General features: G+C 39.2%; 3 protein-coding genes across 14 annotated transcripts; 1 reads left to right on the top strand and 2 right to left on the bottom strand.

Moving 5' to 3' along the window:
• Nucleotides 1-6,042: 6,042 nt before the first annotated feature.
• Nucleotides 6,043-31,003, bottom strand: ADAT1 (adenosine deaminase tRNA specific 1). Of its 7 annotated transcripts, none has more exons than XM_081032912.1 (11): nucleotides 30,966-31,003; nucleotides 30,188-30,359; nucleotides 27,514-27,704; nucleotides 27,145-27,213; nucleotides 26,153-26,207; nucleotides 25,585-25,715; nucleotides 22,166-22,784; nucleotides 19,785-19,930; nucleotides 19,237-19,336; nucleotides 13,757-13,843; nucleotides 6,043-11,101 (listed from the first exon to the last, which is right to left on the bottom strand). In XM_081032912.1, exons 3-11 carry the CDS (start codon nucleotides 27,680-27,682, stop codon nucleotides 10,969-10,971), a joined length of 1,509 nt encoding a protein of 502 aa, XP_080889038.1. In that variant the 5' UTR covers nucleotides 27,683-27,704; nucleotides 30,188-30,359; nucleotides 30,966-31,003; the 3' UTR covers nucleotides 6,043-10,968. The 7 variants fall into 7 exon arrangements, with proteins under 7 accessions (XP_080889038.1, XP_080889037.1, XP_080889039.1 ...); XM_081032911.1 differs by having other exon boundaries at nucleotides 30,446-30,979; XM_081032913.1 differs by lacking the exon at nucleotides 30,966-31,003 and having other exon boundaries at nucleotides 30,184-30,929.
• A 3,289-nt stretch (nucleotides 31,004-34,292) lies between these two features.
• Nucleotides 34,293-48,607, bottom strand: KARS1 (lysyl-tRNA synthetase 1). Of its 6 annotated transcripts, XM_081031052.1 has the most exons (17): nucleotides 48,461-48,592; nucleotides 47,617-47,696; nucleotides 47,051-47,233; nucleotides 45,249-45,425; nucleotides 43,483-43,639; nucleotides 42,536-42,701; nucleotides 40,813-40,906; nucleotides 40,261-40,447; nucleotides 40,052-40,177; nucleotides 38,764-38,883; nucleotides 37,570-37,732; nucleotides 37,291-37,464; nucleotides 37,064-37,149; nucleotides 36,702-36,787; nucleotides 36,013-36,139; nucleotides 35,143-35,286; nucleotides 34,293-34,575 (listed from the first exon to the last, which is right to left on the bottom strand). In XM_081031052.1, the coding sequence occupies exons 4-17, from the start codon at nucleotides 45,389-45,391 to the stop codon at nucleotides 34,480-34,482; spliced, it is 1,869 nt and encodes a 622-aa protein (XP_080887178.1). In that variant the 5' UTR covers nucleotides 45,392-45,425; nucleotides 47,051-47,233; nucleotides 47,617-47,696; nucleotides 48,461-48,592; the 3' UTR covers nucleotides 34,293-34,479. The 6 variants fall into 6 exon arrangements, with proteins under 6 accessions (XP_080887178.1, XP_080887177.1, XP_080887176.1 ...); XM_081031051.1 differs by lacking the exon at nucleotides 47,051-47,233 and having other exon boundaries at nucleotides 48,461-48,607; XM_081031050.1 differs by lacking the exon at nucleotides 48,461-48,592 and having other exon boundaries at nucleotides 47,617-47,748.
• On the top strand, nucleotides 47,763-57,094 carry TERF2IP (TERF2 interacting protein). The gene is made up of 3 exons (XM_081031055.1): nucleotides 47,763-48,545; nucleotides 53,330-53,454; nucleotides 54,814-57,094. The coding sequence occupies exons 1-3, from the start codon at nucleotides 47,870-47,872 to the stop codon at nucleotides 55,201-55,203; spliced, it is 1,191 nt and encodes a 396-aa protein (XP_080887181.1). The 5' UTR covers nucleotides 47,763-47,869; the 3' UTR covers nucleotides 55,204-57,094.
• The last annotated feature ends 87,085 nt before the right edge of the window (nucleotides 57,095-144,179 follow it).

A 144,179-nucleotide genomic window follows, 5' to 3' on the forward strand; every position in this document is an offset into this window, starting at 1 on the left:
CTCCCAGCTCGGGTACTGGACCTCTATCCTAGCCATCTTCACACTGGACTATTCCACTGCGAAGGCAGTTAGTTGCCCTTCTTCCCTACTGGTCAAGGAGCAACAAGAGGACTATCCCCTCTCCTTGTACCTCAGGGGCATCGCACAATGCCTGGCATATTGATGGTGTTTAGAAGGTACATGACTGGTCCACCTGGAGCCGAGAGCCTACTTAACAAGTGCGAACGCAGCTTAATTTTGCAACCGTGGCTGAAACACGCTGTGGCTACAGGGAGGGCTGGGGCAGGTGTGTGCACTAGGGCACCTGTCCCAAAGGTGGTCTGAGGATCTTGTTCTAGAAGAATTTGGAAGGTGGCGATATAAGTGTTCTTATTCTCAGAACACTCACTTATAAGTAGACTGAATGGTAGCATGCTTTAAAAAGCGCAACTAGTTCCCCTTTACATCTTTATTTCCTTAGGGAGAAAAAAAAAGATCCTGGTGTTGACATGTGGGAGGCAAAGCATAGAATTAGATAGGAGGATCTACATACACCTCTGTGATCAACAGCTTTGCTTCCTCGCCTCCATCGCTGCTGAAGACAGGCTGCTGCTTCCAGATGTGGCAGGGAGAGGTGCCCGCAGGTAAACCTGCGAATGCCTGGTGTGCAGCAAGAGGCCCACAAACATTGGCACCATAAGCTTCTCCTGAGGACAATCTCTTATGCTTATCAGCAAAAGCTCTGGAAATCGAGACTGGCAAATTGAAAAGAGTCACTTATGAGCTGAAGTGGCAGATCAAGGCTGGTGTTCCCTATCTGCCAGGTACTGTACACATGGCAGGCAGCCCCCTCACACCTATGTTGTACATTATCTCATCCCCACAGCCCTGTCACCAGGGGGTGGTGGTGCCCTCATGTCAGGTAAGGACACTAACACTGAGAATCTTACCTCCCTAAGATGCACAACCAGCATATCCTGGAGCCACACAGTTCCAACTCAGGTCTAAAGCCTAGAGCCACCCTTGTTCTGCTAGACCAGAGGTTACAAACTGAATGCCTGTGTCTCTAAGGGGCCCCTAGACATGTACATAAAAATCCAATTTTCTTGCTTCTGAAAAATTTTGGAAGATCTGATAACAATCAGCAGGAACAAAATACTGATTTCTCATTGGATAAGGAATACACTTTTCAGTTCACCTCCTTTCTTTAAGTTTCCTACTCCTGAAAATATCTCGGTTTGTAACCTTTGCACCATAGTGTATACGCCATCCTTCATTCTAGAGTAGAATTTCTCCAAATTATACGCAAACAAAATACTAGCCCATCTTTCCTGAAAGAGGCATATGGCGGGCTGCACGATCTGCCTGCTTCAGCACAGGTGAGTGAACAGTGCTGTCTGGAGCTGGTTGAGACTGTGCTGCCACTCACTCCATCACCCCCAAGGTCTTGTTTCTCTAGTTGCCAGCTGGTTTCTCAGCCCAGCAGGTAGGGCTGTGCTAGGACAGAAGGCACTGGATAAATGAAGGGAAAAGTACAGCATGAAAATAACCAGCGGAAAAGGCACTCACTGGAGGTCCGGACAGTTCACAAGTGGCAGCAATAAAAAAGGAAGTTGATGAAATCCTGGGGTGGGTAGTGGAATATATACATCGAGAAGAGCTCTTTCCTTTCTCTCAATTATCTAATTCAGTAAAACAGGCAACTAGATTGTGTGCATCTATTGTGGGGCAAAGCTTGGGTTGCCCTCAGTATAATTTCTCGGAGATCTCCTGAGAGGTTGCCCATAAAGGTCTTATTGTTGAACTGAAGAGAAATGCTGGGAATGGGCTCTGTCATCCTGCTCTGTTGTCAGGCTGGTTTCAGCACCAAGAGGCCCACCATGCCTCCCCTAGAGACACTGTGGGTTTCAATGCGCTTTTTATTCTCGGCTGCTTGAGCAAACAGCCATCACTGTTTCCATTGTGAGTTCTTTTTCTTCTGGAGCCAAGCTCAAGTTCAAGGAACATGTGCTTGAGACCAACATTTTTGGCAGCCTGGGTCCCCACTTGGAGTGACTTTCTGCCTTTGCCTTTTTCCCATCAAGACACTTTCCCGCATTTGGAGATTGAAAAGCAATGCTGAACACACTTTGTTCTAAAAGCTGGTTTCTACTCTGCTGGCTCATCAAGATGAGGGACAAAACATCCACACCCAAATACAGAACCCAGGTTACTGGATTAAGATAAGAATTATTTCCATCCTTTCCTTGTTACCAACATGAGGCCATTGCATCTCAAAGTGTCAATGGGCTCAGTTTCCTGGAGAAAAATTTTCTTTGCATTATCTACCCCATGAAGAATTTTATGAGAAATCCTACCTCACAAGTGAAAAAATTAAGCATCCTAATTACTGGGACCTCATTTTGTAGAACAGGTAACAGGTTAGAAGTCAGAGATTAACTACTTTCCCCACATTCGCATAGGTAGTAGCAGAGTTGGTACTTGAACATAACTACTTGAATATTCAGACCTAAGGACTACGTTTATTTTACATTTTCAAATTGGGGTATAATTATATACAATAAAAACTCACAGATCTTAAGTGTAGAGCTTAATAAATTTTGACAAATGTTTATGCCCATGTAATCAACATTCTAATCAAAACAGAATGTTCCATCATCCTAGAACGTTCCCTTGGACCTTTTCCACTCAACCCCATCTCCCACCTTTCCCCACCAGGCAACAACCACTGCTCTGATTTCTATTCCCTTCAACTGATTAGTTCTGGGGCCCCAGTTGTAAGAAATGAAAATTGAATTAATGCAACTTTGCCTGCAGTCCTGAAGTGCTTTTTTGCAGAATTTTCCTCCCCGTTTTGGACCACAAGTACTAAAGATTTGTTTTAGATCCATCTGGATAGCCTTCCAGGAAGTCAGTTTTAGCCCCAGGACAGACACATTTAAGTTTAAAGGACTTCACATTTATAGGCTATGAAGGCCAACTATGATTCCTCAATATGCGGTATAAAAAGAACGTTCTGGAAAATAAAGTGGTCTCTCCAGAACTTCTGCCTTCTTGCCTCTTTCTGTATCTAACTGCTCCTTCAGGATAGCTGCCCTTGTTTCTATGCAAAGAATTGCTGGAGCTCTTGAAAGTGAGTATATGTGTACGGTCTACTTCGAAGCCACTTCCTAGTTTTAATAACCTTCCTGCTGCAGTGGGACTCCTCTTAACTCATCTGACGTCCCCAGACATCACCACAGGAGGACACTGGCCGTTGAAAATGTGACTAGCCAGCAAGGGAACTTAGAAACTGGAAAACTGGCTAAGGTTTGCTCAGAACATTGTCCTAAAGCCAAAAAAAAAATGTTGCCAAGGTCCAGGTGGAGGGAGCTTTCCACCAGCCACAGACACAACCGAATCAGATGGGGCCTGCTTCTCTTCCAGCCAGAGCACTGGCGGGGAGGCTGGGTCATTTTCTCCACAGCAAATTTGTCTCCCAGACGGTGACCTAATGCTTGGCACTGGTGAACTCCATGAAACAAGGCATTTCACCCTATGCTCCGAGGCAAAAATGACTACATGGAATATATACATATATAATTATTTAAATTAAGTCAAGTTTAAAAAATCTTAAAGAAAAAGAATAAAAATGATTCACACATAGTTATAACATTAGAACCCATTTGTGAACACAGAGCAAAGAAGCAATGCTAAAATGTAAACTCGCCTGACAGAGCCAAATTCTAGAAGACATTTTGTTAGTAAAGAGAGAATTCTGTGGAATTATAAGTATTGCTGCCAAAAGCAATGTGGGGAGTCCCTCTTTCCTATATAATATCACTTCCTCCGAGTGTTTTCTGGTGTTTCTACAGTAGAAACACCTTTTTTCTACTAAATAGAGAAAACTTTATTCCATTTCTAAAATGTATTTTTAAAATAGGTACTATAGGTGTGGCCAGTTAGCTCAGCTGGTTAGAGTGTGGTGCTGGTAGCACCAAAGTTGCCAGTTCGATCCCCGCATGGGGCACTGTGAGCTGCACCCTCCTTAAAAAAATAAAAACAGGTACTATATTAACATGGTTCAAAAATTTAAAAAAGTATATAAAGGGTCTTCAGTGAAAAGTCTCCCTCTCACTCGTGGGCCCCAGCCATTCCCTTTTTCTCCTCATGGGCCCCGTGTTAGTGGTTTCCTGTGTATCTATCTATTCAGAGATAGTTTAGTATATACAAGCAAAACATAGATATACACCTTTCATTGTTCTTTTTTATATAAATAAAATGTTATAATGTTGTCTGTCCTGCGTTTTGCTTTTTTTCCCCACTTGTATTTAGAAACAGAACTTTGAAGATACATTTAAATAAAGCAAAATTATATGTTCATTTACCCTTTGACTCAGCAAATCCCACTTCTAAATCTATCCAAAAAATACACTGGCAAAAATACAAAATATTTTATGTAGGTTATTCACAGGGCATTTCCAAAGGAAAGAATGAAATGTCCCCCAACAACTAAGAATGGTTACTTCTCGGGGAAGGAAAAAACGGGAGGGGACGGGGACGGAAGACCTTTCTGAATGTAACTTCCCCCCTTTTTTTTCACTAGTTTTAACTTTGGAATCATATAAATATTTTGTGTAGTTTTTTTAAAAGCGCCCCTAAAAACTGAAAGCAAACTGAAACAAAATTAACTATGTGTAGATTTGGAGCAATAACTAAAGAGAGGAACTATTTTAAGTGATTTTAAAATATTCACAAGCCCTAGACCAGGGTTTCTTAACCTCAGCACTGTTGATATTTTTTGGGGCCAGAAAACTCTTTGTTGTTGGGGGGGGGTCATCCTGTGCATCGTAGGGTGTTAGCACCCAAAGCTCTTGTCAGCTTCTGATTGGTAACAGTTTGCACGTATTGTCACACACTGTGGCTAGGAGAATTAAGTGTTGTGCGTGTGACCACGGGGAGAGTGTTTTAAAATGTAGGAGGAAGGGGCACGCCGTGGTACGCCGTGGCACAAGGAGCCACATGCGGTAGCACTAGGGTCGGTCAGGAGGTTGAGGGAGCCAGGAGGAAATGTGGGCAAGGGCTGTTATCTGAAAGAGAAGGAAGGGGCGAGACAGGGTAAGCAGGCTTGGGATTGGCTAGTTCGACTAATTTCAGTAGGCTCTGAGGCACAGGGGCTGTCCCTGTTTTTCTGGTACCTGGCCCTGGGGTGATAAGGGCAGAGTATGAGAGTCCAGAAAGGAGGTGGTTGGCATATGGGCTCTGGATCGGTTGGTTTGCATATAAAGGGTGCACTCACAGATGAGTCTCTTACTATCTCTACAAACTGGCCAGCCGTGGGAGGGGCTGACCCTGACCTTCTCCAGGGTCAGGAAGACACAGATGTCAAAGCACCAGAAACACATTAACACAGAGAGGACAACCAGCAGCTTGTTATCTGCTTTCTCCTGGCCTTCATTCACCCAGGCACCTTTTCTCTTCGCTGACTTTAATTCTTTCACTGTAATAACTGGTGAGTATAACAGCTTTTCTGAGTTCTGTGTCTGTCTAGTGAATCATTGAACCTGAGTGTGGTCTTGGGACCCTGATGCAACTGCTAAAACCATTAGGTGAAAGGGTGATAGGGAACTTCATAATGGGATAGATCAGGCTGATGGGGAACTTCATAATTAGATCAGGCTGAACCCATTGCTCAGTCACGGCAAGTGGGACGATCAGAGGTTATGTGTTCCTCTTGCTCTGATGCAGCAGATGTATGCAGAATCACCTAAGACGTGTTCCTATCAAATGAACTGTGCCTAAATCTAATCAAGACTCTCCATGTAACTGCAAGTTTATAGGAATTATGGGGGACAGGGGAACCCGTTATCAACTTTGGAGGAAATAAGCAGCCAAATCCAGGATAGAGGAGATTCTACAGGACAAATAACCTATTTGTTCAACACATAAAAAGGAGACTGAACTGTTACAGATTTAGTGAGACAAAAAACAAATCAATCAAATGTATGGTGTGGACTTTGTTCGGATCCTAATTTGAATAAATCAATAGTCAAAATACCTTAATTTTTTAATTTTTTTGATGGATGGAATGGGATAAAGGGATAAGGTTTCCATTTTAGACATGCTTTCTAGTTCCTCTGAAGTCTATTCTTTTTCCATGGCTCAAAGCATCCTTCTACAGGAAAACCTTCTCCTGATCATGTCATGGTGAAAGCCAAGCACCGTCTTCTTGGAAACTTGTCATAAACTGCTCTCTCCCCACTCCTCCTCACTGGAGAGAATGAGAGTCTAGCGAAACATCCTGCCTAAATGTTGACTCTTCTAACACTACCAGGAAAAGAATGTGTACAATCTGTTTTAGGGTCATTAAAATTAATACCCTACATTAGCTCCTTGATTTCAAAGACTGTGTTGATCTGAAAGTCAGGCAGTAAGCAAATATTTGTTGAGTACCTTCTAGGTGTGTATGCTGTGCTAGAACCATGCATAAATGTAATAAGTAGAATAGCATAGAGAACCCAGAAATAAATCCTCACTTACAAGTCAATTAATCTACGACAAAGGAGGCAAGAATATACAATGGGGTAAAGACAGTCTCTTCAATAAGTGGTGTTGGCAGAACTGGAGAGATACATGTAAAAAAATGAAACTGGACTACCATATACAAAAATAAACTCAAAATGGATTAAAGATTTAAATCTTAGACCTAAAACTATAAAACTCCTAGAATAAAACATAGGCAGTAAACTTTTTGACATTGCTCTTAGCTGTCGTGTCCCATGCAACACAGGCAGTGAGGAGGCAAGAGGGGGCGGTTTGGGTTAAGTTTTTAAGAAAGAAACTACCAGAGACTTAATGCAGTTAAATCTCTCCGAAGGCCAGGGGTCTCTCAGTCTCAGAGGGCTGGAGCCCCGAATGAAGCCGACTGGAGGCTTTTATTGATGAGTATGCAAGGGGGTAACAGTGTTTTATGGCATGGACTATGACACTCACTTATCATAGAAACATCTCAAGCCAATTATTTTAATCTTTAAACAGCCGAAGTACAAGGTCCCATGATATCTTACCTAAGGTATATATCTTCTCAATGTCAAGTCTCTCATATATTAGAGATAACTGGTCTTTGTTCTCCTCATCATTTTTCTAACTGACAGCTGTGAGGGAAAAGCCAGAGCCGGCAACAGACTTTCCCAAGCAGGGGGAAGGGGAGGCCAGGCCCTTTCCCACATTTGTCTAAGGCAGCTCATTTGGGGTGCCCACTCGGTTCCGCCTGGCTTAGGTTGTATCTCCCGTGAGATATCTTACCCGTCTTTGGCTGCAAACCATCTTTTGGGGACCAGACAGAAAGACATAAGGTGTAAACACAAGGATGGAACAGAGTCCCAGAAAGGCACAATCTCACAGACTCTTCTTTCCTTAAGGAAAGACATGGAGGGACAGTTGGCTAGGCTGTTGTGCGACTACACTTAGCAATATCTTTTTTGGATATGTCTCCTCAAGCAAGGGAAACAAAAGAAAAAATAAACAAGTGAGACTACATGAAACTAAAAAGTTTTTGCACAGTGAAGGAACCTAGCAACAAAATGAAAAGACAACCTACTGAATGGGAGAAGATATTCGCAAATGATACATCCGATAAGGTGTTAATATCCAAAAATATATAAAGAATTCATACAACTTAACATCAAAAAAATCCAATTAAAAATGGGCAAAGGACTTGAATAGATATTTCTTCCAAGAGGACATACAGATGGCCAACAGACATATGAAAAAATGCTCAACATCACTGATCATCAAGGAAATGCAAATTAAACCACCATGAGATATCAGCTCACACCTGTCAGAATGACTAAATCAACAATAAACCAAGAAATAAGTGCTGGCTAGGATGTGGAGAAAAGGGAACACTTGTGCACTTTTGGTGAGATTTTAAATTAGTAAAGCCACTATGGAAAACAGTATGGATATTGCTCAAAAAATTAAAAATAGAGCTGCCATAAGATCCAGGAATTCCACTTCTGGGTATTTATCAGAAGAAAACAAAAACACTAATTTAAAAAGGTATATACACCCCTATGTTCATGCAGCATTACTAGCAATAGCCAAGATATGGAAGAAACCTAGATGTCCATCAATAGATGAATGAATAAAGATGATGTGAAATATATCTATACAATGGAGTATTATTCAGCCATAAAAAAGAATGGAATCTTTCCATTTGTGACAACATGGACAGACCTAGAGGGTGTTATGCTAAGTGGAAAAAGTCAGACAGAGAAAGACAAATACCATATGATCTCACTTATGTGTGGCATCTAAAAATTAATGAATAAACAGAAAGAGACCCATAGATATAGAGAACAAACTGATGTTTGCCAAAGGGGAGGGGATGGGGAACAGGAATAAAAAAAATAAAGGCCCTCCTATGTGGCTGTGGTGGGCATCAAATTAATAATATGTTAATCAACAAATATTTGTTGATCACCTACTACATAGCAGGGGCTGTTTTTGGTATTGCAGATAAGCTATGAATAAGACAAAGTTCCCATCGTCAAGTAGCTTCGTCAAAAGAAATTTTTGAGACAACAAAGGGAAACCCAATACGCACTGCATATTAGATACTAAGGAATTGTTAATTTTCTTGGGTGAAGTATGATAGTTAGGGTTCATTTTAAAATGCTCCCAGCGAAAGAAACTGGAGGGGAGGTGGGGAATAGATCAGGAAACAACAGCATAAAGCTGATGGTTGTTAAGTCTGGGTAGTGGTACATGGAGGTCTACTGTGCTACTCTATTTTTGTGTCTATTTAAAAATTTCTATAACAAGTTTTTTAAAAAAGTATTTAAAAATCAGAAGCAGTTATCAGTAAAAACACATGCTCTAATTAAATGTATGAAATTTGAGAACATGCCAATATTGCAGAGATGTGATTTTAAGGTACAGCAAAGATTCTAAACTGGGTTTTAAGAGATTAAAGTAAAATGTAGGAATCTGATGTCTAAGAACCACCTTTTGTTCTTGAGAAAACAGGCAAAACCCAAGGTGAAGCTGCCTTTCACCTCTAGCTTTCAGGATTTTCCCAGTCTCTGTTCTGATGTCTAAAATTAGGGGTGCTTTTTACATTTAGACTTGTTGGTACACATTTGACAAACTTGCCATACAATTTAGGAATAAAAAGACATTACCCCTTACATTCTCATATAAATCTTTATCCTCTGAAATAGAATCTCATAAGAGACAGATACATAACCTTTCGTGGGCAAAAATTCCTGCCGTCGAGGTATCCTAACCACTATTGTAACGCAGGATTTGGGATTTCTGATTAAAGCAGCAAACATGGGAGAGCACAACCTTCAGGGAGTGGTGTCTTTACCTTTCTTTCCCGCTATCTAAAAGGATTTCTCATGGAAAGAAATTCAAGGATAACTTGCTATTACAAACATGTATTACTTCTGTAATTAAAAAAAATTTAAGAACATATGCTCACACACAAACTTTTATGTGAATATTCACAGTGGCACTACCCACAGTAGCCAAAAAATGAAACAAATGTCCATCAACTAATGATTGGATAAACAAAATGTGGTATAGCCATACAACTGAATGTTATTTGTATTCCACAAAAAGGAGTAAAGTACTGATTCATGGTACTGATTCCTATTATATCACACATCTTAAAACATTACGTTAAGTGAAAGAAGCCAGTCACAAAAGATCACACATTGTATGATTCCATTATATGAAATGATTCCATTATATGAAATGTTCAGAATAGGCAAATCCAGAGACAGAAAGTAGATTACTGCTTGCCCTGGGGGCTAAGAGGCTTGAGGGGAAATGGGGTGTGACTGCTAATGAGTACTGTACGTGGTTAAACAGTGTCCCCCATATCAGAAAAGAAAAAGTTCTAAAATTGAGTGCAGTGACGTTTATATACTTTGTGGATATAGCACTAAATTATATGGTATGTGAATTATGTCTCAATAAAGCTCTTATTAAAAAATACTTAAAGTCCTAAAGAAATGCCGAAGAACTGACAAGGACCCTGAGGAATCCCAACATGGATAGTTTCCATTTTTAGTCAATAATCCCATGAGTGAAGAGGTGAGTTAAATATTAGACGTTAGTTAAAACAGGACTGGTTGCTAGGTGTGTTGGTGATTTGCTATAGGGACTTGTGGCCTTTTAGACTTTCCACTGAAAGTCATAGAAAACCATCTCAAACAGGCTTACTCAAAACAATGGGTATTTGTCTCACACAGCCGAAGTCCAGGGTGGGCCCTAGCTTCAGGTACCCAAACAAGGTCACTAGAACTTTGATTTTCTTGCCTATTTCTTTCTTTGCTTCCTTCATTCTCAAGCTGGCTCTATCTATGTGGTGGGCAAAGTCCCAAGATTATGTGGTCCCTATAGCTTATGATTCAAGAGGAGAATCTTTTCTGAAAGCTCTGGTAATAGGTCCAGGAATGTCCAGGGCTGGCTCACAGGGAGTAAGGTTTTCTTCAACCAAGTCTCATGGATAGAGCAGGAAAGGGTGACTCTCTGAAAGAAAAAAGGCTGGGTGTACAAAATATATGTCCACTACGCCAGGCGGAGCTCTAGAACTTGCAGAGATTCACACATCATCTCAGCCTAATAAATACTTGCCAAATCAATGTAGGAACACACAAAACAGAGCAACTGTAGAATACGTTTAAAGCATCACATTTCAGATTCTTATTCTGTATTTTAGAGAAGCAATAAAACACAAGTTAGGACAGATACTGAGGTCTTTAGTGAGATGCCATTTCAGCAGAGAAGCACTTCAATCCAATATAGATTGTTCCATGTTCCAGAATTCCATCCATCTTACACAAAAGAGGTATGTTGATCGGGTAGATGGCAGATGTTTTGTTCTGACTCAGCCACAAGATGAAGGTAAGGCTTGTCCAGCATAAAGGAGGAAGCTGGTTTGGCATGAAAGGCTGGAAAACACCTTGCTACCAGTAAGTTCTTTGCAAATGTTCCTACTCATTTAAATTGGTGATAATCTGGTGGGTTTCTGATCCAGGATCCAAATGCCTGCTTCCGGAGTGCACTCCAAGCTTCCTGGTAAGTAGACGCAGCCTCTTTGTAGTCCTGGTATGTCTCTAGCTTCCGCACCCTAATGCACACACACCGTCAAGCACACAGGTTTTCACTGAACAGCTCACTGCCGTGGCCAACAAGACACCAGAGTAATCACTGGACAGATTTATTACAAGAGACTTAGGAACAGGAGGGGTTTGGTATGCTTTTCTAGAGTGATTGTCTCCTTTGTAGGGAATTCATTAGAAAGTAACATGGATTAAAACAGGTAAGAATAAACAGAATGCTAGTTTTGTCTGGTCCTGGTGAAATCAGATAAAACAAGAATAACTGTCTTTACTTTTTGGTTTAAAGTTTTCTAAGCATCTATAATTTCCACCGGAGGATACAGGCATTAGAAACTTCTTGCCTGCATTTTTCCCTAACAAACCAAACCACTTTTTATCCATATTCTCCTCCCATGTACCTCTAGCCAACACCCCTTCCAAATACCTTAGCCATCTCTGATTGCTAAAAACTGGCTGATATGTTGAGTAATATTTGTAACACTTATACCCAGTTAAAATATTTTCTTGTGACAAAGATTCTCTCCTTTGACCAAACCTGAGTCAGGCTCCTCCAAACCCTCTTCTCGACTTGGACCTTGAGCTCTGTCCTTGCATCTTAGAGTCGAAGAAACTGAGATTCATGTCTTATTGATCCAATTTTACCCTGCTTCTAAGTTGTTTCTTAGCTTACTTCAGCAGAGCAAAATTGCTAATTGTAGCAAAAACTGATTTCAGTTATTTGATCAATTACTTACAGCTTTTTGTTAGTTAATAGGTGGGATCTACACACATGACAATGTTAAACTTTACCTGAGCCCTGAGTTCCTAAAAAACAGCTATGGTTGAAAAATCTCCCTCCCACCCTTCTGTGTTCTGGGAAATGGTTGATCGCAAAGACCTGCCTTCCCCACGACTTAGATAAGACTCACGGATGCCCCCTGGTTTACCCATGATGACCAGACGCAGGCCCTCCTAACTCCCATTCTTTGTCTCATAATGATTAGCTGAACCCACCGACTAAGCTTGACAAAATACCTGCTAACTTGACCAAATATCAGTTATATGTCCCTCCTTATGCCGGAGCCCTGAACTTCGACACACCCTCAGCCAGAGGCAGGCACCCTTAACAGCCTCTCCTGAGAATCAATTGACCACAAGAAAAGACATTTCCTATGCAACTGTCTCTCCACACTGCTTATTCATCTCACTCTCCCATTCCAGGTTCTGATAGCCTTGTTTATCCCTCCGTATAAACGGTAACTTCCAGTTTGCCTTGGAGAGGCTTACAGAGCTATCATTGGTGTGTTCTTGCTATTGCATGAGTCTTCCTCTTATTATAATAGACCCCCTTCTCTTACTGCAATAACCCTTTTGAATAAAGTCTCTCCTTACCTTAGTCCAGGTATGTTTTTAAAACACACAATGTATGGAAACCCAGCAAGTTCTAGTTTGATTCATTTTTCCACACAAGAAACATGCAAACTGACCACGGATGACTGGAGGGCATCAATATTGACCACACTCTGCATGATGGTGATAACAGTGGCTAGCCTCTTCATATAGAAGTTTCTAGCTACTACTTTGCTTCCCCATTGTTGTGTAATAATTTGACTAGTCTTTGTTGCCAGTTCCTGGGCAGGAACCTCTAACCCCTTAAGAATTTTCCAAGTGAGAGGAATGTATTTGTTTTCATGGTGAACCCCTCATCTCATACCTCAGTTTATATTTAACAAGGTGACTCATGGTAGGCCCGAGACTTTCAGGATTGGGCTGGCCATGCCAGAAAGACCAACCACAAGATTAGAGAGTTAGAGCATCTGATAACAGTCTGATCTCCTAGCGTGGGACCCTAGCGTAGGGTCCAATAAAAACTCTGGACCCTAAAGTGCAGGTCAGTTTCCTGGTTGGTGCTGCACAGTGATGTGCTGAGAGGGTAATGCAATCTGAGAACACAGAGCACTACTGTTTGGGACCCTCCGAGACCTCACCCTACATATCCCTTCTTTTAGCTGGCCCTGCCTTGCATCCTTTACAGTAAAAGGTAATTTTAAGTATGGTGCTTTCCTGAACTCTATGAGTTGTTCTAATGAATCGTGGACCCTGAAGGTGTAGTGGGAACCCGAGTTTGTAGTGGGAACCCGAGTTTGTAGTAAGCTGGTCAGAAGTGTGAGTGGCTTGGAGGCCCCCTGAGCTTGTTGTGGCTGTCATTTGAAGTGAAGGCAGTTAGTGTCCGAATTGCACCCACCCACCTGTCCCTGAAGTGGTTTTATAGTTCTCTACATTCCTGTTTGGAGAGGGATTTAAGTCGTGGAGCTATAGTTCACAACCACTGATGTGAACAAAAGAAAAAGAAAAGAGAATGACGTTCCTAACAGAATATATTGGTCTCCAAGCATTCCCATTTCCACAGCATTCCCATTCCATCTAGAGGTGGAATGCAAGGAGGGCCGGGAATGGGCCAAGACCCAATTCTACCCTTTGTCTCTTATGACTGTACCGCCAAACTACCCATCCTTCATACCTCAGCTTGTACACCTATCTGCGAGTGGGGCTATGGGGATGGAAGAGCACGTGGTCAGTAACAAGTGCCCACTGGCCTATTGAACCACCACTCCTGTCAAAGCTTCCATAAGCCAGAATTAAACCAGAAGTCTTCCTAAGAAAACATGGGTTAATAGTGTCACCTGAGGGAGTCTGGCCACTTGTCATCTGAAATACTGCTTAGAAGCTTCTGGAATGATCTAAAGAGTTCCACTTTGCTGATTCGAGATCTGTTTGGAAAAAGACAAAAATAATTTATTAAGTGTTTGCAATGTACCAGATTCCTGTCAAAGATACCAGGCTTCATGTGGTATTTAGGTTAGAATGTGCCAGAACCCCCATTTTCACCTGTGTCTGGCAATGAGAAAACCTAGACCTGAGTATCTGATTAGGTTGAGGCATTTTTATGAATCTCTTTTCAGTTTTTTTTTTAAGGAGGGCGCAGCTCACAGTGGCCCGAGGGGATCAAACCAGCAACATTGGTGCTACCAGCACCACGCTCTAACTGAGCTAACTGGCCATGCCCCCAAAATGAATCTCATCTTAAGAAATATCATTAGCAAAAAATAAATAAATAAATAAATAAATAAATAAATAAATAAATAAATAAATATCATTAGCAGTGAAATTATCAAGGTAACAGGTTCAAATGGGGTAAAGACAGAGGTGGAATTACTAAATTCCCCCCAGGACACCTATCAGCCACGTTGGCTACCTCCTTTCAAAGGAGCTGGCCCCGTGGATAATACTGCTTACAAGAAAACACTGTTTTCTTGTGACTTTTGTTAGCTTCCTCAGAAGGCTTTGTTTCTGAGACCCGAGTGCTGCTCCCTGTGTGAACTGTGGTTATGAAGTCCACTTGGGTGCACCACCAGAGGCACAACCTCCACACTCTCCCTTTGGTCATCATGGGCCTTTGGAGGCCAATCCTTTGCTTCTAACATCAAGCTTCATGGAGGTCGTAGTTTGGAACAGTGAAGGAAGTGAGTCTGAGAATTTCTTACCAGCCCATGTGGCCCTTCTTGGTTTGGCCCATCCATGTCAGCATGCCCTGAATTGTATGTGCCTCCTTCGTTTCTCTCATACACACAAATCATGAGCTGATCTAGACGTTGGGAACTGTTGTGTGTGCCTACAAAGTCTGGGCTCATCGTTACACACCATACCCTTCACTGTACATGCGAACTGTACCATCAGCTTGGACACAGTGGCCATACTCGTACGTATGGAATAAGGGATTACACAGTCTGCCAAGAAGCTGTCTTACCTGGCTGGGACCCAGCTTACAGAACGGAATCATTGCTTAAAGCAGAACCCTGAACCCTCACACGCTGCTCTCCCTGGGCCTTAACTGTGGTTAAGTGGCTGCTGGCACTCAGGAATATTAGGCTGCTATAACATTAGAAGAACTCCAAATCCAAAAACCTAATGGAATGCATCTCATTAACAGATTAAAGGAGAAAAGTAATATAATTATGAGAAAAATATGTGCAGAAAAAACATTTGTTAGAATTCAATATCCATTGAATGACTTAAAACCTTTTATAAACTAGGGCTAGGAAAGGTATTTAAATTCATACAGAGTATCTATAAAAACCTACAGCAAATATATGTTCTTAAAATCAGGAATAAGACAAGGGTACTTGCTGTCATTGCTTTTATCCAATGTTATCCAAAAGGTTCTGGCCAGCAAGACAAGAAATAAAAGGAAAAGGATTAAAAAAAAACACAAACCAAAGCAAAGCCACTATTTGCACATGAGTGTGATACTGTCAGTTCTAGCCAGCACATAAGTCAAGAAATAAAAGGAATGGAGAACTGGAAAGGAAATACTATTTGCAAAAGATTATCTATATTAAAAAATTCCAAAAGAATTCCCAGATCAATTGGTAGAATAATAAGCATTAGCAAAGTTGCTGGATACAAACATTGACTGCAGCAGAGAGAAACAAAAGATTGGCTGCAACAGCAATTCCCAGAAAATGAAACAAAAAGAAATTACATAAAATAGCATCTATAATAGCCAACCTCTAATATGGTGATTCTTGCCTCCCAGAATTCATACCCCTGTGCAATCCCTTCCCACACTGAGTAGGGCTGACCGGTATAAACATTAGGAGATTGCAGATGCAATGTAACTTCTGAGGCTAGGTCATAAAAGACACTGTGGCTCGTGCCTTGCTCTTGTATCACTTGTTCTGGGGGAAGCCAGCCAGTGAGTTGTGAAGATGAACACTGGTAGCCTATGGAGAGATCCAGGTTGTGAGGAATTGAGGCCTCCTGCTAACAGCTAGCACTGACCTGTCAGTCACATGAATGAGCCATTTTGGAATCGGATTCTCCAGCCCCAGTCAAGCCTTCAGATAACTGCAGCCCTGGCTGACGTAATGGACTGCAACGTCCTAAGTCCCTGAGTCAGAATTATCCAGCTAAGCTCTTCCCAAATTCCTGACCCACAGAAACTATGAAATAGTAAACATTGGTTGTTGTTTTAAGCCACTAAGTTTTGGGAGTGTAATTTATTACACAGCAACAGATAACTAATACAAAATTCAAGGAATAACTCTAATAAAAGATGTGAAAGATTTATATGAAGAAAATTAAACTTCACCAAAATATATGTAAGACCTACTAGGGAAGCTATATATACCTATGTAATTTTTAAAAGATTACACATGCACATTGTAATCTTTAAAATATCACATTGATATTTTCCATCTAGCACTATCTTTAATCTAACATACTTAGGTACAGTTAAAGTTATTTTTTAACCGCTCACCATTTTCTTTTATAATCCAATGAGCCATGTAATGATTCGCTAGGATGCTCTGGTATCTGTACAGAATGGAAAGAAGATTTGCCACTTTCGGGCAAAGGAATATGCCTACGAGCAGAGTCAAATTAAGCTTCTTAGAAATGAGAGTCCTTTATCTGGTTCCTATTATCTCATTGCTTTTAAAAACCAGGAAGACTTAAATAAAACAGTCTCTTTTAGTGATACATTAGCATACTAAATGTCTCTAACATTCCAGTCTGACTTTATATTCCCTATAGTTCTAAAGAACGTGGTCCCCAGATACCAGCATTCAGGAATGAGCAGTGAGAAAACCTGCTTTCTCCCCAGCAGCAGTTGGTCTTTAGAATAAAAGTGACTGACTCTTTCACAAATAATATGAAGCTTTACTTGATAATTAAAGAGGAAACTGATCTTAAGATGTCTACTGCAATTCCTGCACCATGTTAGAGGAACTTTCTCTCATTCAATTATCACAACTTTCCAGTGCAATAGATACTCTTGCTTTATTGCTGGGAAATGGAGGCTGGGAGGGGTAAAGTAATGTGCCTAAGTTCACACAGCCAGGAGAAAAGAGAGCCAGGAATTAAACATCCATCTCTTAAACTACAAAGCGTCTGCTCTTTCCACCATATACTTCCTCCTTGTATGGGATCTGCCTTCTAAATGGAGAGACATCCATAATGTGCCAGAGACCTCAGATCATTTACTCCAATGTCCCTGTTTTACAGATATGAACACACTGAGGCCCAGAGAGCAAGGGGACTTGTCCAAAGTCACCCAGATATCCGGAAACACAGCAAGGGTGACGACCATAGGAGGCACTTCCAATCACACAGAAAGCACTGATGTGTTAGGAGAAGTTGGAGAACAGCACTGGGGGAATCTGGAGAAAAGATGGTAATTTTGAGCCAGAAAGCAGTGGTGGTCGAGCTGAACTGTTAAAGTAAAAGAGTGTGTGGATTCATCGTGAATCAGGAAATGGAAACCACAGTCAGATTCGTGGGGCTGATATGAGTTGCCTGTCACCAGAGTTCAGCAGGAAACTTGTGGTTCCTGTTCCTTATGACCTGCTCTGCTCACACATCCATGGTCTCCTGAGAGGTGCTAATAATGGTGGCCTAAAGCTAGGAAGGCCCTTTGAAAAACTGGTCCAAAAATCTCTACCCACAACAATTTTGTAAACCTTACTCAATTCAGTGTCCTAGGACATGAGTCACTTGGTGTAGCTCAACCCAGACTGAGATGGAGATGCCTTTGGTGGCGAGGCCACCCCCCACAGTGCCTCCCACCCTCAGGCTATTGCAGACCACCTACGGCACAGTGGGAGGAGAAAAGCAGGGTGGATGAGATGAGCTGAGCATTTAGCAAGAGAAGAACCAGTAATGTAGATGCACGAACCTCCAAACATACAACGATGGAACCTGTACCTCATGTCCAGCAGGTCTTAAGCTCTACACTGCAGCAAAAGCCAATCTGAATACACGAAGTCATATTTCCATGGTGCCCTTTTGGCCAGTTCAATCCCTGTGGAGCTTCATAAGTGACTTGGGTTCCAACCTTGAATTACTAAATCAGAATCCCTAGTGGCAAAGCCCAAGAAAGTGTTCTTTTCAAAATATCCCAGGGGAAAGAATTTCCCCAAAATGGTGCTGTAACAATTGGATACAAAAGAATGCACCTGGACCCCTACCTCATACCTTATAGAAAAATGAACTCAAAATGGATCAAAGTCCTAAACATGAGAGCTAAAACTACAAAAAGTACTAGAAGATAACACAGTAAATCTTTGTGACCTTGGATTAGGCAATGATTTCTTAGATATGACACCAAAAGCACAAATCACCAAAGGAAAAAATAGATGAAATGGACTTCATCAAAAGTTTTAACTTTCATGCTTTAAAGGATACTGTCAGAAAGGGAAGAGACAACCCACAGAATTGGAGAAAATATTTCTAGACACATATCTGATAAAGGACTAGTGTCTAGAATATATAAAGAAATCCTGCAGCTCAACAATAAAAAGATAGCTATTTTAAAAATGGGCAAAGGATCCGAATAGACATTTCTCCAAAGAAGATATACAAATGGCTAATAAGTACATGAAAAGATGCTCAACATGATTAATTAGGGAAATACAAATCAAAACCACAATGAGATAGTTTTCACACCCACTAGAATGGCTACAATAAAAAAGAGATAATAAGTATTGAAAAAGATGTAAGATAATTGAAACTCTCATACATTGCTGATAAAAGTTTTAAATGGGGCAGCTGTTATGGAAAAGTCTGACAGTTCCTCAAAAGTTAAACAAAAGGTTTTCATATGACCCAGGAATTCCACTCCTAGGTATATATCCAAGAAAAATGAAAACGTGTGTCCACTCAAAAGCTTGTATACAAATGTTCATAGCCGCATTATTTATCACAGTCAAAAAGAGAAGCAACCCAAATGTCCTTCAGTGGATGAACCGATAAACAAAAGGTGGTCTATCCATACAATGGACTATCAGTCAGCCATAAAAAGGAATGAAGGACTGATACATGCTACAACATGGATGAACCTTGAAAACATGCCAAGTGGACGAAATTAGATGCAAAAGGCCAAAATTGTATGTATGATTGCATTTATATGACATGCCCAGAACAGACAAATTTGTGGAGACAGAAGTCAATGAGGGGTTGCAAGGGCTTAGGAGAGGAAGGCGCAGGGAGTTACTGCTAATGCATGTAGCGTTTTCTTTTTGGAGTGATGACAATGTTCTGGAGCAAGAGAGTGGTGAGGCAGGAGTACACAGCCACCGGCTCCTTCCGCCCCAGTATGCTGTACCTGGCCCGAAGGCTTCTGACTCCTTTCTTTGTTGCTCCCTGCGGAAAGCCATTGGCAGTAACATCCAAAGGCTGCTCAGGAACTGCACTCCAGCTGATCGCTATGAAAAGATAAAATTCTGGGGTTAAAACTGTTCAGTTTTCTATCCATTCCAGAGGTGCTTTAATAAAAACATTTCCCTTCCTCTGCAGACCCCTGAGAGCTCGACATGACGTCAGACACAATGACTGCCAGTCTGACACACGGCCTCTGGACTCCAACAGCATAAAGAGGTTCACGATTCCCCACCATCATTACCCTATCAGCTAACAATCGGGCATCTATTATATGCTAAACATGGAAAATGAATGAAACAGAATTTCTCATTTAATTCTCTTGATAACCCTGATAAATAAACGATATTCTTATCTGAAGATAAAGAAATTGAGGTTAAGAGAAATAGGTTGCCCAGGGTCACACAGAACTTGAACTTGACCCAGTGTGGGTGTCTGTCTCTAAACCATCTGGGGACAAGTTACTCCAGGGTAAGTGGAACCTGGATCCTTTACCTGCTCCGCAAGGAACAAGTCGGCCTGGGCTGTCAGCCCTTTTTGCCTGCACTGCACAGCGGCTCTGTTCAAACAGTAAATCTGACTGCTGTATTTTCACTTCTTGAACTCCAAAGCCTTTGGGTAAAGCTGAGACGTTCTGACACCTAAATGTGAGGGAAAACGCATTCAGTTTAGGCACATTCCCCGAGAGGGTATCTAGGACTGTGGACCACACCACCGCCCCTATGTCTCGGGAGGCAAAGGCCTTAGGAGGTGTGTGGATTTGTTGGTTTATTTATGGAAAGGGAAATAGAGGAGGGTGCGACAGAATAGAATCTACATTATATGAACCTTATGGCTGCAGGAAGATCCCTTCTCATCACTCCTAAGTGATATCTGTGATTTGAGTCACCACCCCTCAGTGACTTCAGTAACACGAAAAGCCATTCTTGATACCAGCTTTGACAGATCTAAAAACCTTCAGCAGGAGAATTAACTTGTTGGCATCAGCTTCCTAGGGAATCCTTTGAATACACCAGAAACCAAAATTATCCTATAATATGAAAGCTTCATTTTTTTTCTCTTGTATTTTTCTACACAAACTGGACGCCAACACGGCTCTGAACTAGACCTAAGCAGAGAGCAACTTAAAGGCTAAGAATAGGGAAAATATGAAAAACACAGAAAATACAGTTTTGGGCATAGTGACTAGGGTTACTTTATAAAAATTTAACGTATTTACTGGGATACAGTTTATATCCCATACAATTTACCCATTTAAAGTGTATAATTCAATGTAATTTTTAGTATATTTATAGAATTGGGCAACTATCACCACAATCTAAGTTTATAACATTTTCATCACCCCAATAAGAAACCCCACACCTATCAGCAGTCACTCCCCATACCCTTCTCCAGTCCCTGGCACCCACGAATCTACTTTCTGTTTCTACGGATTGCCTATTTTGGACATTTCCCTACATGAAGTCATACATTATGTAGCTTCTTTCACTTGGCATAATGTTTTCAAGGTTCATCCATGTTGGAGCACGTATCAGTCCTTCATTTGTTTTGCAGCTGAGTGATATTCCACTGTATGGATAGGCTACCTTCTACTTATCCATTCACCAGCTTTTGGACATTTGAGTAGTTTCACTTTGGGGCCATTATGACTAACGCTGCTATGCCCATTCACGTAAAGGTTTTACATGGATGTATGTTTTCACTTCTCTGTGGGTATGTACCCAGGAATGGAATTAGTGGGTTAGATCCTGGGGCTATTTCCTGGAATTGGCTTCAGGAGTGGTCATTTGACACAGGCCCACAGGCTTCCCCTGGCCATGGTTTCATCCTGCCCTCAGTCACTACAGCATTCATTGTGTTTGGCTACCTTCTGTGGATGGAAAAAAAGGGGTTCTATGGAAAGTAACTTCACAGTGTGATGTGATTATAAATTCCTAACTGGGCAGGTCATGGTGGGGAGTCACACTCCAGGCATATAACTTCTTTAGTGAAAGGTTTTAAGCCGGCCCTGTCCATCGTTCTAGAGCATCTAGGTTAACAAGCCTTTGAAATACCACAAGTAATACCCCTCAAAGGGGGAAGTAGTCCTCAAGAAAGCACACTTACTAACTATCCTGTAATCCAATCCCCCCCTTGCTTTCTCCAATCTTCTTTATGTTCCCTCCTTAATTTCAAATGCATAAAAGAAGCTGTAAATTATTATTCTCGGGAGCATCTGAGATCTTGCTCCTGGCAATTGTTGTCAGTTTGGCTCAAATAAACTCACAAAAATTCTCTATAGGTTTAGATATTTTTTACGTTGACACTTCAGGGAAACCACACTTGAGTGACCATCCTTTACCTTTTATCCTTTTAAAAATTAATAGTAATATCTGAGAGTTTAAACATTTTTTAACAGCAATATATGTACTTCTAACATATGTAGAAAAATTAGAAAACAGAATAATCACAAAGAAGAAAAAACTACCCAGGATACCACAATTCACAGGTAATCATATTAATACCTTTGTGTAGTTCCTCCTACAATTTTTTTCTGTGTATATTCACTTTAAAACCAAAATGAACTCATTTTAACCTCTAAATTGTTCTTTAAACATGAGAATCTTACCATGTTAAATATTCCTCAGTAGGAGCCTTAACAAAAACTACTTGGTTTCTTATTGCTAGCCATTTTAGTCATTTCCTTTTTTTTTAAAAAAAATGACTACACACAAAGCTAAATGTTTGAACACTTTCTCAGTTATTTCCTTAGGGCAAATTCCTAGCAGTGGAACTGCTGGATCAAAATGTATGGGTATTTCTAAGGCTCTTTGGACATACTCTCAGACTGCTTCTTGGAAAGGCTTCCAAAGAAGCCCTCCCTCCTGCCCTCTCACCTCCTAATCAGTGCTCTCTGCATGGCTTCCTGGCTGTACGGACACTTCCCGATGACCACAGCTGACAGGTAGATGGGCTCTTCCAAAAAGTGCATCAGCAATGCCCCTTGGCATCCGAGGATGTTCCACCGTGCCACCTTGTCACTGCAGGACATGGAGCAAGTCCTGTCTCCCCGGCCTGGCTTTACTCGGAGCAGCCCCACCTGGTGATACGCAACACCAGGCATCCCCGAGTCTCCAGCTTCCCCAGGCACACACTTGGCTCCAGTTCTATGAACATCCACTACTTTGGCACCACCAGGGGCCATTCCAGTGACAGCAGCCAGTTCCCCTGAGGTGAGATTAGAGCTGCTGACACTTGGTGGGATCGGGCCACTTTCCTGATTGCCAAAACTCTGATGGTGAGCCACACCATTGGCGACTTCTGTGGCAGGAGTCCCAGGCTCAAGCCTCATCTTTTTGGTCACAAGACTATCTGGGCCTTCACATTTCCTTTTATCTTCAGTAGGTTTCAGGTTACCACTGGCTTCCATTGATGGGTTATTGGCCCAATTTGTCCTGACTGGACAGCAAGGCTGATCTTCACACTCAAGCATTGGAATGATGGAGGCATCCCCACCTGCAGGAGAAGGAATGCCTTAGATCAGTAGTTCTCAAAGTGAGGCCCCCGGACCAGCCATACCAGTATCCCTTAGGATCTTGTTAGAAATGCAAATTCTTGGGACCCACAGTAGACTTGCTGCATCAGAAACTCTGGAGGTGGTATGCAGAAGCTTGTGTTCTGATAAGCTCTCCAGGTGATTCTGATGCAAGCTCAAGTTTGAGTACTGTTTTAAACTAAGCTTAATTCTATTCTCTCAGCTAACCTGAGATGAGATAATACTTGCCCAAATTTCCCTAGTAAGAATACTCTGGGGCTTTTGTTGAAGACCCTTTCCAGACCCACTGAGTTAGAATTTCTGAGGGGAGGAGGTCTGGAAAACTGAATATTTTAACAATCATCCCAGGTAATTCTTATCACAGGAAATTTGGAAATACTGGTTTAGACCAAGATTTCTCAACCTCTGCATTATTGACATTTTGGGCCAGATAATTATTTGCTGTGGGGTCTGTCCTGTACATTATAGGATGTTTAGCAGCCTCCCAGGTCTCTATCTATTAGATATCAATAGCACCCCCTAGTCTCGCCATCAAAAGTGTCTCCAGATGCTGCAAAATGTTTCCTGGGGAGCAAAATAGTCCTGAGTTGAAAATCACGGGTTCAGAATGAGCAATTTCCCAAGTGCATTTTTGTTGAATGTTATCCCACACGTCTTTGAAAACAAAAGTGGTTTCATGGTTAAATAAATTAGGCAAGGCTCACAATTTCCTCATCGTAGAGATATATGTGCATATCCTCAGAGTAAAAACTCAACAGTAAATTACACAGCTGACATTTTCACATGCTGGTTTAGAGATTTCTGACCTACTCTGTGCTTACATGGAATCAAAGGAAACCAGAGGTCAGCAAAGAGCACAGCTTCCCCTTGAGAAGGGAGCTACTTTTCTCAAGCACTAACCTAATGTGTGTTGCTTTTCTAAAGTGTGTGAATAATACATCTGTAGCCTTTATAACCCAAGAGTGGGAAAGGAAAGAAGTGGGAGTGTTGCCAGAGAGGCTGGCTGGCCGACTTCCAGAGACCTCACAAGGTGACAGTGACTTTGTAGAATTCACCAGGGCCCACCTCCCACTCCGTAGGCTCCAAAATTTGACCTTGACAGATGCCTGAACTCAAGAGGCTGACTCATGCTAAGAAAACTCACAAATAAGAGTCTGAAGTAGCTGAACAATGCACCAAGTTATCAATTAGTAATGAGGAGTAAATGCCAAGGGAGCCAGATAGTCAGTCTCTAGGTAGTGTTCTTTCTTTCTGCAGACAAATCATGGGTAGACATTACATTTAAAAATTTTTTAAAAATGAGCCAGGGAAGTTAGATCAGTGCTTCTAGATTTTGATCTCACAGTAAAATTTCTAGAAGATTTTAAGATCAACAGAGGTTGTCAACTTTTTATTCTATCAAATAAGATCTTTAAAAATCCTAATTGCCATTATTTAAAAAAGATTAAAATTGCATAACCTTTAAATGGAAAGAAATTAGTTTTTTGAAAAATTAACTACGCAGTCCTGATTTTTTTCTCATCTGGTCACAGACCGGTACACTCTCACAGAACAGTAGCAGCCTGTGAGCTGTTGACTTACATAGTTTGATCTGGAGGTCAGGCTAGCTGTGGTTCCCAGATGCAAGTGTCCCGCAATCAGCCTACACCTGCCAGCTCAGCCCTGGCTACTCAAAGTCCACAGGCCAACACCACTGGCATAGGCTGGGGACTGATTAGAAATGCAGAATCGCAGACTCCACCTCAGAACAACTGACTTTGAATGTGCATTTTAGCAAGACCCCTGGGTGATTCATAGTTGGAGAAGCACTGAGTTAAGGAACACCCTGTGGTCCTTGGACCAGAGCACGCATTGCTAAGAACAGAGCATGGATGAGCCCTACTTACCTCTGTATGTCATTTTTCTGGCCTTTGACTCTTAACTAACTCTTTTCTGATAGACTCATCCTTTCTTAAGCTATATTTTTTATTTGAGTTATGATCAAGTCTTGACAGCTATTCTGTCTCTTTTGAGTGATTACCTATCTCTCCTCTAGTTACACGTGTTAGTCTTAAAGTTTAATACTCAGAGGACAGCCTTATATCCTGGATTCAAAGTTCTTAGGGTGAGGAAATGTTACTGTCATCCCTGAGTTGTCTACCATGGGCAGCAATTATTCGTAATTTTCGAGTCAGAAAAACAGAGGGTAGAAATGACTCTGGAGACTGGTCTGGTCTTCCTGCTACTGTAAGGAAGCACAGCACCTGAACTTCCCCTGGTAACTCATCAAACTTGAACTAACCATGGCTGTCTACGTTCCCTCCAAGACTCGAAGAGGGTAAGCAAAGGGCTGGTCTTATTCGCTATATATACCCAGTATGTCGTACTGTACCTGGTAAGTAGTAGAATATATTTGTTTAATGAATGAATGAATGAATGAATGAATGAATGAATGAAATGAGTTTCAGGATAAATTACTAGAGAACCCAGGGCTTTGGACTGCTAAGACCTATTGTCGGTTTTCGACCTTGTGGGATTTTAACTGTTTCCCAGTCCTGACTGGGAACTGAGAAGTGAGTAACAGTATTAGTGAATCCCCCCCACCCCTTTTTCTTGGTGAAAGAAGTGATTAGGCACATTGGCCTGTTCACAAAAAGGCGCTGTCACTGGTTGTAGCTACACTTCAGTCAGCAGTACTTTTTTTGAGAAACATGTCTATGGATAAGATAAATATAAGGAAGAAGCAATGTAACAGTAATCCAAAAGCTTGAATACACTTACAGGGAGTATGGCTGGAGAAAAACACAAACAAGAGGTCTGGTCTGAGTTTCCACAGTCCTCTCTGGGTTCCTGGGACAAAGATGCTATCCTGTTTCAGAGCAGCCACCAAGTGGAGCTGATGGAGAAGGTACCTAATGGGTGCAGGATGTTATCAGAACGAACACTGATCTCTGTGGTAAAGGGAAAGACTCTGGCTGGGTGATTACTAAGAAAGAAAGATCTACAGATTTTGGAATTATGTGACTGATCTAGACCAGTGATTCTCAAAGCGTGGTTCCTGAACTGGCGGCATCAGCATCATCTGGAAATGCCACTTCCCAGGCTCCACCTTGGACTGGCTGAATCAGAATGTCTGGGGTGAGCCCCGCAATCTGGATTTTAACAAACCTCCCAGTGGATTCTGATGCACAGTCAAGCATGAGAACCACTGTCTCGACCAGTGCGATTCAAAGTGTAGTTCACAGGCCAACAGAATCAATTTTACTTGGGAGCTTATTAGAAATGCAAATTCTGCCCTTCCTCCCCCCAACCTCAGATTAAATCAGACTCTCTGGGGATGTGGTTTTACCTTTGGAAACTCCTTCTGGCTATGACCTCAGCATGGCTATCATTGAGGATGTCTCCTGTGGCAAAGACAGGACACTAGTGAAGACCGGAATCTAGAGAGGCCTTGGTTCCTAGAAGCAGAACACAGCAGTTTCCTCCAACACCCCGGATGGCCATGTAGCTCCTAGAGGGCTTGCCAGAAAGTATCAGAACCATTAATGGCAATGCATTTACAGCAGAGTTTCAACTCCGCACTACTGACATTTTGGGTTGGAGAATTCTTTGTTGTGGGGGCTGTCCTGGGCATTGTAGGATGCTGAGCAACATTCCTGGCCTCTACTCACTAGAGGTCAGCAGCATATTCCCCTCCCCCACATTGTGACAACTAAAAATGTCTCCAGACATTGTCAAATGTGCTCCGAGGGGCAAAATCTTCCCTAGCTGAGAACTACTGATTTATAGGGAAATCTTTATCTTGAGGACAGGTGTCCAGATCTTTTGTTCCCTGGTATCATACTTGTACTCATGGTGATACAATTCCATGGAATTCAATCCATAGTAGTCCTGGAACGGCTTCCTCACATACAGGACCAAGGCGAGAATGGAGGCAGCAAACTCAAGAATGCCGGCGCTAACCAGAAGCAGAGGTAAAGATGCCATATCTCTAAGGAATTTCCATCTTCTTTTTGGTGCCGAAGTCTCCAATTAATTCAAGATTGCTTTCCGGGGCTTGAGATATAATGTAGAATAGCTAAGCCCAGGGAACTTCTGGTGTGAGCATGAGAAGACTTTCAATCCACTCAGAAAACATGTTCCTGGTGGCTTTTGCTTCCAGTTTATTCCCATTCTTTAAATGAATTCTGTCCTTCCAACTGGGGCAACTGTCAGTGTGAACTGAAAGGTCAGCCACCTCAGTAATAGGGCCCCCGTGCCCTTTAGAGGAGGAAAGGGCAACATGGACATCGTTTCCAAAGCTCCCTAGACAGGCACTGTTTAGACTGCATGCGGGCTTACCACTCTTCCTCATTTTGGACCGGCCTATGCATTTCGTTCCTGTTCCCATTGAGACAACTTCCTTTGTCACTGAGGGGAAAAGAAGGAATCCTTACATTAAATGAACTCTCAGAATCTGAATGGTCCCCAGTCCTCCAGTTTACTAAGTCTGCCCATTCCTCCAGAACATTCCCATAGGCTGACCCGTCTGAGGATTTGGGTTCCAGGACAGCTATCGCCCACCACCAGAAGTGCTACACCACCTTGTGGAGAGCAGGGAAACATGCTCAACACCATAGTTTACACCTGACCACAACCATCCCTGACGAGCCACGTATAATTCCACCATTTCTGACAGAGAGTGTGCGTTCCAGACAGAAAGGATCTCACCTCGCACTAGTTTGTCAGGGGAGTCCGAGGTCTGGTCAGCTATAGGCTGTATCTTTACCACAGCGGCTAGTAACGTCCACTCACGGTTGGGCTCAGGCTTCCCCTGCTTGGGCAGACTGATCCTATAGTGCTCATAACATAGGTGCGCAATCTCATCCGCGGTCCACATGGTCTGTGCTGGTGCTGAGGCCCTGATTGAAAACCACCACCATCAGAAGTACAGAAAGGAGGACCAATGCAAATGCTACATCCTCACACAAGTGCTTCAACAGATTTTCAGATGTAGCCCAACCGTGTTCATACTGAGGTTTCTGTATCTGTAACTTTATGGGTCATTTTCTCGTACTTCCCTGCCCCTTTCATCTTCAAGGAAAGATTAGAAAAAGTCTCAGATCCCACCAATCCCAGAAGACACTCTATTTCTTCTAGCTGTTCCTTAATATTTGTAATGTTTGATATCTGACATGTTTCTAATGAATCTGAACAACTACTCAAAGTGAAAGCATATGAGAGGGAAGTACCCTTGCTAGTCCAATTTTCATTTGGAGATAGCACAGCTCATAGACTCAGCTCAGTTTAGGCAGACTCTCACCATACAGGGTTTATCTTTCCTCAGGCAGATGTTCTTCTTTTCCACCCTCTTTTTCAGGCATTTTAGTTTTCTATTTCCCCCACAGTAGATTTGTTGTTTAGCTCCCTCTAGTAAATCTCTACTGATGTCCCTATCAGGACAACAACCTGTAATTTCTCAGATATTTCATGATGCAGAGGGAAGAAGTGACAGGGCCCAGTGGTTTTTCACCAGTCAAAGGTTCTCATAGGAGTTGTGAAGAGTGTGGGCTTAGAGTTACCCTTTCTGGGTTCTAACTATGGCTTTGCTTGTTATTAACTGTGTGTCTGTTTCTTCACCTGTTAAAATAGGGATAACAGTACTATTTAATCCATGGGGTTGTTGTGAGGATTAAATAATATTTACAAAAAGTTACTGCTATACTACTGAGCATAATTAGTGTCAACTGTGATTAGTATTACTAAAAAGTACCTCTGATTTTCCTGACTGATTTGCCTTGAGCTCCTTGGAGGGGAGGGAAGCTGTAATGGGTACATAAAGCCATGAATGAAAACCATTCAGCAGATTAGATCTCAAAGAGGCCTAGGACACTTTGCTGGAAACTCTCCCACTCGTGACTGTTGACTATCAATGACCTCATCTGGATTCAACTGTATGAAAAGCTTCTTAGTAGAAAATGGGATCATCGGTGATAGACATAGCTAAGCATTTTAAAAAAGAAAAAAGAAAGGCTTTACTGAGTCCCAAAACACGTAGCTTCTGAAAACTGATGTGTCTACAATGAGCCTCCTACATTGTGTTAATTAAACAAGGAGGCCATTAGACCAATGTGGCTCTAATGTCGCTGCGGCCTATGTAAGCCAACCAAGATCTAAGCCTGTAAATGCCTCAAGGTGTGGATGAAAAACGGGCCACATACTCAACCAGACAAACTCAGGGGAGGCCTGCATGGCTGGCCTTACAAACTCAAGAGACTGAAAGTAACCAGAAAGGGTGGTCTGAACATAAAAATTCCTAACTAAAAGCGAGTCATGGTGAACAATCACTTCCTAGGACTATAGCTTCTTTGACAAAGGCCAATCAATCTTTACCTTAAATGAGTCTGTCTACTGTCTTTCTGCTTCTAAGGTAACATACCTTTGAAATGTCAGAGTAATCTCCTTTCCCAGACCCCTAAGGGTACACCCCTCACCAGAATAGAGATCACAGAACCCCTCATTGTTATCTTGTTCCCCTGCATACCATCTGCAAGTGCTGTAAATATTAATTAACTACCCTGTACCCACCAATGTAAAAGAAGTATGTATCTCTCCGTTTTACTTTTTATCCAAGCCCAGAAATTCCGAACCCCCACCGCTTTGCTTTCTCCTGCCCCCTTAATCTACCACCAATGGATTTCATGTAACCTCCTTACATCTCCTTTTATTCTTATGTATAACATAAACTGCAAAACCGCCATTCTGTGGAGCATTTCCTCAATCCCTCAAGATTTTGCTTCCCATCATCAATTTGGCTCAAATAAACTCAAAAATTTTCTACAGGTTTGGACGTTTCTTTCATCAGCAAAGGTTACATCAAAACACTAAGGACAATTAGGCTTTAAGATATAGTCAAATAATTTATTTTCTTGCTTCTGTACTTTCTCTGTCTTTACCCTGGCTTCTATCTACAGAATGCTCCTAACCATTTCTGGTTTGGTGCTGCCCAATTTGTATTGATTTTTGCTCAAATAAACTGTTAAAAAAATTTTAAATATGCCTGTTTTTTTTTTTTTTTTTTTAACAGTTTGGATGTGAAGGCCTGTTACTGCAATAAACGGTCATGGAAAATCAGACCATACTGATTTAAAACAAGAATATGCAGGAACTGACATAAACTGTGACTTTAAAGTCAGAGAACCAACATAAGTTTTGTATCTCTTAGAGCAAAAGAGAAGTAATGGGAGACCGTAGAATCCTATTTGGAAGGGATTTCCCTCTCACTTCTAGGGGGGCTATCACAGGGCAGTATATGTTATGAAGGCAGATAGATACTCAGGGAACCAACCTGAAGTTACACCAGAGACACGTCACAAGCCGTAAGAGCTAAGAAGACATTACTTGCCAGAAGAAACGTTGACTCCCTAAGATGAAGCATCCCAGAACTGTATCATCACTTCATTCATGTAGTTGAGTCTGGATGAGCACGCACAGTAGTTAAATGAATGAATGTTTTTGATGTACTGGGGCCACTAAAATTCAAATCCACTCTGTCCCAGATCTTGAATGGCTTCTTCCTACGAAACAACAGCTCAGTTAAACAGGCATTTCTTTGCCCACAAGACAGCATGTTACGTTAGTTGCAAAAAGCTTAAGAACCCACTTCCTTTTCTTTCTTTTTTTTCTCCACTTCCTTTTCAAACCAAAGTTAATGCCGGTCAGCTGCCACGGGAGAAATTTAAGCAATATTGTAAGGTAAGCCTATTTCCCTTAGGCCACCTTCTCATTGACTTCAAAAGCAGACTCTCTTCCTGGCAGGCTCTAGAGGCAGGGGCTGGGCCCATTCCACCAGTTACAGAAGAGACTCCAGGCCCTGGAAGTTAGGGATGACGTGAGCGCCTGTCTCCTTGGGTTATTATTAGGGATCAGCCGTGAAGCTACGCGTCCCACTCTCGCCCACCGCAAGAGCTCTTCACACCGCGGATACTGGCATTTCCATGAAAGGAGCCGCACTGGTCCACGTGTCGCATGTCGGGGGAGGCACATGCCATCACAACCTCTCCCCACACAACATGGCCGGGAAGCTTAGACCGAGAGCATCTCACACAGAAGCCCCAGGGCCACCCTCGTTTGCGCGCCCGCAGATTCGTGACCCCACCACCTCGCGGACGCTCCCCTCCCACCTCCACAAGCGCCCTCGGAGGAAGGCGGAACTCGCGTCAAGCAACGAACGTGACGTCACAGGCTGTTATTCCAGGCCCCGCCTCCAAAAGTGCGCAGTGCACTCTGGCCATTGTAGTCCTTCAGGGTGGGGTGGTGCTTCGAGACCGGTGGCTTGCGGCCCTGTGCGGAGGAACCGGTGGAATGGGCTGATGGAAGCTGACTCCCCGGTAAGATGTGGTTCAGAGTAGTACGATGATGTCGTGTCTTGGAACACTAGTCTGAATTTCTGTCTAAAATAGCGCTGTCCAATAGAGATATGATTTGAGCCAGATAGGTAGTTTAAAATTTTCTAGTGGATGTATTTTAAAAAGTCAAACAAAATAGATGAAACTAATTTTAATCATATTATTTTATTTAACCCAATATATCCAAAGTATTATTTCAACGTGTAATCAACATGTTAAAAAATACTGAGATATTTTCCTTTTTTTTTTTTTTTCATACCAAGCTTAAGAAATCTGGTGTTTTATACTTACAGTACATCTCAATTCGAACCAGCCACATTTCAAGTGCTTAGTAGCCACATGTGGCTAGTCTAAAACCTTCAGATTGCCAGGAATAGGTAGTATAGCTATCTGGGTTGTTTAGAAGCCTGTACAACCCCACAACTGTATACCTCGATTCCTAAAGATGAGAGAATTCACTTTTCTTGTTATTTTTTACTCCTCAAAAGTTAGAGACAGAAGTGCAACTTATTTGATCCCATTCTTCTCCATAGTTTAGAGGAAAAGGGAGAGAAGCCTCCTCCAAGCTAAGGATCCTGTTCCTCATTTCTGTCTCTCCAATATCTTTAATCTGCAACTGACTCCCCTCTTCTGTATGTAAAGAAGTGCTGATCCTGGTGGGGGATTCACCTTCCAGGGTTCTTTGTCTCAGGGATTGGTACCACCATCAATCTAATCACACAAATGAAAAAAGTGAGTCACGCTTCTTGTCATTTCCCTTCCCTTAACCCTTACAATACAATCTGTTGCCTTTTCCTGTCCAGCTTCAATTCTTTTCCACAAACTCAGATTGATGTTTTCAAAATGCAAATTTATGTCACTCCCCTGCTTAAATACTTCAGTGGCTTTCTAGCACTTTAAAAAATCTATTTTTTAGTTGACTATTTTAGTCAACAATGTCATATTAAATGCAGGTGTACAATGTAGTGATTAGACAATTACATATCTTATGAATTGATCACTACCATTAAGTGTAGCACCCATCTAGCACTCTTTAACATACAAAATCCCATAGTAGGGCTCACAGTCCTGCATGACCAGTCCCCTCCTGCCTCACCTGGTGGCATATTTCTTTGGGCTTCTGTCCCTCTATCTAGTATCATTGCATTCTCTGTTTTTTCCTACTTAAGGACCTTTACACTTATTGCCACACCATAGAAAGCCCTTCATCTCCTTTATCTTCCTTCAGATCTCAGATTGAATGTCCTCATTCCTTAACTAGGTAGCTCTGTTAGAGTTTCTCAATACACCATGGACCTCTCCTTCAAAGCAATTACCAGAGTGGCCATTTGATGAATTTTTAAATGGTTTATTAAATGTCTATTTTCCTTCAAGTCTGGAAGCTTGGGACCACGACTTTGTTTACTCCAGTACAGCAGTGAACAAATTGTGAGCCTTCAACTGTTTGAGGAGGTAATGAGGACTTTATAATCCTTCGAGCTTTCATCTTGTCCTTTTCCCTGCCAAACCCACAAAGCTGTCCACTGCTGCTTCAGTTGGTCTCTATCCCCAGCCTCCTTGAGGCGAGAGCTGGCTTCTGCCCCCAGCCTATTACTAAACAGCTCTTTAACAGTCACTTGTGACCTCATTAATCCGCATGCCTTTCCCAATGGTCTGCATTGAAGGTACAGTGGTAATGTTGCCTTATCTTGTCGCTGTGCCTCCCCCCTTGGTGAAATGCGTTTTCAGTTTACTTACTACCACCTTGCTGAAGGATGTCCCATGTGGAGGTGTTTTTTTCTGAAATACCACTCGGTCATCTACTATCACTGCCAAGTGCTCCTGGAACCTATCTTTCAGGAATAGTAAGGGGTAGGGGTAGGTGCTCGACACCCCTGAAGTAGTTCCCAGTTAGGTAATTCTGCACACTTAGATCATTTGATCAGCTACAGAAGTAGAAACCTCTGTGAAAGTAGACTTGCATGTCCCAAACCAGGGTGAGTGCAGATGTGTTGCTGAGGGGCAAAAGATAGGTCCTTTGTTGACTCACTGGAAAAAAGGTTCCCTCAGCTGCTCCGTGTCAGGGTCAGGGACTTGATTGCAACAGCAGAGCCTCAGCCAGACCCTTGTCATATTCTTAGCCCCACTGAATTGAGCTGAAAATAAAACTCCAGACTGACTAGTCAACATGCTATCCCCACCTGAAGTCTAACAGGCACGTCAAACTTAGTATATACAAAACCAAATGCTTACCTTCCCTTGCAAACCTGCCCTGCCTGTTTTTCCCATCTCAGTAAATACATCTACTTTTCAGTTGTTCGGGCCCCAAACCTTGAAATCATTTTTGACTCCTCTTTTCCTCCCAACCCATATTCCATCAGCAATTTCTGATGACCTCAGGAACATAGGCCGAGTCCAGTAACTTATAACCACATCCACTACTTTAAACCACCCAAGTCTAAACCATTATCTGTCCACAGTCCGCTGCAATAACGTTCATTGGTCTCCTCACTTTCACTCTTGCTCTCCACATGCTAACTGGAATAATTTGTTAAAAACACTCCTCTGCTCAAACCCTCCAATGGCTTTCCATCTCACTCAAAATAAACTACTCGTCGGCATGTCTTTATGGGGGGGCGGGACTATGGGATCCAGCCCTCACTCATCTCCACTCACTCCTCTCCAGCCACACCAGAACCTTTGCTGTTCCTCCAAAATGTGGTCTTCTAGACTGGATTGCTTTTTCTCTTAGATCGCTGAGAAACGTTTACTTAGGAGAGGTTTTCCACGATCACATATTTAAAAACGCACTGTCCCCATCTACCTTTCTAAAGTAGCAATTCTGTCTTACTCTGCTTTTGCTTCCTTTACCAGAAAGAACATGTATTTACCTGTTTCTTGTCTGCTTACACCCATCCCACCTCTAAATAAAGAATTTAAGTTCCATGAAAGCAGGGACTTGGCTTTTGTTTATTGCTGTGTCCCTAATTTCTTAGAACAGTGCCTGGCACATAGCAGTCATTAATATAATTTGTTGAATAAAGTGGTATAATCCTAAACATTAGGCCAGCAGCCTGAGAAAAAAGTTGACATTCCAAAGGCAAAGAATGATGAGGTCAAGAGTAGAGAAAAACGGTTTATTTGTTAACATAGGGAGTTAAAAAAAAGGAATTCTTAATTCCTTTTCTCTCCTTTGCAAGTTAATTGAATTGCAATAGTAAATGGATAGCAACATACAAGAATTCCCTTGCAGTACTTGATCTTTCGCAGAAATACAAGATGCCTGAGTTACGTGACTTGCAGTTATTTTTTAGACAGAAGTGCCAGCTGTTGTGGCCTGTGAATCAGTAGTTGCTACATTTTCCTTCTTGTCTTCCGGTTTCATGGCAGGAAAGAGAAGTACTTCCTACAGGAGAGAAAATACATTTTGAAGAACACTCTTGTTTTTTCACAGCTATCCACACATTCATTTTGCCTCTGGTTATTGTTACAACCAAAACCCAGAGATCTGTACATCCCAGCTGAAAAGACAGGTATGTTCTTGTAATTCAACTCAGTCCTTCTCAATTATAGAGTATGGAAAAGAACACATGCATAGCACTGCCTAGGGCACGTCAAAAGGATCAATACAGGGGGTTCTCCTAAAATTTGATTTCCTCATCTATAAAAATGGAATAACAACAGTTTCTACACCTCAGAGAGCTGACAAGTTAAATGAGGTAATGCATGTCGAGAGCTTAGCATGTTCCTTGGATCCTCAAGAAATGCAAGCAATTAGTATTCCTTGTGCCTCACGTAGAAAACCCCCCAAATTCTGTTAAGGTCAGATGCCCGCCCGTAGCATTGCACGTCACTCCTTTGCCTGCTCCTCCCTCCAGCCCAAAGCCCGTTCTTATTCTCCAGGCCCACCATGCCCTGTGTGCAGCACAGTGGAGCTCTGTCAAAGCAGTGTGCGCACGGAGAGCCGCTGTACCTTAATGTTATTGGAGTCTGTGAGAAACATGGTGACTCGGTCGATGCCCATGCCCCAGCCAGCTGTGGGGGGCAGCCCGTATTCCAGGGCAGTGCAGAAGTTTTCATCTATGAACATGGCCTCATCATCGCCAGCGGCCTTGGCCTGAAAGAGAAGAGAACCAAACAGTGACATTGTTCTGGGCTGCACTGTCTCTCAGTGTCCAAATCAGCACGTTAAAACACTCACGGGGATGACCATTCCAGTATGCTCTGGACACCCAGCACTTGCTGGGAATTAGGTTGCCCCGTTAAGTCCAAGATAGACCCATTTCTTTCAAAGACCTGGAGGTCAGGGCTGATGAAATCTACCTCAGAACACATGCAGATTTCTCTGTGACATAAAAATAGCTCTACTGCCTGGATCTCTGGGAGCCCAGTGAGACTGATTTTCAGAGACTCTCATGACTCCTAAGAGTCCTTCTCCCATTTCCTGAGACTACCCACCAGTGGCAATGTTAGTACAGGCAGCCTGTGGGGGCTTTGGTTTCATTAACCTTTATCTGCCTGTCATCCCCCAGCCACTTCAATAAGTGTACCACATGAGAAAAAATTATGTTCTTGTTAGGCAAATGTATTTTCAAGACAAGTGTCATACTCCCCACACAGATAATCATGCCGAAAGCTCTCTGTAGGTAGAAATTCTAGGGCCAAACTAGTCAAGTTCTCAATCTTGAAATGTGACTTCCTCCAGTGAAACCCATGGCTTTGTCCTTCATTTCTGTTGAAATGACCCAAAGATGCAGAAAACGACACAGATGAGGGTTAAAGCTGATTTCCTGGTGAGTACGCACAGATGAATTACGTGCCTTTGCTCATTCTTCTTCCTTACCTTGGCCTGTTCTTCAAAAAGCTGCCGCTGCCTCATGGGGTCATTCAGCTCGGTGTAGGCATTGCATATTTCCTTCTTCATGACAAACAGCTCAAAGCGCTCAGTCAGACCCTCTTTAGAGCGGTGCCTGGGGACAGGAGACCACAGGGAGGTTCCTGGATTCTAGCTGACTCAAGTGTTACCAGAGCCTGCATGCATTCTTAGCATCAAATATCACTTGGTAAAATAGTGAGGGTTAGAGAGAGACAGACAAGGAAGCTCTAATTATCTTCCCAACCAGCCTGTGTGCGATACACGGAATCATACTTCCTGCACTCATGCCCTCTGTAGTCCCTGTGACGGACTCTGGACTGCTCATATGACTTGCTTTGGCCAATGGGACATCAACAGAAGCTTGATATGTTTGCACACTAAGGTTTATCCTTTTGGATTGTTTCCTTTTGGAACCCAGCTGCTATGTAAGAAAACCCAGGCTATGCTCCCAGAGACACCCAAGTGGAGGAGAAAGAAGCAAGATGCCCTGGCAGTTCCCAGTTGAAAATAATCACTTGAGTTACCCTCGTCAACACTATATAGAACAGAGAGAGACTACCCAATGAACCACAGAATCTCGAGAATGAATAAATTGTTGTTTTATGCTACTAAGTTTTGGTGTTATATAGTAACAGAAATACCATGCTTTATCTTACCACTTGGCCAAAGGACTCATTATCTGCGGGTGATCACAGATGAATGTAGGATTGATGCATGTCACTTCCAGGAACTCGCCAACAAGCTTAATGAAAAAGAAAAGCAGAGCTAGAGATCCTTTCTCAACAGCATTTTCATTGTTCCAGTCTAGGTAGAAGAGAATCAGCTCCCACCCTCACCTGGAGCTAGGGGGCTTTATCTTCAACTTCTCAATGACTGGTAAGGAGTAACTGGGATAACTGGGCACAGAGCTTAGTACAACAAAACTTGTTAATTCTCTTATTTCTAGTTCACCTTCATAGGGAGTAGGGGCCTGGTTACCACTGGATGAAGGCAGGTACTAGAATACATGGCTTTTCACCTTATCAAGAAGCCTGGTTGTGGTTCGAGGCGGAGGGCATTCAACAGCTTTTGCCACACAGATATCATCAAGAATTTTGCGAGTTTCTGTAATATAAATGTACAAGTTAGGACAGAAGAATGGTCACACTACTCTAGTAAAACAGTATACAAAGATAACTGGGAAATTCTAGCCCTGATCCAGTCCAATTCAGAGCTAAACAGGAAGGAAGGAGTGTGTCACTTCACCTTCAGTTTCGAAGAGGTTAGTGTCTGGAAGCTTCACCCCCAGGGCTTTCTCAAGCTCTTCTACCATGCTGATTCTCCGGAAGGGTGGGGTGAAATCAATCTCATAGGCTTGGCCCTCTGGGCCATCTGGATGGTAGATGACCTTGTAACTGCCTGTAATGTGCTTCACCATCCCTGGGAAAGAAATCTCATTTAAAGCGGACCAATAGGAAGTCCTCCTGAAAGCAGCACACTAGCCCCTCAGACACGTGTGAAAGTCAAAAGAGGCAAGAAGGTCACCTGAGATCATCTTCTCTGTGATTTCCATGAGATCGTGATAGTCTGCGTAGGCCATGTAGAACTCACAGGTGGTGAACTCAGGGTTGTGAGTCAAGTCAATTCCTTCATTCCGGAACTGCCGTCCAATTTCATACACTCGGTCAATGCCACCAACCACCAGCATCTAGTAACACATGGCCATGGTCATAGCAGCCAATTGTGCCTTAATGGCTCTGGAAAGTTTCTATGAAAGCTGTAACTTGGTTTTCACAGCTCAGACATGATCTCAGGTCTCTACCTAAATGCTGAGTACTCTATTCTCTTTAGGCCTTCGTAGTGGATAGCAATCATTTATTTTGGCTGTCCAGGACCTCTGAATACTCTTTTGTCTGGGGTGGCCCCCATCTTGTGAGTGCGAGCCTCCCCAAGAAAGACGCCTGTCTTGGGATTAGGATGCAGACACGTAACCCAACATCCCACCAATAAGATACACCCATGAGACTTCAATGGGAAACTACTGAAAGAAGATGTAGGTATCGCACAGAATTCCTTCTGGCAAAGGAGGGCCAGAGATATCAGTTTTTAGAAGTAGTAACTACAGAGGTCCTATGAGCAGTGATCTGTGCCAGGTGCCAGGGTTATGAGCTGTGGTAAGTATGCCTAGTGGAAAACATACCGGGTTCTCCATGGGAAGGCCCAGTGACATGATTCAGAATCATTCTTAAACATGTGGTCTCCAAGCCTGACTCTAATTCTCCCAGAAATTGTGAGATTCCTTGTATTTGTGAATATTTTTCTTTTGCTTAAAGTAGTTGGAACGGGTTCTGTTGTCTGCAACTGAGAATCTTGAATGATAGTCTTCGATATTTACTCTGATGATTAGAAGACAATTATTTCCAACTTCTAGACAGAGATTAAGCTCTTTCTTCTACAAAAGACTAAAATCAGATTTAATTTAAGGAGAACTATAAACTTAAAAGTATAATAGAAACCAAAGGTTAGGAGGATCTGTACACCTAGGAAAGGCAACCCCTTTGCCCTCTGATCTGCAATGTTCTACTGATCTTGTAGAGAAATTCTAGAAGTATCAAACAAATTAGGGTATTTATTATCCTGGCTGTTCTACTCTCTCTCTCTTATTTCTGACTGCACTTGCTGGGCCAATGGTTTTCTAGCATTCTGCTCTAAGGGAACAGGCATTTTCTTCTTGATTACCTTATGGTAGAGTTCTGGAGCAATTCTCATATATAAATTCATGTCCAGCTCATTGTGGTAGGTGATGAAAGGCTTGGCCATAGCTCCACCTGGGATGATGTTCATCATGGGAGTTTCAATCTAAAAAACAGGGAGAAACATTTAGTCCTCGGACAGAGGGGCTCAAACCAGAGGCCTTGGGGATAGCTCATGTTTTGCATGGGATATCATCTAGGCCTGTTATAACCCCAAGTACAAGTTCAATAATAATGTGCTAATGTTTGACAAAAAAGTAGAGACAGCTTGATTTTCTAGAATAGTGTCTCAATTTCTATTAATACCAAACACCATTAATAGAGTATAGCAGGTCCTCGAATAACAGTGTTTTGTTAATGTTAGTTGTAACAATGAGATGCCGCAGGAACTTAACTCTTGTTTATATATCAATTAGCCTATGGGAAAAAGCTTTCACTATATGCTGTTTTACTTAAAATCACAGAACCTATTGACAGCGTTAAGCGAGGACTTACTGTACCATAAACTTTTACAAGTTGTAAGTGGGAATCTAAATGGAGTACAGCCTTTGAGTGTAATGTGCAGTATTTACTAAAAATTGAACTGCTTCTCCTTTGACTTAGTTGTTCCACTTCTAGAAATCCATCCGACAGAAACACTTGCAAATGAGCAAAAGTGTTCACTGAAACCTCATAGGACAAAGTCAGAAAGCAAGAGAGACAGACAGACATGCAAAGGGCTCCAGAATATATCAGGTGGGAAAAACCCCCCAAAAGGTCCATAATACATATAGTGACTTCATTTATGTTTCAAGTAAAATAAAACCCTTTCAAAACAGATACCCCATTTGTAATATGTGTCGGTACACATGTATATATGCAGAGTAAATGGCACGGAAGGATACATATCAAAAGCAAGTTGGGAAGTTAGTTTCAGTTTTGCTTTTGTCTACTTCTTTATTATTTGAATTTACTTTATAATAACATGTACTCATCCTTTTTTTCCTAAAATATATTAATGCTACAAAAAAGCAGAATGAGTCATTAACACATTGCATGTGGCTTCATGAGTATGTGGATGGCCTTACACTTTGACCATTATCTTAGAAGTCAGGTCCTGCCCTCCTAATTAGGGCATTAAATAACAAGGTGGTACAAAGACATTGGCAAAAAAGAGGACTTTTCATTGAACATGAAGGCGATTGACATAGTATATGCCATGGTGAAGGGAAGGTATAGTAAGAGGCAAGCACAGGAAAGCAGCTCATCATGTCAGGTAAGGAATTCTCCATCACCTCTAGGAATCCCAACTCATCCAAGAAGCTTCTTATATATGTGATGATCTTCGAGCGGATGATAAATTTCTGTCTCACAAAGTCATTCAGGATCAAGTCCAAGTATCTCTGACGATATCGTGTTTCCTAAACCAAAAACGACAGAGATCACTAATACGTCTGATTCAATGGTCTGATGATAAACCTGTTAGGAGACCATGAGAGCTTACCTTGTCTTTGAGGCCAAAGTGAAGATGAGGCAACATATGCAAGCAAGGAGACAGCAGTGTGATCTCATAGGGGATGATGCTCAGCTCACCCTTCTTGGTTTTCCCAGGATTCCCCTGAACTCCAATGATGTCTCCCCGACGTAGTTTGTTATTGATACGAACAAATTCTTCTTCCGATTTATAGTTCCTGAGTGAAAAGAAAATGTAATTCAATATGCAACATTCCAAATTAAAACTGACCACTGATTTACTCTGGAACCCTCACTAAACTGTTAATGCCTGGTTAATGTAAGCCCAAGAAAAATCTCAGATTCAAGGTCAACTATTAAAAAGTATTATCTTTTATTTTTAACTGCTACACAACCCGAGAGCAGTTATCACTCGCCAGGTGACCATGTAGACTTTTTATTCTCTCTTGAGACTTACCCAACCGTAAACCACTTCTTCTAACCTTAAATACCAAGGAGAAGAGAAGACCACATGGGACTTTGTTCCCAAACATGTTGCTCCGATCTAACCCAGAAACCATATAATTGGATTATTTCTATGTACCTGGAATTGGCCATGACTTGCAACTTGACACCCTCTCCTCGAAGGTCATAGAAGATGAGCTTTCCCCCAGAAGCTCTTTTGGCATGGATCCTACCTAGAAAAAGAACAGCAAAAATACTGACTGATAGAACCAGAAGCCATTTCATGATATCAGTGCCAAAAAAGCTCCCTCTGCATTTTTTGTGTCCAGACACAACATAAACCAGAACAATTTGATTTTAGCCTGAGGTGTAAGCCCTACCTCTGTCTTCATAACAGTGTTGGATCCCCATTCAAACCAGCTAATGATGTGTAGGCAGATCTGGTTTTAAAGATGTTAACTAAATTTTGGAAGACAGTGGTGTTGGCGGCAGCATAGTTTTGGATCTTCCTGAATTCTCACATAAAAATACAAAGCACAACTAGACAGGCAAAGTCAAAAAGCCATGGACAGAATTTACAAGAAAATTATGTGGGAAGATATTCCCAAGAATCCCCAAATAAAAGCAATGGGGCAAACCACCAAGAGCCCCAAGACCTCCAGGTAGGGAGCAATGAATTGTCTGAGGGCTGGAAATCTCCCAAACAGCCATAGGTATTTACTAGAAAGTGTGGCAGGCCAAATGGAAGACAGCAGCTGAAACTGGTAGGGGCTCTGCGCACTGCTCTATGAGAGAGTATAATGGGCTACATTAAGAAGGTCTAGGTGACGAAGCCCTTTTAATGTAGCTCCCAGAAGCTCTCTAAATTTAACAGCCACGGATCTCTTCTAGGCCAAGGCCCCTCAAAATTGAATAAGACCAGGAAAACAGAGACAAAGGAAAGAGAAGATGCAGCAAAAATGAAGGGGATCGAGGGCCTGGAAATCTCCGAAAACAAAGCTGCTTTATCGTTCTAAACACTTCACAAAAACAACAGAAGAGGGAGCTAGCTTGGGGAGGTTGGAAAAGCTATCTGAACCATGTTTCCTCGTAACATTTGGGAAAACTAGTTTCACATAAAAATGAGCAACATAAAAGTATTGAGGTCAAATGCCATACGAACCTATTAAATAAAAAGATAAGAATAACATTCTCATGGACAATGAAAGTACTCAAGAAGACATACTTAGAAAAACAGAAAAAATTCTATTTCACAATGAGCTAAGCAACATTAAGTTATACAAAACATGAAAGAACACAAATCAGAATTAGAAAAACTAAGAAATGAGGGGACACATGAAAAAATTAGAATATTTCAGAAACAAAGATTAAACTCAAAAGAAATGAGTTAACGAATACAACAAAGAATGCCTTAAGAGAAACAAGTTGGAATGGAGGATAAAGTTAAAAATCAAAATATAAAGAGATAAAATCTTCCTAAAATGAAAAGACGTGAAAATACACATTTAAAGGGCATACTGTATACTTGAGAATATTGATCCAGAATGAGTAACAAGATATCCTTTAGTAAAATTACTGGACTTTAAAGAAGTCTTTTGGGCATTTAGGCATTTGCAGGGGTTCTCTCTGGGTGTTGGGATTATGGATAATTAAACCTTTCTCTCTTTGCTTCTTTGAATGTTCTAAATTTTCTACAACAGTTTTACTATTTTTTTTTGGGGGGGGGACAAATAAAAGATAGGATTTAATGTTTTGTAAATTAAGGGCTGCTTGAGAGCAAGACCAACCCAGACCTTCCTTTGTGCTAGTGGAGAGGCCTCCCTGCTATGGGGGCTCAGCAAACTGACATGGAGTCCTCCTACCTGCCACCTTTAAGGTGATGTCACTCAGGTGGTCCCCAGGCTGCAGGTGACTGTATTCTTGGATGAAGTGAGTAAGTGAGACGTCTACGTAGAACTTGTGTGGGTACGGGTCTTCCCCATTGACCTTCAGTTGCTGGACTGCCTGGCAGCGGATCTTATAGTATTGCTATTTAAATATAAACACAAACACGAAAATGCCTTTGAGAAGTTGAACCTGGTCAGGACAGTGGTCCATCTAGCAGAGTATTGTATTATGCCTTAGAGTGGCCCCAATACACTAAAGTTTCTTTAACTGAGTACCCCCCACCCTTGAAATCACAGGATTGGATATGGAGTGAGATTTGTACTTAAAAGCAAGAATTCAACAAAAAGAACTGGAGTTCTGCCTAAATGGTACAGGTGGCCTGGGTTACCACTTTTCTGGATGTGTCAGCATGGAGTCACTTAGGTTCTTTCCCTAAGTGATTAGACTTTTCTCTGCGGCAGGCCCATGGGGCCTAGAGGATGTTAAAAATGGGCATGGCTGTGCTAATACAATTTTATTTCAATACCAGGCAGGAGACATGAGATGGGGGCCTAGGGATAGTGGATCTGGCCTGAGGACCACAGATTGCCAGTCTCTGGTCTAAAGTATACCCTAGCCCATCTTTAGGGAGAACTTTCTCTGGGGCTGCTATAAGGCCCAACAGTTCCAAGAAAGATTAATCAGTCACTTGGAAGTACTAGATTCTGTCAAATGCCTGTTGGAAGTTGATGAGAAAAATGCTTAGGGCCTGTGCTTTTAACCAAACGGAGTGGCAGGCCCTTCCTCATCCTCTTACAATGACCCAGGGCCCAGTGCCCATTCTAGTTCCTATGTATCTTCTTAGTCACTGGTCCCAAGGGATCTGCCACAAGTCCCATCAGAAGCTTCCCTGCCCCGCCAGGGTGGTGGTCCAGGGACTCACGTTTGGGTCCAGGCTCTCCTCCTCAGCACCCACATCACTGTTAGTGGTGTGGTTGGTGGCGGCATCATTGGCCTGGCTTAGTTTCTCACTGAGCTCCTTTTGCTTGGCCTCCTTCTCTGCTACTTTCTTCTCAGCTTTCAGGCGTCTCTTTAGCTCACTGTTGGGAAGACGAAAATTTTTAAAGTGATATTTGCCTGAAGAGTCCTCTACTATGTTCTGCCCCACAGCCCACTTATCAAAATGATGAACAGCCGGAAGGAAAATGCTCTTGCACAGTTGTGCACCCCCACTTCTAGTCTCTTGGTCACTCAACTTGATATGTGAGACAAAGAAAAAATAAGCATCGAGAAAGATCTTTCTCAATTTCTATTTTCCAGTTTGAGGTCCTTGGCCTTAGGTCCCAACTAAAATCAAGACACACCAGGACAAAGAAAAATCCTACATATTAGTTTACATTTAGAACAGGAAAATAAGTTTTCCAGAAAATCAGTAATATAGGCTTTTCTCAAGCTAATCAGGCTAGGAAGCGCCTTGAGGCCAGGGACTGAATCTTAACTGTTTGGTATCCTCTGCAGAATATGAAGTTCCTTGAGTACCAGACCTGATGTGGTAAGGCAACATCTCCAGCTGTTTGCCACCCCTCCCTACCCAACCCCAAGAAGTGGGTTAATCTGGGGTGGGGAAAGGTGGCTCTGCAGAGTTTAAGGAGACACTCCACTGATAATCTCTCCCTCAGCATTGATCAGTGCATTGACAATGTCCTTCAGCATTGGTCTCACTCTGCCCACTGGAGTCTGACTCTGACAACAAACTGGGTAGAACAGTGCATAAAGCAGCAGTATAGGAGATAATATACCATCTTTGGAGTCAGACTGCCTGGGACTAAATTCTGACACACTGACTTATCAATTATGTGACCATGGGCAAGTGACTTAACTTCTCCCCATCTGTAAAATGGGTAATAGACAGTAATAATGTATGTACAGAGATGACCCTGTCCCTAGCATTTAGTAAGCATGTAAATGTGAGCTATTCTAGGTATCCCTCACTAGCTTAACCCTTCACTCTGCACCAGCACAGAAACCTTACAGATTTGGTCAAATTCCTCACTATCCACTGTTGGTATAATACTTGTCACCTAAGACTCAAAAAGTAAAGTGATTCACACAACTAGGTATCCCTTATGATCTGAAACCTTTCTATTTGAACCCATAAACTAAAACAGATTTGGGTAGAGAGGGATACCCTTATTATTCAAATAGAATTGCTCATTCTTTCAAACCACCAATGTTAATAGTGTGATGTAATTCAGTCAGGGGGCATCTAATCCTATTTCGTTCTTCTTAGCATTAATAAATAATCCTATTCAAATAGGTGTTTTTTTTTTTTTATATTAAATCAATCCCAAGGATAATCCAAAAAGGTTCTGGGGATAGAAATAAGACTAGAAACCAAGTAAATCTCAGGAGCAAACAAATTCCAGAAAGGCAGGAAAGCGAAAACAACCTGCATTAGAAATTCTTTATTCATAGAAGGGTTTTGTTTCAGCACTGTTCTAGAATAAGATCCACAAGTCATCTCAAGAATCTAAAGACAGAGAATTTGAATTTATTAAAGAGAAAATGAGAAAAGACTATTGGTTTTGGTAGCAGGGCTTTTTGTTTCCTTACCAACAAATGCAAAGACTTAGCCAGAGGCTTAACAAATAAGGACTTATAAGGGAAGGACTTTGCTCCCACACAATAAAGAAGGTAATGGGCACCAACCTTCCTTTATTAGAAAGTGCCTTGTCCTTGTGAAGCGCTGTGAAAGGAGCAAGTTGACACAGTCGCAGCTCCCTCTGCCCCCACTGTGCCCAGGTTTGGCGCAGGGACCCCCTAACAAGCCTTACAGCAGCTTGCGTCAACATGGCAGACCACCCTGGAACTAATGGTTACCACCACCTAACAGGAAAAGGAGATGTGGTGTCAGATGGGACAGACAGTATATACACACACAACCAGAACTTCTACTCTTACGGATTGGGGAAGGGGAGGTTGCAAAATCTTTTAGTGTCCAATTTTACTTAAGACCCTCTTAACTGAGAGCAACTCTTAACACTTACTGTGCTGCAACCATAACTGACAATATTCTCAGTCCTGGTTATGGTAAAAAAGTGCATATCCAGGGTCAAAAGTGAATAGCAAGTCAATCAATAGCTTACAGGTAGAAATGATCACAACAGTCTAGAAAATGGGAGAAAGGACATAAAGCAATGTTTCTAAAGCCCCCGGCGCCTGGTTTCTCTCTTGGCACTGGGAAATAGGAAAAGTCATTGTCAACTGCAAACTCAAGATGAAACTAAAAGTAAGCCACACAAAAGCACCTGCGTCAAAGATAAGACTTGTTTGGAACTCTAGGAAGAAGGTGGAAAAGAGAATTTTAGGATATGATGTTTACACTGAAAGGCAACAGCATTACAGGGATCTTGTTCCTTACTGTATTCAAACAAATTTGGCCTTTCATTAGGAAATGAGTCACCTGTCAAGCAGCCCGTCTTTTTAAACTTGGAGAAAATACTTGGCATAAAATGGGGTTCACTGGGGATCCAAAGGAAGTTCCATGAACAATTAACAAATAGAAGGAAATGTTAATAAAATTTTTTTAGCCCATATCAGTAGATTATATCAACAGCACATTCTTTAGGACAATGTGAGGTGTGGTGCAGGGGGATACAAAGCTTGGTATGCACACTTTAGGTATGCACACTTCAGCAATGTGTTTCCTCACCCAGAGCCTCAGTTTATTAAATTGAAAAACGGACATTAACACCTCCTTTACAAGGTTATTATTGAGATTAGACAAAAAGTTTGTATAGTTCCAGCACAGTGCCTGCCACATAAAAGTGGCTTTAAAAAGTAGTAGAAGGGGGTGGCCTGTTGGCTCAGTTGGTTGGAGCATGGTGCTGATGGCACCGGGGTTGCCGTTTTGATCCCTGCATGAGCCACTGTGAGCTGCGCCCTCCTTAATAAGAAAAAAAAAAGTGGTAGATGTAATTAATCTGAGAAAAGTCAGTGGAAAGGAACTGGCCAGTTTCCTCAATGTACCATAAAATCGTCTCAACTGGAGACCTTGCTTGGGAGGTATCTGTGATATACAACCCTAAAATTCATTTACTGATGTAACAGATCAAAAGTCCTATTTTCCCAAAGGCAGAAATACAAGACCAGCTTCCAAACAGAGAGCTCCATCAGACAACTCTCAGGACAACATATTAGGGTGCGATCAAACCATAAATTTAGGTTAGAGCCTTTCTCATTTTTCTTACTAGTTGAGTGCAATTCCATCAGGGTTCAGCGAGAGCCCGAATGCACTAAAGCACCCATTACACGTAATGAACTAACTAACTTCTTTCCTATGCCTGTGGATTGGTACCATTTATTTTATGTACCTTTCTTGGGAGTATTGAGAAAAGCCATTCGAATCATCGTCTACGTCCTGTGAAGAACGCTGGCTAAGAGGGAGCAGAGTATATGCAGAATGTAAGACATCCTTAAAGGGCGGCTAATGTGGATTTATTTATATTTACCTTCACACTCCAGGGATTTGGGGTGATATATCCAGCAATGCTAAGTGCAGCCTGGTGGACCCCGCTGAGTAAGACAGTCTCTACTCCCACACATTGGCCATTCCTTCAATACTCACAGACCCTTTGAATAACCCACGTGGATAGACGCACGGCAGTTTTAGACCTGATAAGGTTCAGAATGGCCTTAGTGAGGCCAAGAAAAATTAAAGTCTTTCTGAAAAGCCAGGGGTCTTTACCACTTTTCCCGACCTCCTTATCGGGACGTGGCTTCCCAGTACAAGAATGCATTTCTCGGAAAGGAAGGAGTAAGTTTCGCTTCTGTCTCCCCTCAGTTGTTCGCGTTCTCTTACTTCAGGACTACGACAGTGGGGGGAACCCGGCAGCCCTGCACCCCCGGACTCCCTGAGGGACGCAGTTCGCGCGCAGCCGCTGCGTCGCGGCGAGTCTGTACCCACCAGCACCAGCAGGGAGGCCCCAGGCGTAGCGGTCTCGGCCGGAACCGCGAGGCACTTCCCAGCCCGGACTCTCCGGCCGCAAAGGCCTTAACGACCCACAGCGACACTTACTTTTTGCTCAGTTTGGGCTCGCCTTCGTCCACGTTCACTTCAGCCTGCGACACTGCAGCCATCCCGCCAAAGGGTGAGACCTAAAAGAAATCAAGGTCTTACCGCAGTTTCCAAGTCATGATTGGAAGCCCCGCCTCTTCCGGGGACAGGGGGCAGGTGCTACTGCCGCGCAGGCGTCGTGCGGGGTTTCGCGGCCGCGGCGTCCGGAGCAATAGGTTAGTTGTGGTCTGTGTTTTAGTTCCGGGCGTTAACTATGGCGGAGGCCCTGGATCTGGGCAAAGACCCCAACGGGCCCACCCATTCCTCGACTCTGTTCGTGAGGGAAGATGGCAGCTCCATGTCGTTTTACGTGCGTCCCAGCCCGGCCAAGCGCCGGCTCTCCACACTCATTTTGCACGGTGGCGGGACGCTCTGCCGGGTGCAGGAGCCCGGGGCCGTGCTGCTGGCCCAGCCAGGGGAGGCGGCGGCCGAGGCCTCGGGCGACTTCATCTCCACGCAGTATATTCTAGATTGCGTGGAGCGTAACGAGAGGCTCGAGCTGGAGGCCTATCGGCTGGGCCTGGCCCCCGCGGCCGACCAGGCCCCACAGACCAAGCCCCGGGCTCAGGCCGAGGGCGCTGCTGCCGCGGAGGCCGAGCGGCAGTCGCTCACGGGGCGGATCGTCTTCACGGACGCGGACGATGTGGCCATCTTGACGTACGTGAAGGAAAATGCCCGCTCGACCAGCTCCGTCACGGGCAACGCTTTGTGGAAAGCGATGGAGAAAAGCTCGCTCACCCAGCACTCGTGGCAGTCCCTGAAGGACCGCTACCTGAAGCACCTGCGGGGCCAGGAGAATAAGTACCTGTTGGGGGACGCCCCAGTGAGCCCGTCCTCCCAGAAACTCAAGCGGAAAGCGGAGGAAGACCCGGAAGCCGCTGACGGCGGGGGTGAGCACTAGTGCTGCGCACCTGCAGGCCCCGCTGCTGACACCTGTGCTGACACCTGTGCTGCAGGGGCGGGGCGTCTGAACCGCTTCCGGGCGTCCATTTTGGCCTCTGCTTAAAATTGCACCATTTTCTAATCTCAAGTTTTAATTTCCGTTTCCTTTTCAATAGCTAGGATATTGACACCGTTCGATATTCATGTACAAAAAGAGTGAAATATATAGGAAATCCTCCCCTTGTATCCATCCGGTTCCAGTTTTCTTCCCTAGAGGCAAGCGGGGCAGGAACCAGCTTCGTGGTATCTTTTTGGAGAGTCGTTTTATTTCAATTAATTACTTATTGAATTATAGTTGAACTATAATATGTTAATTTCAGGGGGGTACAACACAGTGATTCAACATATTTATGCATTAGTGGAATTATTAGTGGAATAAGTCTAGTCACCATCTGTCACCATCCAAAGTTCCTGACTACATTCCCTGTACTGTACGTTACATCCCGGTGACTTGTTTTGTAACGGGGAAGTTTGTACCTGTTCCCCCCAACCCCCTCCATTTCCTTCCCCTCTGGCAACCACCAGTTCTAAAAAATACTTATATGTTCAGGTAGGTTCAGCATAAACCGTTTTAAAGGCATGCCAGGTCAGTTTATTTTCATGTTTTGGCTTAATTGAATTTGTAGTCACACAAACGTCTTTGCTTCCTGGTGAAATTTTAACACAGTTGAATTGAATGTTGAGATTCAGGGTTAGAACACAGTGCAAAGTCGTTAAGATGCTTCACTTTTTATATAACGGCTATTGACAACTTAAATTGACCAACACTTTTGTTTAGAGGCATGTCTTTTCCTCACTTCTCTTATGTGGCTTTTCCTTGTAACAGTTGAAATCTGGGGAGATGACATCTATTTCTCTTGTTTAGTATGCTTAGTAGGAATTTGGTTTTTGGTAAAAGTGACATACCAGATTTATTCATTCAACAGCTGTTTGAGTGCCAGACACTGTTATCCTGCTGGGATATAACAATAAGTAAAAGTCCTGTGGTCATGGAGCTTAACATGGTAGCTGGGAAGTGGTAAGTGATGTAGAGAAAAATCAGGGTAAAGGTTGGGGAGGAGGTTGTTTTCTATAGGGTGATAAGGGAAGGTTCCTGGGATAAACTGGTATTTGAGCAGAGACCAAAGAAAATGAAAGAGTAAGCCAGAGGGTTATCTGAGTAAGAGTGTTCCAGGCAGAGGGAATAATTTCAAAGGCCCTGATGTGGGAATATGGTGGTTGTGTTCTTGGAGCAACAGAGATCTGTTTGTCTGGAATAGAGTAAGCAAGAAGGAGAATTCTAGGAATGAGCACGGGGCTAGGCTAGGTGTATGGGTGAAGTAGATCACGTAGAGCCTTGCTTTTAAATCAGTGGTGTTGAGACTACTGGCAAGCCATTTGATACCTGGGACAGAATGAATCTAGATTCACCCAACTCAAAATAATATTTGATGATCAGCTATTTAAATGTAAAAATTAAAATCCTAAAATGACAAGAGAAAATGTGCATGTACTTTTTAATATTAGCATGGTGATAGTTCTGAAACCAAGAAGACTAAGAAAAAGTTTCATGTATTTGATTACTTAAAATTAAAAGCTTCTCATGATACAAAGTCAGGGCAAACTGGGAAATACTCCCAATACATTGCAACAGAGTTAGTTCCCTTGACGTCCAAAGAGCTTGCAGACATTGGTAACTAAAACAAAAGCTAGTAGAAAGATGAGCAAAAGAAATGGAACAAGAAGTTTACAGAAAAGGAAATAAATGGCCCATAAACAAACAAACACAGAAATATTGTTAGTAAATAAAAATAAACTAGACCCTGAGCAGAGGACCAGATAAGCCATGCCTGGACTTCTGACCCATGGAACCTGTGAAATAATAAATGTGTGTGTTGTTTTTAAAAACAGTAAACCAGAACAAGGAAATGTCATATTTTATCAAATTGGCAAAAATTAACAAAATGGGTGATACCCAAAGTTAGTGAGGTATATGAAAACAAATAAACTACATTACATTATTAATAGAAGGAAATTGGTATAATTTCTTTGGAGGGCACTTTGAAAACATCTAACGTTTAAATGCCTGCTCCCTTAAACGTGGCAATATTGCTTCTAGGAATTTATCCTACAGATATACTCAGGGAACAAAAGGGTACATAGTGAAAAGTTAAGTCTCCCTACTCCATACTCCTGGTTCCTCTCCCAGGGTAACCACTACTGTCTTCCTTGTTATATGTCCTTTTTGCTCATAATACTAGCACACTAGAAATCAGTTCTGCAATTTGCTTTCTTTTAACTTACTGGTAGATCTTGAAGTCTTTGTGTGTCTATGCATTACTTTGCCTCATTCTTTTCCTCATCGATTGCATTGTATTTTATTATGAGAATGAACCACATTTGTTCTTTTTATTGCAGAAAATTTTGAACATTTACGAAAGTAGAGAGAATAGTAAAATGAACTATACTGCATGTACTTGTCACCCAGTTTCACTTGATTATAGTTGATGGCCAATTCTTTTTCATCTATACCTTTCAATCCAAGCATTTGGGATTATTTTGAAACATGCCAAACATCATACCATTTTATGTATTTCAGCACTTATCTTTAAAGATAAGGCTTCTTCTTCTTCTTCTTTTTTTTTTTTTTAAGATTTTATTGGGGTAGGGGAGCCGGACTTTATTGGGGAACAGTGTATACTTTCAGGACTTTTTTCCAAGTCAAGTTGTTGTCCTTTCAGTCGCAGTTGTGGAGGGTGCAGCTCAGCTCCAGGTCCCGTTGCCGTTGCTAGTTGCAGGGGGCACAGCCCACCATCCCTTGCAGGAGTAGAACTGGCAGTCTTGTGATTGAGAGCCCACTGGCCCACGTGGGAATCGAACCGGCAGCCTTTGGAGTTAGGAGCACGGAACTCCAACCTCCTGAGCCACCCGGCCGGCCCCTTCAAATTTGTTTTTAATACAACAACATGGATGGACCTAGAGGGTATTATGATAAGTGAAATAAGGTAGACAAAGAAAGACAAATACCATATGATTTCACTTATATGTGGAATCTAAAGAACAAAATAAAACAGCAATGGACTCACAGAGAACAAGCAGATGGTTGCCAGATAGAAGGGGGTTGGCGTGCAGAGGGTGAGAAAGGTGAAGGGATTAAGAAGTACAAATTGGTAGTTACAAAATTGTCACGGGTGTAAAGTACAACACAGAATATAGTCAATAATATGGTAATTATGTATAGTGCCAGGTGGATACCAGACTTATCAGGGGGATCACTTTGTAAATTGTTTAAATGTCCAACCACTGTGCTGTACTCCTGAAACTAATATTGAATGTCAATTGTAACTGAAAAATAAAAATTAAAAAAATAAAAATTTTTTTAGTCTAAAATGTACATTATATAAATTTTACCACTTTAACCATTTTTAGGTGTTGTAAGTACATTCATACTGTCAGGTAACCATCACTACCATCCATCTCCAGAACTCTCTGATCTTCCAAAACTGAAACTCTATATCCATTAAACACAAACTTTCTATTTCTCCCTCCCCTCATCCCCTGACAAACACCATTCTATTTTTTGTCCATGAATTTGATCTCTAGGTACCTTATATAAGAGGGGTCATACAATATTTGTCCTTTTGTGTCTGGCTTTTTTCACTTAGCATAATGTCTTATGTCAGAATTTCATTCCTTTTTAAGGCTGAATAATATTCCACTGTATGTATATACCACATTTTGTTTATCAGTTCATCTATCGATGGACATTTGGGTTTGTGTTTCTTGGCTATTGTGAATAATGCTGTTATAAATATGGGTATAGTAATATCTGTTTGAGACCCTTCTTTAATTTTTTGGAGGTATATACCCAGAAGTGGAATTGTTGGATCATATTGTAATTTTATGCTTAACATTTGGGGAACTGCCATACCATTTTCCAGTTACGTATTTTAACACATGTATAGATTTGTGTAACCACCACCAAAAATCAGGATACAGAACACTTCCATCACAAAAAACTCCCCTCATGCTTCCCTTTAACGTTCAGTTTTTGTTAGGTGGAAAAGAGAGCAAAGTTAAATCCTCAGAGAACAAAGAGTAAAGGGGAACTAAGAGTATGTTTAGCTTTAGGGGTCCTTCCTTTCTGTAGGTGGTATGTGGTAGATTGTGGTATGACTGATCTGTGTAGAGTTTTATATAAAGTCTTGGCTCTTTTGCCTCAACTTGGTCAACTCTGAAGGATCTTTCTAGCTTCATTTTAGCTGAGGTCTTGTTGGTACTCTTTCATAGCTCTTTTGTCTGCCCATCTGCTTTCTTCTCTTCAATAGGGGTTTTTCTAGGCACACTCCCTAATAAACACCTTACATATTAACCTCCTTAATTAACCTTACATATTAATCTCCTTAATTAATCTGCCAAAGAATCCTGAGAGAACCCTATTTATTGCCCAGTTTTGTTAATTTGCAAAATCTATCAATACAAAGCAAAAAATGAATTAAACTTCAAGAGTATTTTTATTTGACATGTCAGAGCCTAGAAAAATGATCACCATTTGGATAGTGCAACTTTTCAGAAACTAGTAGAAATTACTGAACATGCATGCCTTATGTTACTCTCTGATCAAAGACAAGTCTTCTAATAGACAAAAAAGTTCAGGCTCACTTTTGGCCCAGAGTTCACAGAGCATGCACTGTATTTTTGTTTTATGTGAAAGAGGCTCATTCTAATTTGGTGCTGTTCTTCCCTTTAATAGAATCACAGAATAAGAGGACTCCAGACTTGCCTGAGGAAGAATTTGTAAAGGAAGAGGTCCAGGAGAATGAAGAAGCAGTAAAAAAGATGGATACAGAAGCCACCCGGGAGTTTGAGGAGGTTGTGGTATGTTAATTAGATTTAACTCGTTTTTTCCATGCCTCCATTCTTCTTTGAAATTGGTCATCCCATCTATCCTTTTTATATACCCAAGGTCTGGAAAGGTAAGAGAAGTTCAAGGTAGAGGAGGAAAATGGAAAATGGAACTGATCTAGGTTTCAGGCATGTAACTTTTAGTTTTTTGGCAGGAAAACTTGACGGGGAGAGGTAGAGCAGTTGGGGAGAATTATTTTTTAAGCAGTATAAAGTATCCCATTTTGACTACTTTGATCTCAGTGTAAGTTTTTCAAGTTAAGACTGTGGATTTATCTTTTAAAAATGTTTTTATGTTTCTCAGGAACATAAACATAATTTTTTAAAGAATTTAGTTTCATTAAGCAAGTTTAGCTTTTTGTTTATTTAGAGCTTTTTGGAATTTTTTTATCTCTTCCATATTTGGTCTAGCTTCTAATACTCTCTTGGAATCCCATATTTAATCATCGTTTTTATATAAAGAAAGGCAGGAACCATAAAATAATGAGTAATTTTTTTAAAATCCAAATTATGTATATATATATATATATATATATACACATATATATACATATCTTCAAGAAAAAGTATCTTTTAAATTACTTATCTTTTCTTACTAAGTTTCTGTAATTGGTGAATGAAGGAATGCACAAGATTTGGCAGAATTTAGGGATTGTTGCCTTTTGTGGTCTGAGTTTTATTATTTGATATTTGGTTCATTTTCCAAAAAACTTTTCAAATGTTCTCAACAACTCCCAGACAGGGCCTACATAGGTCCCTTCTCATGTAACGTACTTTGTAATGTGTCTAAATATAGTTAGTATGGCTTGGAGGCCTTAATGTATTCATACAGCAATGTTTTTTGAGTACTTATTATGTGTAGGCATTGGTAGGCACTGGGAATGTGATGATGAGCAAAACAGATACAATTCCTGCCCTTACGGAGCTTATAACCTGGGAATGAAGTAATGCTTTAAACAAATACTCTAATGCACACACGTGTGTATGTGTATTCATACACATATTTTTTCATATTCAGTGTAGCTTCTAATGTTCTATTGAAATACCAGAATTAATTATATATACATACTCGTGTGTGCGCACGCGCACGCACACACACACCTGCACACTCTTTCTTATCCAGTCCATACATATATGTATATACACATACTCACACGTATATACATACATCCAGCACGAATAAATATAAGAAGGAATATGGCATATTAGAGGAACTGAAGGAAGTCTAGTGTGATTGGAAGAAAAGGGCAAAGAGGTGGTAATTGGGAGAGGCCAGATGTTGTGAGAGTGTGACTTGATAATTAGATTGGTCTTATTCATCACTTTTTCTAGGTGGAGGAGACCCCTGATTTTGAAATACACATAACAATGTGTGACGACGATCCACCCACACCTGAGGAAGACTCAGAAACACAGCCTGATGAGGAAGAAGAAGAAGTTTCTCCACCAGAGGTGGGAGCTGCCATTAAGATCATCCGGCAGTTAATGGAAAAGTTTAACTTGGATCTGTCAACAGTTACACAGGCCTTCCTAAAAAATAGTGGTGAGCTGGAGGCTACTACCTCCTTTTTAGAATCTGGTCAGAGGGCTGATGGATATCCCATTTGGTCTCGACAGGATGACTTAGATTTACAAAAAGACGATGAGGATACCCGAAATGCATTGATCAAAAAATTTGGTGCTCAGAATGTAGCTCGGAGGATTGAATTCCGAAAGAAATAATTGCAAAGATAATGAGAAAAGAAAAAAGGTATGGCAGATGAAGTGGTAAAAAAAATTTGTGACCATTGAACTTCAGAGATTGTTATATTGGAATTGACACTTGTCTTCTGACCAATGCTGTCATTGCTCTGTGAGTCCTAGATTTTGTAGCCAAGCAGGGTTGGTAGGAGGATAAAAATAAAAGAAATTGGATATATTTAGAGCTGTTCCTGGCAGTAACAGTGTGTTGATGAAAGGAAAGTCTAAACCAGAAAGAGGTGGATCCATGTAGTAGAAATCCTTTTCTGGAACGGAACCCCTGTCATGTTGGTGACAGGAGCTAGTGACCAAGTCAAAGGAGGAAAATTTAGGAGAGGAGACAGGTCTTTTTAGGCAACATGAATAAGAAGCCTCCTATCCTTTGGCAGAAGCTCCTCTAGATTGTGATAGATTTTAAGTCAAGAATCTAGAAATATGAGAAGATGTTGTTACAAGGCCTTGAACATGGACTATCCCAAACACTTGCATCCCCCAGTGAGCTTTGATTTCTAAACTGCTTTGAAAACCCCATATCCCTTTGTTAACTTAATCCCTTGTTAACTTAACAAGGACCCTGTTCCTTGGCTGTTCTTTTCTTCACGTCCTTGTCAGTCAAATCTTTAGCATGTATTTTTTTTGTTTCTTTTTTTTAAATCTACCACCCAGTTTTGTTTAAAATACACACAAAACCCTAGAGTCTCAAGAAGAGTCTTACTTGATTACTAGTAATGCGTTTTTATTTATTGAGGATAGTTTTGTGCTAAGACTGTGTTAGAGTTAAAGATTAGTGGATTAATTCCTCTTTGTTGTGTTGCTTTTGTTGTTGAAAATAAATAAAGTTTGTATTTGAGTCTCCAACAAGTATTTTCTTTGATTGTATCACAAAACTGTTTTGATATAAAACCATAATGGAACTGATATTTTTGCCTCTTACTAATTAGATAAATAATCAGTAAAGTGCTTCTATTTTAGAACTAATAGGCCATTTAGAAAGATGCTAGTTCTTCTGGATGGAGCAAAAAGAACTGCATCAAGGACTATGAAAGATGGCAAAATAAGGTGAACAGCTGAGAGCCAAAGGGGAGAGAAGCCAATCAGGACCCATCAGGGGCGTAGCAGAAGGTGTCAGTGCCGCACCCATATTCCCTGGCAGTCACCATTCCCGCACATGCCACCAATAGGAGTCTTATTGCAAGAGACTCCTGCTTGAGGCCTTCGCTCTCCTTGAAATGCTAAGGAGTAGCTTTCAGCAAATAGTGTGTGGGAATTAGAGGGTGCATATCCAGCTTCCTTGCTGACCAGAGAAATGACACAACTGAATATGTGTTTGAGAATTAACCCTGTGGATGGGATAATGGTTTCCATGCCATCTTTCAGAGGTCTCCACTAGAAATAAACATAGTTGTCCACAGTGGTAATTGGTTTAGGAATGCACCCTGCATAGGCTTCCTTTTCGTCTCACATCCTCACTTCCCTTTTAGTGCATCCTGGAGTCATCAGCTACACACAAATTCTTTCCTTAGAGTTCGCTTCTGGGGGAACCCAGCCTAAATCAAAGTGCTTAACTTCGCTGTTCCTTAGTATGTTGGAAAGGTAAACCACTCCAGTAGTAACTGTAGCTTGCTACAGTAGTAATTCTTAAATGGGGATTGGGAGGAGTTGGGTAGTAGGCATTTGTTTAAAATGCGTTTTTCATTCTGATAAGACTCTAGGGTGGTAAAGTTACTACAGCTTGTTGGCTTTACAGGGCTGGAAATTCCAGTTTTGTCAAAGCAGGTGCAATAGGGTCTGATGTATACCCAGACTTCCAAAAGACATGTTTAAACCAAGACGCGTACCAACCTATGGTCCTCATAATAAACCACTAACTTTCAAATACCTGGTTTTACGATTGCTCTGGTCATTTCATCTCTTGGGCTGGGAAATATATGTAGGAAAACAAAACAGAAGTATTTTGGGGAGCACAAATCTAACCAAGGAAAATGAGTTGGATCTTAGTGGTTAATGGCGTTGGGTTATGGCTGGATCAGCTCCAAAGACAAGCTGTTCAAGTGCTGACGTTGCGATACCTCTCCCTTGAGTCTCCAAATTCTTGTTCTTTGGGTTTTCTTTTCTTGATTTCACTAGTCTGGCTCTGTTTTTCTGCTTGTGCCCTGGGAGACATCATTTCTTACTCATTTTAGTTCTTGAATTCTGGGCCTTCTTCATTGTTCCCTCCCCGCTTTGAAATTTTCTAGGCCTAAATAACTTGTACAACTTCACTAGTGGTAGAAGCATTCCTTTCTGTCTCTCTCTGCAGCAGTGGGCTATGCTCCTGGTGTTCAGTTTTCCTATTTCTTACTCCTTTTAAGGGCAGTTTAAGGGGCAGTTGACTTTTAAGTTTAAGCTGCTGCTTGAACTGTTCTGTTCTTCTCTTGTTTTTGGCCTAATGCTGTTTGCTGGATCATCTGCTCACCTGCCTATATTAATAAGGTGTATTTAGTTGCATGTAACAGAAAACATAACCTGAAGGACTTTAAACAATGGGGGGATTTATATCTTGTGTATATAACAAGTCCTGAGGTAGGGTAGCTTTCGCTTTCTATTTTTCTGCTCTGCTGTCCTTAGCTTGTACTGTAGGCTCCTCCCCTCACGGTTGAAAGGTGGCTGCTACAGTTCCAATAGCAGAAGAGGGAGGATTTCCTCCAAGTGTTTCCTGTATTGGTGGGCAGCCTTTCTCAGAAGCTCCTCCTGGACTTCTCATTGGCCAGAATTCTGGCACATGCCCCTTCCTAACAGTAAATGAAAAGGACTTGATGGGTTTAGGTTAATCAAAATCTGTGCTCTGTTGGGCTGCAGATTGTGTAACCTTGCCTGGAAATGTGGCCTGAAAGGGGAGGGTGAGTATCCAGGGAGTTTAAGGTCTGCTAAAAAGTTCCATCGTACAGACAAATCCTAGTCAGCTTCTCCAGGAGCAAGAATATTCCACTCAGGAGTGGAACAGTAACATCCTTATCGCCAACTGGACTTAACCTTTTTAAGTTCTTGTCTCGTCTTCCCTGTAACCTTTGTTAGGGTTTTTAATTTGCTTCCTGAGCATATTTTCTTACAGCAAATGCCATTTATGCTTCTGTCAGTAATAATCATTACCTTGAAACTCAACTCTGCATATCTTCATGGTCTTTTCCTCTCAGGTTCTGTAGTTTCCAGTATAGTTTCCAACAAGGATGGCCTCTCCAGTTCTTTCTTTTGATTTCCTACCTGCAGCTTTCAGTTTTGATAGTTTATTGGCTCAGGAATCTTTCTGGGGAACATATTGGGTGGTTTTCTGAGCTCATCACTCGCCACCTTGGGCTGCCTCAGACATGAGGTCATAAATTTGTGTATGAAGATTTGAAGAGCTCTTTTGAGCTCTGCAGAGAAGCTTGCTGATGAGTGTTCTGTTTCATGGTTTATGTGTCTAATTGATAGCTGTCGTGCACAATGTAGAATAAAGTAAATTGAATTATTTTCTAACATTTTTAAAGTGGGCAGTGGAAACTTTTTGAAGAGATTCTTACAGGTGTGAAAGTAGTTAAACAAGGAGGCCAGTAGACTGAGGTGGCTCTAATGCCTTTGGGAGCCTCATAAACGAACCAAAGCCAGAGTCAATGTACTTGAAGCTAAGAAAACGAAATTCAAGAAGAGGAAATTTCGCTGCACCAAGAGGCGCACCAGGGATGTGCACTCGGATGAAAGGCCAAGTAAGGGCCCAGCATAGCGAAGAGAGAGGCCTCGGAAGAAACCAAACCTGCAGACGATTTGAACTTGGAATTTCATCCTCCAGAAGTGCGAGAAAATAAATTTCTGTTGTTTAAGCCACTCAGTCTGTGCATGGTATCAACAGCATCAAATAATTATGTCAGATCTTTTTTTGGTAGCTTTGTGCCACTGATAATGCGTGTGTGGTATGTGTGCTACTGATAGGTGTGCATACGTGCATGTGGGTCTTAATTCCCTAGGTAATAATAAAAGTACAGCTAATATTAGGAAAAATAACTTCTCCTGAGTATAATTTGACCGTAAATATTGATGCATATTCTGGCACTTGTGTTTTCGGGTATAAACACCTAGAGAAGCTCACACATAGTGTACCCAGACACCGGTAAAAATATCTGCTTCACAAGTGTATTAGTGTCAAACTGGTATCTTTGTAGAGCTGTGTGTGTGTGTGCTGATCTCATTCCGACAACTTCAACATGGAAAGTAAAAAAAGCAAATAAGACAAAACAATGCAAATTGATAAAATGAACAAAGAAGTAATATTTTGCAAGGATATTTTTGTACCAAGGTAAACCCACATACATCTTCATACACCAAAATCTATTTTTAGAAGTTACCATTTCAGAAGAAGAGAAAATGAGAATGGTTATTCCAGGTTTTAGGAATAACCAAAAATGTGAAGTTTGCCTTCACATTTCTGGCCTTCACATTTGCCAGAAGATAAAGAAGTGCCAGATTGTCCCTTTACCTATTCTCACCTGGGTTCGGTTACAGTTCGACGTGGTGATTACAGGGAAGAGGTCATATTTGTCAGTAAAATGCTTTTGTCGGTAAGGATTCAGCAGATGTATACACTGCCTAGTGCCCATGGTATGGAGGCAGTATGGCGCTTGGAAGCAAGCCTTTGCCCAGTGAGGTGAGTACAAGAAGATAACCACTGCCCACAATACAGAGTAAAACCTTTATTTGGGTTTCCAAGTGGTTTCTCCTGCTGCCTGCATTAGTCTTGTACTGAGCAGGATGATTTAATTGTTCATTGTCCTTAAAATCACACAGATTCTGCTTCCAAAGAAAGGAGGCCTGGACCAGGTTCTGAGAATGATGTTTTTCTCCTCCTGAAAGTGAAATTTGTATCATGTGGAACAAAGCCCGAAAATCTTTACTGAGGCACAGTTGGGGACCTGGAGTGTCCTTTTTCTGTGGATCAGAACAGGGCTCAGAAACTTTCAGGACTATCTACTGAAAATCTTGGATTGCAGGGGTTGACCTAAAGATTTCTGCATATTGGTGCAACTGACCGAGGGGATGAGAAGGTTCTCCAGCTGACTGCTGTGGCCATAGTGGCTCAGTGTGTCCCTTCTCCAGGATCCCATTCTGCAATCAGAGCCTGGCAGCACTCATCCCACCACTGCATAATGTAAGATAAGTCCATGTGACCCAGATCCTGCAATTGGTGTATTTTGTACTCAGGATGAAGCTGACAATAGTCCTTCAACTGCAGTGCTCCTGTGCCAGTCTATTCTTTGTGATTCTGGCATTTATCTTGGTTTTGGGACCAGAAAGGAGTGTGAGTATCGGAGAGGACCCTCCCAGAGTTAGTGGTATTGGCAGGTAATTTGTAAGTGTCCAACTAGAGGGTGAGTTCTTCCTGCACAAACTACATGAGCTGCACTGTCATGACACTTGGTCCTCGGCTCACACAAGGGACATAGGACACATGGGATGAGAAGAGCAGGTAGAAATGTTGGGTTCCTGCTGAAAGAATTGGAGGAAGGAGTGTGATGAGACCAGCCTGAGAGAGTGGACAGGTCAATTCGGTGTTGCTGAGCTGTCAGGCCTGGTGTCCTACTTGGCCCTAACAAGGAATTCACAGGCTCACTTCTGCTTTGCCCTGGGGACAGAGATCTTTGGTTCTGAAACCACATGTATGCGAGGTAAAGGGAGACACAGACATCATAAGACAAGCAATTCTGGCTCGTTCTCTTGTCATGTAAAGCAAAGGGAGTATTAATATAGGCCCTAATATCAGAATAGTTTTATATACATATAAATATATATATATGAGACATTTATACATATATATGAAATATGTGTTCAGTGTGTGTTTATATATGTGTGTATATACACAAACATACACATAAATTAAGGTCATAACAGTCAGCAACCAACTATAGATGAATTGAAACTGGATGAAAAGGCATATATTCTAGAATCCTCCCTCTAAATAAAACATGGGTTAGCAAACAAGTTTTCCTGACCAAGTTAACATTTTTCTCCTCTGCTAGTGTGTGGATAAGAATATGTATCTTATATACATGTGTATAAATCTGAACAAGGGTTAATAAACACAAGTAAGTTTTTGAGGGTTTCTGATAAACTGATATGAGTGGTGATAAACTCATAAATATGCTTCCTAGTCATGAGTATTTAACATGTTAAATCACTATCCCCATAACTTAGAAGTTATTGAATGGGGCAACTTCGTTCCCCAACTGGGGTCCATTTGATGATGTCTATAGATTTTTTTGGTGTCCCAAATGGGGGGAGGGGATGTACGCAGGGTATCTAGTTGGTAGAGGCCAGGAATGCTGAAAAAATACCCTATTAGGAACCAGGACAGCTCCTTACAAGAAAGAATTATCTAACCCGACATGATAACAGTGCCAAGGTGTAGAAAACCTGACACAGTGTTCTCAAAATAGGTATTAACTTTCACATTTTCTCAGTGTCGCTGCTGCTGATTCTAAATGGATATACCACTGACAAACCGGTTCGAAAATTCTTCCTATTGTAGGAATCTGACTTGCAATGCCAGGGTTTTACAATCCCATACCTTTGTCTCTTGATGACTGTGATAATCCAAGGTAGGTCAAATCTTTTCCAGCACTCCTTCAGGGGGCAGCATCACGGTTAGGAGATATTTGGTGTCACAGACAGAACTTACTTGAATTGTTGATTCCACAACACCTGTTTGTTTAGCCAGTATTTTCCTGGTTGCAATGTCAGGGAATCGGTTCCTGTCAAAGATTTGAACTAGGCTGTTTGATTGAGATCTTGTAATGGGTGTCTGGTCTTGTCTGGCTTCTTTTGGTAAGTATTCTAAAGGATGACATAGGAACAAAAGGCGGCTTTTAGGACAGTTTTCACATTTGAACTGGAATCTTTGAAGAAGATAACGCTGGCCACACTTCCGAATCCCCCTGAGGTGACAGCAGAGGAGGATGCTGCTGTGCGTGGAACAGCAGGGCCAAAAGGTCCAGAGCCTTACTTGCTAAGAACTTGTCCCAGCCAACTGCAGGGCCATGCTCAGATTTCCGACAATAGAGTGCCTAGAACAAGCTGTAATTGGCTCCTCAGATAGGATATTTTTGTGGAGAATTTGGAAACAACACGCAGAATTGTTTCCATTCTCAAAGGGACCTACTGAAGAAATGCATTTGGACCTGTGGGTTCTTACCTTGAGTCCAAGGCTTATGCTGGTCCTGTTCCTGGGTTTGATCTTTTCCTAAGGACCATCCAGATCCCAATTGTCTGTTTTACTCTGTGGTTTTTAAACCAAATCTAAGTGGGTGAAGAAGAGGTGAAACTCATGTAACCCAGTCTATGTCATTCCAAATTATCAATGCAATTAAAACGAATTTGATCAACTGTGGTTAGGATAATATCCATACAAAAAGGGCAATGTATTATCCTAGGAACAAGGAAACTGTCAGCATACAATTCAGGATAGCACACAATCCACTTAGCTCAAATGAACATTTCTTTTAAGGTCATCCGCATGGTATCCCAGGTAAATTTTCCTGATTTAAGAGACACAGTTAGTGTCCCAAAGGAAATCAGTATTTCTCACCCCACCTCTCTCCTATATCAGGTCTTCAATGTTTAAATGTCTTTTTTTTGGCCCCCGTCATCTCTTCATAAAAAATATTTTGTAATACATAATATGTATGGATGTGATCTTGGAAAAGAATTTCTTTAACTGGGGAGTAGAATTAGTCACAGTCAAGAGATGGACTAACACTTGTCCACATTTCCTTTTATTTTATCCCATGGTTAGGAATAGATAAGGAGACTCTTAAGAGACCCTGTAAACCTCGCTGTGACACTACTGTCTCTAACATAACCAAGTGAACTCTTTGCTTGTTTTCTCATTACTGGAGTCAGAATTGCACCATACTTTCTAATTATTTCTGAATGTTTTATTTTGATAATTTGTGATAAGATTTAGGGTGTTAATGACAACCAATATCCAAAGAACTACTTACGTCCCAGGCATTGTGCTAAAAGGTCATATTTGTTCTCTAAATTAATTAATTACAATATTTCCAGATAAGAAGTCTTCAACAGAGGTGGAAACTGGAAACTAATGAATACGTGTAAATTAGTGATCACTATGGCAAAGCCAACCTCATCCTACATTGTTTCCTGAACTTGCCATTCTCTATCTCAGTTCAAATGGGCCCAATATCTCATGCAGCTAATCACCAGACACTCCTATAGGATGAGATTTGAATAAATTCTGTTTCCCATACTCAGAACAAATGCATGAAGAGTAAAGAAAAATTTCTTCTTCCCAGCATTCCATCAGACTGAAGACCTTATAGCAAATGGCTCATTGGAGTTTATATATTTGATATAAAAATCTGAACTCATTGTTTTCCTCTAAAAGCACACTTTTATTGGTCTTCATTAAATACTCTTTCACCTGGAAAAATTATATTGTTTACAGCTATCTCCTTCATAACTGAAGAAATCCAACTTAGTTTCAGTAGTTTCATTAAAAATAATACAATACAATAATTACAATAATGTATTACAATAATACAATAAATATTATTGTAATAATAATACAATATGGGATTTTATTTATTTCATACACTCCTGTGTATGAATCACATTTCAGATATTAATTAAAGAGAGAAAACACTAGCCTGAAAATCGGGAATTTACATGAGTTCTTGCCACACAGTTTCCTCATAATTATATATTAATCATTATTCTGCAGTATATATTCCAATACCTAATGATACCGTATAGTTATCATAGTGACCTAATTTCCAAGATTCACTAAAATTGATTTAATTATCCTGTTGAGAGGGTCTGAGCCAGTATATTATTCTTCTCCCATCAGTGAATATACCTAAGCAATATTTCTACCACTGGTAAAAGATATAGAGTTTTTGTCCCTTTTATTTTGTTTTTAATGTTATATAATAGGAAAAACCTTCTGGGCAACATACCTGACATGAGAGAATTACTTGAAAGTGCTGAGCCCAGCTTTTCTCTTTACCTTGACTCTGACAGATAACGAAATAGAAACCTAATGCTTACCTGAATGTTATACTCTGGAATGCCAGTTTCCTTGACCCTAGTAGTTTCCAGTTCCATAGTAGTTAGTTATATCAGGGTAAGGGTTGTGTTCAAACCATTTTTGGAGGATATCCTTTTGACTCTGGTTGTAAACAATCTTGCTTTGCCATGTTTCTTTTTGTAGTATACCTGAGGAAGAGAAAATGGGGAGAGGAGTATGAAGGATGTGTTTATGGATTAAAAATTGCGTGAGCATATGTCTTATGTTTATTTCAGGTTGAAAGCCTGTAGGTCCAATGATTATTCTGTATTTTTACTTTAGGGATACAGCTAAAGTCATGCTAAATTGGAGACATAGTTTGGATATATATACAATAGAAAAAAAAAATGACAGTTGTGATCTGAGTTACCAAAGGAACAAGTTGCAGAAAATCCACAAAATTACAGGCAAAGAAAATGGCAAGCAGTAGGAGCTACGAAAACTAATGGAAGTAAATGATAAAGTAAAACATGGAAAAAATTAGGGTAACTTTTAATAATGGGATAAATAAAATATACAAAACTGGTACTTTGTGATAAAAATATAGTTTAGTAAAATTAAATATAAAATACTAGGTATTCCATAATATATATCTCTTCACTCAACGTGTCAACTTTAAAACTTTTGACAATCCACATATGGGACTCATGGCTATCATCTTAAATTTGAAATTCCAAGTCTCCAACTTTAAAGCACCCATCAACTTCTTGGCACAAAATACCCCTGACTCCAACAATCTATCTCTCTTATTGTGTTTGTGAATTTAACCTTTATGAACTCTGGCAAGTAAACAAAGCATGTGACATTATCAAAGAAGAGAGCTGAAAAGCAAGATGGGAACTTACCACTTGCAGTGCTGTTCAAATCCGTCTTGGGAAGAGGTCCCTGTATTCCACAGAGACAACAAGTAGGCAGCTGAGTAGCTCTTCAAGACACAAGGCTTACCAATGCCCAGAGTGACCCACCAGTTTCTTAAATGCCCTTCTATTTAATCCCTTCATTAAATATTTAACACATTTAGAAGGAAAATTTGAAGTAATCAGATTAAGAGGAAGTACAGATTCTGCCAGGTAATTTTACATCTATCATATATTCCCGAATATGACTTAGAATTTGTACTCTCATATATACATATATATTACATATATAATGTTTTAGAACTCCTGCTTCTTAATTCTTTTGGCTTGATGATATGATTTATAATATTATATGGCTATCCTTACTTTACTTTGTATTTTTCCTGTTTTCCAGCTCTTACTGAAACCCATTTCTTTCCATCATTGATAGTAGGGTTTATGTGTCATCTTGGCTACTCAGTACTCCACAGTTATGAAACCCCACTAACATAGTTGTTGCTGTAAAGGTATTTTGTGGTTTGATTGAATTATAGAATCAATTGAATGTAAGTAAGGAATTATCCTCAATAATCTGGGTGGGGCTGATGCAATGATGGGAGTCTGAGGAGTGAAGTTGCAGTATTCCCAAAGCAAAAGAAATCACACCTGAGCACAGCAGCTTTCTCCTTCCAGAGTTTCAGTCTGCCCTTCCAAGGGACTGACGTAGACATCTCATTCTTGCTTAGCCAAGTCCCACAAGCGTATAAGCAAATTCCTTATAATAAATGTCTTTAAATATGTCTGTAAGTATATATGTGTGTGGGCGCGCGCGCGCGCACACACCCACCCACACACACACACACATACAATTTCACTAGTTCGCTATACGACTTGAGTTCAGAACATTACTGATTCTGTTACTGTGGCTGAACACTAAATGATACAGATGGCACTGGCGATGGTTCAATAAGAACAGACTTTTATAGATACATGTTTGTATGTATTTATAAATAAAGAAATAAGTATGTATATATATATTTGGGTCACCTGATTGGGCAAAGAACCATAAACCATGTGAGGTAGTTGCTGAGGTCAAAGCAAATGTGAATTGGTAGTGAAAGAAAGAAAATAGTTAATAATACCAGCAACTACCATGTGACCATTTGCAGAAATGAGGATATACTAGTTATGAGAATCTTGCTATGAATCTGTATATATATTAACAAAGTATTTATTGTTTTCTGCCTGCTGTTATCCCCTAACAATCCAGTATAAGATATATTGGTAATCGTTAACCTTAAATCACCGTATTTAAGGAGTATCAAAAGAGAAGGGTGCACATTACCCAGGATGTTGCCTCCTCTTTTGGGGAAAGGACTACCTTGTTTCTATTGTAGGTGGGATAGCTGTAGCACATTAGGCAGAAATATCACTTTGCTATTTTCTTTTTTATTCTTTTTAAATTAAAGTTTATTGGGGTGACAATTGTTAGCAAAGTTACATAGATTTCAGGTGTACAATTCTGTAATACATCGTCTATATATTACATTGTGAATTCACCACTCAGAATTAGTTCTCTTTCCATCACCATGTATTTGATCCCCTTTATGTTATTTTCTTTATTTGGAAATTATTTGTGGTTTCAGGTGAGGTGCATGGTTTATAGGTTGACAAGATATGGACAGAAATGGTCTGTTTTATGTGTTAATATGACTAAATTACAGACCCTAGTTATTCAAACACTCATCTAGGGTTTCTGTGAAGGTATTGTGTAGGTGTGATTAGAGTCCATAATCACTTGGCTTTAACTACGGGAGATTATCCCGTATAATCAGGGTGAGCCTGAGTTAATCAACTGGAAGGCTAAAAGGAGAGGAGAGGCTTTCCTGAGACGAAGTTCTGCCTGTTGATAGATACTTCAGCTCTTGCTCAAGAGTTCAGCCTTTATTATGAATTTCAGACTTGTCTAGCCAGTCTTCACAGTCACATAAGCCAATTCCTTTCAATAAATCTCTACATATATACTGATTCTGTTTCTTTGGTTGAAAGGTTGAACTCTGCCCGACACAATCACCAAATTATTTATTTTGAAATGATGACATTAATAGGAAATAAGTACATATGTGAATTTGTCTTGGAGACAAGCCATGGATGATGGAAAACTTTATTGAATTCTAGAAAGATGGCAACTCACGTTATGCCATTGTAAATTTTTTGGTGATGTCAGCTGTGAAAATCTGGAAGGCAGAAAATGGGACACTCTTGTGCACTGACTGAAGGACAACAAAATTCCTTTTTTATGACACATGTACTCTTGGCCACTATTGCCTGGAAACATCTAGAAAGAAATAAGGTCAGAAAGGAAAGTGTTAATAAAGGCATACTCTATTATTATTAAAAAAAAGAAAAGAAAAGAGAAAGGAATGTGTTGCTTAACAGGAAGAAGGGAAGGGGATAGAAATAAGGCATAAATTGCTAGGTAAATTTTTATACTAATTTAAATGAAGAAATAAACACTTGGAGACACACTTTCTAAAAAAAATTTTGCACATAGTTAAGAAAAGCAAAAATCAAACCTGAGTTGTGGCTTATAATCTTTGGTTTAAAACAATGATTACATTAAAACTTCTACTAACAAATCATTCCTCTATTATTTAGGAAAACATTCCTGTAAACTTCCACAGGAAAAAAAAAAGGTGTGTTCTTTTGCAACAGACAACTGATAAGTTAAAGATATTTCAGTTAAGATGAGAGAGAAATTAGGCATAATGAATTAGGGGACGCACTAATGACACCTGGAAATAAATGCAATCAGATAGGTTAATTGGTCGTTCTTTGTGTGTATTTTCCTTTGTCAGCATAATGTGTATGCTATTACCAGAAAATCCACATGCTTGAACTAAAAGAAACTTAATTTTTTTTCGATAAAAACAATATGTAGTGTATTCTATCATCGTGGATAATATCCAGATGGTGAAACCCCGTAAAAGCTATAGTCTCTGCTGATGCTCCTACAAATCAGGCCAAGCAAGGGACATCCAAGGATCTGGTCTGTACTTCATCCAGGAAGCAGAAATTGACCTAGTAAGGGGGGAGAGCATCCTTGTTAAAGAGACCTTTACCTCAAAATATCTCCCCAGCTGAAGCTTGCTGTGTTGCAATGGGTGCAGTGTCCCTCCTCTTTTTCCATATCATGAGGGGATGTTTATTACATGGATTTAGTCTCTGTTCCAACTGGCTCATAGCTTGGGCATTGTTCTTTGAAAAATTGGTGAAGAAGTGTTGTATCTGGATCTTCCAGTTGCTTTGAGTATGAATGGAGGCTTTGGGCTTAGAAAATCTTTCATATTGTGCCTGGTGGAAAAGGGTAAGATTTGTGTACGTTAGGGATGGAAGCTAATAATTTTGATCTAATAGATGGACAGTATATTTTATGGTAGCCAGATATTTCATGCCTAACCTCATGGCACCAGGCTGGTCAGGCCATGTCTTCCCAAGAGATTATACTTTCCAAATTATTGATTTCAGTCTTTGCTTGTCATTTATTTCAGCCAGTGAGCTATTAATGAATTTAATGAGACAGTGTGAGCCATCTTAGCAGAATCCTCCATCTTTTTGGGTCAGTGTTCTTTTCTCACTACCGTGAACCTTCTCTGTTCTAGGTCAATGGGATTAACCTTAATCCCATTAATCCCAGAAGGATATGTGAGAAATAGTCATTCCGCTGTTTAAAGACAGGGATGCTTGAGAAATGTATCCTTAGGTGATTTCATCATTGTGTGAATATCAGAGTGGGCACTTCCACAAATGTAGATGGTAGAGCCTACTACACATCAAGGCTACATGCTGTACCACTATCTACATGCAGTCTGTCGTTGACCAAAATGTAGGCTTTTGTTGAGGTAAGGCATTAGTGTTTGGATTTCATTTATTACCATGATGTAATTGAGACTCAGGTGATGGATATACAAATTTGCTTTTTGTGTCTTTAAGATCTATGACCAGAGTTAAGTCTTTATTTTTAAACAGTTATTTGAACATTCCCAAAAACCCATTTTATAATTTTTATAGCCTTCCCTCCCCCATTTTTTTAACTGCAATAAATTTTTTTTGTGAGATCAGAAGGGCATGAAATCTATTTTTAAAATGAAAAGTCCCAAGAAACTGTCCTGGTCTTGAGTGTGAAGCCTAAGGGCGGGTACCAGCAGGACAAGATCCATCATATTGGTGCTGGGAGGACGTTTGCTCAGCTGGTCACTCGAGGAGCAGAAAATGAATCTCCCTGGACTTAAGAGATACTCAGAATGTTGTCTACATGTGGAAGAAAAGAGGGGATCTATACAAGTGTTTTCTTCATCCCGGAGAAGACTTTTATTTGTACTTCAGGAAGGAAGGATGCAAAGGAGTAAAACAAAGACTTTTCTGGATTTAGATATTCAGATTCTATTTGTTTATTAAAAAATGGAGACAAATGGGGCAGCTGCTCTCCTGGATGCTCTGCTCATCCACCCCCACCACCTGTCCATAGCTCCTCTGTGTTGTAGTTCTGGCCCACGACGCAGGACAGGAGAGCATACCAAGCTGAGCAGCACTCCCCTCAGTATGACGGGGTGTGGCTGGTGGCAGGACTTTCTGAGCAAGGGCAGCTTGCTCACCTACTGCTCCAACTCACCTTTATGGATACTGTCAACAAACAAAGCTTAGATGGACAGAGCGTGGAGTCCACTGTTCCTATAATAAAGTGATAAGTAGCTTGCATGGCCCAGCTCCTACAGAAGGTGAGATGGAGAGGGAGGGCACTCCAGCCAGAATTTTCCCGATAGCTCCTCCCCAGTCTGCAGGACCCTTTTGAGGAGGCACCTGCTGCTGAGTTCCTTGCTGTTGCCCCTAGTCTTCCGTGGTTTCACAGTTGTGGCCCTTGCAGAAGGACCTTATTATGGGATTCCCATTTATGCCATGTGATTTAGGATGAGTTCATAGAAAACTGACATTTTCTCTGATTGCGTGCTGTCATAAAACAGGGATAATTCTATGAACGGTATTTTAATTAATCTTATCTGTAGGGAGGGAAAATTTGAGCAAGGCTAGAGATTAATTGTAAAGGAGTAGCAGTCACTCAATTGGTCAGGAGAGAGGATGGTTGGTATTTTGTGGTTTAGACGCTGTTCCAACTTTTCTGTGTTCAGACAGGATCACAAAGTAATCTTGTTTGTGTCTCGATCCATCATGGTCACGGAGTGGACTTGTTCGTTGTTGGTAGTCTGTAAAAACATTTGTGTTCTCAGAAGAACATTAAGATACTCGTATAACTGAGGCTACCAGGCCGGCTCCTGGATCTCAAATGTGGCTTTAACCTTTCTTGTACTTCTCATTGAGAAGTAGGAGCAGGAGGTGACCTGGAGAGTTGCAGCCTGTCTGCTGGGGCCCTCATGGTGTCTGTTTTCAAATTGGGCCTACATAAAAGATAGAAGGGAAAGAAAAGCTGTGTCAGAATATACTGGAGCCATGATGAGCCTGATGAGGAGCCTGTGCTGGTGGCATCCAGGACCTTTAGCAAAGGAAAGAGCCAGTGTCCAGGCTGCCAGGGAGCACTGGGCCATTCCCCTGAGAACCACCTCCTGGTCCATTTTCTCCTGCTGTCTGATCCCTCTTTACGCTCCCTCCCTCCATCAGGAACAAATGTCACTTTCCTTCCTTCTCTCCAATTCTCCTCCATGTATTGCCACCCCCTCCCACTCTCTGTCCTAGAAAATGCTTAAATGTCAGCCCCACAGGGCTTAGGGCTGGGGAGTGCTGACGCTCCCTCATTGCCAGATACCAACTTGGAGACGGTGAAGGAGTAGGAAAGACTGAGCAGTGACCCCACATTCGTGTGCCACAGTGCCTATTCAATAGCACATCTGAGAATGTTCCAAAGAGATAGGGAAACTGATATGAAATAGAAATTTCTTTCATGGAAAGCATTTTGCCTAAAATATTCACAGCTCTGAAAAAGTACTTCAATTCATGAAAAATAAAAATATTTTGGCACTTATGCTGAAAATAAATAGTTAAATCATTCATGATTTAGCAGAATGAAATGACATTCTGTGCACTGGGCCAACAGGGGGGTGTGTGCGTGCAAGTGAGTGTGTGTGTGCTCACGTTCCTTTGATAAATTTTGGAAGACAAGTTCACTATTGAGTCATTCTCGCCTGCGTACAGTGAACTGACTCTCGTAGAGACAAATTTCCTCATGGGTTTACAGTGCATTTTCTTAAAACAAGTCTTGCCCATTCTTTTTGGGGATGTGAGGGATTTTTTCTCCTCCAGGAGGGCACACCTTCTTTCTATTTCTCAGCTTTTATTCTCAGCTCTTTACTTAAGGAGAAGAATGACAAGGAAAGATATTGGTAATTACTGAATGTTAGTGTGGGAGACCTCCTTCAACTGACGGATAAATAAAATGTGGCTCATCTATGCAATGCAATATTATTCAGACAATCTAAATGAATGAAATACATGCTATAACATGGATGAACCTTGAAATCTTTATGTTGCATGAAAGAAGCCCAGGCACAAAAGGCCACATAGTTTGATTCCATTTATATGAAAAGTGCAGAATAGACGTATCCATAGTGAAAGTAGGTTAGTAGTTTCTAGGGACTGGGAGGAGGGAGAATGGGAACTGACTGCTGATCAAAAGGGGATTTATCTTTAGAGATGATGAAAATTTTCTAAAATTATCTGATGTTGATGGTTGCACAACTCTTTTAATATACTAAAAACTACTGGATTGTGCGCACCCTGAAAGGACAAATTTTATAGTAAATAAATTATATCTCAATACAACTTATAAAAAAGAGAGTAACTGATAAAAAGATAGTATAATGGAAAGGGTCGTGAACTATTCTGTCACCTGGATAAGTGAATGTGCAGAGGAAACTTTCCAAAAACAATGAACATTGCAAAATTGTTTAAAATGAAAGTGTAAATTAAAGAGTCACACACTATTGTGAAATCTAATGCTATTAGTATTAACACTTGTCAATGTATTAAATTGACAGACCACATATTTTGGATTCAAATAGTGTGGTTGACTTTAACTTGAATATTTATATAAAGTATCTTTGATAAGAAAAAAAATTTAAGTATGCATTTAATTTTGTGAATAACTTCAATTTTTCAAATGAAGATATTAGCAAATATTGGAAATTTCAAAAGCATAGAATGAATAATATCTGATTATGTTGAAAATGAAAGGAAATTAAAACAGCTCAGAAGCATCCACTCATGTTCAAATATTCACTTTCTTTATTCTGTCAAACAGAAAATGACATCAATAAAAGGAGTATCTATTTATTGGAAAAGATATTGCCTATGATTCTATATGAGTATTTATGATAAACTTAGAAAGTATACTAATCACTAATATTTGTAATATTTTTTATTCAAAATGAAATTTCTATTTGTTAACATTTTATTGATACTACATACTTATATTGATAAAATAGAATTATTTTATTAATAATTTCATAAATCAATATTAATAATGTAAGCCCAGATAATATGTTAATAAAATTGGAATTTACAATATTTACCATTAGAACACTCAATTATAATTAATGTTTAATATTTGTATTAATTATTCTATCATTAAAATTGTAATTATTCTATCATTTAAAGTTACCCTTCTATTTTAGATGCTTTAACATCATTCTGGTTTTCCACGATCTTCATGCTACTTTATTCTTGATTCTCAGACTTGATAAAGATCAACATGTCCCTGAGTCCTGCTGTTCTAAAATCTGGGGCCTCTCGCTGTCTGGGTGCTGCAGGAAGAAATATAAGTAGATTTTCCTATCAATCATATTTTAATTCTAGTATTCAAATTAAGTTCAAAATGAAATGTGAAATTCCCAAGAATATAAACTTGATGAAATACAATGGAAATGGGCACATATGAAATATATTTCTTCTCATTTGATCCTGGGATCCTTTTCAGCACTGTTTCATATACGTATGACCATGACGCACCAGCAACATTTCGCCGTGAATAAATTGTTTAAGCCCCACGGCTAGGATGCTAATGACATGGGAGACAATTAGAGACCCCAGGGTGTAAATATTACTGAGACTAAAACCTAGAAAACTTGACATAAGTAGCCAGAACCTTCACAGTGGTATTCAGACTTTACGATTTCCTTGACTACCAACTTTTATGTCCTATCAGATCTTCTTATCTCTAACCTGGCACCCATCATAGCACACTCCATGGTCCATTGCTGAGAAATAATCTAGTGCAGCATGTTCTTCACATTCCTTAGAATGTAACAGACTATAGATGAGTATGAATAAATATATATGCATTTATATTTATTTATAGAACACTTAAGACTTGTATATCCTAATAATGTTTTTCTGTTATTTTGTCTAAAAAAAACACACCACTTGCCTTTCTGAAACCTGAAGTATCCTAAGTATTCTATCATTTGCAAGAAATATAAAGCATATCGTTTATCCAAGTAATCAGGCCTCAATTCTAAAACCTCTCCTCTTTTCTAATATTGTCCCTTAATTATTCATGCATCTCCCTGTCCACAGAGGAAGTACAAAAGTGTTATTAAAGAGATCCTATCTGCTGAAACTCAGATTCCATATTTTTTTGAGGCCCTTTGGTTAATTCGATATTTAATTAACAGAAAAAAGATTCTTTTTTTTTTTTAGAACAAACCATGAATCATGCTGAACAGTTTTCAATTTACTATGGAATGCATATTCATTTGCTACATGCCTTTCTCCTCAAGTCTAATTCTAAGATATCCCTAAGTTGGATTCAACATAATTTCAAAATTCATAAACTTACGCCTACTACATCAAGAGGAATAAAAACTAAAGTTATAAAGAATGATATATTTGCAAATAGGACTGAAAAAAGAGATTGGTGGACGCAGTGCCCAGATCTTTGCTGGGAGGGCTTGTCCTGGACACCATTAGGTCACTCAAGCACATTTGATATTGAGGGACATTCAGGTAAATCAATACTCAGCAATATGTCCAGGGATCAGGCCTCATTTTGGGTCATGTCATGGGTACAGAGGGTTGGGTCAGGTGCAGCCGACATGAACGGTGCAGGCTGTGTTGGGAAGCCTCCAGGCAGAGACTGTTCTAGTCCATCACTTAGAATGAAAATACATCAACTGATGGAGAACCCGTATACTTGGGTTAATTGGGGACATGTCCGTTAATCTCCAAAGCATTTACAATTCAACATGATCAAAGAAAAACTACTGTCATATGATCAGGCAAAGTGTCACGATACAGCTAAGACCTCACAATGCTTCTTTGGCTGTGGGAGGAGGGTACTTCTCTGGGCTATTTCCCTCCAAATAACAACTGTGTGGTTTGTCTTCAGAAACAAATAAACCAACTAAAAGACATTTTGGGGATTTTTTCATCTAGAATAGTAGTGTCATTCACCCATGGCCAAGGTCAGAGACTTCTACTACTTTATGCCCATCTCCACAAGACTGGGAGGTAGTCTGTATTCCATTAACTTGAGCAACAGAATACATTTGCTCCTGGATCCCATGTCATTGAGACCAGCCATTAGTGACCTTAGGGTCATTGCAAAGGTGTCCTGCTGTAGTTCAGCTGGTGTAGATTGTTGTCTCTGTCAGTGACTTGCTACGACCCGGGCACTGACAATGCTATAAGGATAGAAGGGCAGCTGCATGCCCACAACCTTGCTTAAGTCTCACCACAGTTCCACAGTGGTGAGAGGTAAATGATCCCAGGAGATGTAGGGGTTTCCAAGATCCAGTCGTGGCAGGTTGGACCTCAACAGTGGCTCTGTCCTGGTGGAAGGCAGAATTCTAAACTGTTGTTGGATGTCAGCTCCAACTGTCATTGGGTTGGCCAATCAGTGTCTGAAGATTGAGATGGCAACCTGGGAGCGGGGGAGGGTTGACAATTGGCTGAGGTCCTTTCCATTCCCAGGATAAGACTTGTGATGGGGAGGCAGAGGTGAAGGACATTGGAACAGAGAAGGGAATCAGGGGTCCTAAAAAATATTTTCACCGTTATAATTTTGCCTTGGGATGACAGAAGAGTTCTGGGTGTGGAGTGTTAGCCTGAGGAGGGTGAAGCATCTTGTAGTCTCAGGGTTAAATTAAATCTGAGTTCAGATTCCTTCTTGTGCATTCCAATGACTTCATTTCATCTACATTCTCCTCACTGAAGTGTGCACCATTAAAGGCTGATTCTGAGAGATGCTATTCAGGGTTAAGATGGGTCAGCAAGGGTTGGGTGCCATTGGAAAAACACTGAGAAACTGGGTTGCCTCTGGAGGAGAACTCCCACTCTGTATTGGTTTTCGTTGTACTGAGCTGGATTCTGTGGCTGAAGGCTGGCTGTGGGCAAATGATCAGGACTCCTTGGAGCTTTTTACACACTAAATATGTGATGACAACTAAAGGAAGTAATGCTCGGCCTATAAAAGTTTTTATAGACTACTTTCTTTTTGAGCCCCCCAAAACTTAGTTGACTATATTACTCTTATAACTAGAGTCAATTTAGCTCTTGGCACACAGAAGCAAATTTTGTGTTTCAAATCTCTCTAGTTGTAAAATCATTTAATATAAACTCTCAATAGTCATGGGACCTTAATAAACATCCATCACCGAAATACTGTCCTTACGGTCTAGAAAAAGAGGAAAAGGAAACAAGGCACCGACCAAATTTTCTTCCAAATGAGATCCATTTATGAAGCACTATCTTAGAAATTATAATTCTATTGAGCTTCAATTTGAGCAAAACTCGAGCAAATGTACAATCACTTAGCAACAGTAGTAAAAACAATTGCAAGAAAGTCCAATACTCCATAAAAGAGAGAAAAAATATTCCAGTTTCTAGATTAAATTATAATGACAAAAATATTCTCTCTGTACTACCTGGAATAATATAGAAACAAATTACTATTAGAATTCATATTTTGCATAATGAACATTTATAAAACACCATCCTAAACATTATAATCCTATTAATTCTCCTTTTGAGATATTGTGCAATCACTGAAATAGCAGGAAAGCAAAGAAAAGAAATCAAAATTATTTCAAGAAGAAAGCCAAAGTTCTTGCTGTGTTTCTGATTATTTTAGTGACCTTGTTAACAAGAACAAAGATACTGTCATTATACCACCTACAAATAGCATAACATAGAAACAGTTAATTTGGAGTGTCACATTGCATAATCTATGGTTTAACAGCACTTTCTAAGAATTAAATACTATCAATTTTCCACATGGAGGGGTCTGTATAAAGCTCTGCGGGTCACAGATAGCCAGGAGTGAGGCAGAAACACTGTGAACTTAAAAAGAGGCTCACTCTAATGTTGGTGATAGCAGATGGCGACATGAATTAGTGAATGGAAGTGTTTGGAGCAGGGCAGTTGTGGAGGAATCACTCACTGAGATTTATCTGTTATTATTTCAGGGAAGTCTCCAAATGTTTCTTTATTCTAATATTACCTAAGGTACTCAAGTCACATTTATTTCAATAGTAAGCTCTAAAAATGTTGTCAATGTACAGAAAGTATCCCCTTGGGGTCTAGTTGGGATTGCACGTGTTAGTGATCTTTTCAGCATTTTTCTACCACTCACAATAAGCCAGAAATGACCCCTCCACCCTTGGTTTCTCTCACTTCAGAGGCAGTTCTTGCTGTTTGGCACTCAAAATTTTCTGCGGAACCCCTCTTCTCCTATGTCCCCATTGATGGTCAAATTTGTCCCTGAAAGCTGTGCTCATATGCTTCCAACCTGCACGCGCTTGGCCTCGGCCGATATTTATTCATCATTGCTGTGTTTCCTCCTCCTGAGTGACATGCTGCTTACCATGATGCTTACCATTTCCCTTCAGGAAATGTCCTCATACTTTTAACACTGTGAAGCAGTCTACAAGGCAAACCCAGTTTAAACACAGGAAACATTTTTTTCAGAGAGTTGGAAGTGAATGGGATTTGAGGGTAGAGGTCCCAGATTTAATGCCAGGTGTGCCATTAGCTTAGTTTATGATGATATAAAGAGCAGCTTATGTGGAGGGTTTACCACGTGCCGAGAGTTTTACATAAATTCATCTCAGTTAGCCTGCACAATAACCCTCATCTATGCTACAGTTGAGGAATGAAGACTTAAGTAACATGTCCAAAGTATCCAGCTAGTAAGGTGTAAAGGTGAGACTAGTCCCCAGGCAATCTGGCTTCAGAGCCTGAGCTGTCAAACAGCTGTGAATATTGTTAGCGCTGGAGTTTGTTTGAACCTTAGTTTCCTCACTTCTGCATGGAATCCTTTCCTTCTGGGATAGCCTCAGGGAGGTTAAATGAGATGACCGAAAACCTGGTGTGAGGCCAATATGCCTGGATCAGGACAACTACCACCTTGTTATAGGAGCATGGATTTGAGTCTCAATGTGATTTGGAGGTCGTGGGGGACTTTGGGCAGCCTGGCCTCATGATCGCCTTTAGGGTTTTGAAATGTTTCCATTGACTGTACATTTGTAAAGGTGAGATAGTTTGGGCAGCGGAGGGTTGACTACTGGCCTCCGAGGTCCTATCCAAGCCCAGATCCAGGCTTTTGATGGGGCAGAGTGGTGCAGCACACAGGACAGGGAACAGGAAGAGAATCAGGGGTCCTGGAAAACATTTTGTCATTTTCATAATTTCGTCTGGGGTACGTGCTGGGTGAAGAGTGGCTGGATTTGACCTGTGAACCCAGTCAGGCCCCTCCTCACCACCCTGGGGCACCTATCAGAGTCAGTGTGTTTAGGTTGACTTTCAGTCAACACCCCAAGGAGTTTAAGAGGTTGAAACAGTTGTGGCTTCAGGGTTAAATCTGATTCTCATTCACAGCAGGAACAAAAATAATCCACAATCCTAAACATTGTAAACCACTCTGGTCTTTTTTTGAGATGGTGTGTAATCACTTTATGTAATGGCAATAGAATCAATAGAGGAAAAAAAATCAAAATGATCTTAAAAGACAGTCAAAATAAAATATTTGCTGGTTCCCTGGATTATTTTAGAAGACTTGTTAAAAACAAACAAAAAACTGTAATTAAGCTACTTACCAATTGAATAAAATAGAAGCAATTCATTTGGCGCCATGTTGAAGTAACTTACAGGTATAGAATGTTAAATGTAGGAAGCACAGAGATTTTTTCACTTTAGACATTACATAATCACTTGTTAGCAATGAAAATAGAAAATAATTATTTTAGCAGAGAGAGAAAGAGCTTCTTGCTGTGGTTCTGTTTCTATAGTTGTAGGGTCAGTGGAAGGTGGTCTCAACTTGGAAGTGACTTATTTTTGTTTTCAGGTTGTGTAGACAGCCTTTGATGTAAAGACCTTTCTTGTGGTTGGTGGGAGATGAGGAGGAAGTGGGGACGCTGGAAAGGCCCTCTGTGGAGAAGGTTCTGTGGATGAAAAAGGGTTTCTACAGAAAGTAACCTCACAGGGTCATAAATTCCTAACTGGGAAGGTCATGGTGGGCACCCTAGGCATATAACTTCTTTAGTAAAAGGCTCCTTTTAAAGCATAACCACCCTCAACAGAGCACATAATCTTGTTAACTATCCTTTAATCTGATCCCTGTCTTGCTTTCTCCCACCTTCATGTAATCTTCCTTGTGTTTCCTCCTTAATTTCAAGTGCATAGAAGAAACTGCAAACTGTCACTCTCTGAAGCAGCTGAGATCTTGCTTCCCAGGTCAGTTTGGCTTGGATAAACTCTTACAAAATTCTCTACAGGTTTTGGATGTTTATTACGTTGACAGTTCCTAGACAATTTTTTCCTGAATTTCTAGAATAGGGGGAAGACCAGAGAGTGCCCTTCTCTGGAGCTGCCCCTTAAGCCTTTAAACATCTGAAGTTTGACAAGGGGCAACATGGAGGACAAGAACATGAGGCAGTGGAATTCCAATCCAGTGATTTGTTGAATTAAAAGACAGTCCCCAAATATATGGTGATGGGAGGAGAACTGACTCTGGGTGGTGAGCACACAATGTGATATATAGATGACGTATTATAGAATTGTACACTTGAAACCTATGTAATTTTATTAACAATGGTCACCCCAATAAATTTAACTGAAAAAAAAAAAAAACAAAACCAAAAACCAAAAATCAGTCCCTAGCTGCTGTTCACATCAGGACAAACTCTCCATCTTGAGAAAGATCTGCGGTGTTAGGATGTAGTTGACCTGCTAGAGGGACCTTTTCCCTCGAATACTGATCCTTGGAGGGACCCTGGATCCTTGTGCAGCTTCTTCCATGGGGATCTGGACACCCAGAGGCTGCACCGGGGGTCCCTCTGGCCTCTGCCAAATGTCCTATTTATACCATCAGGCACATAAGGCTATTTTTCAAAACCTGACATTTTTCAGTTTTTTTCTCCCCTTTCTTTTTGGTCTCAGGTATGGATTTTCTTTTCTTAAGCTATGGATGTGTCTCTCAGCCTACAGAGCTCTTAACTTATTGTCACGAGCTTTTTCTCTAACTAGGCTTCAATAGTAACGTGGGTTTCTTTCACATTTTCCTGAAAGAATTTTGGCTTGTATTTTGTAGGTGTCCAGCTCTTCACATTAATGGTTGGTCTTGTCGTCTGCTTTTGAAGGATTCTCCCGTGCCTTTCTTTGCAGGGTACATTCTCTCTGCATTAGGTATCTGATGAAAATTATTTTTTTCCTGATGTAGTTCAATGAGGACTTGAAGTTTCCACTGGAATTGTGGCACCTCCTTTTCTAAATGCTTTTATCTGACTGCAGTGGAACTTTCCCAGTTTGGAGATGTTTCATATGATTTTTAGAGCATCAGTTATTTCATATTCCTCCTTTCAGTTAGTATGCAATTGGTTTCTTTTTTACTTAAGAGTTCTAAAATAAGCATTTAATTCAGCCACATCACTCATTGTCTTCAAAACTCCCTTTGGTTCATCTTCCATGTAGTCTCTGTTTTCTAGTGAATTTGTTACATTCAATTTCAAGCTCTCACCATCCATGTGTCTTGTCCAGGAGCAGAAGCCTGATGTGTCATATTCCACAGTGTTCATCCAGAAGCTTGATCTAGCTTTTTTCTTGGAGTTTTGTAACATTCTTTTATTCTGTATAATAAATGTATTCACTGTTGTTCACTCATTCAGTTTCTTTTGAAAACATTAGGCTTCCTTGAAGATGAGAATTTTGACTCCAAAGCATTTTTTAGAGAGATCCATCAATGTCTTCATTTTCCTGATGGATTTTGAAGGATGTTACAGTAGCAGCTACTTGATTTTGTATGTCCTCTGCCTAAAACTTTTATAGATTTAGTTCCTAAAATTGGCTCATGATATAACTTGAGTTATTATAAATTATGTATATGGTTTATACATATGTTTTATTGTTTCGGTACCATTTGTTGAAAGATTATCCTTTCCCCATCAAACAGCCTTGGGTGGAAAATCAATTTATATGTACGAGTCTATTTCTGCTCTCATTATTGTGTTCCATCGATCTATTTGTCTATCTTTATACCAATTGCACTGTTTTGGTTACTGTGGCTTTAAAAATTAGGTATTTTAAGTCATCCAACTTTGTTCTTCCTTTTCAAAATGGTTTGGATAGTATTCATCAGCATTTCTCAGCCTTGGCTCTGTTGGCATCTCGTACAAGATGACTTTGTGGGAGCTGTTCTAGGCCATGAAAGATGTTAGGCAGCATCCTTGTTCTCTATCCACTAGATGCCAGTAGCATCGTTTCCCACCATGACAATAAAAAATGACTCCAGAATGTTAGTGTCATGGCACTGTAAGATGTCCCTTGTTTCTATCCCACCAACAATAAAAATTTGGCATCCATCCATCCAAAGTGCCTTTGTGGGAGCTGTGGGATCTGGCACCCTATGCTGAGAGACTCAGGAGAAGTCTCCCCTCACCCCCCATGCATTGAGTAATAGGCAGACAGACCTTGGTCCTGACTGTGGACACTGCAGTGGCCTGTGAACCAGCCCCTGTCCCTCTTGACTATAGTCAAGGAGCCTCTGAAAAAACTGACAAGAGAGCCTTTGTGGAAGTCCGACTTCAGAGAAGTTCCAGCACCAGTTCCAGTTGGAGCAAAAAAGAAAAAAAAATTACAAGTTTGGATGCCTTGGAGGGGATAAGAAACATAGCTTGACTTTATCCGCATCACTCCTTCCCCAAGGCACACAAGCTTAGGGTCAAGAGAAATCTTCTTGGCCTGTAGTTTCTCCTGCAGGGAAAAGGGAGAGTGTGTGAGAGAGTATCTGCTTCTCCAGTTGTGCTGGATGCTGTCAAAGGGGCTGATTTCTATCTTGCCCCATCCAGAGGACTGAATAGTGAGCCAAGTCACTGGGGGATGGGAAGAGGCTGGGAGATGGGCAGACAGGACTCTCATATGGCATTAAAGGGACGCAGATCCTTCTAAACACATCCCAGACTCCATCAAGAGGTCTGCCTATGAGTTGCTGGGAACGCCTCATCCATGAATTCCCCACAACTGGCCCAGGTGCCCCCCCAGGGCTCTGCCTACCTTGACTACACATACTATGCAGAGCAGCTTTAAGTTTATAGAAAAATGAGCATAAAATACAAAGGATTCTTAGAAACACACAATTTATAACATACAGTCTCCTCTATAATTAACATCTTTCATCAGTGTGGCACATTTGTTCAAAATTATGAACAAATATTGATACATGATCAATAACGAGTCCATTAGGCTTGCCCGCCCCCTCCGTGTCTTTCCTTGTACTGTTGCCTGGAATTGTTTTCAAGGCAGCAATCTGGGGATAATTGTGGAGCTGACCTGATTTGTTTCCACTGTCTATTGCCTGTTGTCCACTAGCTCCCGTACCATTGTGTGGTATAGTTTGTCTGTTATTTTTTTTTTTCTGGTGGAAGGGAAAATTTGTTCCCTGTTCTTTCATCATTGCCAAAAGCTAAGGTCCCTTTATGTATCTTTGAAACAGTGAAAACAGGATGATTTTGAGTTACTGTAATTTGAAGTCTACCACTAGGTGGCAATATTATACAGCGGAGGTTCTTTTCAGCAAAGACAGCACAAAGCATTTCTAGGTTCTTTTGAGAGATATATGAAATTATGCTCGTATATTTGGTATTAGTTTGGGCACACCAGTCTGTTTTGTTGAGCTCTACTTTATTCCTATGTCTGTTATGGTGGAATTTTTACTTCAGTGTAAAATTTATAAAGGTATTTTGCCTAAAATAACACATGCTATAGACTGAAGTGATTTATGACGTTCTCCTCACTAGGATCCAGTAGTAGAAATAATACCATTGTTAGGGTAATTTTCCACCTCTAAATAAATTTAATTATATTTATGAAGGCACTGATTAACATTCATTCGTGTCTGGTATATAAGACCTGTACGGAGAAGAACGATAGATGTGTTCCCTGCCTCAGAGGGCTGTCCTTGTGGGGAGACACAGATATGGACCCTCAATGACAGCACAGGTGGCATGCTTTGTAACTCTGTGGAAGAGAGTCTGGGAAGCTTCACAGAGTAGGTGATCATCCAGTAGGGTTCAAAAGATGTGTAGAAATTTTCCACTTGAGAAACGGGCCAGTAACTGTCCATCCCCCACATACATGGAGATGGATACTCAAAATATCATAGTATCAGGGAAGATTGAATCCATGTGCTTACCAGGAATGAAAAGAGGAAACAAGGATAAGAAAGGGGTTGGGGCCACAGTATGAAGGGCCAAATTTGCCACAATATGAGTTTGGACTATACTTTGTAGACAGGGGAGCTTAAATGATAATTTAAATTTTGTGTAAGTGATTGATATGATGAAAATGGTGTTTTAGACTAGAGTCTCCAAAGTATTTTGACCAAACAGCCTTTATAATAGAACATTGTTTTAGTAAATATCCTATATACTTATATCTATATATTTATAAATTATATCTAGTTATTTATAAATTATACATATATTGTACTACGAAAATATATTATGTAGATTACAAAATATACATAAAACTATGAAGCTTGTGGTAATAATGAAACAGTGTTGACAATTTTGAATTTTTTTGCAGATGATATGTCAGGTCTGATTAGATGACTGTTTTATGGATTAAAATTATTTTAGAAAACCACGACTGATTCTCAGGTCAATACCTTAGAAAGGACAAGACGCTTTACCTGGTGAGGACACAGTGGGAAGTCTGTAGTTGCAACCCCGATGAAGGCCTTCCCCGGAACCTGACGTTGCTGGCACCCTGATCTTGGACTTCCAGCCTCCTGAACTGTGAAAAATAAATTTCTCTTAGTCAGAAGCCACTCAGTCTGGTATTTTGTTATGGCAGCTTGAAGAGACTAGGACAAGAAATAAAGATAAACTGGCATATTTGACCTGTTATCTGCCACAGAGTTGTACGTGACGCCTGAAAGACTTGAGTTGGCACCCATCTCTCCATTTCTTTGCCCAACCGTTAGTCCTTCAAATGAGAACGGCTACTTCACTCAATATCCTGAGTTTTCCAGCTGTGGCAAGGAGCAACCACATGCACGGCATCACTTTTTTTTTTATACCATCTTATATAAAAAAAGACTTTAATTGAACACACAGGCCCCACGCTTTCATTTTTAAATTCTATTTATTTCCGCTCTGATCTGAACTATTTCCTTCCTCCGTTTGTTTTGGGCTTTGTTCTTTGTTTGGTTCCTTTAGACATAGAGTTAGATTGTTTATTTGGGATTTTTCTTGTTTTCCTGAGGTAGGCCTGCATAGCTAGGAACTTCCCTCTTAGAATTGCTTTTGCTACATCCCAGACATTTTGAAAATTGTGTTTTCATTTTCATTGGTCTCAAGGTACTTTTTGATTTCTTGTTTGATTTCGTCTTTGAGCCATTGGTTGTTTAGTAGCATGTTGGTTAATCTCCACATATTTATGTTTTTTTCCCCCCAGTTTTCTTCATGTAATTGATTTCTAGTTTCATGCCATTGTGGTAAAAAAAGATGCTTGATATGATTTCAATCTTCTTGAATTTATTAAGGCTTATTGTGTGGCCTACTATGGCGAGTGTTCCACATACACTTGAAAAACATGTGTATTCTGCAATTTTTGGATGAAATGTTCTAGAAATGTCTATTAAGTTGATATCCTCTAACACAACATTTAAAGCCATTATTTCATTATTAATTTTCTGTCTACATGATGTAAGAAGTGTATTAAGAACCCCTACTATTATTGTATTACTGTGGATTTCTCCCTCTGTGTCCATTAATAATTGCTTTATATATTTAGGTGCTCATATGTTGGGTGCATAGATATTTACGATTGTTAAATCCTCTTCTTGGATTGACTCCTTTATATTACATAATGTCCTTCTTTGTCTTTAAAATTTTTTTTTTTTGTTTTAAAGTCTGTTTTGTCTGTCTGATATAGATATTGCCACTACAGCTTTCTATTCATTTCTTTTTGCTTGGAATATCTTTTTCCATCCCTTTACTTTCAGTCTTTATGTCTTTCGATTTGAAGTGAGTCTCTTGTAAGCAGCATATAGATGGGTCATGCTTTTTAATCCATTCAGCCATCTTATGTGTTTTTATTGGAGCACTTAATCCAATTATATTTAAAGTGATTATTGATAAGCATGTACTTTTTGCCATTTTGTTAATTGTTTTCAGGTTGTTTTTATAGTTGTCCTCTGTTCCTTTCTTCTTCTTGTGATTTCTTCCCTTGTGATTTGCTGTTTTTTAGTGTTTTATTTAGGTTCCTTTCGCTGTGTTCTTTGTATATATATATTTTGTAGGTTTTGGGTTTGTGGTTACCATATGCTTTATGTATATCATTCTTTATCTATAGCATTCTATTTTAAGCTGATAGGCATTTAGTTCAAATATATTCTATAAGGACTACATTTTTGCTCCCTCTCCATGCTTTATGTTATTGATGTCATATTTTTGATCTTTTTGTGTTTGTATCTTCTAACTACTTATTGTAGTTTGAGTTGAGTTTGATACTTTTTTCTTTTAACTTTTGTAGTAGCTTTTTAAATGTTTAATTTGCTGTATTTATTGAATATTTGACTTTACCTGTGAAGTTTTCTCTTTTCATATTTTCTTACAGCCTTTCTTTTTCTGCTTAAAGACATTTTAACATTTCTTGTAAAGCTGGTTTAATGGTGATGAAGTCCTTTAGGTTATGTTCATCTGGGAAATTCTTTATCTCTCCTTCAATTGATAACCTTGCTGGGTATATTATTCTAGGTTGCAGAATCCCTTCTTTCGGCACTTCAAAGATGTCCTGCCTGCTCCCTTCTGGCTGTAAAGTTGCTGTTGAGAAATCAGCTGACAGCTTTATGGGGTTTTCTTTGTATGTAACTTGATTTTCTTTTGGTTCATTCAAGACTATCTCTTTATCTTTAACTTTTGCCGTCTTAACTACAGTATGTCTTGGTGTGGATCTCTTTCGGTTCATCTTGTTTGGAATTCTCCATGCTTCCTGGACCTGGATGTCTGTTTCCTTTCCCAGGTTAGGGAAGTTTTCAGCCATTATTTCTTTAAAGAAAGTTTCTGTTCCTTTCTCTCTTTCTTCTCCTTCTGGAATCCTTATAATGTGAATGAGCACTTGATATTATCCCAGAGGTCCCTTATACTATCCTCATTTTTTTAATTCTATTTTTCCCCCCTGATGTTCTGATTGGTTTATTCCCACTAGTCTATCTTCTAGGTCCCTGATCTGTTTTTCTGTGTTAGCTAATGTGCTGTGGAGTCCTTCTAATGTGTTTATCATTTCAGTTATTATATTCTTCGGGTCTGCTTGGTTCTTTCTTATACTTTCTCTTTGTTGAAGTTCTCCCAAGTTCTTCTGTTCCACTCTCAAGTTTGGCAAGCTTCCTTATGACTGGTTCTTTGAATTCTTCATTAGGCATATTACTTATTTCTGTTTGCTTAGAGTTTTTTTCCTGTGGATTTTTCTTGTTCCTTCATTTGAGAGTTACTCTTCTGTTTTTCCATTTAGTTTGACTTTCTATATTTGTTTATATGAATTATACAAAATAACTGTCTCTTCCAGTCTCGGAAAAGTGGCCTGGTATAGAAGCAGGCTCTATATAGACTCTGTGTGCTGGGTGGTTTTGAGAGGCCAGTAGCTGAGCAGGTGCCTAAGGCATCCAGGGCATCGGCCTACCAAGACTCAGCAGCTCCAGGTGGTGAGGCCAGGTACATGTAATAATGCCCTATTGACCCTGCTTGCTCCCTTTGTTCAGACTAAAATGGGCTTGGGTGACATGTCCAGGAACACACTGCAGTGACCTTGCAGGCAGGCCAGAGCACCTAGATAGAGCCCCCACCCACCCTATGGAGGTGGGGGGAATGTAAACAGTGGCTCTTCCACCCTGGAGAATTCCCGCAGCTCATGGAGGGCTTGCACAGCTCTCCTGTCTTCCCTACAGTTTCTCTCTTATTTGTTACACCAAAAGTGGTCCTATGTAGAAGCAAACTCTGTGCAGACTCTCTGCTGGGTAGTTTGGGAAGCCACTTGGAGAAGGGCAGGCACGTCTAACCCTTGGGCTGGAGCACGCACTTCCGGCACCTGGGGCCAGAGCACAGCCACTTCCATCATCTGGGCCTGAGCAGGTACTTCCCTTGTCTGAGGAGCCAGCAGGCACTGTGTCGGCGCAGGACCAGGCTGTGAGGCCAGGTGTGTGTGGTGATGCCCTGTTGTTCCCGCTCCTGTGTTCAGAAGCCGAAGGCTCCAGGCGCGGTCGCTGTGAGCACGCTGCGGTGATCCTGCAGGTAGGCCAGAGCCCTGACTAGAGCTCGCCCTGTAGAGATGGAGGTGTAGGGGTCCTAAACAAATGGTGCTCTTCAGCTCCTCAGGCTGGAGAATTTCAGCAGTTCCCAAAGGGCTCCCTGGGCTTCCCAGTTTTCTCTGTTTGGTCTCTTTTCTTGTTTCTTTTCAACAGCTGTTCATTCAGTGCCCAGTTGTTTCTCAGGAATAATTGCTACGTATATGCGTGCGTTTTTTATTTTGCTTGCTTAACGTCTTCCTATACTGCCACCATTTTGGACCTTTCCAGCCTCACTTTTGCAGATACATAGCTTTATTGTATAAATTTACAAATTACTGTTTATAAATTGTATCAACTAATTGAAAGATATTACATGAATTCAGAGAAGGTTTGTCTCTTAATATTAAGTGAAGTATTAAAATAGCTATCTTTAAAGTAATGGTTATAAATAGTTTATACCTAGGCCATTTGCAGCTAATTTTTCCTTCCCAAATTGCATTTTGACCTTGTTAATTTGTTGATTGGAAAATTGCATCCCTTTTCTTACTACTGAGAGTGATAGTGATTATTAGCAGTTCAGTGGGATATTTCAGGATTCATAGTTCTTGAATTCTGTCATCCAAAGTCAAAAGTGTGCCTTTTTTCATTGTGAAATATCAGAACTGTGTCCAGTGTTTAGGCGAATACCTTTTCAAAGCTGAAATAGGATAGAGCTACCATGTGTGTAAAGGTACACCTACTAAATCGAATGGGAGTCTTTTTGAAGCAGGCCCCAGTGAAACCTAATGTAAGTTAATGTTTTTATTGGCACGCTGATTTCTTACCTGGCCTTCAAACATCAGTTACTGGAATACTTCATGTTCCCACAGTGTTCTCAATATAGGTGCTCCACTGGTTCTGTAGGTGCAGGATGGCCTCATGAGCTGACCCCCTTCTCTGTGCACTTGGGTAAATTGTCCTGCTCTGTCACTTTGTATCTCATTATTCAACTGTATTTTCTCCATTGCACTTACCAGTATTTGAAATGATCTTATTCTCTTATGCTATGTTTATTTCTTCTCTCTTTTCACTAAAATGTAAAACTGCACAAGGTCAGAGGTCTTGTTTTCCTTGTTCATCATCCTGTCACCAGTCCCAAGATAGGACCTGGCACAAATTGAGTGATCAATACAAAATCATTTATTATCTGAGTAAATGAACATGTGTAATAGTACCTGATATCATGTCCATTGTCATCACCAGCAATCTCATGAATTTAACATAGTTAACATAGTACCTATAGTTAATAATACAGTAATATACAGTTTAAAATATATTAAGAAGGTAGACCTCATATTAAGTATTCTTTCCCCCAAAAGTGAAGAAAATCACCAAAAACAAACCCCACAAAAAGACATAAGGAAATTTTTGCAGGTGATGGATATATTTAGTACCTTGGTGTGGTGATGATATCCTGGGTCTATGCATTATGTCCAAAATTATCCAGATGTATACATGAAATGTGTGCAATTTTTTTGTATATCAATTATATCTTAGTAAAGATTTTTTCTCTTTTTTTAAGAAGCATGTGTTAAGCAGGACCACAGTGTTGCACAATCCCAGTGGACTCTGTGTATGTGTGTGTGTGTGTGTGTGTGTGTGTGTGTATGTGAAAGACCAGGCCCTGTGCAAAACAGACTGAAGCCAAGAGGGACCTGATTAAATATAAACTTGTCATCAAAGTTGCTCCTGGATAATACATCAGTGGATTTCTTTATGTTTGGAATCATCTTATAAGGAGGATCTCTGGGTAGTTCAGTAAATTAACACCTCTGGGTAAAGATCCCATGGAGTACAAACACTGCTCTATAATAAATAGCATTCTAGGCAAAGAACTAGGTAGCCCTTCATTCTGTAAGAGTCATAATCCCAGCAAGAATTTTTTTTCCGCGGAAACAAGTATATACACAGTCATTTTTTTCATCAAATTGGGATTAAGTGCAATCTAACACTAATTTAGAGAGATAGTTAAATTTAATTGACTGATTTGGGTAGGATAAAATGGTAATAATTGTTGGACATGGTATTTAAATTTCATTGCCTGAATTTCTTATTGCTTCTTTTCACGTGAGAATTACCTTCGCAAATACGACATAATAGAAAGCTGTTCAAAAAGCTTTTACTTGCATTTTCTCTCTGAGGGTACTAGTGTAGTGTTCAGGGATTGGTGACTTAGAAGGTCATAAAGAGAAGATGAATGTGCCTCAACCTTAGAAGTGTCTTCAGCTAGTGACTTTCTTTTTTCCCTCAGGCTGAATGAGGTGAATATAGAATATCCCACAGTTGAATAATTCGGATTGCTCTTAGGCAAGAATTTTTGCGATGTTATAAAAATTGAGATCTAAAAGGAAACTTAACCTTCAGTTCATTCTTTTGATGTATTTTGCCTGAAGCATGGTGCTAGGACCTGTTATCTCAAATAGGCAATATAAAAATATCTTTCTAATTCACTCCTACAATTGAAAGATCCTCATGGACTGAAATTACTGTGATCTATCAAAATTCACTATGTTGTGGAAATAAAATAAAATCACACGTCAGGCAAGGAATGATGACAAAAATAGACCAGTTTATTATAAAGCTTAAAATGAAAATGCTTTATTGGCAACTCTATTGGACTTCGGAAAGATTGAGAATATGTGTCAAAATCAGAGAAGCCACCGTGCTGGTGTTCATTCTTATTGATGTGGCTTGTTTGCCCATGCTTAAGGCCAAGCTTTGGAATCAGTAGCAATATGTCGTTTACTTGCATGTCTTTTGTTGTTGAGGTGTAATTTGCATACCATAAACATTATCATTTTAAAGTACACATTTCAGTAGTTTTGAATACATTCATAAGGTTGTGCAACTATTGTGTCTAATTCCAGAATATTTCATTAATCCAAAAAGATGAAACTATTAGTATACTTTCTGTCTCTATGGATTTGCCTATTCTGAACATTTCATATAAACTGAGTCATATAATATAGGCCCGTTAGTGTATGACTACTTTCAGTTAGCAACATCTTTTTGAGATTCATCTATATTGCAGTACTTTATTCCTTTTTAAGGGATGAATCATATTCCATTGTATGGTTATACCACATTTTATCCATTCATAAGATGATGAACATTTACTTTGTTTCCACTTTTTGGCTATTGTGAATAATGTTATGAACACTTGTATACAAGTTTTTATGTGAATGTATGTTTTCATTTATCTGGAGTATATACTTTGGAGTAGAATTGTTGAGTCATATGGTAACTATATTTAACTTTTTGAGGAATAGCCAAACTTTCCCAAAGCAGCTGTGCAATTTTTCATCCCCATCAGCAATGTATGAGGATTCCAATTTCTCCACAACCTTGTCAACACTTGTTACTTTTCATTTTTTAAGATTATAGCCATTTTAGTCAGTGCGAAGTGGTATTTCATTGTGGTTTTGATTTTTCATTTCTCTGTTGAATGATGTTGAGAACCTTCTTACGTGCTTATTTGTTCTAGCTAGCTAGAGAAATGTCTATTTGAAACTTTCCAATTTTTAAATGAATTGTCTTTTTATTGTGACTTGTAATAGTTTTAAAAATATATTCTGGATATCCTTATTAAACTTATGATTTGCAGATATCTTCTCCCAGTCGATGGGCTGTATTTCTTTGCTTTTTCTGGCACCAGGTATGTAGGGTGTTGGTTTCCGAGGCTACTGGCGAGATGGGCAGTGGAGGATGGTATTAGGGTAAGTTAGAACACCGCAAATCTTGCTGTTTTTATGACCAGCCATTTTTTTCCTTGCATAAATGCTCCTTGAGTTACTACATGTTTTTGGTCAATATCTGGAGCTCTGACAAGGTTGATTCTGACAATTTTTGCCAATTTTTTTTTCATTGCTTTTATAAAGAGGTAAATTTTTGGAGCTTCTTTCTTTCTTTCTTTTCTTTCTGTTTTAAAAATGTTTATCAAAGCAGTTTTTTATAATAGAAAAAAATTAGGTAAAAACTGAATGCCCTTCAATAGGCAAATAGGTACATTATGGTACACCTGTATAATAAAATATTGCACAGACATTAAAAATATTTCTAAGGACTATTTACTAACATGGGAAAGCTTAATGATGTGAAATTAAATGAAAAACCACTGCCAAATTATATAGATGGTATTTCTCAACCTGTCTAAAATAATATGTCTAGAAGGAAGAAAATACAATAAAATATTGTAGTAGTTGTTGAGTGGTAGAAACATGAAGGGTTTTTATTTTATTTATTCTTTTTTTATCAACTTATACATAACAAGCCCATATTATTTTAACAGTCAGGAAAAAAAGTTTTTAAAAGCATTTTGAGTAGTTTTGTTATAACAGTTGCTGCAGGAATCTCTGTTCAAGGCAACTCACATTGAACAGGTCTGGGAATGAGCTCCTGTCTTCTTTGGAGGTTCTTATTCTAACATTTTCACTGATGTCACCTCAACTGTATGTCGTATATTACAGTGGGACACTGCTTTGCCTATGTTTTTTTTCATGCAGACTTGTCCAGTCATGTGGATGACATAGAAAGATTGACTCAAGCTTCCTTTAAGTCCACCATCACAGAGTTTCTCCTTGGATAGCATCCTCTTCTACTTCTATAATTTATAAATTTTGGGAGCTGCCAACAGTCTTAGAGATTGGCTAATGTTTTGTTTCACACAAGAAAAAACTGGCACTCTTTATAAAGTGAATTGCTTGGCTTCTCCCTCTAGTTGAGCCTGGAGGAGAATTGAAGTCTTCTGACTGTCTGTCAGTACAGAAATACTCAGTACAAATTCTTCTTTGCACTGTTCCTGAGTTTCTTCACCCAGTCTTCAATACATGATTTCCCTTTTTGCTTGGGAATATGGACCGGTCTCTGTGAGACTTTGAAAATGATGAGCTACCATAAGGCCCAATGTACAGTCCTACAGCTATTCTCATGGACTTGGTTTTAACCTTGGTGTGATTTGGGGATTGTAAAGATTCCTAGTCTCCAAAAAGCACCAGAAGTGTGAGCTATGTGAAATCTATATGGTGGCAGACATATTTCTGTCTAACTTTCCTTGTTCTTTACTGCATCATGTTTAGTTAGACAATCTCAAGAATGGTTTCTGCATAGTCAAAAAGAAAGCAATAGTTTCAAAATAAAAGTTTGGTGCTGAAATATAGTTGTATGAATATACATTGGAAGTGCTTGTGTTTAAGGTCCCAAGGGACCATTCTTTGATTGGTGTTTGTATTAGTTTGTTAGGGTTTCCATACAAAGTGCCACAGACTAGGTGGCTTAAACAACAGAAGTCAATTTTATGACAATTCTGGAGGCTGAAAATCTGAGATGAAGTTGTTGCAGGGTTGGTTTCTTCCAATGCTTCTCTCCTTGCTTTGTACATGACTGTCTGCTCTCTGTCTTCACATTGTCTTCTCTCTGTAACTGTCTGTGTCCTAATTTGCTCTTCTCTCAGGGACATCAGTTGTATTGGATTAGGTCCCACCTCATTTTTAACTTAATCACATCTTTAAAGACACTATTTCCAAATAGAGTCACATTCTGAGATACTGGGGGTGAGGACTTCAACATATGAATTTGAAATCTATGAATCCATTTTCTTCATAAAAAATGAATAGGATACCAGTAAAGCAACAACATACTCCACTCAGACTTATCACAGATCCTCCCTGTTGGAGCCAATTATTAAATATTCAGGAAGTTTGCAAGCCTGTTGTTAAACTGTTGGTAGCTTAAAATTGACCATTGTTGGAGTGTTTGCACCACGGAAATCAGCAAAAGCTACATTGCTGATTTCGATCACCCACCCTCCTGCCTAAAGCTGTTTTTTAAGTATACCACTGCTTGTATACTGCATCCATTTTTGTAGAGCAGGTCAGCTTGAGAAATAAACCAGCTTTTTCTAAAGGAACGAGGAATAGGATTGCTGCAAATTGGTAACAAGAATATATCCATGTAAAATTTATATATAACTTGTGAAGACTTCTGGTTTCAGCTACAAGATGTAAAGAGCTTGAAAGTCATTGTCCCATTCTCACTACAAGAAACAAATCAGTCAAATAGAAAAATCAATGACTTTTCTTAGATTCAGCAGAGAATTGAGATCACAGGGCACACCACATCCCCCCAAATTGGTAAGATGAATACAGAGAATCACAGCCAATATAAGCTTATAAGAAGCAGAAGCTGCTGGAGCCAGTAACTGGTAGGAACACTTAAATAGTAATGACAAATTGCTTAGAGGCTGAATGTGGTGTAGCTTGAGAGTTAAAAGCTCCTGGGTGCCCAATCTTCGGGAGTCAGACACACTTTTGTGGGTTTTACCTTCAGGCACCCAACCAGGTTCTCACAGTGAAGATTGTAGAAAAATTCCCTGGTGTCTCATGAAGAAACAAGGTAAAAGTAATGATTTTGAAACACACCTAGAGCATTTTCTTTTTTCCTTCTTCTTCTTCTTCTTCTTCTTTTTCTTTTTTTTTTTTAACAAAGTTTTGTCCTGAAGGTAAACTACTAGAACCTTATCTTTCTTGGGGGAGGGCGATTAGATAACTCCAGGATCCTGTAGTCTTCTCATCACACACAAAATGAGAAAAAAAAGGCTAAGCATGCTTCTTTCAGTCTCAGCTCAGGAAATTAGGTCCCAAAACACTGAAAATTAATCATAAGATTATAGAATTTTTTCCCCCTCCCCAACACCACCACATGACCAGGGCTCCAGTAAAATAACAACTGTTAGAGCTTCAAGACACACACTCCATTTAAGGAGTTCTTAGGAAAATCCAAAGACGACAATAGGGAAGGAGCAGTAAAAAACAAGACAAAACAAGCAAACCAGAGGAAACAGCCTCTGACACACATGTCTATTTAGCAAACATTAAATAGTTCCTCAGCAGATTAACCTAAAATTTCATGCCACGAGCCTGATTACCTCAGTTCCAGTTACCAGATTAATCATGTCCTGCTTTCAACAAAAATTACAACATATACTAAAAGGCAAGGAAAACAAACAAACAAAAAAACCAGTCTGAATAGAGAAAACAAGAATCAGAAACAGACTCATATGTGACACAGATTTTGGAATTATCAGATAGGGAATTAAAAATAACTATAATATGTTAAGGGATCTGATTGAAAGAAAAAGACAACATGAAACAACAGATGGGGAATGTGAGCAGAGAAATGGAAGTTCTAAGAAAGAATGAAAAAGAAATGCTAGAAATAAAATACTATTAACAGAAATGGAGAATGCTTTTGAGGAGCACGTCAGTAGATTGTACATGACTGAGGAAAGATCAGGTGAGCTTGAAAATAACTAACAGAAACTTCCCAAACTGAAAAGCAAAGGGAAAAATGAATGAAAAAATTGAGCAGAATATTCAAGAATTGTGTGATGGTTACAAAAGAGGTAATATACACATAATGGGAATAACAACAATAACAACAAAAAGTGAGAAAGGAGCAGAAGAAATATTTGAAGTGATAATGCTGAAAAATGAACAAATTAAGGACAGGCACCAAATGACAGGGCGCTCATATAAAACAAGCAGGCTAAATACCAAAAAATCTACCCCTCTCATATCATATTCAAACAGAAAGACGGAGACAGAGAAACAAGTCAGGAGGGCAGGGGGACTTATCTATAAAGGAACTCGTATAAGAATTACATTGGACACCTTGTCAGAAACCATGAAAACAAGGAGAGAATGTAGTGAAATGTTCAAAGAAAAAATAACCACCAACCTAGAATTCTGTATCCAGAGAAATCATCCTTCAAGAAGAAGTGAAAGAGAAATAAAGACACTCTTGGGCAAACAAAACAAACAAAAAACCTTAGAAAATTGTTGACAATAGCTCTGCCTTTGAAGAAATGTTAAAAAGAAGTTCTTCAGAGAAGGAAAATAGTGTAGATCAGAAACTCAGATATACTCGGGGTCCCCCAAAAAATGTACACAAGTGGACACTTTGGTCAGCGTTACTCAAGCAGTCGTTTGCTGTAATCAGAAGTGTCTGGGCGCTGACGGTAACTATACTGAGCACCTCTTGTAACTGCAGACGTGAAACATGACTTGTGTTCATCTTTTTTTATTGGTATATATAGAGTATTGTAATTTTAATACAGTTTTCCTTTCTCAAAATGTGTATACATATTTTTGACACCCTCTGTACATAAAGAAGAGAAGAAGATCAGAGAAGCAATGTATTAAGGTGAAGTCAGATCTTTTTGTTTTTCTTCTTCTTACTTGGTCTAATAGGTAACTATTACTATTTGTTCAGGTGACAGCAGCAATGTATTAGATGATTATAAGTATGGATAAGTGAAACGAGTGACAGCAATATTATAAGGGATGGGAGGGAAGAATTGGGAATATTCTGTTAAAAGATACCTGCACTATTCGTAAAGTGGTATAATGTTACTTGAAAGTGGGTTTGAATTAGTTGTGAATAAATATTGCAAACTCTGTGGCACTCAGGAAAATATTTTAAGGAGTGTAATTGATAAGAAGGCAGATAAGATGGAATCATATAAAAGGCTCAATTAAAACCAGAGAGGCAGAAAAAGAGGGGAAGATTAAAACAAAGGAATAAGAAAAAGCACAACAAATAGAAAACAGTTACAAACATGGTAGATTTAATCTACCTATATCAATAATCAATTTAAATGTGAATGGTCTAAATATTAAAAGACCAATTAAAAGACGGAGACTGTCAGAGTGGATAAAAAACACACACAAACAAATGAAGGCCCAACTACATATTGTCTATAAGCAAGCACTTTAAATATGAAGACACAGATCAATGAAGAGTAGAGGTGTATAGAAAGTTATAGCATGCCAACCTCAATCAAAACAAACCTGCAGTAACTATGTTAATTTTAGACAAAACAGGCTTCAGAACAAGGAAAATTATCAGGGATAAAAAGAGGTATTATGTAATGAAAACAGGGTCAATTCTCCAAGAAGTCTTAACAATCCCCAATATGCATGTTTCCAACAATAGAGCATCAAAATACGTGAAGTAAAAAACTGGTAGAACTGATCACTACTGATCTCGTGGACAATAAAAGGATTACAAAGGACTATTAAACATACAACTCTATGTTCACAAATTTGGTAACGTACATAAATAGACCAATTGGACAGAAATGACCAAAACCCCCAAATAAGAAGAAATAGATAATCTGAATAGGACTATGTCTATTAAAGATTTTGAATCAATATTTAATAAAGTTCCAAAAATGAAGACGCCAATTATAGATGATTTCGCTGGTGGATTTTACCAAATATTTTAGGAAGAAATGACATCTGTTCTCTACAACCTCTCCCAGAAAATAGAAACAGAGGGGACACTTTCTAACACATCATATAAGGCTAGCATTGCACTAACCCCCCAAACCAGATAAAGACATTATAAGAAAGGAAAACATCAGACCAATGTCTCTTTTGAGCATACATGCAAAACTCCTCAACAAAATATTAGCAAATTGAATCCAACAAGAATAAAAATTATACATCACGACAAAGTAGGATTTATCCCAGATATGCATGTCTAAAGTCCAAAAACATCACAACACCAAAAGCTGGTGAAGATACGAAACAACAGGAACCCTTATTCATTGCTGGTGAGAATGCAAAATGATGCAATCATTTTGGAAGACAGTTTGACAGTTTCTTGCAAAGTTAAACATAGTGTTACCATATGATCCAGCAATCACAATCCATGGCATTTACCCCAATGAGTTGAAAACTTACACACACACACATAGACACACACACACACACACACACACGCACATAAATGTTTATAACAGTTTTATTCACAGTTGTCAAAACTGGAAGCAATCAAGATGTTCATCAAGAGGGAATGGATCAACAAACTTGTACATTCACACAGTGGACTATTTTTCAATGAAATAAATGAACTATCAAACCACAAAAAGATATGAAAGACTCTTAAATGTGTATTGCTAAAGAACCCAGTCTGAAAAGTATACATATTTTATTATTCTATTATATGTCATTCTGGAAAACTATAGAGACATAAAAAACTATAGAGACAGTAAAAAAGATGAGTGGTTCCAGGGGATGGGATGATGGAGGAAGAATGATGTGAAGCACAAGGGGATTTTCAGGGCAGTGACACTATTTTCTATGATACTATAATAGTGGAGTTAAGAAATTTGTCAAAACCTTTTGGTTGTACAAAAATGTACAGACTTATTGGAAGCCATGGACTTTAGTTAATAATAATGTAATAATATTGTTTCATTAACTTTAATAAATGCACTATACTAATGCAAGTTGTTAATAACAGGAACCTGTGGAAGAGGGGAGTATATGGGAACTTTGTATTATCTGCTCAATTTTTGTGCAAATCTAAAACTGATGTAAAAATAAAATCTAATTAGAAAAAAAAATATAAATAATAATAATATGTGTCTGATTTTCGTTTGCCTGTGATATACTCAGAAATCTGTTTCATTGAAACAAATTTAGTTTTGAAATAATCATATTGTCCAAAAGAGGGTGCTAAAGACTTAGCAAAAATATCTTTTTTGATTATGCAAAAGACAGTTGAATAATAAAACAGAATTCATAGAGTAAAAAACCAGAAGGCCCTAATATAAGTCCACATGCATGACAGTTATCTACATCTTGCCTATCACTTTTGCCCTCCTTCCTTAGGGTTCAGATCCATTGCCTTTGCCTTTGGCGCTGTTTCTTTGCTGTGTATGTATATGTTTCTTTGCTGACGATGTACAGCAATGACCTGGACTCCAAAGAGACCTGCAGGAAGCTGGGCTGGCGCAAATACATTTGGGCCCTATTTTAAGCACCTGTATTTTACACAGGCTTGTGTAAATCAGATTTAAATGGAAGTTTTGCTAGTTTGTAAGTTTTTTCCAATTTATATTTTCAGTTATAGAAAGTTAGAGACACTTTTCACTTACGTCTATTGGGTCTTCCATTAACAGTAGACTTTAAGACTTCAATCTTGAATTTCTCTGTTCCTAGGACCTTGTAATCTGTGGCTAAGTATAAATGCATAGACACAATGCATTCTTTAAGATATCTTTTGGTGAATAATTTTGTCAAGGAGAAAATCTCCTTATTGGGGTAATAATTAAACAAATAGACTAAGTTTCTTTTTTGTTATACTGCCTTTTTGTATTTTTCAAACTCTATTTTTTGTTGGTTATAAAAGTGTTAAAAAAACACTTATAAAATAATCAATTAACAAAGTCCAAAGTGAAATCTTACTTAATCTCACTGGCAGAGGTAAAACTATTAACAATTTTTTATTCAGATTCCTAAACATTTCCATATATGTTTAGAACGTCAATGGCTTACACTAACGGTGTTCTTTAGTGATGTACTTTCCATTCCTAATAATGCATGTCTCTCCTAATAGCATTCCTTCTTCACAGTGGATGCCTATGATTCCATTTTATGGATATATTATACTTTATGTATTTAGTCAATACTTTATATACTCAATTTAGTTTTCTTTCTGTTTTGTGCTATTAAGAGTATTGATTTAACTTAAAAATCTTATAAATACATGTTTATGTATTCGTGTTATTATCTATGTTCAGTTAATTCCCAAAATTGAACTTCCAAGATAAAACGTAAAAAAAATTTCATTTTGATAGGTATTACCATCAGTGTTCCTCTAGGGTTTTCTTAAAGCAGAGAACAACTGCATGTAAGAATGAATCATTTTAGTTCCCTGCTGTCTGGGATGGACGTGTCCCAGGGCCAGGTAGCATCTAGAATAGCATTTATCTCTTTTGGTATATGCTGCAAATAATTCCCCCAGTATCACTGTTAATTTGCATTTTAAGTACTTCTATTTTAATGGAGATGTCCTTGACTGACAGATGGAAATACTTCTTGCAGATCTTAGAGCCAGCCACATGTTGTAGTTCAGCTTCACTCTGGTGATTTGGTGATTTGAGTTTTCCGATCTTGAGCTGTTATCTATGGTGCTCCGTTAGTGGCTGCATCTTTAATTTGAGAAGGGCTTTCTTTTCTGTAATTATCCACTTTTTCCAAGGTGCTTTAGTTTTTAAATTAAAAATAACATTTATTTACATTTGGAGAGCAAAAGTTGGGTATTTATTAGGAGTGTTTAATGCTACCAGGTTGGTCTTTGTTTCTAGACATTTTTTCAGTGGACAACTTAAATTTGTTTGACAACAGTCATTAACCAGTTTTTCACTGATTCCCTTGTACTAGTGGCATATCATTAGTTATAGACAGAAGGTGCCAAAAAAATGCTTACACATGTTAAGAAAGGCAAAAACTATATTAAAATTGTAATACTCAATATATACCGATAACAAAAGATGAATACAAGTCATATGTATACATTTTTTTGGCACCCTGGTATAATCTTTATCGATGTCTATGCTTTATGTCAATTTATCAAGATAGTAATAAGATTTACATAATGTGATTGGTGAAGACCATTATAGTCTAAGGAAAGAGCATGAACAAAACCACAATCTGGCAAAGGCAAGAAATCCAATTTGGATAGAGTTGTTTGTACAGGTAGGAGAGAGGTGGGTGTTAGGGCTAAGAAAGTGTGATGGCACCAGTCTGGGATGTAGGAAGGAATGTCAGATGTTGTCAAGTGGCTGAGCATATTTAAAGTAAGGAACCAAAGAACTGTTAATGGATCCCAAGGAATATGATGGGCAGTAGATAATATGATATGATAGCATTAGAATCAGATAAACCTAGGTGTGAATTCTAGTTTTGCCATGTACTGGACAAGCAATAACTTAACTTTATGAAAGTGATGGTAAACAGCATGAAAATAATCTGACTAAACAAAAGCTAAACGCATTCCCAGCTACCTCAACCTTACATCCTTTTACCTGGATTTCAAAAGTGCCCAAAGTAACTCCACTGCTTTAGCAAAGGGGAGAATGGGGAGGGAAAATGAGAGTGGAAAGAGACAGCAGTCATTTAATTATGAATCAAATATCTTACATGTGCAAATTATACAACATTGGACCATGTGGGGAAATTGCTAGAGTTCTTTCAAATAAGGGACCTGAAAGTTTAGTCCTTCGTTTTATGGTAAATCAGTTTTGAGGATGAGGAAAGTGGAAGTACATGGAATTCTGCCTTGGATCAGTTTTTGTAAGTGAAGGCAGCAGAAACCCTGGAACATTTGAGAAAGCCTTTGAAAATAAAGAGAATGTTCCCTCCTGGAGGAGCAAGAAAGGTTCTACCGGGCCCCCCACTTGGCCCTCTGTTGCTTCTTGATTTCACAGAAATAAGGAAAAACACATCCCATAAATTTTCTTAACTCCAAATCTGTAAAGAGACAATCTTAGCGAACGTTCTTTTGTATGCTGATGAATACAGAGAAGGTTCACTTTAGACTTGATCTTGATAGAATTGTGGTAGGGATGATGTATTTTCTCTTAACTCATCATATAGTGACAGAGCTAAGATGTGCCCATTTTTGTGCTCAGTGCTTTGGGGTTCACAGATACAATGACTAAAGAGACAATGAGAATTTTAGAATAAGAAGAAACCAAGAGACCTTTAATACAACTCCCTCATATCACAGATGAGGATACCGAGGCCCCAATAAACTTATAATCTTATTTAAGAGGATTAAAAAAATAAAACTTGAAATAATTAAATAGTAATATACAAGAGCATAGGAGTACTCTATTTTATATGGATTATATATGCTGTAGTAATCCAAAGAGAGGAGCGATCCATTGCAGTAGAAGTGGAGAGAGATAAGAGACACAGCATTTGCTGAGTGTACTCGTATAAACTGTGCAAGGGGCTTTATCCATGTGACCTTGGGTTTCCTATTTGCCCAGGAGTTGAAAGAATAGGAGGAAAGTGTGGTTCAAAGAACTGGTGAGGTCCAAAAATATGCTCAAAATTAGAAATTATAACTTGCCTGGAAATGGTGGTGGGAGCACGGGGAAACCCATTTGGATAGAAAAGAAACAAACCAGTGAGAATGAGAATGCCATGAGTGTGGACCCTGATATCCAGCACCAGTTAACAACCGCTGCATTGACAAGTTAAAATTGTATTTTAGGAAGAATAGCTCAGCAATTATAAAGTCATATTGCAGCCACCGATAGCCACCTTTGAAAAGCTTCAGTTTCTGCAATATGAGGGTTAGTTATTGATTCTCTTTATTACCATGCTTGAATATTGGAGCACTCTTTCAAAGGTTTCTATACTTCAATATCTGTGAAATTGCCTGCCACTGCAGCAGAGTAATTGAATGTATTTTAATTAACAGCAATAATGTATAGATTCACCCTTAAGAATAAGAATAATAGTCTAACATGTGTTGAATATCTCCTGTGTGCCAGGCACAGTGCTAAGCTTTCTACATCCATTATCAGATCAAGCTTAGAAAGGGTATGGAGGCCCATTTGGAGTCACACAGTAACTAGTACTCAAACCCTCATTTTTCTAAATTATTTGGGAAAGTTATGATTGCAAGTCTTTAGATATTTTGAGAGAAGCACATTATTTAATTTGTTTAGTCTCTAGTGCGTTTTACAATTTTTCTGACATTCTTCTGAGAAAGTTTGTCAGTAGTGTATTACTATTTTACAGATCATCCATATTTTATTACTATTTTTCAGATCATCCGTATTTCTTTAAAAATTTCACAGGTGTTGGAAATTGACATCACTACCCAGTGTTGTATTTGTGGCAGGACTTTATGATTTCCATATTTAATAGGTTAGAATATCATGCTGCTGCCATTTGTTTCATATATATGTCCGTCCGTCTGTCCGTCCATCCATATACCCGTCCATCAATCCAATATTTGTTGAATGCCTTATGTGAGTTAGGCACTGATTGGTACGTGCATTGTGGCTGCTTTTGTCAGTGGTGTTTCCACTAGCTAATAAAACAAAAAATCGCCAAATTTCAGTTTAATTCCCATATTTACTCCTGTTTAATTCCCATATTTATGTGAATCTCCTCTAAGCTGTGACTCTTTTCATCTGTTAAGATGTCCTTAGTGTCTTTCATTGGATCCCTTACATTTAATTGGCCACGAAGTGAATGGTGAGAGAGTAGAGGATTGAGCACTAAGAATACCTGAGCTCAGAAATGGGACACATCACTTTAGCTTACATTCCATCAATGAAAACTAGTCATATGGTTCCTATCTGGGCATCTCTTTCCACCAATAATTTTAGACTATGAAAGAGGAGCGTGAATCTTTGTTGGTCAGATCATTATCTTTGGCCAATCTCTATCAGTGCAAAAGAATGTATATGAAAGTGTTTGGTAAGTTGTCAAGTGCTTTCCCAGTTTTTGGTATTGTTATTTACGAACATGCATGAAATCACAATGGAAAATAAATCTATTGGGACTGACTTGACACATGGTAAAAGAATATCTTTTGTTCCTATAATACATCATCTAATCTTTCTTCAGGCCTGTTAGATTATCAGGATTGTCTGGGCTCTACAATCATGTCCAAGTTCCACTGAAGTCTACCCTTACAGAGATGGGGAGAGGGGAAGCATGACCCCTGTCAAGTTCCTCTTATTTACTCTATCTTGAAAGGAACCAACAGGTTCGAGGACAGGGGCTGTGATGTATAATTTAGATGTCCACGTTTTAGAATTACATTGTAATGCAATGTTTCAATGCAAATGCCAGTGAGTTTAATCTGAGCCTCTCATTTGTTTTGGGGACTTTGATCAATTTTGTTTCCTTGGGACTCAGTGTTCTTTGTAGTTTGACTTTTATTTTTCAGAGATAAAACAATGGTTCCTTCTAGCTTTAACATTCTCCAATTGCATTAAATATATAAAATGAGTTTAGTCCACAGAATTTTTTCTGCCTTAGGTAAATTGGGAATATAAGTTTTGTGGTTGTTTGAGAAGCATTCTGGTGCTGTTCGTTCTTCTGGATTAGCTTCATACTTTGCCCTGGAGTTTCAGTGGAAGTTGACTAGAGAAAATATTATGTTTTCTTATCTCTTTAGATTAGTGGCATGTCCATTTCAGGTGCCATTTCAATTAACTGGTCTAATTATGTACTGGAAACCAAAGCTCTGAAGTGATAAGGTGAGATGCTTTCATGAAAATGGATAATGAGATTGAAAATAGAGAAGAAAAAAAATGAATGAATTTGACTACATGGCTTTGGATAAAGCAGTTGACTTATCCCTATTATCAAGAACCAAATGTTGATAATGTTAACATTACCAACATTACCAACATGAACAAAACCACTTAACAGATCTTGGCCTTGTCCCCCAGAAAATTCTCAACTGAGAGATCATAAAAAACAGACTAACTATTAAGAGATGTTAAAAAATAATGTGCTGATTGCATAAAATGACTTTTAAATACAAAATTTAAGTGGTTATTAGTGGGCAAGAATATTCTCTGACCAGCTGGTGATACTCTAATTTAAATCTTAATAAAAGAAATGTTTGTTCTGATGCTTCAAGAAGGTAACCAGAGCTTTCAATCATTGTTATATACATTAATATACTTAGGCACGTTTTAAGAACTGGTCATAAATCCTCTATGTCTTGAGAATTATTAGTGACTCTTTTAGATTGTTAGTGCCTGGTAATAGACGCTAACATTTTGATTGGTTATGTTATTTGGCTCTCAAATATTTTTAAAAAAGTCTACACACATCAGTTTTAATTGTATGTAGCAATCTGTTGTAGCACGCTGTTAATACTTGTTTTCATCAAGCTCTAAGGATTATCTTACATTCTCAGCAATGTGAGCTAGCCCATATTTTTCTTTATGGGTCCATGAGTGGTGCAGTGCTCTTGGCTTATGAGTGCCCTACTCCTGTCTACAGAGGATATGGTTTTCTAGCTGATGCTAAGAACTATTTACTACACAGTGACCTTCTTCCTGCAATTTATTTTGTGTCCTAGTGAACATTTTTCACCCCAAAGGCTCACAAAACTGTGTAAGTGATAGAAGTAAACTTGCCCTTAAAGGAACAAAAATGTTGTCACGCACATTCAGTAAAGTATAATGACCAACAGAGATTATGTTGGTCATTATACTGACCAACATAATAACCAACAGGGACTAATGGAAATCTTTAGGGAAGTCATAATAAACATCACTGCAGCCTAGAGGGATGACATCAGAGAATATGGACAGGCACCTAGAGGAATCTGTGACAAGTGGCATGACTTAATTCCAGGCAACTTGAGTGGGTCTTTGCTAATGAATCACCCCATGAGTGCATCTCCATGGGAAATAAGTGCCATGGTGGGGCTAGGCTTGAAGCTGGGACTGAATTTGAAAGAAGTGCTGAGCCTATTGGGGAGAGCTTGGCACAGCCCTGTACCCATTCCAGCCTCTCCCGTTCAATCTTTATAAAGAAGAAAACATGTCCCTCCAGGAGTCCTGTAATGAGTGTGTTTACAGACAAGAATTGAGTGACAACAGTCCCCCCACCCCAATAAGAGGATCTAAGAAAGATGATTTTACAGTATTTCCTCTCATCAAAGTAACATAGGCTTGTCTCTCGCTTCCTGACACAGAAAATTGCATTTTGTCACCCATTTGTCAGTTCTTAGAGATTTTAAGATAATTAAAGAACATTATAGCAGGTGACAGCTGTTGCCGAATGCCTTGTTGCTAGTTCTTCTGCTTGTTGGATGCCCATGAATCTCAGATGATGATAGCTTGGTGCTCCAGGTTTAATTAGCTGGTTGTTTTGAATCTGTCTGGGCTTTCAGGTGTGGGGTTAGCAGGCTTGCAGCTTGTTGAATCTGAGCTGTGCTCATCACTGACTGGAGGACCTGGGCCTGACCGTTATCAGACAAGAGCACCAAAGGAATAAGAATACACCTTTCTAGGTGAGGCTACCGAGAACATCAAATGTTGATTGGCTTCCTGATGTTCTTGCACTAAAGTATACTTTTGACTTTGAAATTTATGTTCTGGTTAAATCTCTTTCAAGGTCATCTTTTCTGTTATACAGCATGGCAATCATAATCCATTTGGATTTATTTCTAAGTAGTTTACCAGAAATTTCCTGACATTCAGGAGAGAGATCTACATGGTCTCAATTCTGACTTTCAGTAGTGTGGAATGTTTTCTTCCTTTTCCTGGAGGATTTGAATGCCGTTGCATCTCTTCTGTGAACTCTGTTGGAAGTACCCTGCTTCCTTTCTCTTTTTTCTCCCTAGATGGGAGTGAGTTTTTATGTATTTTAACAATTTGTTCATAAAAAAGTATACTTAGGGAAAAAATAACCCTACATGATTTTAAATTTATCTCCCCAAATTGTACTTGTTTTTAATCTAATCTTAAAACAAAAAAGTGGTCTCAGGAATAATTTTAAGTATCATCCTTAACTTGGGTATGCAAAAAATGCATACCCAAAATATACTCTGAATCATTAAAATTAATAAGTAGAAGTGCACCAATTTTTATTTTTAGAACCATAGTGAGTGAATGCCTTCTGCTTATGGAAACCAGTTATAGTCCCTCAGACCAGACATATGCTTTCACACCTTTTCTTATGGGCACACATTAGGCCCATTTCTTGATTCCTTTCTCCTTTCTGCACACAGGTCAAATTCCTGCTCATTTTCCAAGTTTTGGCACAGAGGCCACTCTTCTTTGAAGCCTTCTCTGAATCTACCTAGCAGATTTCAACCCCTCTTTCTTTGGTTCTGCTTCCTCTGCTCTTTGCATGAATGTATATTGAGAAGCAAAACCATACAGGTAGTTTACCATCTACATTAACATGACTTGATTATTCCATTGTCTTCAGCATAACTTTAGTATTTTGTGAGACTCCTTCCCAGGAAGATATAAGTTGTATATAACTTAATTTTTCGTTCCAAGGACTTCCAGAAGGTCCCATCAATAAATAGATGGGATTTATAGAAAACATCAGTAGACAGGTTACACCAGACTCTTTGAACCCTTTGCCTCAAAATTCTTACATTGCGGTGTCCACTAATTCAAAAACTATTCTGTCACAATCCCTATCCAGTACTAATCAAGCCTTTACGTTGAAAGACGTAAAGCCTTTAAATCAGACTTGTTAATCTCAGTAAATATTCCAACTTTGTCCTTCCCTCTCCAGGACATTGCTAAGACTGTTGACCTCATGTTTTCCCTTACCATGGTAAGCAATTACCTGTGCTTTGTTTTATCAACAGATGCCTTGGTGATAAGTTTGGGGGACCATCATTTGACAATATTATAGCCCAAGTTACTTTATCTTGTATTTGATTGTGGCTCTCTTTCCAGTTTACCATGAACTCTTGAGGGCAATAATTATTGCTTTACCCACCTGCCTATCCTGGGGTCTTATGTCTAAGACAGAGAGTGAGAAAGAAATATGTATCTTTTAGAAAAATAGACTTAGTGAATGGAAGGGAAGTTAATGTCTTGGCACACAAAAAACATCTTGTTTGACCAGACTTAAGCTTTCCTGGTACTTTTCCAAGTCCTCCTCAGCCTGTTTTAATGATCTCCACGTTCTGGCCCCAGTCCATCCAACTAACTCTATTTCCCTCACATTCTCCACTCCAATAGAGTTGTTCTCCTCATTGGTCCATGCTCTTATGTACTGGCAGGTATTCACGTATTCTGTTCTTTGTGCCAGTAATGCCTTTCTCCTTACCTGATGCTAAACTTTGCCCAAAGTTTAAGGCTAAATTAGTTCTAAATTCTCTATGTAGTCTTTTCCAACTTCTTTACTACATTTTATGCTCTCTTTTCTTTGAACTTTTATACTACTTATATTGTCAGCATTTCATGATTTTCTGTACTATTCCTCCATAACTGATATTCATTCTGTTTTTTTTAATTATATTTATTTTATTTATTTATTTATTTTTATTTATTTATTTATTTATTTTTGTTGAGAGCCCACTGGCCCATGTGGGAATCGAACTCGCAGCCTTCGGAGTTAGGAGCACGGAGCTCTAACCGCCTGCGCCACCGGCCCGGCCCCCATTCTGTTTTTTTTTTGATAACTTGAATTCAGGCAAAAGATCCTGCATTCATCCATTCACTTATTTATTCAACTAATGTTTATAGAAACCCACTATGGCAGTGTACTGTGATAGGTGTGGGGATGCAGGAATGATTAAGACAGAGTGAACTTAGGCTTTTTTCTTTTTTGGCTCTCCAGGTTCCTTAACATAGGGACAAGCAAAAGCAAACCATCAATGTGTGGCTAATTCTTTTAGTTACTTGGTGTCCTTCCAAGCCTTCTTTATATTTGTCAAAGCATTCATAGACACATAGGGTCTATGACGCAATATTTGTACCCAGTTTTATTGCATATTCTATCAACTTTGCTTTAAAAAGAAACTTATTATAGAGAAACTTAATATCTGTTCTCAACTATTACTATATTTGTTGATAAATTTTGATGCTCTAAAGTAAGAAACTGACAAAAAAGAAGAAATTAAATCAACTTAAAATATATAAGCTGTTACAGGACTTGTGAATCGTTGGCTGGTGAGGGGTGCAGAGAGAATCAAGAAAGGGGAGGGGTTAATTAGTGGATAAACTGAAGGCCAAGTTGCCTTCAATGTAATTGACCAAGTCTCCAAAATATTATCTGTGAGGGCAGGGATGAAGAAAGCAGAGTTCTAGATGGCTATGGCGTTTGTTCCATGGGGCTGCTTTGTTTGGATCTCTAGGTGATGCAGTAAGTGGATTTTGTGAACAGATTTCCCAAGGGTACATCTTCTCAAAATAGTACATTCTGTCCCTGGGAGAAGGGAGCAGGCAAAAGCAGGAGGGGGAGTTGGCTGGGTCCCTTGTTGGAAATCTCTCTACATGAGAGAGCAAGAGTGAGGAGGACTCTAGACCCTCCAGGGAAGACAGACTATCAATCAAAAAAAGAAAGCCAAGCCGCATTCTTGAGAAAAAAATGATTTGGAGGGAATGCAGGGAGTGCTCAGTCAGTGTGTTATATCCAAAGCGTTTTTGTACTGGGGAAGCAAGACGATTGGCGATCTCACAGGGACGATGCTGGTGCATTTAGTTCCACATATACAGCCAGGTAGCAGAACTGGCTCTCTCTCTGAGAAGGGCAGAAATAGGGTGGAATGTCAAGGGCTTTTCATACCCAGGGTCAGTGCTGAAGGAAGTAGGTTGAACTGGGGTCAGCTGGCACCAACATTCGACATTCAGAGCAACAGTTTAGTCCCTTTCTATTTTTTTTCAGCATGGACACTACTAGATTACCTTAGGTTATTATATCTTTTTTCTTTTTACTTAGAAGGTAGATCAATTAATTAGCTGTGAAATGACTCAAGGCAGAAACAAAGATCAAATATGAAGGGAAAGCAAGGTGAATAAATACATATGGATAGCTAATTCCCGAATCCTCAAGGCAAAAATAAAAACCACAGGAATCATTTTGAAAATAAAATGGCTTACTAATGAAAGATCAGATGGTTTCACCAGAATTTGGATTAGTCTTTATGTGTGTGCCCTCCCAGTGCCAACTTACAAATAGAGTATTTAATTTAAGGAAAAATAATACATAGTGAGGATCAATATACAATCATCAAAGCAGAAATTATTGGAGGAAAACAGTGTAAATTGGAGTATTCAGGAGAATATCAGTATTACAATTCACCCACCAATGTGTATGAACCTATTAAGATATAATTTGCAACTTGCATCTATTAGAATATTGTTCCCTCCCATAAACAGGTATTGGCGTGCTCGCTTCGGCAGCACATATACTAAAACAGGTATTGGCATGAATTCAGACACATTTACTATGTTCCATGTAGTGTTAATTTATTTTTCCTCATATCCACAATTACCACAGTATATTCATATCAATTTAAAAACCCAGAGCACAGCTTAATTTTAACAAATAATTTAATTTAAAAGAACTATTTATTGAATCTTACTAAATTGTATCCTTTTTCCGCAGAGTATTGCCATATAAAGTTGAATTGTCAAACTTTACTCTGTATTATTTCTAGCCTTTTCCCTCTAGGACTTTTCCACTCTTTGATCTGAAAGAAGCAATCTCTCCTCACTTTTCTTATTAAACTTATTTTACCTCTAACTGATCAGAACACAGTCATCCTTGAAACAGATTTATTTAGAGGACAGATACTAATCCAGTTACTGAGAAATTAAACTGATGAATCAGTTCTTAATCCTGATCAACTCTTTGCTTTAACATGTGTTGGCCATGTCTGTAATTTTTTTAATTCTTGGGTTCATTTATGTTGTCAATGTCTGCACTATCTATTTTCCCTTAGGAGAGAGAGACTCTTATTAGATGACATATAAAGCATTCTAGGAAAGACTGTGCTCTAGGTACAAAGCAGAAGATTGGCCATCAAAAGACCTTACTGCTTTTTTGGCCGATGGCTATGAGATCTCAAAAATAGTGAGCTACTGTGACTTGATTTCTCCAACTCTTAAAAGGGGTTTGACCTGTATAAAAATCCATCTCCCACTGATAGAAATTTGAAGATAATATACAAAAGTTAATTGATAATTTCTGTAGAGATTGTTCTGAAGTTTTTCGTTTTTCTTTTTATTAGTTTCAGGTGTACAAAACAATGTAATAGTTCTGAAGTTTTGATGAAGATATTCTATTTAAAAAGTTTATTTTGTTCTCAGATAATAAAACTGATCATAAAGTGGGCTTGAATATTAAACTTATTTTTATAAGATAAAAATACTTTTACTATAATTTAAAAAACAAAACTTTGTTCAAGTGAATAACTTCTGTGCCAAAAATGGAAAAGAGGCTTTCCAAATGACTACTAGAATAATTACTACCTTTTTGAGCTCATGTCACTTTAGTGCTACTATGATATAAAATGAAAAAAAAAAGAAAGACAAAAGCAATAATCATTTATGCTTCCAATAATCAATCTAACATAAGTTTTACTGGTGGAACAAACTGGTTTAGAAAGTAGCTGCTTTAATATCAGTCTCATTACCATTGCCATTGTGATAACAATAGAACATGAATTAAATAATTAAATATGGCATATGCTAGGTTCATACTGTGAAAGATGCAAAATGACTCTTCTAACACCCTTGGGTCATAATTGTGAGCAGGCACAGTGTAGCTCAAAGCAAGACGTGCATCTTAGCTTTTGGCTATCAGAGGATAACTTTGGCTTCCTTATGAGTTGGTTAGTGCCCAGTATTTTGGAGTGTAAAAGAATAGTGTGGACGACTGCTAGTTTAGTCTCAGAATAGATTTATCCATTGGAATAGGAATGGATTAGGTGACTTGAAAAAAAACCCCTTTCCAATGTTGATATTTTATGATTTCAGCCTTTTTTGAAAAGTAATTCATAGATTTGATTCCTGTATCTCAGGACTTTATACTCTATAGCAGGAACAAGAAATATATACACCTAAGAGTTTAACCACATGACCTAATATGTTTCCATCAGTGCTTGGGGCGGTTATGCTGCTGCTTTGAACAACACCAGCAAGTCCAAATATAAAACAAATAAATCTTGGGGATATAATATACAGCATGGGGAATATAGTCAATAATATTGTGATAGTGTGGTACAGTGTCAAATGGTTGTTGGACTTATCATGGTGATCACTTCTTTAGCATAGGAAATATAATCAATAAGATGGTAATAACTCTGTATAGTGCCAGGTGGGTACTGTTGAATAACTATGATATATACCTGAAATGAATATAATATTATATTTAGCTATATTTTAATAAAAATCTTAAAAAAAAGCCATCATCAGGTAAAAAGCAAGACTTGTTCTGTGTTGGTCTATTGCCACAGTCTATGTGTACTGCAAATATGACTGCTTTGTGACTTAGTATAATATGAGTAGGGGAAGGGTCAGAGGCTCTGCCTGTTGTGGTGAGAGGAAGGAGGGAGAGCCAGGTCATTGACCGTGGCACAAGCAGTGGTCATGAAACCCCCCGATCACTCTCTCCTAGTCCTGATTAGACTGAATGTTGATGGGTTGATTAAGATGCCTTCTCAACTTCTAGGACATCTGCTGCCGCCAAATGTTAGTGTCTCATAAACATTGTGAACTAATAGAAAATGGAAAAGTTAAACTCTTCTTATTTTATATCTATGAAGAGCAAGTACATTTTAAGTTTCGTGCCTTCTACCTTTAAAACATCGTTAAATACTCTCTTGAAAAGAGCTTTCATTCATTTGCCACCATTATTAGAATATAACATAGAGTCACTTATTAATAGGTCAAGGTCAATAAATTAAAAATGTTCTATTCCTCCTTACCTCATAAAGCCACTAACTGACAGCATTGTAGGGGTGTGGTGGAAGGGGAAAGGATTTTAAAGGAAGGTGGATGCTGTTCAAACTCCATGTCTGCCACTTACTAAATGTGGGGCCTTATAAAGTTAGTCTTCCCGAGTCTCAGATTTCTCACCTATAAAATAAGGACACTAAAACACAATTTATAGTGTTGTTATACCTGACATATAGGCAGTAGTAAATAAATGGTGTAGGATGCAGGATGTGTTGTTGGAATTTGACCTTAGACAATTGGGAGGTCACGTTAAAAGCATTTGTGTACAGTTATTGCTTCTGTGTTGGATGCCGCAGCTTGAAGTCAGCGGGATCAGCAGTTAGGAAGAAAGATGGACAAGAAGTAGGGCAGGGTAAGCACAAACTGGAACTTCAAGGATGGGCGGGAGCCCCCGAAGATGAAATGGAACCCACGTGGGTCGCTCAATGCTTCCAAGTCTCCAACCTCAATGAAGTTACTGACCTGCAGGGGCAGTTGGCACCCTTCACAGAGCGAAAGAGGCATCTAGCCCAGGAGTGGGAGAAACGGAAGGGGTCTGGCATTTTCTGCAGGAGTTGTGGCCTGGTTGTTGTAAAATGTCTTTTGTGGCTCACATGTATCTAGAACTATACAGGAAAGAGGATTCTGGCAAACACTGTCTGTGAGTTAAGTTGACATTGAACAAAGCCACCACCATATCTATTGTTACTAAGAATTCTTCCCAGAAGTTCTCTTCTTTTAACCACCCAACCCATTCTAATACCTTGTAAGTAGTTACCATTCCAATTTCTCATAATATTCAAAGTTCACACAGTGAAATTCTTTCCTTTCAACATATCTCTCTATCAGTGGTTATTACAATGTGATTTTGCCCTCGGGATATTTGGTAATGTCTGGAGACATTCTGAGTTGTCATGATGGGGGAAAGTGTTACTGGCATCTAGCAGATGGAGGTCAGGGATGTTAAATGTCCTGTAATGCACAGAACAGCCCTCCTACAACAAAGGATTACTCAGCTCAAAATGTCAATAGTGCTAAGATTGAGAAACCCTGATGTACAGCAACCTTCTCCTCTATCCCATGGTTTCTGAGGAAGCAATACTTCTTGCCTGAAGTTAATTCCTGTACCTTTGCTTTTTGTTCACATTACTCCTAACCCTTCAAGAATCCCATTTACTTACTTTTCTCTACATTTTATTAATACCTCACAGACTTAACAGAGTAAACAGATTAAAACAATCACATTTGCTTTCCCCTTAGATCTTGCAAATTAGCATGCACTTACTACCTCTTTCTTTAATTAGCAAACTCTAATTGAATGATCCATGTTGGTTACTCATTTCCTTTATACCTTTAGCCGTCTGGTGCCTCTCAGCAAAACTTTTCTCTTTTCACTTAGTAATGAGCTTATTCTGGCCAAATTTGTGGAAGTTTTAAAAGCAAAATTAATTGACTTTCCAGTCACTTTCATTTCCTATATCTACTGTCTTCAAATTCTTCCTCTTATCCCCCACTGGAATCATCTTGTCAAACTTCTGTTCTCAATATTATAACAAAACTTCTTTAGTCAACATCTCCAAGGACTCCCAGACTTCCACATCTCATGGACACATCGCTGTCCTCTTCTTACCTTCTCAGCAGTATTTGACACTTTTCATCACTCTTTCATTGAAGCACTTTCTTCACTTGGCTTAGCAGAACTCCACACTCTCCTACTTTTTCTCCTACTACACTCCTTTTTAGCTTTCTCTGCGGGTCCCTCCTCTTCTATACCTTTTACTTATGGAAGCTTTCATGACTAAGTTTTTGAACTTATTTTGTATCTATAGTTCCTTCCTGATGACCTCCTCCAGTCTTAGTGCTTTAGATATCTATGTTGATGATCCCAAATTTATATTAATAGCTGTAGACTGGACCTAGATGCTGATCTCTGGACTCCTATATTCAATTGCCTTGCCAAACATCTCCACTTGCTTTTTAAAATGGAAATATCCAACTACAATGCTAAAAACTGAGCTCCTGGTATTTTCCTGTAAACTTATCTCAGGAAATGTCAACTCCATCCTTCTAGTTATCCAGACCATGTGCTTTGGAATAATCCTCAATTCTCTCTTGGAAAGTATATATATTCAATGAGAAAATAAAATATCATCAGTTGTGTCTTCCATATATATCCAGAATCCAACCACTTTCATCGCCTATAGTGCTGGACATATACTTTCCAGACCAATGCATCCTTATTTCTCACCTAGATTGCTCTCGTCCCCCAACTGTGTTCCCTTTCACTCATGCTTAATCTCTTCAGCTCTGATGAAAGATTCTCCAGCCTTACTTTTAGCTTTCTCTCTAGAGCTCACGTTCATAACAGCCTCCTAATTTTATTGTAGCATCTTTTGTAATCCAGACAGTCTGGGAATCTCCCAAATCATTAAATCCTTGTTCCTTTTTACTTAATGATTCTTTCCACAATTTGTCTCTTTCCTCTAGCATATTAGTATAAGCAGCAAGAAGAAACCAGGCTGCATCTTTAATGCTTTGCTTGGAAATCTCCTCAGCTAAATATGCATCACTTCTAAGTTCTCTTTCTCACACAACGGTAGGTCACAATTCATTGAAGTTCTTTGCCACTATATAACAGGAATTGCCTTTCTTCCATTTTCCAATACTGTGTTTTCCCGAAAATAAGACCTAGCCGGACCATCAGCTCTAATGTGTCTTTTGGAGCAAAGATTTATATAAGACCCGGTCTTATTTTTATATAAGACCAGGTATAATATAATATAATATAATATAATATAATATAATATAATATAATATAATATAATACAATATAATATAATTAATATAATATAATATAATATGAAATATAATATAATACTGGGTCTTATATTAATTTTTGCTCCAAAAGACGCATTAGAGCTGATGGTCCGGTTAGGTCTTATTTTGGGGGAAACGTGGTAGCATGTTTCTCATTTCCTTTTGAGCTCCCAAGCAGCATCTTTAATGTTCACACTTCTACCAATATTCTGTTTATGACAGTATACATATTCTCTAAGATGATATAAGCTTCCTCTGTCGTGCTTCTCACTTCTTTCTGAACTGTTAGCAGCATTGCCTTCAATATTCATAATCTACCAGTAGTCTGTTTAAAGCAATCTAGTCTTTATCTATCGTGCTTCGAAATTCTTCCAGCCTTTGTCCATTACCAATTCCAAAGCCACTTCCACATTTTTAGGTATTTGTTATAGTAGCACCCCACTTCTTGATACCAAAATTTGTATTAGTTTCTTGTGGCTGCTATGTAACAACTTACCACAACCTTGGTGGCTTAAAACAACAGAAACTTATTCTCTTGTCGTTCTGGAGTCCAGAAGCCTGAAGTCAGTATTATTGGGTCAAAATCAAGGTGTCAGCAGGGTTGTGCTCACTTTGGAGGCTCAGGGGAAAATACTTTCTTTGTCTCTTTCAGCTTTTGGTGGACACCAGTATTTCTTGGCTTGTGGCTTCTTCACTATAGTCCTCAAGGCCAGTATCTCCAAATCTGTCTCTGTTCTGACTTTACATTGCTTTCTCCACTCTGTGTGTAAAATCTCCCTTTGCCTCCCTTTTTCTCTGGATAAGGCCAGTTAGCAAACATAGATGATCTATGCTATCCCCCAACCCAGCTTTTAAAAAAGTCTTCTGTCCATTGTTTCAGTAGAATTGAGTTCAGACTGATCTTTCTTCCCTATTGCAATAGCCTTGAATAAAATCTTCCTTACCTGTTTAACTTTGTGCAATTTTTGTTTTGACAGTGCTTTCATAGATTAACCATCACCCTTTAATCATTTCTACCAGGACTCTCCAATGTAAAAATGATGTCATTTTTAGAGAAAGTTATTAAATACCTTCATTTCCCCCCTTCTTTCGCCTCCCCCCCTCCCACTCCGGTTCAAGCAGTTGTTTCTCAATTTAGTTGTATAGGACACAGCTTCTTGGCCCATGCTGGTATTATGAGCCTTGCGCTGCTCCCCACCCCTGCTGAGGCAGTCTGTCGCCAGTTGTCTGGCCACTCATGCTGGCTACCGGCTGCTCATGGCAGCACATGGTAGCCCGCAGCAGCACTCAGCAGCCCATGGAAGCTCATGCTAACCTCCAGCTGCCCACGGCAGTCCAGCTCCAGAGAGAGCTGTTGTTCACAGTCTTAGCTGTTGAGAGTGCAGCTCCCTGTCCCATGTAGGAATCAAACCGGTGACCTTGGTGGTGTTAGGAGCACGGTACTCCAACCACGTGAGCCATCGGGCTGGCCCATGACTCTTCATTTTATTCCCTCTAAATTATAGCATGTTTATGCTTAGAAAAAGCATGAGAAAATATGACTCCTGATCTCCTCTTGCTGGATATGTCCTTTTTCGTCATCTCATTTTTACAAATTCCTTGATCAATACGTCAGTTGTTTTTCCTCATACTTGTTTTTCCTCATTTGCAGCTGTTAAATGATAATTTAAAAGATACAAAGATTTAATTTAAGTCATGAATCAAGGAGGGTATTAAGTAGCTGTTTAAGAGGTTCAAAAGAAAATCCTGGCTTCTCCACAGTGGGGGAGGGAGGTCAAGTGACTCTTTGTGCAGGGAAGATTTGTATTTCTATCAATAAGAATTATTTTTCATTACTATCAGTTATCTGTAATTTACAGAGATGTAGACTAGCTGCCATGGAATCATAAACAGATAACATGGAGTCATGTGCGATAGACAATGTGTAGTCTTCCTTTGAAGCACAAATTTTTTCCTACAGAGTGTTCGGTTTTTACCATTGAAACAGAATTGCAGGATGAAAATGGGAGAGAACTATGAACATTTCTCAGGGTTTGGATAACTGTTTTATTCATAATAAGAAAGGGATAGAAGGGTAGAGTATGTTCAATGGAAGCAATCAGTGAGCCCGAGAAAGGATTTAGTGAAAGGACTGTTACATTAAAAGAGATGAAGTTCAGAATCTCAAGATGGAAGGAGCTTCAGCTTTTGTGCTACTGATAGGTAAGGATGAGGAAAATGTCAATTTGACCAGAGTGCACAAGATTTTTTTATATTTGAAATAGAATTGGCCTGATGGATAACCCATGAGCCCTTTGAACCTCTGAAGTGTGATTCTGCTAATAGCCACCTAGGACTGAGATAACTGAGTCAGACATCCCTGGGATGAAACTATAAGAGCTTGGGCAGGAGGCATGCTCAAAAAGGAAATTCAATGGGCATGACATGAAAGGCTGTTAAAATGTCTGGTGGATTCACCATGACCCCAGAAGTCCTCTATGCCAGGTTTCATCTTTGCTGAGTGATCTTTGCTCCCAGTGTGGTGTGTAGCATCCTGTGGCATAAAGTATTGTTAAATGTCCTCCCATTTTAGGGACAATAGGAACAATATGCGTATTAACCATGGGTAATGTTCCTGGCAATATATAATTATGAGTATTTAAAATTTTTAGATGCAAATTAAACCCCAAATTCCTTGTAAATAGTGCAATTTGCCTCCAAATAACATGTTGCAGAGATAGAATAATTTACCATAAGTGCCTGCACCAGCAACAGTATCTGGCACATATATAGATACTATTTAGTAAGTGTGTTTGGTGTTCACTGACTGGAGAAGCATCCAAGAAGAGTTTCCATTTTCCTATGATAAAAAAACAACGACAACATTTGATACAGTTATTGAAAAAGAAGTGACTGACTTCTTTTGATGGTTGTGGCATTGTGCTACTAACATGCATACTAACTATACCTTCATTTCCTTAGTGTTCCTATATGTTAATGATATTTACATCCTCTTCTTATCACCGGGGAACCAAAACATAGAATCCAGAAACACGCTGGCATTGTAGTGTAAATAAACACACACATTTCATGAAAAAACACATCTAGCCTGGGAAATCTTTTTGCACATTGGAGGTGTCAGGTTCCCTAGCACCTCAGAGTCTCCAGATGTGTTTGTAATTATATGAATAATGTGCCTTGTTTGCTAAGTAATAGGCCTGTTGAGTTGAACAACATGGAAATAAAACATGCTCTCCGGTTTGGTTAGAGGAACGCTCTGTTAACTACTTCTCTTAGCAACTGTGAGGGTATCCAGCACAGTGGTTTCAGAGCTGATACTCTGCAGTGCTTTCTGCTCTCCTCCTTCTCCTCCCCTTCCTTCTGCGAGTTCGTAACTTTCAGAAAGCTGAATAGGAGACAACACAATACATAATACTAGAAAAAAACCCACAAAAACCTAATACAATGTGAGATATTGCAAGAGAATATTTTAAACATGCAAATGATTTATCTGAATTTGAACCAAAATGAATAAACAAATTCTTCAGAAAATAGGAATACATTAAGGTACATTTTGAATACAGGATTGGAAAATTATGTATATCAAATTGTGCTTATGGCCTTTTCTGGGTGATAACTTTTGTTTTCTTTTAAGTAATTTATTGGAACTTACTTCAAAAAAATTACTAAAAAAATGCTTTTATTTTTGTTGAAATGGACATTTATTATGTCCATAATTAGGAGCAAAAGTTACAAAAAGCCTTTGAAATCTGTGCTGGTATCATTTCCAATCTTGTTTTCATGATCAACTTACATATTATAAATATTTTTTATATGATATGTATGAATTTTAATGCTTTTATTCTATTGAATGATTTAAAAATATTTATATACTCTTTTTTTCATTTAGCATACTGATGTTTTGCAGTGTAATGAAAAACATCTTCTAACATAGTATTTTAGAATTGTAGTGTAATTCTAAATAAATTATGCATGTGTACGTGGACTACACATATAAATATAGAATGTTTATATAATTGAAATATATACATGCATAATCATACATATGTACATATGCATGTGTAAAATCACTTCCTTTGTTATTAAGCATTTAATTTCATCTAAGTATATTCTTTTAAGAGTTAAATATTACACAGAATAGAGATTTTATGTTATTAATTGTTAATACATAGAGTTCCCTTTCACTTATTCAAATATGTAATACTTTTCAGATAATCATTTGAATTTTTACTTTCATAAAGCATGCATTCTACTTTAATTTATTCTTAAGCAATCAAAAATCCTTGAACATTTTCTGAACAAGTGATCTTTTGACCTATCGTCATCTCAAAAGAAACCAGTAATATTTCTCCCACATACTCTATTCTATTATTTTCAATTTTTGTTAATCGTACTCTAGACCATTTGGAACTTCTCACTTATCTGTTATTTTAAACTTAAATTCATTGTATTCTTTTTGACAACTTTTTATAAGGTAGATAGAGATCTCAGATATGTGCCTCTCTAGTTTCTGCTAGAAAGTATAAGAGGATGATGGCAAGGAGAGTTGGTCTATTTAACAGAATCTTTAGGAGAGCATACTATAAAAGGTAGAAAACACAGCAATCTGGATTCTGGTTTCTAAGCCAAACTTCATTCTGTCAGACAAAAAGCCCGTGTACACGGCAAGAAAGTGTCTGATGACTCAACCACAGAGCTGAAATGTGACTTCTCTAGATCAACTATGGAGGCAGCAGTTTATGGGACATCTAGCTGTTGAGAAATCTCTAGACCACTTTCGTATCTCCATTCCTATATTCAGTGACTCATCCTAAATATAGGCTTGCTTTCTATACAGTTGAGACAAGAAAAAAATGGAGACGCTTATAGCTTTGACCTCAAATCCTAGAGGGAGGTCTTCAGGTCCCTGAAAATTCGTAAGGAATAAAATTGAAATTCATGGAGAACTTTTCTCTACCCAATACAGAACATTGAGTTCAATGAACCATCACTTTTGTTTTAGAAATAAAGGGATATCTCCCGTTTCAAGGCTTCTGCAGAAACTACTTTCCAATATTTCCACATCTTATGGAAATCCAGAATTGAGATTCAGATAGGAGTGTTGCTTCTCTGAATGATCAGAGTCTCACTGCCTTTTATATTATAACTCTGGAAGTGTAGACTTCCTTCCTGAAGGCAGAACTCTTGTCTGGCAGACCTCATGTTGGCAATTGACAGACACCTTTAAAGACTTACTTGACATATTTGACAGGGAAATCAGATCAAGCCTTTGGTAGACAGAAGGGGAAAGTCATTCTAGCAGGAGAATGACAGTTATTTTGATCAGCTGCTTGGTGTCTGATCTCTGCATTGTATCTACTTCAATCTGAAAAGAAGATTACACTTTCTTCTATGTAATATCTCTATGTAGTATTTGACGAGTATGATGGAAAAGCAAAGGTCCCAGGATTGTAGACACACTTCTTCAATTTATTAGTAAATGAATTTTCACTGACAATTAAAATAATGTAAGCATAAAGAAGTAAATCCCCAGATAAGAAACGTATCTCTTTCCGAGATCAACTTTGTGTCCAGCGGAGTCACGGTTAACTCCGTGGTGTTCAAGATTGAGGAATGAAGCTCTTTTCCTCTTATAATTAGTAATATTGATAGTGTATTTAAAATTTTAATAGTGGGTTACAGTCTTTGGGGAGCACAGATAGTCTTCCATACTAAGCAGAGGTTTTTGCAATATCCCCAAACTATAGATGCACCACCAAACTTAATGGAGAAATGTGGAAATTCAGTGACTCACCTAGATTTGTCCTCTTCCTGTAGAAGAACAATATCTAGGTGAAACTGAGATCAAACATAGGATAGAAAAACTTCCTTTGTCTGCCAAGGAGACTAGGCGAGGTCATCTTAAATTCTTGATTCTTGAATCTTAAATTCTTGAAAGATATTCTGTGGGTGAAGCCAGAGAAAAAGTCTACTCACAAAAAGGCCATGGACACACCATACTATTTAGCTCCCTTGTCTAATGGAATATTTGAATTTATCATGTTGAATTTTACTTTATCCAACATGAAGAATTATAATAAAATACCCAAGTTCAACTATCAGTAAGTTTAATGATCTTTTGCCAAATAACAAGTAAATATCACTTGACACTGTCAGTTTGATTTTTATAGAGCAACCTGAAAGTTCTTTTAATTGAAGAAGTATACGCAAATTCACTTCTTCCAATCTCTCTCACCATGGGAAACAAAATCCGGAAACATATTGTACAAAACAAGCATTTCCACGATTTTCGTTAGCAGGTAGTTTTCAAGTATCCATGAAGAAGGGGACGTATTCAGTGGCCCTCCATGGCAAATTTCATGAAGAAAATAAGTAGTTAATTTAATTTTATCATTTTCAATTTAAAATTTTAAATGGTGATTTCACATTTAATATTAAAAAATTAAAAGTATTACTTGATTGTGTCAAGTGGTGTTGCTATTGGGTAGAGAATAGACTTAGCAAAGGAAACATGTTTATTAATCAATTATTATTTTAATAAATCATAAAATGAATAACTTTGAGTTGATCCAATGGAGTCAAAAAATTAACTTATTAATACAAATAAACAAATGAAATGCTATGGGATCATGCTTGGCAAACATATCACTATTTGAAATGCAAGATTATTTTCTTTATTGTTAGAAATCAATAAATTAGTTCTGTCCAATAGAACTTTCTATGATGAGGGGAATATTCTATAATACATAGGCTATTAAGCACTTGAAATGAGAATAATAGGAATGAGAAGGTGAATTTTATGTTTTACTTTTAATCAATATAAATTTAAATTTAAATATCTGTTATATTAGAGAATACAGTTATAGACTAGAAATCAAGACATTAAAAAAAGGTTGTGAGCATGAGATGTTTAGAGGGAATATTTACAAACTGTCATTACAAATGCTCGTTAATGAGAGCACAAATAAGGCTGACAAATAATGACATTCTTTATTTTTTAAAAACATCTTAGCACAGAATCTGTATGGTATTTCATAATTATCAAATCTCAGATTGTTGACCGAGACACATAGCTATACAAACATTTTAAACCTTAGAAAATCATAGAAAGGTTATTAATGCATCTCCCAGGGTCCCCCTTTCCAATTCCAGTTTATTGTGTTTGGACCATGTTAATGTTAGAATCTTTTACTTGTTCTTTGAAACTTCTGTGTCTGACAGAGTCTACCATGTAGTGGGTGGAATTACGCGTAGTTGGAAGTACGCGTATGTTAGTTGTGTGCACGTTGCTTAGTCTATGGTTCTTGAAACCAAGTAGCTCAATATCAATGCAGCATCCTGCATAGCAAATAGTACAGAGCAGGTAGCGGTAAATGCTTGTGAACTGACTGCTAGACTTTGCATCTGTTTATTCCTCTAATTCTTATCAAGAAAAGATAAATGGAATTTATTTGTAGAATATGTATATATTTTTTGTTTTTTTTTCCACTTTTGTGTGAGCCAGAAAAGTTCAGTGTGAATCTCTACCCTCTGTTGACTTCCTGTCCTAGACTTCTGCATGTTAAGTGCTAAATTTATTGCTAAGCGCTATAAGTCTTATACACTTGGAAGAGAAGTGAATTTTCTGGAATGAATACATACAATGTCTAAGAAAATGTGTGTATTTTAAAATGTTATGTGACTTGCAAGTTGTTTCCATTTAGAAGCAAAGGCAGCCCTGCCCTTCATCAAATTGACTACGTCTACAGGAACAGAGAAGCCAGCATCTATTTGACCATCTTTTTCTTAGTACTTGGCATACCACTTATTAAAAAGGGCTTTCTTGTTATATTTCTGAGATGATGGCATGGCCTGGCAGAACTCTCAGAAAGAGGATGCTGGCTTTAGGTTTGTGAAAATGACTGACAAGAGCTGCCAAGTACTTTGAGATGTGCAAAGGGAGTGTTGTATCAGGGCTCTAGTTATCTGTGGGTACTGACGTTGTGTGCCATGTAAAATCCTCTTAGGTGCTCTTGAGAGTCTTAGGGGGGACATTCTCTATTACAATTTCTGAAATAATGTGACAGTCTTCTTGTCACAGGAGGATAAGGGAGGATAGTTTGTTGAGATGATGCCCAAACTTCCTTGGGGGTTGTACTTATTTTTACCAAATTGAACTTGGGTTAGTTTTTTCATAATAATGAATTGAAGAATTTGGGGGGTATTGTTCTGTGTGCTGAATGCAATCCAGAGTGGTTCGTATTAAAGAGAATATTAATAGTTCATCATTTACTAAGAATCTCAGGTGCTGTCTCTCTGTGTTTTATGTGGTCATTGAAAGCATAAGTAGTTTTTAGATCACTCGCTCTGGGAGAAGCCAGCTGCTGTGCTATGAGGAGATTCAGGCAGCCTGACAGAGACATCCATGGGGTGAGGAACTATGTCTTCCTCAAACAACCAGTGCCATCTTGCCGTCCACATTAGTGAGTCACTTTGGAACTGATTCTCCAACCCCTTTTAAGCCTTCATATTATCATAGTCCTGGTGAACATGTCAACTGCAACCTCATGAGAGACCCTGAGTTAGAAGTACCTGTTCAAATTGTCCTGAATTTCTTACCTACTGAAATTGTAGATTTTCCACTTCTTGTTATGTTGAAGTAAGTGGCGCTAGATTTGTCCTCTTCCTGTAAAAATTTGAAAAATTGGAAGAATAGCTGAAACAACTGTTTTCAGAAACTGGACAATAGGCAATGAAGGACTGTGACCCAGGGAAAAGGAAAATAAATGATGTGAGCCCCACAATTGCTCTGGTTACAATCACCTGGACATCCACTGGGGACCATGGCACGGGAAAGGATAACTCAGGCAGAGGACAACATTCTCATTGAGTTGAGAAGACAGAGATTAGAATTTGAGGAGGCAGAGGTGGGTGGAATTTGCAGGGCAGAATACTAGAAAAGAGGGAATTCTGAAGAAAATGTCTCCAGAAATCAGAATAGGGTCCTCTTGAAATTGTTGCTGAATACTAAACTTCATTTATATACTATGAAACTCTATGAGGCAACATATAAAGAACAAATGGGGAGCTATAAGCTCATCAACTTCCAGAACTCAGACAGGGCTGGGAAGCAATTTCTATTTAGCCAGAGTAGAGGGATCTCACTGAAACCTGGGTAATTATCAAGAGATAGCTGAAAGGTTAGACCTTGTAGTAGTAAGGCTAAACTAGTCCTAGAGTAAAGGTTATTCTAATTCAGCCTTAATAAAGCTTAAAAATAAGGTGATCTGAAAGTTACTTAACTGCCTGCCAAAACAAATTTCAACACTTTTTCTAGAAATACAAAACCTGACACTCAGCAGCATAACATTTAAAATCAAATAAAAAAGTATAAGACACACAAGGCATATATATAATAAAATAAGAAATATATATTAAAATAATATTCAAAACAGAATATATCATGTATATGTTATATATAATATATTTAATATGATATGTAAGTATACAAAAATTACAGTTAACCAAGAGAAAACCAGGCAATAGACATATACTTAGGAATAGCAAAGGTGATGGAATTAGCTCAAGGGCTTAAGACAGTTATTTTAAATCATTGTGTTTAAAATATTCACCTTAGACATAATTAGGAATGGAAGATATAAAAATACACCATGAACCAGTGAACATAAAAGTACAATATATGAAATGAAAATTTTATGGAATGTATCTAAAAGCAGCCATTGAGAAAGGAAAGATCAGCAAACTTGAAGATGTACACAGAGAAATTATATAAAATGAAGCACAGAGAAGTAAACATATTAAAAAAGAACAGAGACCCAGTGATTTGTGGGACAATAGCAACTTAGATTTAATTGATAACTCAGAAAAAAATGAGATCAGAAAGAATTTCTGAACAAATAATGGCTAAAAATTTCCAAAAGTAATGTATTCTATAAGCCCACAGATCTAAAAGTTTCAGTGAACACAACCAAACAGGATAAATACAAAAAAAGAAAACAGATGGAGCCACATAATAATCAAATTTCTGAAAGCCAGTGATTAAAAAAGTGTCTTAAAAGCAATCAGGGATAAAACATACATATTGGGAAATAAAGGTAATAATTTCAGATGTCTCCTTAATAAGTTTGCAAGTCAGGGGACAATGAAACTACATCTTCACAGTGCTGAAAGAAAAGACAAAAACCTTGCAACTTAGAGTGTTAAATTCACCAAAAATATCATTCAAAAATGAAGGTAAAATAAAGACATTTTTCAGGTAAATATAGGATTTGTTACAAGCAGAACTGTACTGCAAGCAATGTAAAGAAAGTTCTTCTAGTGTAATAGAAATGATAGCAGATGGAAAATTGTGTCAACACAACAGAATGAAAGGTGCCAAAAAATGAGGAAAATTGATGCATAAAATGCTGTTAATTGCTCACTGACAATGATGGAAGCAGAAACTAAAACAAATGATTCTGCTTTTATCAGTGAAGTATTTTTAACATACATTTACTTTAGTTGAACAAGGCACACATGAAGTACATATGAAAACAAAATATAACACACCAATAACAACAAAAAGAGTAAGCATATACTCATTGAATTGAATTACATGAGGAGGGTGACAGGTGACTGGAGAGAGGGCCTGCAGGAGAATTTAGTTGTTACTATGCTTTCTATACAGGGTATGTAGTATGAGGTACCTATATTTGCTTTGACTCTTTTTCTTATTCCTCTGGTTCTGTTTCTCTTTTGTTTTTACTTTTAAATTTTTAAAATTAAGACATAATTGACATACAACATTATGTAAATTTAAGGTGTACAACATGTTGATTTGATACAATTATATATTGCAAAATGATTACCACTGTAGTGTTAGCTAACACCTTTATCACATTACATAATTATCATTTCTTTTTGTGTGGTGAGAACAATTAAAATCTAGTCTCTTAGCACTTTGAAGTTTATAATACAGTATTGTTGACTATAATCTCTATGCTGTGTATTATATCTCCAGGACTTACTTATCTACTAGTTGCATGTTTGTACCCTTAAACAACATCTCTCTAATTCTCCCAAACCCAGCCCCATTTTGCTCTCTATTTTTAAGAGTTCGGCTTTTTTAGATTCTCCATATAAGTGATATCACATAGTATAGTTTACTCTTGGACAATGTAAGGGTTGGGGTGTCAACCCTGTAAGTTGAAAATCCATGTGTAACTTTTGACTACCAAAAACTTAACTATTACTAGACTACTGTTGACTGGAAGCCTTACACATGACATAAATAGTTAACATATTTTGTATGTTATATGTACTATATATACTGTATTCTTACAATAAAGTCGGCTAGAGAAAAGAAAATGTTATTAAGAAAATCATACTTATAGTACTGCACTGTGTTTATTGATACTGTACAATTATGTCACCTGTTTATAGGATGAATCGTCTGTCAGTACCTACATCAATATTGTCTTGATTTTTCTGGTCAAGATGGTGGAGTAGGTAAATACTGTGCTTGCTTACTCTCATGATCACATCAAAATTACAGCTAACCTACAGAACAATCATCATTGAGAATTGGCTGAAGTCAAGCTGACTGAACCCCTACAGCTAAGGGCATACAGAAGAAGCCACCTCCAGACTGGTAGGAGGAGCAGAGATGTAGAATGGGCTGGTCCCACACCTCATGTGACCATTAAAAATTGGGAGGGATATTTTGGCTGTGGAGGTCCCCCTGACCCTGGAGGAGCCAGGGGTCCCAGCCCCACACCATGCTCCCCAGACCAGCATTTCAATGCAGGGGAGAGAAGTCCCCACAACTATTTTTTTTTGAAAACCAGCAGAGATTGTGGCTGAGTGAGGCAGAGGGCTGCTGCAGTCTCAGGCACTCCTCTTACAGGGCCTGTGCATGGACTTAGTAGCTGACAAACTCACTTGCTCTGAACTTCAGAGCGGGGGTAACAGTTCAAAAGGTGCCAGGGACATAGGGAGAGGATCTGAAGTGTCAGGATGAGGGCTAGAGGGGCAGCTTGCTCCCAGACGGAGGAGCTGGAAGAAGCCATTATTTCTTTGTTGATTTCTCCCCTCTCCTGGCATGCGGACTCAGGCAGCTGCCATATCAGATTCTCCATCAACCTGGCTAACACTGGTCATTCATCCCACCCTGGTGATTTTGAAACCCTGCCCTGCCCAACTTTCAAGCACACCCAAACCACTTCCAGTAGCATTTCAGTACAAACATCCTACCTTGGCTCATTCTACAGACTTCCCTAAAATGTCTCAAAGGATCACAAAACTCAAACAAGCAGCATCTGGCTTCAGCATGTCCTGTATTCTGGCTGAGCAGCCCTAAGCCTGGCACTAGTGACAGCTGACTTTGGTTCATAGGTTGGCCTCTCACAGCACCTCCAAACGCAGTGCAGGCAGTGGCCATCTGTGGATAGCACTGTGGCTCATGCCTGGGCAGGGCACAGGCTATGACTGAAATTGACCTGCACTGTTCCCTCCCAGGAGACCCAAGGGGCTGACATGCCCAGTGGCCAGCTTCAGAATGCACCGGAGCATAATCCAACTGCCTCCAAGGACGACACACCCTAAGGGCAGACTGAGCAGGCACCAGAGCTGTGCTAAAGCAAATCTTGTTCCATAGGGCCAGCCCCTGCACCACAATGCTCCACTTTAGTCACAGCCAGTCCTCACAATGAATCAGCCTGAGAACCAGTCCCTCACCTTGGTGTGCAGATAGCACCCAAGGCTCAACTACAACAAAAGAGTACACTAACCCACACAGGGACACACCTGCAGCACACAGCTCAGGTGACCAGAGAGGCTGTGCCCATAGGACACCTACTACATAAGGCCACTCTACTAAGACCAGGAGACATAACAGACCTACCTAATGCATGTAAACAAAGGGAGGCAGCCAAAATGTGGAGACAAAGAAACATGTCCCAAATAAGAGAACAAAGCTCCAGAAAAAGAACTGAACAAAATGGAGACAAGCAATCTATGAGATGCAGAGTTCAAAACATTGGTTATAAGGATGCTCAGTGATCTCAGGGAGAATTTCAACAAAGAGACAGGAAACATAAAATAATGGACATAGAAAACATAAAAAAGAACCAGTCAGAAATGAAGAATGCAGTGATTGAAATGAATACATTAGAGGGAATAAACAGTAGATTAAATGTAGAGGATAGAGTCTACATTTAGAAGGTAAGGTAGCAGAAGACAACCAAACAGAACATCAAAAAGAAAAACAAAAATCCAAAAACATGAGGACAGTTTAAGTGGTCTCTGGGACATCAAGTGTACCAACATTTGCATCAAAGGGGTACCAGAGGACAAGAGAGAGAGCAAGGCCTTTAAAACCTATTTGAAGAAATAATGACAGAAAACTTCTCTAACCTGGTGAAGGAAATAGACATACAAGCACAGGAAGTGCAGAAAGTCCAAACAAGATGAACCCAAAGAGGTCCACACACATCATAATTAAAACACCAAAGGTTAAAGACAATGACAGAATCTCAAAAGAAGCAAGAGAAATGCAATTAGTTACCTACAAGGGAGCTCCCATAAGACTATCAGCCGGTTTCCCTGAAAGTAAGACTGGGTCTTGTGTTAATTTTTGCTCCAAAAGATGCATTAAGGCTTATGTTCAGGGCATGTCATCCTGAGAGATCATGCTAGGGCTTATTTTCTGGTTAGATCTTATTTTCGGGAAACACGTATCAGAAACTTTGAAGGCCAGAAGAGATTAGCAGGAAATATTCAAAATGATGAAAAGCAAGTAACTGCAACCAAGGTTACTCTACCCAGCAAAGCTATTTAGAATCGAAGGACCGATAAAGAGCTTCCTAGACAAAAAAAAGCTAAAGGCGTTCATCACCACCAAACCAGTATTAAGAGGAATGTTAAAGGAACTTCTTTAAGACAAAGAAAAAAAAGATCCAAACTATGAATAATAAAATGACAATAACTACGTATCTATCACCAATTACTTTAAATGTAAATGGATTAAATGCTCCAATCAAAAGACATAGAGTAGTTGATGTATAAAAAAAACAAGACCCATATTTGTGCTGACTACAAGAGACTTACTTCAGGTCAAAAGACACACATAGACTGAAAGTAAAGAGATAGGAAAGTATATTTCATGAAAATGGAAACAAACAAACAAAAAAAAAACAATCTGTGGCGGCAATACTTATACCAGACAAAATGGATGTTTAAATGAAGGCTATAACGAGACAAAGAAGGACCTAGTAATCCCACTTCTGGGTATTTATCGGAAGAAACCCAAAGCTCTACTTTGAACAGACATGGTCATCCACATGTTCATTTCAGCATTATTTACAATAGCCAAGATATGGAGGTATTCATCAGTGGATGAATGAATAAAAAAGAGGTGGTACATATATACAATGGAATATTACTCAGCCACATAAATGAATGAAATCTTGCCATCTGCAACAACTGGATGGACCTAGAGAGTATTGTGCTGAGTGGAGTCAGACAGACTGAGTGGAGTAAGTTAGACAGAAAAAGACAAATGCCGTATGATTTCACTTATATATGGAATCTAAAGAACAAAATAAATGAACAAACAAAACAGAAACAGACTTATAGATACAGAGAACATTTTAATGGTTGCCAGACTGGGGTGGGGGTTTTGAGGGTGAAAAAGAGGAAGGGATTGAGAAGTACAAATGGGTTGTTACATAGTAATCATGGGGATGTAGGGTATAGCATAAGGAATATAGTCAATAATTTTGTAATAACTATGTGTGGTGTCAGATGGGTACTAGATTTATTGGGTTGATATATGGGAGGGGGTTGGGGGCAGGGTGAAAAAGGGGAAGAGATTAAGAAGCACAAATAGGTGGTTACAAAATAGTCATGGGGATGTAATGTAAAGTATAGGGAATATAATCAATAATAAAGTAATAACTGTATAGTTTTAGGTAGATACTAGACTAGTCAGGGAGATCACTTCTTAAATTACATAAATGCCTACCTGAAATTAATATAAAATAATATTGAATATCAACTGTAATTGAAAAATTAAAAAAAGGGGGAGGAAAGGTATAGGGGAGTGGGAGATTCAAATTTCCAGGTATAAAGCAAAAAAGTCTTGGGAATGTAATGTACGGCATAGAAAATATAGTCTATAATATTGTGATAACATTGTACAGTGTCAGATGGTTGCTGGTGATCACTTCTTTAGGTAGAAAATGTTGAATAACTATGGTATACACCCGAAACTAATATTATATGTTAGCTATATTTTAACAAAAATCTTTGAAAAAAGAAAAAATATTGTATATGATACAAAACACTGTATGTGTTATATGTATTACTAACACTAGACATTAAAAAATGAAAAGACTGTGGAAAAAAATGCATATTTATTTACAGGTATAACGATTCATGCATTGATAAAGAAGCAGCAGCAATATGATTGCTTTATGGTAGCCTAATGCAATTGACGTGTTGTTTCATGGTGGTAAGGAAATCTCCAAAATATTTTCCAGTATATTTTTTGAAAAAAATCCATGTATAAGTGGACCCGTGCAGTTCAAACCCATGATGTTCAGGGGCCAACTGTATTTATCTTGCTCTGTGTGACTTATCTTAATATAATACCCTCAAGATCTATCCATGTTGTTACAAATGGTTGGAAATCTTGCCTGTATAAACACTGTCCACCCAGCTCCTTCTGTGATTGGTCTTCACATTGTGTCCTGCTACAGTTTGTATTTCCCCTGCCTGGATTGGACAGGATATGTCCATTTTTGTCCAAGTGTCCTTGAGATTTATTTAATTAATTTAATTAATAAGACTCAAAAATCTTTTCAGAGTTGCTTAGCAACACTCAGTTCTCCACTGAGCTGAGGAAGGAGATGATAAGGGCAAGAAGAAACTAGCCCATATCAAAGGTTCTTTCCTACTTGATTAGCAGTTTGTTAAGAGCATCTGATTTTTTGAGGAAAGATGAATATGAATTTTAGGAATCCTGGCTTAAATATCTCTCTAGGAAGAGAAAATCCATTTTGATAAGAAGCCTATACTACTGTAATAACTAAATTGAAATATTTGGTGATAGTTCTATATGATATTTTCCTTGGTGATTTTTAAACCCACAACAGGTATTTAATGTGTTTCAATCATTCCGAACACTTTCCCACAAGTTATGTGAAGAATATGAATCAGGCAAGTCTGCTGGATACAGCTCTGTTCCGGGGGTGAGCTTCAGAATGAGATTTTTATTGGAAATAGGGAGGAAGGAGTGGAAAACAGGTGCAAATGGAAATGATAATTTCTTGAATAGGCTAATAATCCAAGGTGCATATATTGCACACTGGTATGTTAAATTTTCAGATTCCCCTAGACTGTGTAAACATGAAGAAAAACCTCTATGTGGTAGCAATGATGCCAGTATGTCTCTTTTTGTGAGGTAACAAGCATATTGGGCTGACACTCTCATGGTTTTGAGCACTTCTCCATTTGCAGGAACCTCTCAGCTCCCCAGCTGGGAGCTTTCTGTTGACCAAAAAATGGCAGCGTCAGGGCTCTGGGGAGTAGCTGTTTGTCCAGCCACTAATAGAAAATGTCCAAAACCAAGCTTGTTACCTCCTACCCCAGGGCAGCAGCTCCTGCTTCCAATCACAGAAGTCACACAAGTTTCCTTTGATCTCTGTCTTTTTGGTTCACCCAACCCTTTGCCTTTGGTTTTCCAGCAGTACCTCGGAACCATTTTCATTCCCACTCCCATCCCTCTAGGCCAAGCTGACTTTACAAGTGGACTATTACATGGATACACTCAACTGGTGTGTGTGTGTGTGTGTGTGTGTGCGTGTGCGTGTGCGTGTGTGTAGTGTCCTCATCTAGGCTCTTGTGAGTAGACGCTTACGTGTCATTTGCTTTCCCTATACCTGCTTATGATAACTAATCAAGTGCTGGGCACAGCAGATACACAATACCATTAATTAAATAAACGGCCATGTAAATATGAAGACGTGTTCAAAGCAAGTCAGAATATTTAAGGAAAAAAAAACTACATGAGAGAGATAATCAGTGTTAATACAGATTCTAGAAAAGGTACTCATTGCCTACTTTGGTCCACCCGTGGATACCCATATCTCATTTGGTAATAGATAACATCCACTATATATTTTAAAACGTATGGATGAAGTTTTTAACCCCAAATTTTGTTGATGTTAAAATAATTTCTTTTGAGTTTCTGAACCTTCTTACAATAATAATCACATTAATAATTGTCACATGTAGAGAATTCACTCTGAATCTGTGTATACTGGAAGTTGACTTGATGCATATTAAAAGAAATACGTTTGTTTGTACTCAGGTCTTTACTCATCTATAATATGCTTCGGGAAATGCCCATCCTAGTTTGCTTGGCCTTGCACTTGTTACCCTCCCACGCCCAAGTAATCTTACCTGGCTGTGCCAGCATTAAGAGGCAGAAAGCCTGGCTTTCTGGAGGCTTCCAAAGGAGGATCTATCCCACAGTATGTGGCTCTGCCACTCTCCCTGCAACTGCACTAGCTGAAGGATGTTGCTTCTGCCCCACATCGTAGCCACAACTAAGTAGAATGAATTTACTGGTGGAGAAATTTTACTTAATTTTTATGGAGGGTTATTTAAAACAATCACAGGCTTGGGTTTGTTGAATCACTGAGATGAGCTGACTCACTGTGATGCTGTTCACAATTTTTTTGGTAATAATCATCAATGATGTAGTTTGGCTTTGAGAGATGTGTTTAGAGTTTTGTCCAAGTTCTTGCCTGAGACGTAGGGCTTAAGGACCAAGATTTAGAGGAGTCAGAGTTGCTACTTTTTATTCTTTTAGGAATTTGTACCTATGCCTCTAAATTCTCCCCAGGTAGAGGTTTTCCTTGACAGAGTCTCTGCTCATCTCTTTTTCTTTAAAGAGCAAGGTGGAGGAGTCACTTCGTCTCAATTCCTAAAGCTTGAGGAAAATATAAAAATGCAAGTATTAACCTGAAGTTATAATAAAAACAAAACACAAACTGAAATGTGAGGCAACAAATATTTATTTGGGATCAAAGAAGCGCCATTTGGGAGCACAGATTCAGGCAGAAACCCAAATAGTGTCTTCATTACAGAATGAAAGCAAGGGGTTTTTAAGAGAAAAAGGAAAGAAATAATTACATAAAAAGAAGAAAAAAAATTTGTTGGTATTGACAAGCTGAGCTACTCTTGGCTATACTCGTACATGATTGGTTACTGATTCTATCTTCAGATAGGAGATCCATAATCATCAGTCCTTGTGATCAGGACGTTCACCTTCTTGCTCACTTTACAAAAATTGTTTGTAAAACAACCTTTGTTTAGTCCGGTCTGAAGTTGCAAGGAACGAGATGAGCAATACAGTTTTTTTGGATTGGCTGCTCCTGCTCCATTTTAAAATGGCTCCATTTATGTCATTTTTTTACACAGGAAGGAAAATATTTTCAGAGGTAGACAGACTATTCTTGAAGAGTTTGAGAGAGTGCTGTTCTGGTTCAGCATACACTGGGAAACATTTTCTTCTACCCAACTTTCCCCCCAATTTTTCTTTTTACTTTACTGTTCACTATGTATTGGCTGATGGTAGGATTGCAACTCTAGGTCTATTTTATACTCCTGCAAACTATGCAAAGCCTTGCAGAACTCTAAGTGGTCATGAATCCATTAGCGTATTTTAATGCTCAATCTTTAGTCAATAGTTTTTCTTTAAAGTTAACTCAGATCCTTACTGCGGAAATAGACTACAATTGTCACTGGTTATAGATTAGAGCTGTGCCAACCAGCATACATATCAGTGATTTTGTACATACAATTTACACATTTTTAGGCTGATTTTTTTCAGCCTCCCATTGCCATTTTCAGAAACCCTTGTTAATTTTTCTTATAAATAACATATTGCATTTAATGTCTTTTTTAAAGTTATCCATATATCACACCAGTTGTTGGGCTGTGAATTAGAAGAGAGTCTGAGTCATGAACTCATTCTTAGCTAGAGTTCTGAAAACTCCCCAGGCTTTTCCATTATATGTGTCTAAAGCCATTTCTCCTCCTCCTATGTTATATTTGTACAGCTTTTTTCTTCCTAAAGGGATTACATCCACATCTGTTTCTATTAAACACCACTCTGCTTATCTTTCCTTTTCTCCAAATTGTCAAGGGTGCTTCTTTCTTCTTAATTCTGTGTCCAAATCTCATCTCTATGGAGATTTATCTAAGACCTGCACCGAGGAAATGCCTTATTATAATGTAAATAGATTCTCAACATTCTAAACACATTTAAATCATCCAAATTTGTCTATTTGTTGGGTTCAAGTTTCTATATTTAAGAAAAGTATTTAAAAATCAGAGATGGCAACTTTAATTAAATGGGGTTATTGCATGGTTGGGGGGGTGGGACAAGACATTTGGAAGTTTATGTATAATTGTTCTTATGGGACAGTTATCTGTGCAGTAAAAGTGATAATTTACATTCTTTTCTGTACATTTTAAGGAAAAGAGCCTTTCATATTTGTTTCATATTTGTTTTTAAGTTTTCCTACCTGGTTGACAGAGCACTTTCTCCTTTCTTATTGGTTTAAAGGACTCTGAGTCCTGTTTTGATACATGCAGAATGGAAGTAAAGTTTCCTCTCCCCAATCTGCTCTTGTGATTCAGTGTCCTTTATCGAGAGGGATAAAATTCTGGAAATGTGAAATTGAGAGTTGGCTCAAATTACTTCAGAAATATGGCTAATAAAACTCCAGTATTTGGTCCATATAACTATTTCCAAGATAACACAAACTAAATCAAGTGAGACTCAAGACACTGTGAGCTTTAACTAATTGATGTGTACAAAAAATAATTTGGGACAGGAACGCTATACAATGGAAAAGTGTTAGTACAGTGATGACTGCATATAATAAAATTTTATAGGCAATATTTTCATAGCCTTCTTTCTCTCCAGTGCTTTCATCCCCCTTATCTATTGAGCTCGTTTCATATTTCACTTGGATATCCAGTCAGCTAGGACTTGGCTTCCGCTGCTTTTGGAATCTGTGAAGAAGCTGGGTAGAGACTCTAGAAGGGGCTGGCTGGAAATGAAGATGAGGAGGCTGGCAAGCTGTCACCCAAGATAAAATGCAGGGAGTCTTGAAGATTAGAACCAATGGGGTCAAATATATGGTGATGGAAGGAGAACTGACTCTGGGTGGTGAGCACATAATATGATATATAGATGATGTATTACAGAATTGTACACTTGAAACCTGTGTGATTTTACTAACCATTGTCACCCCAATAAATTTAATTTTTTTAAAAAGAAAACCAACAGGTAGCTCACCTTCCTATTTGGCTTAAGTCTAGTTGTCCCCTAGAGCACAAGGCAGCAGAGGAGCTTGGGTGGCTTATCATTGTAAGCAATAATTTCTGTGCAAGGAAATGCTTAATGGTATAGTTCTTTTTTAATCTACATTAAAATAAAGATAAAACTATCAAAATGGAAAAAAACGATTAGAACCAGTAGGAGGTAAAATGTGAAATAATTTATGTGTGTGTGTGCAATCACACACACACAAACACATGCACACACAATCAGTGAGTAAAACAGAGTATTCCCTGAAGAAACAAGAAATAGAACATCTCAGAAGTCCACAAAGGCACACATTAGTTCACTCATTTACTCACCTATCCCTTAATTGCACTGAAGAAGACATTGTGGGAATAAAATGACCAAATATCTTTAAGAAACTAGAATTAATTTGGGGAAACATTTCCATATGTATAAGATTAAATCATAATAAAAAAGCCAAAAGTTGAATGTCTTTTAACTGTTTCAGGGCAGGCGGCTGGATGGCTCACTTGGTTAGAGCGCGAGCTCTGAAGAACAGGGTTGCTAGTTCGATTCCCACATGGGCCAGAGAGCTGCGCCCTCCACAACTAGATTGAAGATAACGAGCTGCCTGTTGCTGAGCTTCTGGAGGGGCGGCTGGATAGTTAAGTTGGTTAGAGTGCAAGCTCTCAACAACAACGTTGTTGGTTCAATGCCCGCATGGGATGGTGGGCTGTGCCCCCTGCAACTAAGATTGAAAACGGCAACTGGACTTGGAGCTGAGCTGCGCCCTCCACAACTAGATTGAAGGACAACTTGGAATTGATGGGCCCTGGAGAAACACACTGTTTCCCAATGTTCCCCAATTAAAAAAAGAAAAGAAAAAAAAGAAAGAAATGCAAGGCATGGAAAAAACCCATCATTACTGAAGGAATTTTTCTTTGGGCGATTAGCTTGCCTGTAAAACAAAAAAAGGAGACACATGGAAACGGGCCATGGGTGATGGTTTATCTCAGGACCACATCTAATCAAATTCCCAGAATTGATTCTTCTGGGATCAATCACTAGAGATATAGGGGAAGACAGTTAGATAATGGAGTAGCTTCCTTCTGGCTGCCAGAGCAATGCAACAGACCTGTTTGTGTTTGATATGTTAAAATAAATGATTGAGAATAGTAAAAGGGAAATAAAACATTAAATGGATTTTGCTAGCTCACAGAAAATGAACGTCTCAGCTACATCAGTTTGTTTCTCCAAACTTGCTGCAGCTCTATATGGATTATTTAAAGGTTAGCTGCCGTGACCCTGATATGACAAAGGGACACACGGCGATGTGGATGTCAGCAGTGCATGAGTGCACATAACAGGAAAATGTGTGAGCTTTAAAGGTGGAAACACCAAAACAGTGTTAAAGAGTAAAATGTTTCCACTATCCTGTTTCCCCGAAAATAAGACCTAGCTGGATCATCAGTTCTAATGCATCTTTTGGAGCAAAAATTAATATAAGACCCGGGATTATATTAGATTAGACTTGGTGTTATGTTACGTTATGTTATGTTATGTTATATTATACTCAGTCTTATAGTAAAATAAGACCGGGTCTTGTATTAATTTTTGCTCCAAAAGATGCATTAAAGCTGATGGTCTGGCTAGGTCTTATTTTCGGGGAAACAGGGCTAGTACAACTGAGAGAGAGTTTAATGGGTTGTTTTTCCAGACTAATGAAAGGAAGGATGTTTTCTTTATGTGTTTGGGGTGGTTATAAAATGAATATAATGGTTCCCTAAAGGAGCATCATTTTGAGCATCATGTATTCCATTCACACCAGGGGCACTGATTTATAATTACTCTAATGGAGTCCAGAAGTGGGACAAATGGATATTCACATCCCATTTTCTTCTTAGGCACTGAGTATATTGGGCATACGCCACCACATCAACTACAGGGTGCAAGTGAGGTTTGTTTATTTCGGCTTGCTTGCAATGGATATATATTTCTAGGTCACTGATTCCAGCACAGCAGTGTTCACGGCAAGCAGCGTATGAAGGGGGATTTATATGCAGGATGGTGGCATTACTGGATGGACTCTGGCTTGGTCTGCTTGGGTGGCTGACTCTAAATGAAACCTGGGCATCTCCAGGTGGTGTCCCAGCTAATGAAAAATGTACCTGAGTTTGGACTTACTGATATCCAAAAGCATTAAACTAAAATATACAGAGCTGGCAACACAATAAAGAAACTGTTATAAACAGCAAGAGGAGTGACTGAAATATTTCCTTTAGTTCTAAATTCTGTTTCCTATTTTATTGTGAGGGAGTATTAGCAAAAAAGATAAGATTTAAGATTGAGATCTTCCAAATAATGTAAAGTACCTGTCTATTGGAGCATATCATCTATGAGATGCTGTTAGCCATTTCACTAAGTTCTAGGAGCATATACTTACTTATCTGTCTAAGTTGGCTACATTCAGCCATGATGTATTCAGGTTGTTGACACATGATTTGTAAGAGGATTTAGTCTTCCTTAAACTGTATTATGAATTCTGAAATGGAAATCTAATCTTAAAGCTGGTGCAGGACAAATTGCAAAAACATCTTAAAACATGAGTGTGAGGAATCTTGAAATATTAGGAAGAACACTTTTCCTGGTGTCAGGAGAAAACACTGTGGAAAGAGCAGGGTCATTAGTAGCTGATTTGCTGAGCCAAATGTAGGTGTTGTGGCATGTTTAAGGTGATCCAAAGAGTAATATTTGCTTAAGGGCATAAGTGTCTGTATTGAACTCTGAAACATGTCCTGGAATATAAAATAGATAACTTATTCTTTAGTCCTGGAAGGAAAATTAGGTATTTTTAGGTGTTATTGATTCTAGCCTCTGTATCGAGTTTATAAAGAAATCAAGGACCTGAGAGGCTGCCGCCTGTTGTTGCAGGGTCACTTAGGGCCAGTGGGTTCTTAACACATTTAGAAACTAATGTACACACACTTGTACATACACACACGGATATATGAGTATACACATATGTGTATGTGTATATGAATGTGTGTGTGTGCGGGCATGCGCGCGCACATGCAGTGTTTTGAATGAAGTGGAAAAGCTCTGGAGTCATGCATTTCAATGCAGTGTCTCTGCTTTAACCCACAGGTATCATGCTTTCTTGGACAAGTTATCTTGCTTTGAGATATCATCTAGTCATGAGGAACCTGTGCTCAGTCCCTGATATATTCTAGGCTACCATCTTCTGAGAAAGAGGATTCATACGAAACATCTTTTCTCTGTGTACATAAACTTTTAAATATACAAGGGAAGTCTGCTGTGCACTAGGCACTCTCCTGGGTACTGGGGACACCAGTGTGAAGAAAACAGACAAAAGAAGGTGACATTTGAGCAACAATTTGAAGGAGGCAAGAGAAAGAGGGAAGAGTATTATTTCAGATAAAGAGAAGGGAAGGGTTGATAATAAACAGTGAATTCAGAACCTTTTAGGTCATTGAAAGGGCATGGACTATTCTCTGAGTCATTTGGGAATCATTTTAGAGGATTGAACCTGGGAAAGTGACACAGCCCGACCTGCCTTTTAAAAGACTCTGCCTGTCTGCTATGTTGAGAATGGATTCTAGGTGGTCGGTAATGAGGGAAGTAGGGAGAAAAGTTAGGAGGTTCTGGAAAGAGGAGATTGTGCTAAACCTTAGGTGCTAATGGAAGAGATACTAGAAGGGGTCAGATTCTTGATATATGTTCAAAAATAGAGCTAATTGGGCTGCTACTGGGTTGGATGTGGCTGTCACAGGAAAGGAGACAAGCAGGACACCAAGATTAATAGCATTGAAACTAGAAGGATGGGATATCCATTTACTAAAATGAGAAGCCTGTTAGAAGACCAGGTTTGGGAGATTAGACGTTTGTTTAGGGGGAGCATGCATTCAATTTTGGACACAGAAAGTTTAAGATGTCTATTTGCAATCCAAGTAGAAACGTTAGGTAGACAGCTCGAATTTGGGGCAGAAGTTGGGAATTGTCAGTGTACTTGTGGCATTGGAAAGCTACAAGATCTCCAAGGAGTGAGTATACATGTAGGCAAACTCGTAGAAGATGTCCTAGGACAAAGCCTGATGGCCCGACAGTGTTTGGAGGTCAGGGAGACAAGGAAGAGCCATAAAGAAAACTGAAATGAATGATCAGTGAGAAAGGAGGAAAACAGGAAAGTGGGGGTGACCTAGAAGTGAAGAAAGTGTCAAATGTTGCTACATCAGTGTGGGAGAAAACAAATTAAGAGAGGAAGGAGGGTAAAAAAAAGCTTTTACACTTTAATCTTTCACCAACTGGGATGAGGTGCTGTTGCCTCTTCTGACTGCAAATCCTAGAATTTTTGGACACTCTATTCCCTTTTATTCCTTCCTACAAATGGAAATTCTTTTCTCTTTTCAATTACTTTGTCCAGGGCATCCAATAATAAGCAACTCATGCTATTAATGTTTTGTTTTCCAATTACTTCCCCTAGAGCTACAATATGACTAGGTACATGGACTGTCTCAAGGTTATCAGATGTAATTGTTACTTTGCTACTTTATAACGTGGCTTGCCATCTTTCCAGTTTGTAATATAATTTTCCTGACTGCTCATGCTCTAAGCCATTGCTACACTAAGATTTATATTTTAAGGTTTTTAGTGGTGACTCCTCGAGAACAGATCAAATGCTAGGCAACCCACCAATTCTAATGGCCTAAAAGAGCAAGCATTTATTTTTCACTCATTCAAAATCCACTGAAGGTTTGGGAGGCTCCGGGGTGACTGTCTTCCATGTCATGGCTCAGACTGGCACCTTCGCAAACCCTGAGGGCAGTGAAGCCTGTGTTAGAAAGATTAGCAGTAGCAGTTAAATTCTTCCAATAGGAATTTACGCACAACACTCCCAAAGCAAAAACACACGACAGATTCTAATTTCTAAGGCTTGGATAAGAAGAATAAGGTATCAGAGAGTAGATGTAAAGCTTGCCTCAGAAACAAACTTTTTGCTTTATTTTTATAATCACGAATCAGAGTAAAGCCATATAAATTTACTTTTTATGTTTTTGCATATTACCAATGTGATTTTCTTGAAGAAAATGTTTTGTCTCACTTCTCCATGTATCTGAGACTCTAAAGACAGAATAGCTAGCATGCTATGAACAGGTAAGGTTTTCAGTATAACTTCAATAATCCTCTTAGAGGGGAAAAAATGTAATAGGTTTTTGTGGTTTGAACTCTGCCCGAAAGTAATTCATGCCGGTTGCTAGCAGAACCTAGAAGTAAAACTCTCTCGGCCCCTCCCCAAACACCTTGTCTGTTGCTGCCGCAGTGTCGTTCTAAGGCCTCACCTTTGTTGTTGTTCTTTATTTTTCACAAGCTTGCATTGAAGCAGCACCTATTTTGAGCTGTCAGCTATCTCACCTCCCTTATATCTTCTCAATATTCTGTTGTCCTTTTTGTTATTCCAACAAAGACCAAGTTGTGGTTTCTAGACGTACTTTAGGTACAAATGATGACACCATAAAGCAGCCATATCACATTCAATGAAGGTATTCCCTGAGAACGAATTATTTGTCATTAGTGAAATGTTTACATCCAGATGTTGGTTAAGGGAACTCTCTTCTTTGCCAGGAAAAGAACTGGCAGGGGTGATCAGCCCCATTAAAAATCTCTGTATTCCATTTGATTCCTACTTGTACGTTTACAGCACAGATAAGGCAAAATCAACACAAATAAAAGTGACTTTGGTTTGGACAGGTCTTCAATTCTATGAAAATAACTACTCATATATTAACATGCTATTTATGTGTAGTGATATGTAGCTCACAAGCTGTTTCAGATTTGCTCTCTTTTGCATGTCACAGTAAATAAAGAACATGTACATCATTCCTACTCTACAAATACATAGAGACTAAAAAAAAAAAAAATTCCAGACTTACTAATAGTTAGCTATTGACGAGGCTGAAATTAAAACCTGTGCTATCTGGTTTTCTTTTGTGCTATTTCCACAGGCAATTTCCTAGATAATACAAAGTGAAGAGTATTATTTTTTTGTCATGACCTGAAATTTATTTTATCTCATTAAATAAACAGCTGTACTCAGTACAGCACTTGTGACTGTTCAAGTGGTATCCTTGGTTACCTGTGTGTTTGCAGCCGTTTAAGGTTCCTTTTGTGTACCTGTCCATGGGGCGTCTGACAGTGATTCATTTTAGACGCTTCAGATATATTCCCAACATTAAAGAGGGGTGATATCTTTTTATAAGTAATTCTTTAAGAGTTAGTAAATTTTTAATTGTTCTCAATTGGTGGGAAATGCTATCGCACATAACAGTGCTCTTGTTTCAGGGTTTTACTCATCTGACTTTTTACATAGTTCAAGCATACACTTTTCTGTTACCTTTTCCTTTTGTTGACCATACTTGGAGTTTTGGAATTAGCAATTTGGTGGGATCGGACCAAAACACATTACTTATCCACACTTCTTAGAAGGGTTGAATCATTATGTTTTGGGGGTGGGTGGGTGGGTAGAGGTATTTATTATAGAGGTAGGAGCCAGTGTGCTAAGAAGGACAATCCTAGAAATCTGGGTTATTTTTAAATTTTTCTACCAGGTAATTCTGTACTCTTGGACAATTTACTTTACCTCTCTGTACTTATAGTTCTTTATTAGATGCATGGAGGAAATCACCACACGATATTTAAAAATGCATAAGCAATATGTTTAATTTTCTTTTTATTTCTATGGAAAAAGTGTCGTATTATAGGCATAGCTCATTTTATTGTGTTTCACTTTATTGCACTTTGTAGATATTGTTATTATTATTATTATTATTTGTTTTTACAAATTGAAGGTTTGTGGCAACCCTATGTGGAACAAGTCTATTGGCACCATTTTTTTCAACAGCATTTGCTCACTTCATGTCTGTCATATTTTGGTAATGTTCACAATATTTAAAGTTTTTTCATCATTATATTTGTTATGGTGTTCTTTGATCTTTGATGTTACTATTGTAATTGTTTTGGGGTGCATTGAACCACACCCATATATGACGGTGAACTTAATTGGTAAATGTTGTGTGTCCTGACTGCTCCACTGAAGGGCCATTTCCCCATCTGTCTCCTTCTCCTTGGACCTCTCTCTTTCCTGAGACACAACAATATTGAAATTAAGCCCATTAATAACCCTACAATGGCCTCTAAGTCTTCAATTGAAAAGAAGAGTTGCAAGTCTCTCACTTTAAATCAAAAGCTAGAAATGATTGAGTTTACGGAGGAAGGCATGTTAAAAGCCAAGATAGGCTGGAAGTGAGGCCTCTTGCTCCAAACGGTGAGCCAAGTTGTGAATGCAAAGGAAAAGTTCTTGAAGGAGATTAAAAGTGCCACTCCAGTGAGCACATGAATAAGAAAGCGAAACAGCCTTATTGCTGATATGGAGAGAGCTTTAAGTGGTCTGGATAGAAGATCAAACCAGCCACAACATTCCCTTAAATCAGAGCTTAATCCAGAGCAAGGCCCTAACTCTTCAATTTTATTAAGGCTGAGAGAGGGGAGGAAGCTGTAGAAGAGAAGTTTGAAGCTGGCAGACGTTAGTTCATGAGGTTTAAGGAAAGCAGTCGCCCCCATAACATGAAAGTACAAGATAAAGCAGCAAGTGTTACTGTAGAAGCTGCAGAAAATAATCGAGAACATCTAGCTAAGATAATTAATGAAGGTGGCTTCACTAAACAACAGATTTTCAGTGTAGATGAAACAGGCTTATATTGGAAAAAGATTCCATCTAGGACTTGCATGGCTAGAGAGAAGTCAACGACTGGCTTCAAAGTTTCAAAGGACAAGAACTAGAGTTAGAAGTGGAGGCTGAAGATGTGACTGAACTGTTGCAATTTCATGATAAAACTTGAATGGATGAGAAGTTGCTTTTTATGAATGGGCAAAGAAAGTGGTTTCTTGCAATGGAATGTACTCCGGGTAAAGGTGCTGTGAGATTTTGAAATGACAACATAGGATTTAGAATATTATTACATAAGCATAGTTGAGAAAGTAGCAGCAGGGTTTGAAAGGATTGACTCAATTTTGAAAGAAGTTCTACTGTGGGTAAAATGCCATCAATTAGCATTGCATGATATAGAGAAATCATTTGTGAAAGAGTCAGCTGTTGTGGTAAACTTCCTTGTCTTTCTTTAAGAAATAAGTGGCTACTCCACCTTCAGCAGCCACTACTGATCAGTCAGCAGCCATCAACATCGAGGCAAAGACCATCCACCAGCAAATAGGTTATGACTCACTGAAGGCTTGGATGATGGTTAGCACTTTTTAGCAATAAAGTTTATTTTTTAAAATTAAAGCATATAAATTGTTTTATCAGATGTAATGCTATTGCACACTTACTAGAATAGAGTCGAGTGTAAACATAACTTTCACATGCACTGGGAAACCAAAAACATTGTGTGGCTTGCTTTATTTATTGTGATATTTCCTTTGTTGTGGCAGTCTAGAACTGAACTCGCCATCTCTCCAAGGTATGCCTGTAATCTTAGAATAATTCTATAATATCTCTTATAAAGCAATGTCAGAAAAGGAACTTTCAGGTGATCCCTTGGGTGGCTATTCTATATGGTATAAGGAAAAAGCCAAACACTCTGGTATCTGCTAAAATAATAAAACTTTCTGAAAAACCATCAATCAGGATTAAGATTATACATACTATTCATTAGAGAATTGGACTCCAAAGTTTCAATAAAATCACAGTTTAATTTTAAAACTTCTTTAAAAGATATGGGCAAAATATATTAGACCAGAATTAAAAAGAGGTTGATGTGACTCCCACTCCCAGGAATGATGTAATCGGGCACAGCCGGCAAGTGTGCCCACTGCAAAAATTCTTATCTAATAAAATAAAAAACTTTTTTTTTTTTTGAAGCTCTCAGGGAACTGTGGAGACCTAGGGATGAGGCGAACCAAACTTCCAGGGAGTAGAGAACATATCAGAGGGCAGTAGTCATCTCAGGCTTTTTTTCTTTTTTTTTTAAATTGGCAGGGAGTATTTCTTGATTCTGGGTGTGCTCTATAAAATGAGTCTCAGTATGCATATGTAATTAAATACTTTAAGATATTCTTGAGTAGAATCATCTTATAATGGTTTGAGCCCTTTCTCTAGGAATCAGAATGCTGGGTGGAATACCCACTGATAGCCTGAGGGGTCTCTGTAAGAGATCTAGTTCTGCCTTCTGAGTTTCCAGCCAAGCTGTTATTCTAACCTCTCACCTCTAAGAGTTTCAAAATCTGCTCCTAAAATCTTGTTGGAAATCCCAGCTTTGTGTTTTCTCCCAGATGGATCTTTGTTCCTTATGCACTTCAAAACTGCAGGATATTTCACGCTACCTCTCAAAATAGTTCGACCAAGATCCCTAGCTTCCATTACAAACCAGGACCAGTGCAAAATTTCCGTGAAACAAATACCTGCTGTTTCTATTATTATAGCAGCTCTGCATGACCAGGAAATGCTTTCCAGGTTACTCTTTTCCCCAAGATAGAATTTTGCCTGTGCGAGCTTCCAAGTTAAGATCTTAAGTCATAATTAAAAAAGAATTATGTACAAAATTAAGACAATGATGTAATCAAACTCTTGTGGCTCCCCACTGTATGTTGCTAAGTTGAGAAACCACTTCAAAACCACAACAGTGTGCTCACACTTGAGAATGCCCCTAAACCCACCCATGCCCAAATTACCTGGCAGATCAGACCAAGATTAGAATTCCTGCATTGCACATTGTTCAAGCTAATTT

The sequence above is a fragment of the Rhinolophus hipposideros genome (genome assembly GCF_964194185.1).
Source record: "Rhinolophus hipposideros genome assembly, chromosome: 21".
In the NCBI taxonomy this organism is placed as follows: domain Eukaryota; kingdom Metazoa; phylum Chordata; class Mammalia; order Chiroptera; family Rhinolophidae; genus Rhinolophus; species Rhinolophus hipposideros.

Excerpts from the sequence above, each read along its gene's own strand:
- ADAT1 (XM_081032912.1), bottom strand. The coding sequence starts at position 27,682 with ATGTGGACCGCGGATGAGATTGCGCACCTATGTTATGAGCACTATAGG. Across the intron at positions 19,931-22,165 it reads CAGAGAGCACTGATTAGGAG|GTGTCAGAACGTCTCAGCTT; the intron begins GTGAGAGGGCAG and ends CCTCACATTTAG. Across the intron at positions 13,844-19,236 it reads GTCAGAAGCCTTCGGGCCAG|ATCTCGAATCAGCAAAGTGG; the intron begins GTACAGCATACT and ends TTTTCCAAACAG.
- KARS1 (XM_081031051.1), bottom strand. The coding sequence starts at position 45,391 with ATGTTGACGCAAGCTGCTGTAAGGCTTGTTAGGGGGTCCCTGCGCCAA. Across the intron at positions 40,178-40,260 it reads ACTTTGGCCTCAAAGACAAG|GAAACACGATATCGTCAGAG; the intron begins GTAAGCTCTCAT and ends TTTTTGGTTTAG. Across the intron at positions 34,576-35,142 it reads CAGACTCCAATAACATTAAG|GAAGTACTTCTCTTTCCTGC; the intron begins GTACAGCGGCTC and ends TCTCTCCTGTAG.
- TERF2IP (XM_081031055.1), top strand. The coding sequence starts at position 47,870 with ATGGCGGAGGCCCTGGATCTGGGCAAAGACCCCAACGGGCCCACCCAT. Across the intron at positions 48,546-53,329 it reads GGAAGCCGCTGACGGCGGGG|AATCACAGAATAAGAGGACT; the intron begins GTGAGCACTAGT and ends TCCCTTTAATAG. Across the intron at positions 53,455-54,813 it reads GGGAGTTTGAGGAGGTTGTG|GTGGAGGAGACCCCTGATTT; the intron begins GTATGTTAATTA and ends CACTTTTTCTAG.